This window comes from Lethenteron reissneri, chromosome 62 (genome assembly GCF_015708825.2).
Source record: "Lethenteron reissneri isolate LAM-NWPU_2019-01 chromosome 62, ASM1570882v1, whole genome shotgun sequence".
NCBI classification, from domain to species: Eukaryota; Metazoa; Chordata; class Hyperoartia; order Petromyzontiformes; family Petromyzontidae; genus Lethenteron; species Lethenteron reissneri.
The window spans coordinates 5,148,997-5,268,365 of record NC_083840.1 but is presented as its reverse complement, the minus strand read 5'-3'; the positions used below and the strand labels follow the sequence as shown (position 1 = coordinate 5,268,365).

The 119,369-nt window shown below is 45.6% G+C and overlaps 4 protein-coding genes across 8 annotated transcripts; 3 read left to right on the top strand and 1 right to left on the bottom strand.

The window, feature by feature from the left end:
* The first annotated feature begins 3,132 nt into the window (after positions 1 to 3,132).
* On the top strand, positions 3,133 to 18,443 carry LOC133358496 (nectin-3-like). Of its 3 annotated transcripts, none has more exons than XM_061576839.1 (11): positions 3,133 to 3,326; positions 5,332 to 5,412; positions 7,830 to 8,135; positions 9,375 to 9,492; positions 10,976 to 11,340; positions 13,104 to 13,200; positions 14,596 to 14,647; positions 14,901 to 15,046; positions 15,912 to 15,960; positions 17,225 to 17,257; positions 17,995 to 18,443. In XM_061576839.1, exons 1-11 carry the CDS (start codon positions 3,284 to 3,286, stop codon positions 18,058 to 18,060), a joined length of 1,356 nt encoding a protein of 451 aa, XP_061432823.1. In that variant the 5' UTR covers positions 3,133 to 3,283; the 3' UTR covers positions 18,061 to 18,443. The 3 variants fall into 3 exon arrangements, with proteins under 3 accessions (XP_061432823.1, XP_061432821.1, XP_061432820.1); XM_061576837.1 differs by having other exon boundaries at positions 5,332 to 5,694; positions 14,599 to 14,647; XM_061576836.1 differs by having other exon boundaries at positions 5,332 to 5,694.
* An 8,356-nt stretch (positions 18,444 to 26,799) lies between these two features.
* LOC133358555 (nectin-1-like) lies at positions 26,800 to 44,882 on the bottom strand. Its single transcript, XM_061576921.1, has 9 exons — positions 44,740 to 44,882; positions 40,702 to 41,046; positions 37,549 to 37,881; positions 35,869 to 35,983; positions 33,813 to 33,958; positions 31,695 to 31,803; positions 29,437 to 29,485; positions 28,144 to 28,176; positions 26,800 to 27,755 (listed from the first exon to the last, which is right to left on the bottom strand). Exons 1-9 carry the CDS (start codon positions 44,810 to 44,812, stop codon positions 27,690 to 27,692), a joined length of 1,269 nt encoding a protein of 422 aa, XP_061432905.1. The 5' UTR covers positions 44,813 to 44,882; the 3' UTR covers positions 26,800 to 27,689.
* Positions 44,883 to 50,518: 5,636 nt separating this feature from the next.
* On the top strand, positions 50,519 to 72,672 carry LOC133358488 (nectin-3-like). Of its 3 annotated transcripts, none has more exons than XM_061576823.1 (12): positions 50,519 to 50,711; positions 54,030 to 54,383; positions 58,491 to 58,790; positions 59,483 to 59,785; positions 60,534 to 60,651; positions 61,607 to 61,761; positions 62,352 to 62,481; positions 63,226 to 63,277; positions 66,999 to 67,144; positions 67,707 to 67,758; positions 68,989 to 69,021; positions 69,812 to 72,672. In XM_061576823.1, exons 1-12 carry the CDS (start codon positions 50,678 to 50,680, stop codon positions 69,875 to 69,877), a joined length of 1,743 nt encoding a protein of 580 aa, XP_061432807.1. In that variant the 5' UTR covers positions 50,519 to 50,677; the 3' UTR covers positions 69,878 to 72,672. The 3 variants fall into 3 exon arrangements, with proteins under 3 accessions (XP_061432807.1, XP_061432806.1, XP_061432805.1); XM_061576822.1 differs by having other exon boundaries at positions 61,607 to 61,854; positions 67,002 to 67,144; XM_061576821.1 differs by having other exon boundaries at positions 61,607 to 61,854.
* A 12,918-nt stretch (positions 72,673 to 85,590) lies between these two features.
* Positions 85,591 to 117,890, top strand: LOC133358592 (nectin-2-like). Its single transcript, XM_061576960.1, has 13 exons — positions 85,591 to 85,725; positions 88,388 to 88,741; positions 90,721 to 91,020; positions 91,729 to 92,028; positions 92,746 to 93,048; positions 94,281 to 94,398; positions 96,148 to 96,302; positions 99,234 to 99,357; positions 108,410 to 108,458; positions 111,438 to 111,574; positions 113,665 to 113,713; positions 115,862 to 115,897; positions 116,954 to 117,890. The coding sequence occupies exons 1-13, from the start codon at positions 85,692 to 85,694 to the stop codon at positions 117,017 to 117,019; spliced, it is 2,025 nt and encodes a 674-aa protein (XP_061432944.1). The 5' UTR covers positions 85,591 to 85,691; the 3' UTR covers positions 117,020 to 117,890.
* Positions 117,891 to 119,369: the final 1,479 nt, after the last annotated feature.

Below are 119,369 nucleotides of genomic sequence, written 5' to 3'. Positions count from 1 at the left end.
ACACACTGGCGTGACATGTGGCAAGTCGACCGTGATTTGGTCTTGTTGAGGATGGACGAATGTGATCATGATTTAATGGTCACTGGGTATGAAGACTGATTTTTTTGTTTGTTATATCCACACTGACACAGGGGTGCTTTGAGAATATACCATTAAATTGCATTTATTCTTACATTTCCCTCTTTTTTGAGCGAAGAAGCGTGGGTAAACGAGAATAGGATGAATCGGAAACCACTCGGGGTTTTAAATTTCGATTTAAAGCTCTCGTGACTGCAGGGATTCATATTATTGGTTCTTTCGGTAAAGTTACGTAGAAGGGAAATAATAAAATAATAAAAATAAAACTAAATTCTCACGACGTTTCGATTGCAACACAAGCAATAATCATCAGGTGTGAAAACCATGGCAAGAATTTTTTTGAAAAAGTGGCGATTTTTTCTTGCTGTGGTTTTCACACCTGCCGATGATTGCTTGTTTTGCAATCGAAACGTCGTGATAATTTTATTGTTTTATTTTTATTATTTCACTCGGGGGTTTAAGAATGGTCACGTAGAAAATAGGAATATCAGCAGGTCAGATTGTGGCTGGATAATAGGAAGAGTGGGTATTAGGAGGGTTGATGCAGTTTCACTCTCTGGTAATATATATGAATTTCGATTTAAAGCTTTCGTGACTGCAGGGATTCATCTTCTTGGTTCTTTCGGTAAAGTCACGTAGAAGGGAAGTAATAAAATAATAAAAATAAAATAATTCTCACGACGTTTCGGCCACAACGCAAGCAGTCGTCCTCAGGTGGAGAACAGGTCCGTCCTACTTGACGGACAGAGTCAGACTCTGTCTACTTGACGGACCTGTTCTCCACCTGAGGACGGCTGCTTGCGCTGTGGCCGAAACGTCGTGAGAATTATTTTATTATGTTTTATTTTTATTATTTTATTACTTCCCTTCTACGTGACTTTACCGAAAGAACCAAGAATATATATGAATTCCTTACCAAGCATGCGTCAGCGAGTGCCCATTCCCGAGCGCCTGTTAGTGAGCGCGCATTAGCATGTGCGCGTTACTAGTATTTGACCTCGCAACCTTCTGATTGTAAAAACATAAAATGTAGTGGCTCACCGTTCACAGAGAGGCGGACTTTTGCCGAAGAGTAGCCTCCATTATCAAGAGTGCCAAAGAGATTATCATGCACGTGCGGCCACAAACCTAGATAACTAATACGTGGCAGTACAGCAAGTAAATTGCCAACTCATTTGTAATTGTTTTACACTGTTCTTGTCTCCAGCACTCGTTGGCTCTCCAGGCAACGTGTGCTTCCTCATCAGCCACATGGTACACTCGTGTGGCGAATTACAGTTTGCACAAGGCACCAGACATTTGAAAGAAGAGATAGTACTCCTCCCTTATACAACACCTGGAATAAGTCAGGCTGGAAGGGGGTCCGGAGACAGGGACCAAGGATAAGGGGCACAACCACTGCAGATTAAACGGGAGCTGGACTCGGAGGGGTGGAAAGAAACAATACTCGTTCAGGTCGCCTCTTAATGTTTTTCTTTTCTTTATATCAGCTGTTGTTTTGGTTATATCCCTCTCTCCCCTCATCATCAAGTTCAAGTTAATTTATTAGGTATAGCCCTGTGAGCCATTCGGCTCTTGAATCGGGTGCAACCGCAACAAACAAAAAACAAACACATGAACAAAAAACATCTTAAAGTGAATATGTGACTGAGTGCAAACAAAAAATCCAAGAAAAGACAGTAAAATATTGCAGAAAAAGCACCGTACACAAAAATGTGCAAAAATCCCAGTGGGATGCAAGTCAAACAACAACAACCACAAGACAACTTAGATTAAGGCCATCAGTCTAACTCTGTACTACAACAAACAAACATGGCCAAACCAAAAAACTGATCGAAAAATCACCACAATAAAGCCATAAAAGCATTGAAACAGTGGTCATAGGAACTGTGACCGAATTTTCACAATAAACGACGTAAACATCATCGCTTCCCCCTTATTAAAAAAAGTTATCCTTAACCCCTTCGGTGAGACTCATTTGTATGGTTTGGGGCAGCTAGCCCGTTCCCCATCTTTCTACCCACCTCCACCTGCTTTTCACAACCGGTTTGGCTTGTGGTTGACGGTGTGTGTGTGTACGTGCGTCACAACGCGATGCCTGGGGCCCGCACATTGCAGCAATAATAAATAAATATTCAAAAAAGGGACAGTGCCAAGATCACGTGGCAACGAAGCTGATGGAGACTAAAAAGGTCGGAACACCGGTCCCAACGCTCGCCTCTTTAAAAGGCTGCTGGCAAGCATCGCACTGGAAGACCTTATGGTTTATACATGGGGTGCCATGGTGGATATGCCTGGTATACATGAGGTCGTGGGTTCGATCCCGACCGTGACGCCTGCTGTATATTTGGAGTTTGCGGTGTCTCTCTATCTCTTTCCCCGTGATCGTGTGGATCATTCTCTGGGTCCTCCAGTTTTCCCCTGCACATTTAGAATCAACCTCACACATTTGAGAGTATTGGGTTCTCTATACATTTCCACGTGCTGATGATGATACGCCACTTTGTTGGGCTATCATTTGTGATAGCAGGTCGCTTCTGAAAAAAAGAGCTGTATAGAAACTCAGTGGGGCCTTACACCTGGTATAAGAAAACTTTTGTTAATTTTTTTCTATAATAAAACATTTAATACAAAACTCTTCTAAAACTTCACAAGCTTGATAAAACGTACGAAGATTGAAAATGTTTTTAAATAGTTGGGACTGGCCTCGTACAACGAAGTAGGGCTTGCCATAAAAAAACTCAACATTCATCGCGTGTCTAACACTGGACCATTCCATGCCCTGTACTTTTTTTTCAGATTTTATTTTTTTACTACACCTGGGTCGTAAATATGTACGGCAGGTCATTGATCGACTACCGACTGTAAGTGCATTCCTGTGACCTTATATATTTGAGCAATTGACAATAGCTTGCCTTATGCAAGTTAAAAGAGATAAGTAATGTATTCGTGTTTTAACTACCGAAGCCCCTGCCCCAGTGGAGTAAGTCATAAGGAAGTTGCAGTTTAAAAGGACATGATTGGTTCTGGCTTGGTTTGTAAAATACAGAAATTCAAGTGAAGACTACAGAAGAGGTTTGAAGAGGCTCGGAGTTGTAATTCGGGTTTAAGATTTTTTTAGAAATTGATCCAGTACTTTTTTATACCATTCTTTAATACTAAATACTAATTTCGCGCTGTCAAGAGGAAATAGGGCTCAAATGAAATGGACTTTTGGAAACTTCAAATTCCCACAGCACTACTATTTGGTGAGTTTTATTATTACCACACATACATGCACGCACAAGCATCAACATTTTCAACATGCGCAAGCTTGCTGGGGAAATAGTTTTGCAAGAAGCACCTGTTGAAAGCGTAACAATACGTGTGAGTGCGGTAACAATCGAATTTTCAGAATCAAAACCTTAAATTTAATGACTGGAGGAAATTCGATTAAGCTATGAACCCCTTTTGCCAAAGATGTCCAGTAGGACATTGGGTCGGTGCCACGCCAGCCACGTGTTGTCTAGCCACAAATCCCAGATTCGAGCTCCTGTGGTCACCACCAGCAGCAGTAATAGTTGCAGGCAGTGTCCGCACTTCGATGTTTTATGGTCGAGTAATGCAACACATTATATGTAGATTGATTCGCAAGCGGGAGAGCTGCTGGCATGAAGAGCCAGATGTATTAAAACTATTAAACTGTTTATTTTTATCTAATAGGGGTTTCCCCCTTTTTCTGGCAACAAAACTGACACCTTTTGCAAGGAATCATGTTTACATTTACCATAATACTTGCAGTCAAATGCAAACAAAAAACAATATTCTGATAATGTATGCATTGTCCTTGAAACTGATTGGTCCACACCAGAGACAGCTTTCTTTAGAGCCTTTTGGCGTCATCTGGTCGAACACCATTGTGGTTAATGTAAACATTATTCCTTGCAAAGGTGTCAGTTTTGTTGCCAGATAAAACGGGGGAAACCCCTATTAGTATATTTTGGTACTGGCAAAGGAGGTCCCATGATGTTTATTTTTTTATTTTATTTTACCAGGTAAGGCCCACTGAGCCGTTTATCTCTTTTTCAAAAGTGACCTGGCCATCACAAATGATAACTCAACGAAGTAGATTATCATGATCACGTATAAATGTATAGCAGCCAAATACTCTGAACGAGTGATGTAGATTCTCAATGTGGAGGGAAAAACCGGAAAATCCGGAGAAGAATCAATATTACCATGGGGAGAGATTCATGCAAACTCCAAATATACAGCAGGCGTCAGGGTCCGGATCGAACCCACGACCTCCTGTAGACCAGGCGAGGTGGTTATCATCTCCTAGCCACCGTGGCACCCCCAGGGTCAGCTTTTACATGAAAGTCACAACCATATAGTTAAAACGTGAGAACTTAACCAGTAATTAGGTCAGTTGATATGGTGAAGACGTTGGTTTCCTCATATACTTTCTTTGCAGTGAACTCAAAGAGGGCTAAGCAAAGCACGTCCCTGGTGGTGGCCAAAGAACTGCGGTCCAATAGACGCACTTAAAAGAGCATGCAGCCACCTCATCCTTGCGGGTTTATTTTTTATTAAAATGTTTAAAACGTGACCCTAGTAGATACCGCCTGGAACGTCAGGATGTTAAAATTTAATTATCTGAGGGAGGATGTGGAATAAAAATATTTTAAAGAAAAAAATACACTTATATTCTTGGTTCTTTCGGTAAAGTCACGTAGAAGGGAAATAATAAAATAATATAAATATTAAACAATAAAAAATTAGATTTTATTTTATTTTATTATTTCCCTTCTACGTGACTTTACCGAAAGAACCAATAATATGAATCCCTGCAGTCACGAAAGCTTTAAATAATGAAATACACTTGCCATAGGCACTACAATACAGCAAAGCCCTCAACCCTTTTGCGGGTTTAGCCTCTGTAGTTTTTTGATGTTTCTCGCCAAATTTAAGGGAGATAAAGTTCGCCGATCATGGCCCCCCTGTGGCTCGGCCATTTACGGTTGACTGTTGGGTACCAGATCTGGCATCGTATTGGACAGCCTCTCTCAGCTGGATGCCTGGATGCATTTGACAAATACAGACTTGGCAGTTGTTTTAACGTGTAAAATGCACACGTAACATTCTAAAAGAAAGCAATGACAAAAATATAGATTGGGGGGAAAACATAATTTACGTGGCATCCTTTATCGTGAGGTAAATGTGTTTTGAGAAGCTGAAGTATTCTAACTTTTATCGGTTATCCCTCCCGTGTAGGTCTGATGACCTTGGGAGCTGCCCAAGTGGAGGTGGATCGGTTCGTGAGCAGCAATACGGGTCAAGAGGTCACCCTGAGATGTGCGTACATGGGGTCAGAACGGCTCTCCAGAATAACGTGGCAGAAAGTAAACGGAGGCTCGCCAGTGACAATCGCGGCGGCCATTCCTGCAGGTTACGCGGTTGGCTTCGATCCTGACCTCTCGCGCCGGTTGCGCTTCACGAATCTCGACTCAGAACTGAGAAACGCATCCATCCGCATCGAAGACCTGCGTCTAGAGGACGCTGCAGACTTTGTCTGCAACTTTGGCACTCTTGATAATGGAGGCTACTCTTCGGCAAAAGTCCGCCTCTCTGTGAATGGTGAGCCGCTACATTTTATGTTTATACAATCAGAAGGTTGCGAGGTCAAATACTAGTAACGCGCACACGCTAATGCGCGCTCACTAACAGGCGCTTGGGAACGGGCACTCGCTGACGCATGCTTGGCAACACGTGCTCGGTAATGCACCGTAACGCACACCCCTGTAAGCAAGTTCTCTCTTCAGCCACTTTTTCCGAATCCCCCAAGCTCCCGACATCCACCTCGTCATCTACCTTATAACTCCCTGCAATCTCTTTTTTCACGCCTTTTGTTACTACCATCTTTAATTCTCTTACATGTCGTCCCGTATTCCACCACCTAACCTCAGAGTGCCCCCTGCATGGCCTTTACACGCCCAGTATGACATTAGAGCGCCATGCGACACCATGATGTCTGTACATGTGACAATGTCTTCCAGGACATGCTAATATTGCGTGGCCAGTGATGGTGTTTACAACACCATAGCGGAATTTTGCCGTAACGTTGGGGTCACTGACCGGTAGGCCCCCACATGGCTTGTAGCAACTGCTTCAGAGCGCCATGGTGGTGAGATATTAACTACCTTGCCTGGTATAGAGGCGGCCATGGGTTTGATCCCGAACCTGACGCCTGTTAACATGTTCTCCCTGTGCTCACGTATATTTTTCTCTGGGTCCTCTGGGTTTTCCCTCGAAATTTATAATTAATATCATGCGTTAAGAGTATTTGGCTGCTGTACATGTCCACGTGAAGATAAGCCACCTCATGGACAGGTCGCTTCCAAAAAAGAGCTACACAGCTCAATCGGGCTTACCTGGTAAAATACAAAATAGTTTAGTTTTGGCTCTTGGCTTCACCTCCTTTTTGCTCCACCATCACCCCGATTGTTAATTGGATCGACCGTTATTTAACAGTCTAAACATTCCCGCGGCGAATATAGCAGTGTGGTAATCTCACGCCCCCATGATGTCACCCAAGTGAGGCCTAAGTTTTATTTAGCGAACCCTTTTACACGTGACTGCCGTACAGTTCGAGCGCCAGATTTGAAAGAACGATAAATAAATATGCTTGCCAAGGTTATATATTGTGGGAGCGTAGACGTCAGCATCACGTAGCCACAGAGCCATGTGACAACCACAACAACAACCAGTCCATGGCACGCCCTAACGGACTTCCCAGCTGGAGACGATGGTGTGCCATTGCTCTCCTGGCTGCCCGCATTCACACAGCTGGGTCGTCGCATAGTAGTACGATGCCCCATTGATGTTCGGAAGCGGGGCACACCCACACAATACCCTGGTCACACCGGAAGTAGTTCAACTGAGCCTCCTGGCGCCTTGGGAGATCGAAGCCAGGGACCTGGAAAGGCGGATCACTGATGAAGTCCTGGTTGGGCACATCCACGCATCTCAATTCCTCGTACCCAGGCAGTTGTGGGTATCCCGCGTACTCGGGAGTCTTTGGGCTGCGGTAATGCCCACCACCACTGGGTGTGGGGACTTCAGACGCACGGGTGGAGGCTTGATGATGTCGAGGTGAGACTCATGTGGGCCTTGTGTTTAAAACAAAACATCCCATAGGTTCAGTAATCTCGTGTGAACCCACTTTCAGCCTCACCCATCAAGAGGTTATTATTCTTTGTTGGCGACGCTCAACTGGCAATTCAAACTCTAGAGTTTCCACGATGTCGATGAATTGTTCTCCTGGTATTGACATCCGCAAAAGTGTCATCCGTCCCTTCCGTGCCCCCAAGTTCCCCCTGCGAACATCTACCTGGAGTTGAACCCTACCCACCACGGAGATGGAGCAGTGGGCATCAGCTCGCGTGCAGGCGCAAGATGGATCATTTTGTGATTTTAAAAATCCGTTTGGAATGGCGAGAACCTAGGGGAGACCTTCATTCAGAAGCAGACGCCGATGACTTTTCATTGAGGATGACGATATGAGGGCGTTATTATAGTGATATGAATAAGGCATAATTATAAAACGGGTAATAATTTATTACATAAATATAACAGGTCATAATGGTGAGTGTGCTCACGTTAATAACCCTGATCCACAAATTAAAACTCTACATTCCTATGATGATAAAAAGGAGGCATCCAGATATTGACATCCACAAAGTCACCGCATTTTATTGACCTCCATGCCCTAGTTCCCCCGAACGCCTCTCTGGAGTCGAACCCATCCCAGCTGGTCGAGGGCAGGGCGGAGGTGACCGTGGCCACGTGCGTCGCTCTGGGAGGACAACCCGCAGCTTCCGTCACCTGGAGCGGCCTCGATCATCATCAGGGCAGCTCCTACGAAACCACAGAGATGGAACCCGATGGCACGGTGACAGTGAGGAGCGAGTACCGGATGGAGCCCACGCGCGAGAGCCACGGGCGGACGCTCACCTGCAAGGTGGAGCACCCGGCCCTGGAGATCCCGGTTGTTAAGTCCACCATCCTCGATGTCCACTGTGAGTGGAGCACCGTGAATTTATATATATAAATCCCCAAAAAATAATTGTATGTAATATCAAATCGGTGAAAGTTCATGGCAAATTTGCAACAGTCTGTGATAGTTTTGTGGCACTTTGCGGTGCTCTGCTGTAACTAGTCGGACCGTGCTGGCGTTACGTTTCCCAAGAGTGAAAATTTGCAGCCGGACTTTGCGAGTCCAAGCACAGGCCCGTTTGTGTTGTAAGGGGTCGTCAGTAGCAGGGCCCACGTCTTTGTCTTCACACTCGGTGAACCGTCCATGACAGGGGCTGTGGGGGCATGCGAGTGGGTAGATTTAAACCAAGAAAAAAATTGGTCCATTGAAGAAATCTCAAAAAAGTTATCCTGCAATCTCAACGTTCACGAGCCCTTCACCGATAATTGATGGATGCACTCACCGCTCTCTTTAGAGTTCCAAATGGACATTTTGTTTACACAACATGATGGTGATGGAACAAACTGGAATCAAATTGTGGATTTTTTTTTAAACAATAGGTTATTAAAAGTTAATTTGAAAATACAACCGACTGGAGAATATCCACAAATAAGGGGGAGGGGGGGGGATAAACAAACTTATAATGACCTAATCGCACCATCTCATAAGATAAGGGTGCCACGGTGGTGAGATGTTAACTACTTCACCCGGTATACAGGAGGTCGTGGGTCCAATTCTGACCCTGACAATGCCAGTATATTTTTTGAGTTAGCGGGTCTCTCTCTCCATCATCACATGGATTATTCTCCGGGTCCTCCGGTTTTTCCCTACACATTTAGAATCAATGTCACACATTTAGAGTATTTGGCTGCTATAAATGTCCACGTGATGATAAGCCACTTTATCAGATATAATTTGTGATAACCAGGTCGCTTCTGAAAAAGAGCTACATAGCTCAGTGGGCCTTATCTGGTAGGATGGGGATGGTTAGTTTCATTTGTACGTGTTTCGGTTATTTGTGTACCTTTCTTGTATTTTGTACTACTATCATGTTATTGTACTGCTTGTTGTTGTAACGTTCTTACCTGCCCCTACTGAACATCTGTGAAAAAGAGCTTTATAGCTCATCAGATTTCTCCAGTAGAAATAGGAGGATGATGGCAGTACATATCAAGGCTACTCCATGTAACCCAGAAAAAAAAGAGAGACTGAGCCGCCTTTAGCGTCGTTTGAAGGAGCTCTCCCGACTGAATCAGCGCCCGTCCCCCTTTCTTATCTGTAGATAAACCGAGAGTGACTGTCGTAGAATACGACGGCGATCGGGATCTGGGGAGACGAGGAACTCGGCTCACCTGCCGAGTGGACGCCAACCCTCATGCGACGCACTACTTGTGGAGCAGGTACAGCGAATCCTCGTTTAGACGTGTACCCTAAAAGTTGCGCGTTAAGCGGAAAAACGATTTTCCCCCTAAATATAATAACGATAAAAATTTGGCGGGTTAAGGCACTGGCATCGCACGGTGCTTTCATATGCGCTTCTGCGGCCGCCTGGAACGGCTCTTTTGCTACGTTCTTTTTGTTGCTATAATTTAATGCAAGATTGGCTTCTGGCTACTGAACGAATACATGATTATAGGGTCGCACTCATTACACACAAAGAGCTTGCCACAAATTAACCACAATACCTTGCTAATATCGTCAAGGAAAATAAACTATCACACGAACTCCGGTCAACCTCGCAGCAGTGGCATTTGCCTCACCATCGAACAAAGACGGTCACCACGTCGCGTGCTTTTAGGTGCGCTTGTGTGGCTGTCTGTAACGCTATTACTTCCGATATTAGGAAGCCACTACGAGCTATGGCACTTTTAAATAATCTAAAGTGACAAAGCTATTTATTTAGAAATGCTTTTTGTGTTTAGTTTGTTGTTTTGCGTTATAACGGCGCTCGTTCTGCGTTGTGCAAAAATTGTTTCCTGATGGAGGGAACCACGTTGTAGCAAAAAAAGTGCCTTATGGCGAGAACAGCAATGCGTTAAGCGAGGATTTATCATAAGGGTTCGCATTTTACTGCCTAATTTCGCTATCCACCTACGCTTCCACTTATAAAAACCTGCACCCCAGCACTTGGGCTCGGTGTACCCTATTCCAAGGAAAATAAACAATGACAAAGATCCCCCATATAGCCTGAAGAAACTGTTGGGGCATGTTCTGTTAGCAAGCTCCTATGAAGGCTGGCACAGCACACGAGGGGGTGGGTGGCCAGCATCACGCCCGGCTGTCTTTGAATCCCCCCAGTGGCGATGTTTACACACCACATCAGGGACTCATTTGAGGCTGAGTCGATCTTGGGGAGGCCCCATGACCGGCTCAGATAATCGTCACCGGTGTTGGTGGTCGTGAGCGAGAATAGTAGTGTAGTGCGCTAACTGCTACACTACTACTCCGCACCTTATGAAGGTGGTTTATAATGCCCACGTGAAGACACACTGAGCAACAGCTGCCGAGAACCGTGTCTTGAATTCACCTTTCAGCGAACCGCAAATGAAACCGGATTGCTGCCGCAAATGTTCCCTTTTTGAATGTCAAATTAACTAATTTAATTACAGCACTTCAGCTACCTATACCATGCACTGCACACCCAACTTGTTCGCGATGGTTTCCGCTCGAGTCCAAGCCACGCATCGTACCCCAAATCGCCCAAATCTGTTACTCTTCCTTCACCTCTTGAGATAAAAAAAAATGTACTTTAAAAACAAAAAACAATCTTAAACTTCAGTGTTTCACATACGATGGTGTTTTAACACATCACGGGGTTGGGTATTTTACGAACCTCTCGCTTTGTACCGATGTGTTATTATCTGTTGCGATTATTTGTTGCAGGGACGGCGCTTCAATCTCCAGTGGCGCCCTTGAGAAGGGGAGCTCTCTTAGCTTCCGAAGCCCGCTGGTCGAGTCGGGCTCTGCGTCATTCTCCTGCCGCGTCAATAATTCGGTGGGCTGGGGCGAGGCGGCAATTAAAGTAATGATCAGGTCACGTAGAGGTGCCAGTTTTTCAATGTCTAGAAGCATCTCTACTACCAGTGCTGCGTTCACTACAGCCATCTCTTCCACCGGTTCTGCCTTAACTTCGACCAGCCCTACCGCCAGTTCTGACTCAACTACAAGCCGTTCTACTATCACTCCTGCCTCAACTACAACCAGCCGTACCACCAGACCTGCCTTAACTACAGTCAGCCCTTACATCGGTACGTAATCGGCTTACAGGCAGCTCTACACCAGCTCCAAATGTAACTATAGAACAAAGCCACTTCCATCGCGACAAAACGGCCATCTCTCTCTGCTCTCCTATGTCGGCCTGCTGATTTAACTGGGACGGACGAAAATTTGCTTCACCGTGACTATAAAACAAAAAACAACGCATTTGCAACCCGAACTTTCCTCTTGGTATAATTTGGTTTAAAGACTGGAATTTGAAACAGAGAGAGGAAAAAAAAACATGGACTCAATCTTAAACAGAGACAAAAAAGTGTGTTGTTCCAAACTCGTTTTGGACAAGTCTGTGGGACTATATTAATCCATTCAGGTGCAAGCAGGAGATGTTTTATATATAGCAAGTAAACAAATAGCCCTGAAGGCACCCAGTGTCAAAACAGGAAAGCCAAGCAGACATTTGAGCCTGAGTTAATGCTTTTAATTGGAGATCGCCGTGGGATTTAAAGTTGTAGGAATGGTGCTGCGAGGTGTGCGTCTGGGATCTGGCAGCGGCTTTCAGTGCTTGTAGAGGCGTTCACTTTGCAGAGCGAATGTTATATAGGCTTGCAAGTGTGGCACATTAGGAATGGATCACTATTTTAATTATATCCTTGTGCGAATATCTTTATATATGCTGCCTTTATAATTGCTTGGTCCGTCTCATTGGAAGAGTTGATCCCCGTCAGTGAACTCTGAGAAACTCTCCTGCCAGGCTCGCCAAAATATGTTGCACACTCGAAATGAAGGACGTGGGCAGGTGCTCCAAATCGAGGGCAGACACATTTATTGTGGTTAATAGCAATATTGTGAAGAACAGCACCGTCACTCTGTAAAATGCAACAGCACGTGTGTTACAAACAGCATTTCTCCCGAGTCGCCATTAACCACGTGACTGGTATATACGTGCGGTCATACAATAATCCTGCCAGCCACCTACAGGCACGACTCAGTCTGCACATGCTGCTGTACACACATGCATTGATGTACTGCGCAGCACATCAGGACTTTCACAGAACCACACTTTACTCCCTTGCTGCACAAAGACATAATTAAAAGAGTGATCTATTCCTAATGTGCCACACAGGGCTATACTAAAACTTAACGAAAAACACGAATTGTTCCAGGTAAGCCCCACTGAGCTATGTAGCTCTTTATCAGAAGCGACCTCGCCACAAATTTATATCAATGATGTGGTTTGTTGCGTGGAAATATATAGCAGCCGAATACTCTAAATTCATGTTGATTCTAAATGTGGAGGGGAAAAAACCAAAGGACCCGGAGTAAAATCCACGTGACCACAGGGAGAAAATACAAACTCCAAATATACAGGCGTCAGGGTTGAGATCGAACCCACGGCCTCCTGTATACTGGGCGAGATAATTAACATCTCCTAGCCACCGTGATGATGATGAGAGAGAGACCCACAAACTCCAAATGTACAGCATGTGTCAGGCTTGGGATCGAACCAACAACCTTCTACATACCAAGCGAGGTAGTTAACATATCGCCGGTGGGAAAGGAGGCAGTGTTACTAAACCCATTGTTGTACCAAACCTCTGTAGTCTGAGGTCTAGACCACCCACTTTCACCAACCGGCACTGACCAGCGTGACAAAGTGTGGGCAAGCAACCCCACAAACCCCACAGCTAGGGAATTTCCTCATCCTAGAGTCTACTGACGTGGGCCTGTGTGTGTACAAATTGCAAAGTTATCCCGTGCGTGAATGTCTCATAACAGCCGCGTTGCTGTCTTACAGGTGGCGTTGAGACCTGGGTTGTAGCCGTTGCCATCGTAGTGCCGCTGACGGCATTGGTGGCAGCGGTGGGTCCCGTTTACTACTTCTGCTTCCACAAGTAAGGGAAGACATTCACGTGCGTAGGTTACTTGCTGTCGGAACTTGTTACACGGGTGTACCTCGACGTATGCTTGGGTTACGTTCTTGATTATTTGAACGTAAAGCTAAATATATAAATAGTGTACAGTGAGTCTTGTTTAGAAAGGGCTGGTGGTGGTGATAGATGTTTTCCTGAAAAGTGCCGCGTTAATCGAAACACTATTTACACCAATAAATAACGTAGAGATACGATTGTACACTACTTCTACACACCATGCAGTGAGATGATGGGACATAAAACTGAGGGTATACTGCTACCCGTGTTGCTGTATCATTCCACTTTATCATTCCACTGTATCATACATAATGAAAATGTCGCTCTTAAAATGTAACCATCAGAGCTGTGATATTCCACAACTAAGTTTAGATATTAACAATTCGGTCGTGTTAACAGTCTTAACGCTACAAGCGTGAATACAAAAAATTATCCTATCGCCGTTTTCTTCATCATCATTCACATGGCATTTTAAAAAATGAGCAGGCTACAATTGTAGGTTTAATGTAGTACACCATTCCATGGCATCCAGGGTGGTAGCTGAGTGGAGTAGCCCACTCGTTCCACCAGAGTACGCGTGGTTGTATTGGGGTAGCTGAGTGGAGTCGTGCACTTGTTCCACCAGAGCATGGGTGTTGTATTGGCCAGTCACTAGCGATATGTCTGATGGTTTGCACCTCACGGCATTTTCTTCAGTTATGAGCCAGTGTTTTATAGTTCTGTGACATTAATCGGAGTAAAATGCGTCCATGAAAATGTACGCTGTAGAGGTAACTCTCGATTTTACGAACGTTCACTTCACGACACTTTTTCGTTCGCGCAATTGACGAATTGTGTACGCTTTTCGATTCGTGAAGTCGCATTTGCGCGCGAGCGAAATCTCACTGCTGCCACTCGCACCGCCGTGAGATCGTCAAACAAGAAGGCACCCGGGAGGCTGCGTTACCCATCAGCGACGGTGTCCCTGCGGCAGCGGCGGCGGCAGTAATAACGCTTCCACAACGCCTCTCCCTCCGGTCATTCCAATACGCTGCAGGATCTTTTGGCGACTTAGGTTAATAAGTGTAGTTTTACATGAATTATTAAACAATCGTTTTTATGTTTATGTTCTTTATGATTATTATTTTTACACGGTGAAGAGTGTTATAGGTGGTGTATATTTTTAGAGTAGAGTTGGAATGACTGTCCTGAACACATCCCTCATTTTCTTTTAATTAAATTAATGGGAGTTAGCCGTTTATAATTTACGGAATTCTGTTCTATGGCGAGTTTTTTTTTAAGAACCGCATCCCTCTTTGCAAATCGAGTGATACGCCCTGTACGTACATTGTGGTGATATTTCTCCTTTCACAATCTCTGCAGGAGAAAGAGCAAAGGTGAAAATTGCCAGCAGAATACTGCGGATGAAACCGTGAGTGTTTGATAAGCGACACACAGTGACACGGATCTACACCACAAATACCTCTCTTTATGAACCACATGATCCGTTGCTGATCTCATCAATGAGCATAGATAAGTACAACAAAGGTTAATTTTACAAAAGCAGATTGCATCCGTTGCATCGAAGTCAATCAATATCGTTGGAAAATAATGTTTTATTTTTCAAACTATGTTTTCCTTTTAATGCTCACCCCTCTAACCCCACGCCCCATTCCTACTCTCAGGAGCAGCAGCAACATCAGCAGCAGGACGACCATCATCAGTACGAATACATTGACGGGAAATTCCCATCCCACAATCTGGAGTTACAACAGCCGCCCTCTGGCCGTGCCGAATTCTACAATGTGCATGCAGAAATCACTTCCAAATGGTATGTCCAAGCATTTCAAACAGTGTTATGTCGATTGAAATATCAGACTTTTATCTATGATAGAGGTTTTTTGGGGTTATATTGCGTAAATATAAACGTGTTGTTAAACCCGCCACCACCGACACAGCCAATTACGTTTTCTGTTTTTAAGAGGCACAGTAGACCCAACAAAAGGGACTTCTGAGTGCAGTACGAATTAAAAAAAAATGTCTAAGTTTATCTTAACGTATGGCAAATTGAGTAGGTTTTTAGCATAGGCGGAGTTTGACTTCTATATTTTTGGGGGAAGGGCGGACAGGGTTTTGCTTTGTCCATCACATTAGGAATTGCGGCTGCATGTAATTATGTTTTTAAAATCTTAATTGTAAACTACTGAAAATAAATGTATTAAGGTGTCCAGTTTGGGGTGGGGGGTGGCATTGCCCCACCCCCCGTGCCACCTCCTCGCCCCCCACTAAACTATGTCCATGGTTTTATCTAAATGGGAAATAATCCCAGCTATTAGGAGCAGTTTCTTCGGGCAAGGGACCCTTCCAAATCTTGAGGGTTCACAAAAGGAGCAAAGCGTGGGCGCTTCGCATAGTCGGAATTTTTTTTAACGTACAGTATTTTCATTGTTTAAGTTGTATGTAGTGTATAATGTACCAAATATAATATTTGACATTGAAATCAAGCAAAACTAACTTTTTTGTCATGCTGATGGCCAGACTGGTTCCAGCCTTTGGAGTGGTTTTACCGGGTTCGCCGGATCGGCCTCGGGACCGCTGGATAATGTTGGAAGCTGGATAATCGATGATCAATTACTTTAAGTTATTCCATTTTTGTGCATTAATCTTTGAAAAAAATTTCATTTAAACTCTTTTAGGAACCACAGAAAAAATCTGGATGAGAAAAACCTGAATTCTACTGAATCGGTGGGTGAATTGATAAGCTAATCTTACTACCTGCCTCGGCTGAGCAATGTGATATCGTGTGTGTGTGTCATTGTATATAGAGTAGACTCTCGATTATCCACATGTGGTTTATTCGATTTGCGGATTAATCGCGCACCTTAGATTTTGACATAAATTAATAACTCATGGATTTTCCATGAATACATAAATTAATACTAAATAAAAAACAGTTTTACATAGTCATTCTTGGAAATGTTTATTACATGTTACGTGCTGAAATAGATCAAAAATATCTGCTCTGGTTAATCCGAAATCCATGTACTCGCACCAACACTACAGTAGTTGCATACCTTTACAACAGTGGGCGGAGTTTGATTGATGTTGATTGGCTGTGGTTCTGCTGTCACTTAGTGGGTCGAGTCTTCTGCTGGGCGGGAGCAGGAAAGTTTTATGACTGAGCACGCGCATCGATCGGGTCAATATTCGTTCTAAATTGAAAGAGTATTTTCTTAACTTTACCTATATTAGTGGATTTTAGCATAGAGATCCGCGGAAAATTGTATATATTTTTTGGATTAACCGCGATTTTGAATTATCGGCAGCCATCTACTGAACACACCCCGACAGTGTGGCGGTTAGCGCGCCACTCTACGAACCCGGCCATTCGATCCCCGCTCGCGGCGAACAGCGGTAACGATTATCTGTACCAGTCCTTGGCCTCCTCTAGGTTGACTCGGCATCAAATGAGTACCTGGTGCAGGGGTGTGTGAACATCACCACTAGGGAGTAAAAGGCGGCGGAGTGTGGTGCTGGCCACCCATCCATTCGCTCGTGTGCTGTGCTGGCCTTCATAGGTGCTGCTCGCGAACAGCACTTGCCACAACAATCTGTGAAGCCCACACTCGGGAATCTTTGTCCTTATACATGCCTCAAAATTCCCTGTTTAGTAATCATAGACTGCCATGGATAAAGCGGTAAAACGAGCATGTATTTGGGATGAGGTGCAGTGGTGATCAGCACATCAATCAGCTCCCCAGTGGTAAAATTTAAATATTGACTAAATTTTTTATGGCAGCGTTGACCTATGGGAGGTCCAGCACAGTTTCAAATTTCACCGCGAACAATTGAACCATGGCCAAACAGATTGCAGTGCTGCAAACCATTTGCACCACCGGCAAAGACACGCACGGAAAAAAAAAATCCACTTGTAACATTTCAGTAATTTGTACCGACATTCAACATCTAATTGCGTGAGTTTTTGCCAACTAATTCTTTCCCATTGCAGAACCCACAAAACCAATATGGCGTTCACTACCAGGTAAGCCTCACGCTCAATTGGCAACGCTAAGTAAGGATGCCTTCGCTGAATATGATTTCGTTCGTTCGTGTCTCAATCCGTTTGTCCTGGTGAGGGTCCCGGAGGCAGCGTGTTAAGTAAGGTTGGTAAAGACCTCCCTTTCCCTCGTGACAGACTCTAGCACTACATTACTATACACTACACTATACAATACTATATCCTACACTACTATACATTACTATACACTACTGCACTATACACTATACATTACTATACACTACTACACTATACACTAACATACACTATTACACTACTATACATTACAAAACACTACTATACTATACACTAATATACACTACTATACACAGCATTTAGCTCTTCCTGGAGAATTTCCAGGTGTTCCCAGGCCAGCCGAGCGACATAATCTCGCCAGAGGTTTCCTGGGCCGTCCTCGGGGTCTTCGCCCAGTGAATACACTATGTAACACGATTTTTGTCCCTGGGTAGTAAGTGTTATTTTTTACTGCTTATGCCTAAAAAGTATAGAAAATGGCTATTATTCCCCACAAACTTTGCTTTTGTGTAGAATAATAGCCATGGTTCAGGACAAACCAATGCAGAAGAGTAGTACCGTGCCACGCACATTTGAGCTGGGAGAAAATGGGACTTGATTTAAGTACGAAATTGTACATTATACCTGTAGCGATGAACTCAAATGAATCAACAAAAATGAAAGTTTCTTTGCTTTTCATTTCACAGCCTCTGAAGCCGTCTACAGGGAAAACTTACGATGAATTAAACCATCCCACATACGAGAATGTATGAGATTAAGCACTTTCAACACATTGCACTAAACGACACGGTTAAAACCAATGTACACGGGTTTAATTAGAAGTTAAATTTATTCGGGAATTGTGACGCGCACACGTAATAAGCACTTTGGAGGTGGAGTTAGTGGATACGATAGGATCGTGTTCGGTGATCGTTCTATCTTTAAGTCGTCCAAAGTGAGGTGCGGGGGAAGGACAATAAAATAAAAACACGAAAAGCAGCTCTAAAAAATTTAGTTTTAAATATCGGCTTATCCGTGTGGACTTTGGGCATGGATCTCCTTGTATACGTGGTGGGTTTATTCTGGCTCTCCAATTTATTGCCCATATCATGAAAATAACAGAAAATGTACTCAATAAACTTGCCAATCTTCTCAAGCAGAACTATGCGAGCATCATTTGTAAGCAGGTTTGATATGCAGGTAGAGCAGCACAGTGCATGTTACAACTTCAATGATTCTCAGACAACACGAACTGTAGAGGGTAGCTTTATTTCTCTTCATGTCGATAACTTGCTCAGGGATGACACGCATATAACTCGGGCCAGGGGTGGCACGCAAGTGGCGACGACGCGCAGACAGCAACGACAGCGACGACACGAAGACAGCGTAGACGCGAAGAAAGCGACGAAAGTGATGACGCGAAGACAGCGACAATGCAAAGACAGCGACGGCGTGAAGACAGTCGACCCCGATCCCACGGCAGCCCCGAACCTCGCCTTTCTCCCCGTTTAATCCAAGGCGTGGCCCTCACTCCGCCCTCGGCGCCGCCCCCATTCTCGAACTCTCTAGAACTTCCCAGATGGTTCCCTTCTTCTCATAACTCCCCTCTGTTAATATTCACCCCTGTAATTACTCCCCGTAACCACTGGACCACACACTGTCCCCGTACCCGCACTGTCTCTACACACGCACTCTCCAAACACACATTGTCTCAACACATGCACTATCTCTACACAACCAATATTTTATTCCATCACAAAAAGACCAGAGGTTCTACAGAAGTTGCTGAATTAATTTGAATGGACATGGCCATCCATCAGTCAATCCCCCCACTATATGTATCTCGAGCCAGCCGAACGAACCAAGAAAGCACGGCTGCAAAACACATGTTCCTCACATCGGATGCGATGGCAACGTCATCGCGAGTGAGAGGCAACGTCACAATGACACGGGTACGAGCCAATCGTGAGGCTCGAATATCCCGTCCAATCAGGAGGAGGGAGGTTTTTTTAAAGTGTGTGTCAGCAGGGCTACGTGCTGACAGCAGAGGTCTCACTCCGAATCAGTCGAGCAGCATTATCTTTTCATCGGTTGCGTAATGCTGTGTGGAAGCTACCTGGTCTGTCGCTCTGCACGAAGCTTTAGGTTTTCTTGGCTATGGCCAATCCCTCCATTCTCTACGCTTGCAAAATATGGACCCCCCTAATGGAACATCTTTGCCAGTTAGAAACATTTAGGCTGGCCTGCCTACGCTCCATCTTGGGTTTAACCAGGCTGGATTGTGTGAGCTCAGATATCCTTGAAAGATCTGTACAAATTCCCATCGGTGAGCTCTACTGGCAGGCAAGGCTGCGTTGGCTGGGCCATGTAGCCCGCATTCCCAGCCACCGCATGCCTAAACAACTTTTGTTCGGCCGAATCAAGGGGGCTAAACGGGCACGGCATGGGCAAGAGAAGAGATGGAGTGATGTGGTACAGGACGATTGGAGCTGAGTGGACTTGCCGTTGACCAGTACTAGCGGTGTCAAGACCGGCCTCTGTGGAAGAGGCCTGTGAAGGACGCTACTGGGCAGTTTGAGGCAGTCACCCTCCAACAACAATGGAGGGGGCAGAAGCAACGCTCACAACGAGCGGAGCGCCGGGTGGCTAAAGCACAGCAAGTTGGCACAGTAGGGGGCACAGGTGGTGCATCAGCCAGTCATCTCGGTCATCTCAGCCGGTCGACCCGTGGCACCTGGGTCTGCCCCATGACCTCTTGCCCGCGGGCGTTCGACACTTCACGTGGTCTCAAAGTTGTTGTTGTGCTGACGAGGGCACGTGGTGGGAGAAGAGTTTTTGTAGCGTCTTGATCAACAATATTTCGTGAAACATCGTCACTGCGGGGACCACTCAACGTCGTACAGACGGCGAGCTGTGTTAATATGCCGAGGCGTTTCTGTCACGAGGGTAGACTGAATTTTTTATTTAGCAATTTTGGTTGGTTGAGAACGAGGAAGGCCGATTTTTTTGTTCCCTTTCATTCTTGATTTTGCGAGGCATGGGCTGGCAGGATCTATAAAAAAGTACTTTTAAAAAAATCTACTGAAGTTACGTGTGCATATTTGCTGGTGCGTGCCGCGTGGAGATCCTCCATTATTGGGTTTAAAAGATAGATATTAACTTGGGATTAATTTAATTCGTTGCTCTAATCGGTGTTGGTGTGCCGAGGCACCAGTTGCGCGCGTGGAGAATGAATCAGTCGTGTGATTACAGCGCACAGTCAACGGGTGTGCTGCGTGGAGATTCTTAATTACTGTGTAATGACCGAAAACTGAGGGTGGGGAAAGAGACGAGACAGGGAAGCCAGGGAGACGCAGTTCCGGTGGAGGGAGGGCAGGCCGGATGTGTGGGGTGGGGGAGAGAGAGGGAGTGGAAGACAGACACGTAAGGACAGCGACGGAGACAAGTGTCAAGGAGGACAGCGAGGGAGACAAGCATAGAGTTTCCAGGACAGCGAGGGAGTGGGGAATGGAATTGTGGTTGTTAAAACAGACACGCGAGACAGAGGTGGGTGTATATTCGTAATTTTTTTATTGATAAAAGTTAGTTATTAACATAGACGCGCACGAGAGAGACAAAAGGATCTGCGTGTCTGTATTTGATTATTTATTCTCGCGGGCTTAGCTATCGCGGTTTTGCTACAAATGTTTTATTGAGATGCTCGACAATTCGCAATTGACCACGGGATTCCTTGTACAGTATGCATCGTAATGAAGCACTGTATAGGTACTCTAACTGCACTCTGCTTGCGATGATGCTCTGTCTTGTCTTCATCTCGTATCCGTCTCATCTCCATTTTGTCTCCATCTCTTGGAGAATATATTAAATGTCTTAGATTTAAATTTTAACATTGATACCTGTCCCACATTAAAGTGGGACAGTTGTTTTGCAGAGGTTACATTCCTGATTTCATGTTTATTGTCAGTAAAATACGAGTAATCTAATTCACGTAGTTTTTTTAATTTGAGATAAAAAAATAATAATGAAAAAGTACGTATTTGGTTTGTGCAAGTATTAGGAAATGTCGGAGGCACTACAGATTTATTTGGGCAGATGTGTTTGTTAAATATTAAAATATTTCTTATTAAATGTTTGTGAAATATTATGTATGTTAAATGTTGTTATAAATGATAAGCGGCTGTTATCACAATTGAGATTTGGACAGATTTGGCGCCTGAGGAATTCAGCTATGGTGTGACATGGAGGGTGTTTCTGACCCGCAATTTCTGATATGCCACTGCCCTTCTGAAGAAGACTTTTGAAATAAAGTTTTACATTTCACAAACTCCTGGTGCCGAGCTGTTGTGGAGTCGCACATTTCTCCGGAGGACAATACAATGCAGAGTCGCTACTCATTGTCTCAGAACTGTATTGCTTTTATTGTTGTTGCTGTGGGGTGGGCTGTGATGCGCCTCGCTATAGCCTCTCGCTGGCAAATGTGTATACAGACATCTTTTCGCGGTCTCCTCTGTTCATCATAAATCTGGGAACATGGGCACATTTATATGGCGTGTGACCATGTATCTCGCTAAAAAGATGACCATGCGTCACGACCAGAAGAATAAAGGTCATGGGATAGCAGCCAACAGAGAAAGATGCGCCAACGATAGTGTAACTGCCATAATTATACCACGGCAGCATCCCTGCAACTAAAGTGAACAATCTGCGTTAATTTTCTGTAGCCATATTGGCAGAAAATGACTTAGGTGAAGACAAGTCGCATGTATTTTTCTCCAGCTCCGATAAGTCACTTCATTGAGCCTTCATTTATGGCCAGGTGACTTCTGAAAAAGAGCTATACAGTATAGCTCAATAGGCCTTACCTGATAAAATAATAAAAAATAGTTTAGTCTAATGGGTACTCGCTGGCAGCACTGTTCCATGCAGTCTGTATACGGGAGAGACGGGGGAATTTTGCATAAATATAAATAAGTGCATATCTCAGTGGGCTTTGCCTGGTAGGATGGGGATGGTTTAGTTTTATTTGTATTTGGGTGATTTATTGTACTGTGCACTACTATTCTGTTTTAGTATTATAATGTTCTTACCCCGTGCCCCTACTAGAGGTCTGAGCTGTATGGCTCATCGGTTTTCTCCAGTATATTCTTATTCTAATATACATCTTATATACATATCATGTGCCTGTAACGGTACATCCTTTTGCGACATGAGATTTTGCGGGTTTCGGCCCATAGCCGACCCTAGCTCTAGTACCCACACCGCTGTGGTTTAGTTCATGGTGGGACCCGTTTCACGCGACACACCCAATGACCGTGTGCGGAGTATAACAAGGATCACTGCCAGTATACTGCATAATGGTGTTTATTTTGAATTCAAAATTTTTACAGTTATTAAATTGTTTAATGGTGACAAGTTTGCTACTTCCCCGGGGGAGTGAAAATATCTGCAAATTATAGCAACTTTAATCACAATCATAACAGCAACAAACAACATAATCCTATAACCCGACAATACCGGTTTCTCGGATTGCTTCAAAATTGAACAGATTAAATGAAACGTTCCAACGACAACTTCACAGCTCTCAGGAGGTCACCTCCCTTCTTCCCCGCGAGTGTCCCCATCTGTCGAAGCCTCGCAGTCTTCAGCATTCGGGAGGGCTACTTTGCCGGCAGTGGCGAGTGGTTTTCTGTTACGATCCACTCCTGAGTGGCGGACGGGTGAACAGAACCACTGTCCACAGTAGGACTCCAGGTGGTTGCGCTCGCAAGCCAGCAATCTTCCGTCACCAACAATCCTCGGGTATGGTACGGGTATCGGGTACCCGGTTGCGACCTCTGCCTGCACAGCAGCGTCACTCAAAATCTGCATCAGGACACCGAGGTCTCGAACTGGTACAGCCTCACGTCACTATACACTACACCAGTGGCGGCTGGTGATATTTATTTTTGGGGGGGCGCATTTTTTTTATTTTATTGAGGGGGGCAAATAAATATAAAGCAGTACCAAAAACCATTTTGACTACTTGAATATAAATTTTGATGATCTTTATTTACATTTCAGACCAAAAGAAGTACCAAAAAGCATGTTTCCTACTTGAACATAAATGTTTCTCTTTTATATACATTTCAGACCAAAGTACCAAAAAGCATGTTTCCTACTTGAACATAAAAACGTTAGTTTCATGCTATTATCAATATGGCTGCGGCTACTTTCATGACGTTTGCATTTGTCAGAGAGATGTTTGAGGTCTCTTACCCCCGTCGTTGTCCACAAAACTTCAGTGCCGACACTTTGAAATAAAAGACAGGGAAAACAAAAAAGAGAATTGCTAACATCACATCCAGCCAGCCACCTCCGTTTCTCATAACAAGCGCGGGTGAAGCTTCGTGTGTAGCTTCGTCCTCTGTCACTGGCCTGCTGCTGGATTTGTAAATCGGGTTGGTCCGGTCCGAGATCCTTTATCTTTTTTATTTCTTCCAGCGAAAGCCTTGTGAAAGGGTTTTTTTGTAAATAAATTACAGAATTTGGATGAACTGCTGCCATTGTTTACACAAAAAATTTGATCAGCCTAGCAAGTGTCAAAGTGGTGTCGCCTTCGCACTCGCAGTAGTGGCCTACAGCGTAAATTTGAATGACAGGTGACGAGAACCAATCAGATTGGATAAAATAACATGTATCCAATTCTGATTGGCCAGGGACGCAACGACTTGCGCCCCGAGGAGAATCTTTAAGAAACCAATTAGAGACCAGCTTCAGGTCACATGCTGTCCGAAAATGTAAAGTCTCACATAGACATCCATTTGTCCGGCGCCCCGCATGAAACACATTGAAAAACATAGAAAATAGTTGACCGATTAAAGCCAGTTTTTATTAAATGCTGATGCTTTTCTTACTACCAGCCGGCACATCGTATGAAAAAAATATTTTATTTATGTATTTTTATATAAATTTTGCATATGTATATTTCTTGAATATTGATGGGGGCGGCGCCCCTGCGCCCTCTATTGACGAGCCGCCACTGCACTACACTAAACTTTCACAGTCTCTTGTCGGTTCTCTGCTGTTGCCTCTTCGGTGTGGAACTATATCCCTTTGCCAAGCTCAGGGCTTTCGAACACACCTGAGCTTGGCTCAGCGCCTCTGAGTTGGCGCGTTATAAATGCCATTATTCGCCAGCTAGACTGAGATGACTACATGAAATCCAATGACTTCGGCCACGATTAATAATCCAGAGCTTGCAGTCAACGAAGATGAAATAAAAAACGTGCCAATGCAAAACCATACTTTACCCTTGATGAATCGCACGTGTAAATTGAGAACTCGGGGAAACACGTTGCAGTGCAAAGGTGCCAAGTTAACAGTTTTGTTCTGCATCTTGTTTGTACATGTCACGTGTTCAGTGTGACATTTCCTCAAGAAGTGACGCGTCTTGTAGGCCATGGTTACTCCAGCCATGGTGACGGTGGTGTACGTGATGCAATAGCGGCTCAAGGATTGGACTCGAAGTCACAGCAAGTGTATTTCACAAAACATCGCTTTGGAGGGCCCTTATTTCATAGCTGTGGGCGGTGACACATACGATAGACTCGATTACGTGCGGTTGATCAAATTTACCGATTAACCAAGCACCTGAGATTTTGACAAATTACTAACCAATGGATTTTCATTTATGGCCAAATTTATATTGTAAAAACAGTTATACATTGTTATTCTTAGAAATGTTTATTACAAGTCACGTGCTGAATATCACTACCACCCACCCCCTAGTGTGCCGTTAAGGCTATACGGGGAGATATTTTTCTTTATCCACGAGATTTATGCACATCAAAGGTTGAGGTGGGACCTTGCATCCCTAGCCCGCACCACATCACCGTATCAGCCAATGACACGGTACTTTCAGGTACAAAATATATACCCGCGATATTCAAGAAGGGTCTCCCCGTACAGTAATTGAACCGGCTTAAGGCACCTCGCACCACTGCAACCACTAGGGGGCATGATCTTACATGTAAATCATCACGTTCACTTCGACACACCTGTTACACAAGTGACACCTTTGTCTCTGGCTTCAGCAGCAGCATCAGCAGCACTCTCATCCAACAGTCGAGTCGGCTCTGGTTGAGGCGATCTGCTGATTTTGATCTACCGCATTATGATTCCAAAGACCAGACATTCTATGGGAGCCAGATATTTTTTTCGTAGAATTCCTTTCCTCATTGACCCGTGACGGAATATAAAGGCGTTAAACTTTTATAATTCTGCCTTAAAAACTCACGTGTATTTACAAAAGGCTTTCCATAATTTTACATTAAGTGCTTTAAGGCCTTTGTCCAAATTGCGCTATAAAAAGCCGAGTTTATTAAGATTATTTAGAGGCCAGGCCATTCCAGTCTCAACCTTGAAACACAGTTGCCTCACACAAAATGGCCGCTCTCTGCTAAAATGGCGGACACCTCATGACCTCATCCGGTTTCGTTGTTAACTAGGCCTCATTTATCATAACAATTTAACTGCATATAAAGACATTTGCAGCATTATAACGCAATCCTAACATAACAGCATTCCCAGTATTATAAGAACATAAACGAACTTACAGACAATGCTTCTTAAAGTCCCACAATGAGCAGATGCATCTCTCTTCACTGAGACGCTATTTGTGCCTCCATTTTGTACTCTGTGTAATGGCTGACACCCTGCCTTATGGCTTAAAGAAAATATGAAATCGTAACTTCCTGGTCACGTGACCAAACTCAACACCATATGAGGAAATTCCTGTGTACGCACACCCCCACACCTGCCGTGAGGCAGAACATCCACTAATGGAGGTTATGACTCATCACCGTTTAGTAATTTTTTCTTTGTATTTGCAGGATTTCTATCGACTTCCAGGAGAGCCCCCCCTTCCCCCACATCCGAAAGTCTGGACTTATGCGTTAGTTTGTTATCCTTCCTGCGCACCTACAATTAGCTGCGTACGGCGTGAAAAGGTCCAAATACACACACATCAGGGCCATAGGATTCAGGGGATAGGACAGGCTTGATCCCACAAACCTATTATCTTGTCACTCCCGTTACTATTTTTGGTTCCAGGAGCCATGATAATTTGATTGGATCTCTAGTGATTTTGGTCCACCTCTTTTCATCCAGTGTCACAAAATGAATAGCACGATGAGGTCTAATCAGTGTGCACATTTGTACTTTGATGTTAACAGTGGGGTACAATCTTTTTTAGTATACAGTAGACTGTTACCCACGTGCGGTTTATCCGATTTGTGATTAACCCCGCACCTGATATTTTTACATAAATTACTCATGGATTTTCCCTAAAGCCCAAATTAATTATCTAAAAAGTTATAAAGTTGTTCTTGGAAATATGTATTACAAGGAGAGTGCTTAAACCGTAATCTACGTGATCACCTAAACAGTACAGTAGTTGCATATATTTAGAACAGTGGGCGGATTTTGATTGATTTTGATTGGCGGGGCTCTGCTGTCCACTTAGTCAGCAGAGTCTTCTGCGCGGGAGCCAGAAAGTGTTATCACTGACCACGTGCATCAATCAATCGATCGTTCGTTTTTGGCATAGAGATCCGCGGAAAATGGATATTTTGGGATTATCCACAGTTTTAAATTATCTGTCATTATCGCGGATAATCGAGAGTCTACGGTATATATATATATATTTACATAGGAAAACATCACCGAGTCTCAGGAATTGAGATGTTTGTCAACATTTTTGTTGTTTCATAGAGTGCGAGGAAACCGGAGTGTCTGTATTAAACCCATCACATGTGCAAGGGCGCAATGCTAAACTTTGCACGCAGATATATATGTAACCTATTTGCTGTACTGTTATATGCCGGTAATTTTGCAGTCCTCCCAAGACTTAAAAGGCTCACAGAACATGATCGCATTGTGATCTAAAACATATATACACGTGTGTATGTATGTCTGTGCATGTGTGTGTTGGGAGCGGCAGTGCAGCGGGTTGGTGCGCTGCTTCGCTAATAACTTTGCGACCCGAGCTCGATTCCTGCTCACGGCCAACACCAGTGACAGCGATTATCTGAACCGGTCATGGGCCTCCCCTAGATCGACTCAGCCTTAAATAAGTATCTAGTGTGGTGTGTAAACATGACCACTGGTGAGACAATGACAGCCGGGCGTGGTGTTGGACATCTACCCCCTCGTGTGCCGTGCCTTGCCGGCCTTGATAGATGCGACTCCCTAACAGCACTTGTCCCAACAGTCTATGTCTATATGGGGGGGGATATTTGTCTCTGTGTGTCGCCATGGCCGAATAAATGTAACCTCCGATTGAACCACGTGCTCTTGAGTTTTGATTTCCATGCGAATGCATGTCGTTGTTAAGTGCACGCGTGCGTTCCCGAAGTGTTCAGTTTCAAGCGTTCGTGTACTTGGGGTGGTTTAATTTGTCATAGGCGTTCTCTTCAGGCGGCTTGAGAGGCTGCAAAATAAAACAACACGTGCATTATCATTTATAATCAAATGTGCGTTAAGGGGTGGCTTTTGGTCTCGATTGGTGGGGCCACTGAGCCCGATGCTACAGAGGTCATGTTCCTGATTAAATGCCCATGTGGAGAAGTTCCGGATCGTAGTGGCACACGTAGTCGATAATTCTCATTGACCAACAGGCGCAGGTTGCTGTGGTCCCGCCATAGCACTGTGGAATTGGCACCACTTGATTTAGGGCCTGCAATGGAAATGAGTACTAAGCCATGCTTTGTCTAAGCGGGGAGACGCTTTGACACTTGACTTCGACATTGTTTTTTTTCAACAGTCCATAGACTTAAAGTCATCCTTATTAAACATTTCACTTGGTGTGTGAAGCTTACCTCGTAGTGACTGGCCTCTTGGTTAGGTGGGCTCTGCAATAGGATATTTCGTGGAAAGCACACGATTAGGCATTGTTTTGGAGCAGAAATTACTTTAAAATCAAATGTTATCAATGCAGTAGCATTATTCTGTGTCCGTGCAGTGCTGCAATAGTCCACATTGCACAGCAATTATATTTTGCCTTGATTAAAACCCCATCTGAACTTATCCTGCACCTCCCCTAGGTCAACTCAGACTTAAAAATAAGATACTGATTAAATAATTCGGGAGACAAAGGAAACTGCATTGGCCACTCCATCCTATAGACATTCACAGGTGCTCACATCACTTTTTCTGTCAATCTATGCCAGCTGATTGGAGATTGGTCTATCTATGGCACAGCTTGTAAGACAGTTGGTAGACATAAAGGTTAAAAGGTCACACTACTATAAAACATCGAGAAGTTAACATTGATGCCACCACTCTCTGCCAGCAATGCTCTGGCTCTGCTAAATATATCAGCTGTTTGCGCAGTGAACACTTACCCTGCAAGGTCTGCTCTGAGTTCGTCTTGCCATCTACCCAGTTTCTGGCTCCTGGATACCACTCCAATGCCCGTCTCAAGAACCTGCCCACCCCACCATCCTGCACATGCGCCCCCACTAATCGCAACCTCCATGATTGTCTAAAAAACTTCCCCTGCTCCCCCCAATATAAACTTACAACTTGTGTATCCTTTCCTGCCATGAAATTCTTAGTATGTTATGCACGCACCCAAACTAAAAAACCCGAACACTTTTGTCACAGTGAACAGAGAATAGAACGCATTAGGATTCATGAGGTCTTTAGTAAGAGAAATGGGATGGAATTAAGCGTTGGTATATGTGTAACCAGGTAGTTTCTCAGTCATTTGAAATTTCTGATTGTATTAATATTTATAAAACTCCTCGACCCGAGCTATAAGTGTTCTGATACTTGCATTGTCTTTGTACTGTTCCCCTTTTGGCGTTCTCTGGTCTCACACTGGTGGCGAGACAAGGCCACAAAGAAAGCCGTCTCTGGTGTAGGCCAATCAGTTTGAAATACATTGCATATATTATCAGCGCATGTTTGTTTGCATGTTTTTCTAAAAGTACTTGTGGTTAATGTAGACTTCGTCTTGATGCCTTGCAAAATATATCTATTTGGTGTTGGAATATCTTAACACAACTCCTGTTTTATTGCCAGACAGGGTATAACTTATTATAATTTTCATCATTTCTGATTATATTCACTGTGTTGGTAGAGGCAGAACTCCGATTTAATCCACCCACCGTTTCAGCAGAATTCATTATTCTCTCATCCAGAGGTTGCATGCGGTTCCTAAAAAGGGTGAAGTTTTTGTTGTAAGCGATAATTAATTTTTAAAAGTGAAACTATGAGTCATTTGCATAGTCAAGTTTGTCCGTCTTCCACAGTGGCGGTATGCTTCCAACATTATCAGGCGGTCCTGGGCCCGATAAAACCGGCAAAACCGCTCCAAGGGCTGTAACCAGTCAGGCGTTAGGCACTGCGTGTGTGGCAAAAATAGTAGCTATGCTTGATTTCAGTGTCAAATATTAGAAACGGTACATTATACACTACATACAAATTAAACAATGAAAATACTGCACGTATATACACATCACCTCGTGCAGAGACTCCAAGATTGTAGTATTAAGTACGGTACAGTAAATACAGTAACCTTTGAAAGGATAATTGTTTTTGTCTATTTGTATGTTTATTTGTGCCAATTTCAGATAGTAACCAAATTGAAACACCACAAAAACATAACAACACCTAAAACATTATGTCATTTAAGAATGTGCAAAAGTAAGCTATTTTAAATAATAATGTAGTGCTTATCCCGCGTTTTTCTTCAATGTTTCATGGAAGGCAGGTACAATACATCTGGATTGGCAAACTGAGTTTGTGATTCCGGGGACCAGAGGGTGTGCTCCAACTACAAAGGGATCACACTCTTCAGCCTCACATGTAAAGCCTATGCCAGTGTGCTGGAGAGGAGGCTCCTCCTGGTGGTTGAGCCTCAGATTCAGGAGGAACAGTGCGGATTCCGTTATGTTCATGGAACAATGGACCCGCTTCTTTCCCTGTCACATATATTTCAGAGGTCATAGGAGTATGCTTCTCCAGTTTACCTCTGCTTTGTAGACTTGGAGAAGGCATAGGAACTTGTTCCCTGCAATATATTGTGGGAGGTGCTGCAGGAGTATGATGTATCGGTGCTGATTGTGTGCTATCCAATCCCTCTATTCCCTGAATGAGAGATGTCCTTATTCTTGGTGTTAAATCAAAGTCATTCACTGTGGGTATTGGACTCCGCCAAGGGTGGGTCTCGTCTCCACTCCTGTTTGTGATTTTTCACGGACAGGATATCAAAGGTGCAGCCGAGGTATGGAGAGTATCCAGTACGGTGGCATGGAGGTGGCGTCGCTGCTATTTGCAGTTGACGTACGTGGAAGCAGGAGATCGGCTGGTGGATTGGTGCAGCGTTGCAGGCACTGTACCATTCCGTGGAGGTGAAGCAGAAGCTGAGTTCTCGAACAAAGCTCTCAGTTTACAGGTCGATCTACATTATCACCACCTATGGTCATGAGCTTTGAGAAATGACCGAAAGGATAAGATTGCAGGTACAAGGGGCCCAAATGAGGTTCCTCCACAGGGTTGCTGGGCTCACTCTCCATGATTAGGTGAAGAGCTCAGTAATCCAACATAGCCTCAGAGTCGAGCCACTGCTCCTCTGGATTGAGAGGAGCCAGTTGAAGTGGATCGGGCACCTGGTAAGGATGCTCCCCGGTAGACTCCCCCTAGAACTCTACCGGGCAGCAAATCCCACTGGGAGAAGATCCTCGGACTGGCCCAGGACACGCTGGTGGGACTATGTCGCTCGGCTGGCCTTGGAACGCCTGACAATTGGAAGAGCTCGAGGCTCTCGCCAGGAATAGGGAGGTCTGGATCCCTTTGCTCAACATGCTGCCGCCGCGACCCTCACCAGGGCAAGCGGATTGAGAATTGAACAATGTCAAGCAATAATAATCATTCATGGTCGCGAAATTCTACGTGCTAAACCCAATAATAATCATATCACCAAATAAATATATTTGGAAACAGGTTAATGCTTCATTATCCTACTGCTTTGGCCAATTTTTCGAATTTAAACTTAGTCGTGGACATGGTCGGCTCTGAGAGATGAATTTAATCAATATAGTGGGTGATCGGCACTTGGCATTTGGTGCCGATGGAGGGATGGTGCCACGGTGGTGAGATGTTTGTTGTGGTAATTGAACTCTGGTGGGGGTTGCAGTCATATGCACACAATACAAAAAGCAATGATAATACATTTGTGAACGAGCAAGTACGTAAATTGTTTGCATAGCTGCTGCTGACGGGTTGGCCAATGGGCAGATTGAGAATGGTGTCACACTGACAGACTGTGCTGAACTCTGAAACTTCTTTCAATAATTCTCAGTCGGAGTGACATACCTCCAGAATTCTTTCCGAATCTACAAACATTTTGACACAGGAAACTCACGTGACAGGACTGCCTTTCTTGCGGAAGAAGTAAATAGCTCCGAACACGGCCACCAACGCCATGAGTGCAACTACGGTGGCAACAGCTATGACGCAGGGCTCAATGCCATCTGGAAGACAACAACAACAAATGCTGTTCATCACCACAACACTTGCGCCATGCTATTTGCATGGCACCCCTGCCATAGGAATGTGTAATTTCGACCACTGGCTCTGCAGGGCTGGAACTTGGAGATGCACACCTCATTTTTGCACATCTCAATGCTCATTTGAGCAGCAGGAGATCACTTGAACTTGGTAATTTGTGGTCTGCCTCAGCACACCACATGATCTAATGCGCGACTGAATTTTCTGAGTGTGTGTCTTCAAGCTGACCCGGTCATGTTGTCTCATCAGAGCCTCTAGTGGTCTCTCGTGGTCGCTCAATCGATCTCAAAGTCATCTCGAACAAAAATAAAATAGACCACTTCATTGAAGATTAATGTTCTTATTAACCTCGTTAATGAAATAAACACCGCTTACCGATTGAATTCACCACCTCATTCACTAAAGTTTTCATGAATATGCAGATGTAGGTGCCACTGTCTGAGGCACACAACACGTTAATTGAGATAGAAATATCGTTATTGTCATGGGCAGCAATCCCCAGATAAAATAAAATCAGCATACATAACATGGTTGACCAATAAGGAGCCATTCCTCCACCGTACCTGGGCATCGATCAGCCTCCCATTGTATCTGTACCAGATGGAGATTCCTCCGGTACAGCCATGGAAGGCTTCTCGAACTATTTGGTTGAAAAAGTCGTTCAATAATGTAGGCACCAGAGGACATCCCAGTCACACCCCAAGGTGAACAGGGAATGGCTCTGACTCCCGGTCATGTAGCATGTAGTTTAACTCGGGCCTCCCCACCATTATTAAAGTCCATAATGATTGTGAGCAGACAGTCAGCGACTCTGAAACCATGAAAAAAACCCAGAGCCCAGGCCTATTCATGATATCATAGGCCTTGACCAGGTAAATAAAGCAGAGATGTAAGTCCTGTTGGAATTCCCTACAACGCTGAAGTAGCAGACAGACAGAAAATATGGCATCTGTGCCTGGCAAGGCAATGTTGAATGATCCTTTCCAGGACCTTTCCTGACACACTGAGGAGAGAGATGCCTCTGTAGTTCTTACAGTCTGTGCGGTCCCCCTTCTTAAAGAAGGGGACCACCAGGACATCCTTCCAATCCTGCAGAACCCATCCAGTGGTCCAGACTGATATTATGATTTCATATTGGGCAGTCTGCACACAAACACTACCCTCCCTCAGCAGTTCACTTGGGAGACCTCTGCCCGGCGCTTTTTCTTTTGTATTTCCTCAAAAGATGGCACTTCAACCAGCCACTCACAGGGGGTGACTACTTATTCCAATATTTGAGACACAGCAGTGTCAGCAAGGTCATCCCCATATTTCCCCATGATGTTTTCTGAGCTGAGAGATTTCCCCTTCCCCAAAATTTCACAGAAATGCTCAGCAAACTTGCAAACCTGTTCGTGGGGGTCGGAGATCGGATCACTTTTCTTTCACTGAAGGATGGTGATAGGTGTGTCGCTGCAGGTTACTTTTTTTATGGAATTAAAGAGTGATTTGTGATTGCGTTGCTACAAAGGCAGATTTTATCTACTCAGCAACCCACGACCACCATTCATCCTTCAATCGCCACAAGGTTCTCCAAACCTCCGAGTAAAGGCTGCGGTAAGCCTCCTCATTCTCCGACGTAGGATACTGTAGATGGTGGCAGTGGGCCTCCATCAGCCAGGGTCTCTGGGGAGGTTTGGACCGCATATCCAATGCAGTCATTGCAGCTGCATGAGCCACAATCGAAAACCTTGTCCATTTCCCCTCGGCATCAGGAGGAGAGAGGGACGATGGCAATCCCAGCTGCAAACGATGATGAAATTCTCGCTTGTTGAAGATCACTCAGATCCAAGCAGTGGATTGACAACGTTATTTCCAAATGAAATCTAATTTAAATAGAATCAACCAATCGCTGAATGTCCGCCACTTGCCAAGTGAACGAGTGCCCGGTTACCTGGCAGAGGCATGATGGTTGGCACGGTGGTGGGCTGACCTTGCGCATAGGTGATGTTGACTTCGATCTCGCCAGCGTCCGAGCCCACGTAGTTCACAGCAATGCACCGGTACATCCCGGAGTTACTCACAGCACGATCTAGAGTCAGCGTGCTGTGGTCAGAGCCATTCATATGTGTACCATTCCTGCAAAACACAACACACCAACAACACAACAGAAGTAATAACATCAGAAACTCATTTTTGTAACATTCCGCCCAATCCCCCTCCCTGCACAGTTGTATCTCAATTGTGCATGTATATATGTTGTATGTCTGTTGTTACGTATGTTATGTATGCATGTTTAACTTCTTTCCCACAGTACATAACCAACCGTGGCTAAATCGGAGGTGCAGGGGTATTGGACGAAGTTGGACAACAAACCCCGGCGTCGTGGCGTGAGATTAAGAAGCCGTTCGAAAATCTGACGGAGCAGTGCCAGCACCACCCCCCCCCCCCCCCCCATCGCGTGAGAGAACGATCCGTGTAAGAGGACGTCGGAGAGCTTCCTCCAAGATGCCCTTCGAGCGACCTCTGGACGCTCGCGCAGTCAGCACTTCCCCCAGCCGCCGTGCCACTTGGGAGCAACGTTCGTAGCGCGGGACGGTGGAACAGACACATTATTTTGATTCTCAGGAGCTGGAATTTATCCAAATCAAATTTCACAATCAATTTTTTAATAATACAAGTTATTTTTGGGTTAGATCGCATAGGTATAAATGTGTCGTTAAACCCGCCACCACCCGACACAGCCAATTTAGTAAGGGTTTGACACGTAAACAGAACATGCCAATTAGTTTACTAGCTCGGCACTAACCATATGCATTTTAGAGAGTAAAACCCACAACGAAATTTAAAAATTCGAGTAGACCTTGACGTTTCGTGTTCAATTGTTTTTTTAAACGTACTATTTTTTGGTGCGGTCATCACTGAACGGGGCTGAGATCGTCAACTCGCTACACTTGAATGACCCACTTTAAATCCCGGGTACCATGGCTGAAACTTGGAATTCCAACGCAGGGATTTCTGCACTGCCAGCTCAGAACTCCACGACTTCTGGCCGACTTAATGTTTGCATAACCTGCAGTTGGGATGAATGTTTAAATCATCCTCATTCATTCTGAAGCACGGAAAAGTAAAAAAACACAAAATACACCCACGCCTGGAAAAAAATTCATAACGCGAATCGGACATAACGGGATTGAATAAGCAGTTGCGCGGCTGCCTGGGCATAGGATCATCATCGCCCAAGGCATTGGGATCATGCTGGATGCTTTTAGATTCTACCCATGCACCTCCAGTCTTTGTTCGGCCCTGCGTCACACATCTCACGCGTTATCGCGGACTGTGCTTTACCCCCTAAATTACATATTTATTATGACGTGATTGTTCCATATAATGTGGCGTTCTTCAGGAACACAACTACTACTACTGTCGTTATAGAACAGACGGTCATGGAAAAACCTATCGCGAAACACTCCGACTGCGTGGGGTTTTTTGCGGTTTGTGCCGTGTAGCTCTGGAGAAGCACGTGGAGCGAAAGGCAAGACATCGGAGCGAACGATGCACCATGTATGGTACGCCTTGAAAAATGGACCGGAGAGCAAATATCACCATAACCGTCATGTCGTGAAAACCCGATGTCGTATTGACAATTCTTGTTTACTATTCTTTAATTATTTTTTAAAAATATTTATCTATATTTTACCAGATAAGGCCACATCTGTGTTTATGTAGCTCTTTTTCCCAAGTGACCCGGCAATTACAAATGATAGCCTGACAAAGTGGCTCATCATAATCACGTGGAAATTTACATCAGCCGAATAACTCTAAATGCGTCATGTCGATTCTAAATGTGGAGGACTCGGAGAAAAATCTACGCAACAACGGGAAGAGAGAGAACACGCAAACTCCAAATACACAGCAGGCGTCCGGAGTTGGGATCCAACCCAGACCTCCTGTATACTAGGCGAGGTAGTTAACATCTAGCCACCGTATCAGGTCGCATCGTGAGAAACGACATGGTGGCAACGTTACCGACACATCAGAACCCTCACCTCATCCACGAGTACTTGGCGCTGGGATTGGCATCGGCAAGACAGGTGAGAGTGACCTTGGCGCTTCCCTCTTGCATGGGGCCAGTGACTCCACTGATTGTCACCTCCGGCTTGTCTGCAAATGGTAGAATACACAAACTTTCCCTCGTCACTACTACTCCTGTCGTGTTTCCGTGTTGTTTGTTATTGTTTGTTGTTGTAAACGTTCTGACCCAGTGCCCTGTACTGGACACCTGCGAAAAAGAGGTTTGTAGCTCATCGGATTCCTCGAGTAGAAATATTCTGATTTTGAATTTGCCAAATTTGGACCACAAAAATTTACCTGCAAATTTGCTCAACTGGGATTCCACAAACACAGTAATAACACCCCCCCCTCCCGCCCCCCCACTTTGAAACTACCGCAGACTATTTCTGTGAAACATCGCGCCGTCCTATGTGATGATCCTGTTCATCATAAACGGTGCTAGCACCAACGATTTGCTACATTCTTTTTGTTATTATAATTTACTGCATGTCCGTCCAGTGCTCGCGGAGCTGCATTGGCTTCCGGTTGCTGACAACGAATACATGATTAAAAGATCGCACTCATTACACACACAAAGTGCTTTCCACAAAGGAACCACAATACCTCGCTGATTTCGTCAAGGAGCATAAACCATGATCACGTTAACTCCAGTGGTCATCTTCGCAGCAGCGACTTTTGGCTAGGCATCGAACAAAGATGGTGGTCACCGCATCGCCGCGCTTTCAGATTTGCTTCTGTGGTCGTCTGGAAAGCTCTTCCTTCTGATAATAGGAATCCACTGGAGTTATGCATTTTAAAATCTAGATTGAAAACTAATTTCTTTAAAACAGCTCTTTGGTGTTTGTTGTCCTTCCCCCCCGCACCTTCGTTTAGCATGGTTGGCTTCGTACGTTGCACGAAAAAAGTTCAATATACATAGATTTAAGTGGAGCTTTAAAAACTGACCCATTGTCAGGGCTGGTAAAACACTTGGTACATCTTAAGCGTAAAACGACATCATTGCCCAGTACTGGCAGACTTATCATTTGTAGGTCATCACTGCATACACCTTGAGCCACATAGGGACAGCTGCCACTAGGGGTCCCTAGCAGTATTCAAACGCGGGGATTAAGTTTGGGTACCCCCACCTCTTCCAAGTCATCTGGTTTGTGTGGAAGAGTAGGCTAAATTTCTCTCGAGTGGGAGGGAGGACCATCTATCAATAGTGGTGTGAGGAAGAAATTACAGGGCTGTGCCTTTACCCCTTATTATCCGTATGCAGTGGTACATTGTCTTGTGCTTACGAATACTCTGTAAAAACTATAAACTAATCTTTTTTTATTTTACCAGGTAAGACCCACTGAGCTAAATCGCTCTTCTTCAGAATCAACCTAGCTATCACAAATTATAGCTCAACGAAGTTGCTTATCATCGCATGGAAATGTATAGCAGCCAAATAACTTAAATGCATGATGTTGATTCTAAATGTGGAGGGGACAAGTCGGTGGACCCGGAGAAAAATCCACGCGACCACGGGAGGAGAGAGAGAGAGACGCGCAAACTCCAAATATACAGCAGGCATCAGGGATCTGGATCGAACCCAAGAACCTCCTGTATACCAGGCGAAGTAGTTAACATCTCATAGGCACCACGGCACGGTGGGAAACACCACTCACAGTGCACATTGAGAGCGACGATCTTCTCGATCCGATTGCCGTTCCCAGGCTGCGTCACGATGCACACGAGCGACGCTTTGTTCATCTCCTTCGTCGGCTCCAACCGCAGCTCCCGCATCACGCTGATGGAGCCATTTTTGTGATCGATGATGGTGCCCGCGTCATCCTTCAGGGCTTCAAAGACAAAGTGGCTTCCCGAGACGTTTTTCAGGGTCCAGGCCACCCTCGCCGCGGGGTTCCCGTTGGCCGCTACGCACGTCGCCGCCAGCTGAGACTTGCTGCCACCGGACACCAGGGGAGCCGGGCCCAACGCCAACCTCACCTCTGGCGTCACTGAAACAATGGCGACGCAAGGCGGCGGAGGTCATGAGCACAGTGTCTGGGTTCTCGTCGTCGTCGTCATCATCATAGTCATCGTTGTCGTCGGCTACTGCCAGGTGGCTCGGTGGTGGAGCGGCTGGTGATCTGAAAGGATGCGAGTTCCAAACCTGATTGTGGGTTTCACTCAGCCCACAATTCCCTTGGGGGTCGATACAACAAATACCACTTTGTGGGCGAGTCAATGGTGGTTGTCCCGTGGACAAACGCAGCCCTGCCATCAAAATGTGGATTTTTTCGCCACTGTAGACTGGAGATTAGCACAGCCTCTCAATGCCGATTCGAGTTGGTAATTGCCACCCTGACTAGGGCTGTGGATTATAATAATATAATTAACTTAGTTTTATAAAGCACATTTAAAATGAGTAATCTCAAAGCGTTGCATGTGTTAAAAATTAACGATGTTGACACTGACACTCCTGGAAAACCCCAATCACAATAACAATAAAACCAAAAGATAAAACCGAAATGAAAAATATATAGGCAACTGATTATTGGTGGAAGCCAGGAAAGTTACTATAAAAAAGGTTACGAATGTTTATACTCATTGGTTCTTTCGTATGTAGAAATAAAATAAAATTAAAATAGATCACGACGTTTCGAACGCAACACAAGCGCTTACCCTCAGGTGAAAATGGCGTAAACCACACAGCGAGGGAACACACAGAGGGACATCACACACAGAGCACACCGAGAACGGCAAACTGCACGGAGGCAAATACAGCAAGAAGATGGGAGACGCGAACTCAGCAAACCTTAGAAATATAATGCGATGCAATCCAGTCAGCCAAATACACAGTTATTTTATTTCTACATACGCGACTTTACCGAAAGAACCAATGAGTATAGTAATTCCTGTAGTCACGAAAACTTCAATCCTAGATTACAAATGTTTGTTACGATATCAATGAAGTCCAGAATTTTTTTAAAAAGCTTTTGAATAAAAATAAGCTTTTAAGGGTTGATTGTTCAACAGATATATATAAAAAAATTTTTAATCCCCATCCCTCCTCACATCATTAAATTGCAACATCCTGACGTTCAGGATGGTATTTTCCAGGGGTCACGTTTAAAAAAAAGAAAAATGTTAAAATAAACCCCCAAAGATGAAGTGGCTGGGTGTACCCAGAGGGTTCGTAGACACTCAGCCGGCATCATTTGAGAGCCTGGGATTAAAATTCGAATCCAGGTATCTGCTGCCACAACTCTGCTTAGACCAGGTGGCCCGGGTGACTTAGATAGTTACACACACTCACTCTCTGTTCTGACACTCTCTCTTGAGATACATTGAAATGGGTACCACTGCTCTGGACGGCTAGGTTATTGCCGTTCTGGGCTCAGGTAGTTAAGCCTGATCTCAGGCTCAGGTGTTTAAGACTGGTCTAAGGTTGTAGGAATGGACCCCATGTACGTGTGTTCTATTCTTCTTCCTTGTCTGAGCTTTTCGCTGAGATGGCTCCATTGCTAAGATTGGTGCCTGAATGAGTTCACCCGTTGAGTATGGGGGAGGCGTGGGGGGGGGGGTCGCGATTCTTCCACGAAACTCGATGTCGTTTTCCTGGCCCGCTAACTTGAAAGTCCTAAATAAAAAGCTCTGTTGCCGTGTCAGTCCCACTTTTAGGGGTTGGTTTAAAAGAACCGACAGAGTCAGGGCTCCAGATGTTGTTGGGGAAAAGCTTCCCACAGCCTGGGGCATGGCAGCACTAGTGTAGCCAGCCACTCTTATTTGTTACATATTGGTGTTGGAAAATCGGACTTATATATTTTATATATTTATTATTTAGTGACTTGTTCACCCTTTTTCTCTTATTTTTGCACTCCTGTCGATGTTGTTGTTGTTGTAACGCGCTGACCCCGTGCCCCACTTTCATATTCCACATTCTTGTGGCAGAGCACAGTATTTCTAGATTTGAAGCTTTCGTGACTGCAAGGAATCATATTCTTAGGTTTTTTCGGTAAAGTCACGTAGGTAAAACATCAAAATTAATGAAAATAAAATAAAAACAAAAATCACGACGTTTCGGAGGCAACACAAGTCTCCGTCATCAGGTGGGACCGTCACAGCCAGATTAGCTGCATCAAGTGAGGCAATGATTCAAGATGTAATCCCTTAAAAGCAAGTTGAGGGGGGAGGAGAGGGGGGGGGAGCTCATCAGAATATGAGGGGGGGGCGGGGCCCCGCCCCCCCTCCCTCCCGATACGTTCCACTCATTGGCTACCATATTCTGATGAGCTCCCCCCTCCCTCTCCTCCCCCCTCAACTCGATTTTAAGGGATTACATCTTGAATCATTGCCTCACTTGATGCAGCTAATCTGGCTGTGACGGTCCCACCTGATGACGGAGACTTGTGTTGCCTCCGAAACGTCGTGATTTTTGTTTTTATTTTATTTTCATTAATTTTGATGTTTTACCTACGTGACTTTACCGAAAAAACCTAAGAATAAGAGCACAGTATGTTCTTATTTTATTCAACAGATGTAAGTGTCATTATTATTTATATGATGTTTGTTTATGCAGGAAAGCTTCGCTGAGTCTCAATACCCTATTTTCAGGAGGGTGTTGCCACGGTGGCGAGATGTTAACTACCTCACCTGCTATACAGGAGGTCGTCTGGCCCACCCCTACTGGACGTTTATAAATGAAGAGCTTTATAGCTCATCGGATTCCTCCTCCTGTGGCCTCAGTCAAAGATTCGAAACAACGACCTGAACCAATTTCTTTTCTCGTTAACCTCGTCAACAAAACGAACCACTTCGCTACCGATTGAACTCACCGACCACGATGAGGTTGATCTTCGCCTCCTTAGTCCCTTGTGTTGTTGTCGTGAATGTGCAGATGTAGGTGCCGCTGTCCGAGGCGCGCAGCGCGCGGATTGAGATGGTGGCATTCTTGTTTCCGTGGCCAAGGAAAGTCAGGCGCCAGTGTAACGTATCATCTACACTACTTATATCATTCTGGCGACGTGCTATGTACACACGCTTTTGATTTGTTTCCTTTGCCCATGTTATCTGTGCGACGGTCTCACTTCCCTTGTAGACGCAGCGCAGCTTCACGTCTCCTCCGCTCCCACCGGACGCTTCACTGTCGTGTTCGATCTCCGCTGTAATACTCTGGGCACCTGCACAGGAACAGAGACGAAGACACACTCTATGTTTATTTCGGTAAAGTCACGTATGTAAAAAAATCAAATAAAATAAATGAAAACAACTAAATTAAATCACGACGTTTCGGGCGCAACACAAGCGTCCTGCTTCAGGTGGGGACAACGTAGCGAAAGCGCAACCGCTTAAGTGCGTCTCAGAGATGGCTGTGACGAGGAGTTATATAAAATTAACCCTAACCTAAGTTACATATAAATCCTCGTCACAGCCATCTCTGAGACACACTTAAGCGGTTGCGCTTTCGCTACGTTGTCCCCACCTGAAGCAGGACGCTTGTGTTGCGCCCGAAACGTCGTGATTTAATTTAGTTGTTTTCATTTATTTCATTAAAAAAATTTACCTACGTGAATTTACCGAAAAAACCAAAGAGTATGAATCCTTGCAGTCATGAAAGCTTCAAATCTAGAATTAAGAGACGAAGACATACACTCATATACACAGACATATACACATGCACACAAAGACATACACACAAAGACATTTCCACATAAACACGAAGACATACACACATAGACATATACACATACACACAACGACATAAACACACACGCGAGGACATACACGAAGACGAAAACATGTACACAAAGAAACACGCACATATACACAGAGACATATACATAAAGACAAAGATATCCCCCGTGTAGCCTACACAGGGTATTGGGACAAGTGCTTTCAACCAGCACACAAAGACATATACACACAAAGAGATACAAACATAGACACACACACATATACAAAGACATACATACACATACATACAAAGGCAAAGATCCCGCGTATAGCCTACACGGCGTATTGGGACAAGTGCTTTCAGCCAGCACACAACAACTGCCATTCACCACGAAGTGGCAGTGACGTCACCACGGCGCCTGTGTACCAGGCCAGGTGCACCTTGAGACCATCACGTGAAGTGTCAAAAGCTCGCAGCTCGTAGGAGGTCACGGAACAGACCCAGCAGGTGCCACACGTTGTCTGACTGAGATGGCCACTGGAAAAGTCTCCAGACTCTTTATCAATTGGGATAAACAACAACAACCGCTATTCACCACAAAGTGGCGGTGACGTCACCACGGCGTTTGTGCCAGGCCAGGTGCAACTTTTAGGTCATCACGTGAAGTGTTGAGAGCTCGCAGCTAGCAGGAGGTCATGGGACAGACCCAGACGTTTCAGGCAATGGGCGTCCTCCATAGCGCGTACATTTGTTGTTGAGTGTGACTAAAGACGTTGGTGTTTTTAGCTGCCTTTGTGCAACGCAGCAGCAGCATCACCACCACCAAATAATGTATGAAACATTTAGCACGCTGCTCTGGTCACATTGAGCAAGCCGTCATCTCTCAACATTTTCCATCCAAAAGAAGAAAGATAAAAAAAAACTACAGACGGACTTCAAACCTGTCACTTATTGTCTTCAATTTATTTTAAAAAATGTAACGTTAAGGTAAGACGTGGACTCAATAGAGATATATCTGTGTACGCCGAACAGCCCTATCCCTTGTCAGCTGTGCACTCATTCTTTTTTATTTAGATTGAAAACTAATTTCTTTGTTATTAGTTTGTTGTCCTTCCCCCGCACCTCCTATTAGGGCGGTTGGCTACGTATTGTGCGAAAGAAGTTCAACATACTTACATTAGCGTGTATACACATGGGGAGTGGTGGTGTAACGGTTAGCGTGCTGCACTACGAACCCCGTGACCCGGGTTCGATTCCCGCTCATGGCCAACACCAGTGACGATCATCTGAACTGTTCCTGACCACCCCTAGTTCGAATCAGCCGCAACAGGGTGCCTGGTGTGATGCGTAACACCACTGCAACTCGGGAGACAAAGGTGGCTGAGCGTCGAGTTGGCCACCCACCCTCTCGTGTGCTGTGACGGCCGTCATAGGTGCTCGCTAACAGCACTTACCAAAACAGTTTTAAAGCTATACAGGGGAATCTTTATCTTTTCGTTGTATACACACCGTGTGTGTGTAGAGACAAAGGCGGTCAGGCCACCCAAAATCTCATGTGCTGCAGGCCCCTAATAGGTGCTCGCTCTCAGCAATTGCCTCAACAGTCTATTCGGGAATATACGGGGGATCTTTGTACATACAGGAGGAAGTCGTGGCGCAGCGGTTAGCACACTCGCTACGAACCCAGCGGCCCGAATTCGATTCCTGCTCACTGCCAACATCGGTGATGGCGGTCACGGCGGCGAGACGTTAACTACCTCACCTGGTATACAGGAGGTCGTGGGTTTCATCCCGACCCTGACGTCTGCTGTATATTTGGAGTTTGCGCGTCTCTCTCCCCGTGGTCCTGTGGTTTTCCCTCCACATTTATAATCGACGTCACACATTTAGAGTATTTGGCTGCTGCTACAAATTTCCACGTAATGATGATAAGCAACTTATTTCAGATATAATTTGTGATAGTCTGGTTGCTTCTTAAAATAGCTACATAGCGTGGTGCGCCTTACCTGGTAAAATAATATATAACTGTTCCTGGGCCTCCCCTTGGCCGAACCGACCTTAAATGAGTACCTGGTGGGGCGTGGGTACATGAAAACTGGAGCGACAAAGGCGACCGGGCGCGGTCCTGGTTAAACCGAGAGTAAAGTAGTCAACGTGTGGCATTTTACACGAACAAAAACGCAACTTCCATTTCCGTCTTCTGCCTCCCTACCCCCGCATGTGGCGCGTTCATATCCTGTAACGAAGCACGAGATTCTAAAAAAACAGGTAAAACGCTAGTTCCTCAATGCACACTTTTATTTACACTCAAAAGTATAAAATGTATTATTTTGACCCCAGAATTAATCAAATTTGATGTGCTGAATATAAGTGGGTGGCTTCCTTTCCATTTTTACTTTTATTTATGCAAGCCACCCACTTTTATTCCGCACATCAAATTTGATAAACTTTAGAGTCACAATAATGTATTCTCTACCTTTGAGTGCAAATGAAAATGTGTGCATTGTAAAACTAGTTTTTTACCTCATTTTATTTTTTCAGTGAAAACTATTGTAATTATTTAACTGCTATTTTATTTCAACAGTGAAGACCCACTCGAGCTTTATAGCTCGTTTTCAGAAGCGACGTGGCCACAAATGATAGCTCAATGAAGTGGCTTATAACGTAGAAATTTATAGCATCCAAATTCCTCGGAGCACAACGTTTCTAAATGTGGAGGGAAAACCCGGAGGAACTGGAGAAAAATCCACGCGACCACGGGGAGAAAGACAGACACCGCAAACTTCACATATAAAACAGGCGTGAGGGTCGGGATCGAACCCACGACCTCCTGCATACCAGGCGAGGTAGTTAACATCTTCGAACCACCGTGATGATGAGAGAAAGAGACGCAAACTCCAAATATACAGCAGCAGGCTTCAGGGTCGGGATCGAACCCACGACCTCCTGCATACCAGGCTAGGTAGTCAACACGTTAGTTCCATCTGGTAGGCAGGCACACAAGCGATTGGGTAGGTAGCTAGACAACTCCGTAGGTAAGTAGTTAAGGTACGCAGTTCTGCGAATAAGCCGTCTGGTGTGGTCGACAAATCTCTGTGCAGCTGCGACCCCACCCAACGCAACACACCTGAAGCGAGGGTTACGGTGAATAGGGCATTTGTCTTTAAATCGGCATCTGAAAAACTGACAGCGAACTCACCCAGAGTTGCAGACAGGAGGAGCAGCAGATGGACGGCTATCATCACGCGCTGCGCAAAGCAGAGTGTTTCCATGCTCGCACGTCCGCCTTTGTCTCTCTCTCCTCTCTCCAACACCAGCACACACAGACACGAGAAGTCACTCGCTCGCTCGCCTGTTGGCTCTCACTTTGTATGCAAGGAGGAGGGGGGACGAACAATCGAAGCGGGGAAGAGACCACGTGACGTGGAGGAAATGATTATCCGGTTGAGTAATCGAAGGATTTAGATTCGCTACAAAAGTGATTACAATGATCATGATCAATGTCGATGTCAATGTTGATGGTGCTGATGATAATGGTAGTGATGGTGATTAATGTCGATGCGAGTCGTGATGATGGTGACGGGTAGTGGTGATGATGGTGGTGATGTTAATGGTGACGATTATTATTTTGATGTTAAAAGAGATGATAGCAAAGGAGTTTATCTTTGTTATCAAATTACCGTTCATTATTTCTGACATAATCTTACAGCTGTTATACAGTTGACTCCACACCTCCAAGCTCTGCGTTAATTCTTTCCCCCACCTCCACCATCTGGGTGCTATGGTGGTGAGATGTTAACTATCTCGCCTGATATTCAGGAGGTTGTGGGTTCAAACCCGACCTTTACGCCTGCTATATATTTGGGGTTTGCGTGTCTCTCGCGTGGAGTTTTATCCTGGTCCTCCGGGTTTCCCGCCACGTTCATAATCAACACCACGCATTTTACAGTTATTTGGCTGCTATAAATGTCCACGTGATGACGATAAGCCACTTAATTGAGCTATCATTTGGGACGGCGAGGTTGCTTCTGGAAAAGAGCTATATGTGGCAGCTCATTCGGACCTTAACTTGTAAAATAAAAATAGCTAAATAGTAAATAATTAAATAGCAATCTTGATTTGAAGCTTTCGTGACTGCAGGAATCCATACTCTTTGGTTCTTTCGGTAAAGTCACGTAGGTATAAAATAAAATATATCATGACGTTTCGGGCGCAACACAAGCGTACGTCATTAGGTGGGAATTAAATGGCAGTGAGATACCACACTAAACTATTTTTATTTTACCAGGTAAGGCCCATTGAGCTATATAGCTCTTTTTCAGAAATGACTTTGCCACACATGATATCCTAGTGAAGTGGCTTATCATCACGTGCAAATTCAAAGTAGCCAAATAACTCTAGAGGCGTCTTTTAGAGTTATTTGGCTGCGGTTTTGCGATGGAGGGAACGAGAACTCAGACAGGGGGTTCGGTGCGGTTGGGTTGCTGAAATGCGATTGTTGGTTGGTCGGTCGTTTGTGCGTTCCTCCATTCCGTTATCGCATCGAATCATCACGGTGTGCGTGTTGAGTCACTGCTCAAGAATTGGCGATTTTCACGCGAGTGATAGTGGAAATCGTTAGGGATTTTGTCCTTCAGGGTTTGACTTGTTATTATGGTTCTCCTTTGCAGCCAAAAGATTCCAATACAACTACGAAATGAAGTTGTCCACTCGGGTTTAAAGAAATATCTAAGAACGTCTGTGGCACTGTTGTTCTTGCATTGATTATTTATCATAGTTTTAGTGACCCAGGGTTTTAGTGACCAAGGTTTTAGTGACCGAGGTGACTCTCTTGAAAATGAGACTCTCATCCTGTCTTTTCAGTCTCGACTTGGTTAAACAAAATAAATGCGGGCTTGTACGTACATAAGTTGAAATTATTTCACACCGTGACCTCTTGCGACAGCATTCGCATGGACCGCTCTCACTGCCATCTCGTACCGGCATCCACGGGGGTGACCACGGGTTGAGGTACCATCTCTTTGAGGGTCGCACAGTCGGCCGCCAACCTGAAGTGAGCACAATTTCATGTTGCTGCAGTTTGCGCATCAAGACAGAGCTAGACGTGTCAACAAAGTATGTAGCCAAGCGCGCTAATCGGAGGTGCGGGGGAAAGGACAATAAAATAAACACACAAGAGCAGTCTTTCAGCAGTGGTGAGTCAATGGGCATTGTTGCATTGCGAATGTTGCATTTTTTTCGCACCGTATGTAGCCAACTATGCTAATCGGAGGTGCATGGGGAGGACAACAAACTAAAAAACCAAAAACAAAAAAACTGAATTTTAGGAGCGCCCAGTGCCACCAAAGCGGCAACACCACCACCACCGCCATCACAGCGGCACCAGCATTGATGGCAAACACCTCGGCTTCCCATGCTATCAAACATCGTAACGTCACCGCGGCATTCATTGAGCATGAGCAGAAATATCGAGGTTTCTAAACGCGTAGTAATATTGAGGTTTCTACATGAGTAAACATAGTGGGGTTTCAATACGAGTAGAAATATTGAGGTTTCTACACGAGTAGGAATATTGAGGATTACACATGAGAAGAAATATAGAGGTTTCTACATGAGTAAAAATATTGAGGTTTCTACACGAGTAAAACTATTGAGGTTTACACATGAGTAGAAATATTTCAAAATAAGACTTTGAATCAGGAACAAGTGTTCTGACTAACCACAGCTGACCAAAGTGAACTGTCGACAAATAATGTATGAAATGTTTAGCACGCTACTTCAGTCAGATTAAGCAAGCCGTCATGTTTCCGCATTTTCCATTCCAGAGGAAAAAAAACCTGCTAACTTCAAACATGTAACTTTTTAAAAATAGTTTTCAGTTTAAATTTTCTTTAACCTTAACATGCAGCAGTTAAGACATAGAGTAAATCGAGAGAAATCCCTGTCTGTGTACCCCCCTACCAGCCCTATCCTCGTCAATTGTTCAACCCCTAGCGGTCCTTTCCTAAAGCCATTTAAAACTAAGAGTATAACGCCATATATACTCAAGCCATATATGGCGCAAGATGAGAAACATTGTCTCCATGGAAGATCTATAACTGGTAAGCGGCCGTCAACCCGAACGTTGGCGTGAACCACTTTAAACTCGCTGCTGAACTGTCGCTCTTTGGTAGCGCTCAGTGTTTTTCGACGGCCTGCCACAAGCTACTATCGTCATCATCGAGTGAGGTGGACCTCCACACTTGATGTGGCCAAGGTCAATAAAGCCATGCGTCAAAACACAACCTGGAAAAGCATGTGGACTCAGAGAGAATCCCACCTGTTGAAATCTACAACATATCTAAAACGAAACAAACAAAAATAAAAAAAAAATGTGTAACCAGGTAAGACCCGCTAAGCGATGTAGCTCTTTTTTCAGAAGCGACCTTGCTATCACAATTGATAGCTCAACGAAGTGGCTTATCATCATTTGGATATTTATAGCAGTAGCCGAACACTCTAAATGCATGTTTGTAAATTTTGGGGGAAAATCCACGCGACCACAGGGAGATATGCAAACTAGAAATATACAGCAGGCGTCAGGGTCGGGATCGAAACCACGATTTCCTTGTATACCAGGCGAGGGAGTTAACATTGCCACAGTGGCCGCATACCCTGATACATAAGCTTTGTTTACCTTTCAATCACATATGGGACAGAAACACTCTCCCATGGGACTTTAAAGATGCCCAGATTAATTGTATATACAAGAAGAAGGGTGACCATTCCAATTGTCACAATTGCCGTGGTATCTCACTTCTTAATGGTACTGCTGGGAAAATTATGGCAAGTGGGTGTTGTGTTTTAACATACATCTCATAAATATCGCGTGTTCTATGTACATTATTTACATTCTAAAACTTTATTGAACACTGCATCACGCTCCAAAGTTAATCTTTCTTACTTAGTAAATGTTAATAAAACGCTGAAAAATGAATTAAGGAACGCAATTGAGACAGAGAAAGGGGAACCACCAGAATCAGGAAATATGGGCACATGTAAGAAAACTTTTTCTTGTGATAACATTTAGATGGCGTGTGACCATGTGTCTCACTAGAAGAAGAATATGATGACGGGGAAAAAACGGTCTTATCTCGCCACCGTGGGCTGCCACCGTGGCTATGAGATGTTTACCTCGCCTGGTATATAGGAGGTCGTCAACTGAGCATTGTCAGTTGTCAACGTGATACATTTTTTACTTAATGGTCGTGTCGGGTGGTGGAGGGTTGCGACACATTTATAAATAACGCGATTTGGGGGGTAATGTATGCATGGATATCTATTATTGGCTGGGGTATTCACAGTTAATCAACACACATTGTATGTACAAATTATCTACATTATGTATCTACATTCTGCTGTTTTTGGGCCCAAAGCTCGCAATACTTCTTCTTGGCTGCTCACAGTTAATCAACATCGACGTATGGTTATCTGTATAGGCATGCAACTAGACCGTGTAATGCTTGATAATTTACTTTCAATCAGCACTGGGCCTGTAGCTATCAAAACGGTTAAAACACATTTTATTTCTCTCAATTTCAATATAGCCTGTAATTATTCTTGGACAGTAGTTACTAGTTTTGCATAAAATTCAACATCAAAATCAATTGAGTGTCCTTATTGACAGGCATGTTCTGCAACTGCTGACAGTTGTGTTTGGGAGTATTTCATATTTCTTTGGTGTTCTTTTAGTATCATGCTCACCAATGATTCCGTCTGACCAACATAGCATTTTCCACAGGAGCCATTAATCCGGAACACACCTTCTGTTGACAACTTCGGGTATACATCTTTAGTACCAGATTTTAGCTTTTCAATTTTTTATGTACCATGACACATCTCACTCGGATGTTTTGTTTTTCCAAGAATCTGGCTATTTTATCAGTTACTCACGCAATGTACGGTATTTTAATAATTGTAATTGCTTGATAAATTTTACACCTTGTGCTATTTGATTTGGTTTTGGCATGCAGTGCCCTGATGATGTGTGCATCATTGCAACCGTTCAATTGCAGCGTTTATTTCCCATGTTTAATCTTTACTCTTTGGTTCTTTCAGTAAAGTCACGTAGGTATAAAATAAAATAGATCATCTTCATGAGAGAAGATTTCTGCGCGGGGTAATGGTGTGACTCTGCATTCAGATCGACGTCATTGTGCTTTTTCTTTTGGTAAATGCTGTGTTATTTTACAGTTTCGGTCATGCACGAGCAGAATATCCAGAAAATGGAAAGTTTTTTCCAATTCCACTTCCATGGTGAACTAGATGGATGGGTTTTGCGAGTTGAGATGATTGATGAAATTCATTAAGTGTATATGTAAGTGTATCTTTACATCGCTAAGTGGAACGACAGATGGCGCAATAGTCACATGCATGATATGCATCGCACCTTCGGTTTTCAATGGCATCTTTACCATGGTGACACGTAAAGGCCGCCTATCTTGTGATGTCACTTTCTGAGACAGATGCTAAAGACAATATGATGTTACGCTGCTCAGTGTGCGACGTCCCTTACAGGAATTCTCTTGTCTGATGATGCTGATTAGTACAATTGGATTCTGTCTTCCAATCGTGTCGGCTGGCTTTATTGTTTCTCCAAGCTTTATGCAAACCATTGGATAAACCCCTAAACGTAAGATGGAAAGACAATACTTAAGGATGGATCATCTTTACGAGCATAATCATTCCTTTCGCCCATTACAAACAGACGGACAGAGATATAGAATTTACCACGTTCAACCTTATTTTGAGATCGTTAAAAAACGAGAAAAATTACAGCTTAATCTCGAATAAAAGTCACAACCCTGGTGGAGACAATTCATCAAATCGCTTCGTATGCTGAAATTTTCCGCCCGTATTCTTCTGACCAACCCCACCAGGCAAGCGCATCTCTTGAGCAATGTTTTCCGTGTCTCCCTGGTTAATGAGTGACCAGTGTTTATCGATTAAGGAGGTGCGTGCTTAATCACACAGTCTCAAGTCCACGGCGCTGCCATGAGTCCGAGTGAGCTCGGGTGGTGCGCGTCGTGAAAACCAGTCGACCTCCAGGCAGGCCGGATGAGTGGAAATTCAAGAACTTGGTGCTGCCCGTGTGAAATATGAAAGGGCCGTTTCGACTATTGGTGCTTTACGGTAAGCCTGCTTTTATAAACTCACGACTCCATAGGATTTTCATTTCGCGTGGCTCTACAGTTTTGGCCCTCCAGCAGATATCGTTCATTGTTTTAGCGAACTTATTGTACTGGAGTGATGGGGCTTTCTTCAGTGCAGCTCCCGAACTTTGGAACGGTTTGTTTTTGCTAGTAAGACAATCATAGTCGTGAAATATATTTGTTTATATTTAAGTCTGTCTTGAAATCTCACCTCTTTCAACTCGCCTCTTCTCTACCGCCTAGTCCTGGCAGTTTACCCTGACCGTTCTGTTTATTTCCTGCTTTCCATACACGGTGGTGGCGCATTGGGATTTATGGATGAAATGCGCCACTTTACAAATGTATATAATTATTACTTAGCTTTTCTAAAATAGATCCCGACCCCAACTTTGCAACCTTCTTTACTGAGTTTTATTTTTAATTTATTCTGTAGTTCACATCCCATCGGCCATTGTAGTGTTATAACGTGTGTACCTGGTTAATCTATTGAAGGTGGGTAGTTACATCTCTGGACCGTGACAGATGGTGGTGGCTTGGGGAGGCGTTCATCCAGAAGTGGATTAAATATAGCTGATTATGTTAAGATTTTATTGAGTAGCAATTACTGAGTGTGATGGAGCATGACTAATCCAGCGCACAATACAGTCTGTTCTATTTAACGCTGCATGTTTTCAAAAGACAAATAGTATATAACGAGATAAATGTATTTGGGAACAACATTTTTATAACACGTGTAGTGACTAACTCGGAGACAGTAAAACTTGGAGGCACTTCTCTTATTTAGCAAGCACCATCGGGATAACACACTATTATTAAGACCGTCTATTGTCGGCGGCACTACTTAGTTAGAACAGTTTGTAGGCTGTCTGACTAGCGGCGCCCCGGGATGGTGAAGACGGAGACGACTACGAGAAGAATGGTGACGATGGACGTGAGCAGCACGACGGCAATCCCACTTCCAACAACAGCTACGATGTCCCCAACAGAGGCCCCCCTTATACTCTCATCGTGGCCTTGCGCTGCCCAGTCCACGCCCCCTTTATGGAACCTACTAGCGGGTTTCCGAGACTTCTGTTGGGCCCCTTCTGTGACCTTTCCCATAAATCCCCCTCTCGTGGCCTGTTGACGTCAGTGCTGCCGTACAACACAGATCCCCTTTTTCTCCAGCAGCCAGCGCTATACCACTGCACACGGATGGGAATTAGATATATAACGCCACAGGAAGCAATGGGATGCTGCTGGATGCTTATAGATGCTAACCACGCGCCTCAGTGTTACGTCAGCCTGCATACGCATCTCACGTGTTATCGTGGACTGTGCTTTACCCCCTATATTATATATTAAAACACATTTTTTTCCATGACGCAGTTTTCTTCAGGAACGCAACTACCGCGTTATAGGAGAACACAGCTATATTTAAATCACACAAAGATTACAGATCATCCTGAGCGTGCGAGTAACTCCACCCCCCCCGCCCCCTCCCCTAGATTATGAGGTGGATAGTAGCCGTTAGTAAAGGATGATGTTGGTTTATGACCCAGCTGTACATATTCTTAGTGTCGTCCCCTGATAATGTGCAATGGGGCTCATTTCTTGGTTCTCTCGTTGCTGCCGCATGAAGCCACTACACTGGCTCGCTAGAAACTAAACTACTAAACTACTTAACAGTAGCAGGTAAGGCATACTGCGCTATATAACTCATTTTCATAAGTGATCTGTGTTGGACTTCTTGTATGTTGAACTTCTTTCACACAGTACATAGCCAGCAATGCTAATCGGAGGTGCGGGGGAAGGACAATTAAATCTGAAAGCGCGGGATGCGGTGTGCTTTCCGGGAAAAGGGACAACAGTCCCATGTTTGTAGGAGTTCACTTAAAACCTGTTTCTCAATCCACTACTGAATGAGGATCTTCCTACGCCATGCGGGTCGTGATGGTTATTTGACCATACTTCACCATGCTGGTCAATACACGTTGATGGTGGGGTGGAGTACAAAAACAATGCACTTACTGCATTGCCCTCTGATAACTACTGCCTTCAACACGATTGTCATGCATGGTACAACTAAACTGTTTATATTTTACAAGGCCCTACTGAGCATTGCACCAGAGGTAAAATCCACGCGACGGCAGGGAGAGAGACATGCAAATTCCAAATATAAAGCAGGCGTAAGGGTCAGGATCGAACTCACGACCTCCTATATACCACGCAATGTAGTTAAGATCTCGCCATCATGATGCCCACGACGGCGAGATAGTGATCACCCATCCGAGCACTTATCCAGGCTCTAATTTGCTTGCCTTTCGTGATCTGATAGGGTCAGGCGCATGCCGTGTTATATGCTCATATGCCTATATTAGCTCATTCTAGTGTCCTACTGTATTAAAACAGGTCGACGACAAGCGACTGTTTATTTCTTCGTTATCTGGACAGCTCGCATTCCGCTCCCTCGGTCATTCCGTGGCGCGGCGCGGGAGCTGGCGTCCCGCTCTCGCGCTGCTCTCTCGCTCTCGGTGCGTCGCGTGAGCTGGCGTCCCACTTTCGCGCTGCCCTCTCGCTCCCGCTTCTCCGCTCCCGCGCACCACTGGCAGACGGCGCGCTGGGAGCCGTCTCCGCGTCGCCACGTGGCCGATGGCTCGCGGAGACCCGCGACGTGGCCCAGCTTCCAGCTCTCACCAACTGACCCCAATCCCCTTCCGGCTCTCCCTTATATCCCCTTCCCTCGTCACCCAGACTCCGCCCTTCACCACACCCCTTAAGAACTTTCCAGATAAGACCACCCCCTAGCGCACGAGGGCTCCGCCCCTGAACCCTGCCCCCGATGGTTCGTGTCGCCTGGTGGGCTTAGGGGCTGGGGCGGCGAAGCCCCAGCATACGCTCGCATTACACTACTGTCATGCTAACTATGATATATGATATGAACTTTTAAAATTGCATTACGAAGGAAAGTTTCCTTTAGGTACAAGTTTGCTCATGGCTGTGTAGAAGGGATGAGCAGATGCTACAAATTGCCACTTTTGCACAGGACAATGGTGCAATATTGATTTTACCACCAATTACTCTTAAGCTTCAAATTAATGCGATGTTTTTACCAAAAAAAATTGCACGGTATACAATTTTAAATATTTAACTGTACAAAACTGAGATATGCATACAGTACAGTTACTTATTGGGGGTCTCTAGACAACAGTCTGATGGACCGGTCTCTCATTGGGTTTCTAGACAACAAAATTATAGACTGCTGTGTACTTCATAACTGTTTAAAATCGACTCTGCTGTCTCTGTTCTATCCCTGCAGGTCTGGTGACCTTGGGAACCTCCCAAGTGGAGGTGGATCGGTTTGTGAATGGGAGCAGGGGGAAAGAGGTCATCCTGAGATGCCTCTACACGGGGCCACAAACATCCTGGACTATAACCTGGCAGAAAGGAAACGGAGAGTCCTCAGTGAGAATAGCCTTTGCCAGTCCTGATGGTTACACAATTGACAATGACACCAACTTCTATGGGCGACTGAACTTCACGAATTTCGCCTCTGAACTGAAGGACGGATCCATCCGCATTGAAGATCTGCGTCTGGAGGATGAGGGAGACTTCAACTGTGGCTTTGGCACTCAAAATAACGCTGGAGCAACAATCAGCCTCACTGTGCATGGTGAGGGTTTTTTTGTTTTTTTAACAATACTACACTACGTATCAGTTCCACATTTTAAAACAATGACTCTGTTTACTGCAAGCGTATTTGTGTTTCCCAGTAAGAAAGTTCAGTCAAAAGTTAATTTGATATGCCGGTGCCGTTCTAAATGGATCTTTATCAATTCTGAGTCTGTCGCTGTTCCCACGAGCATGACAGTGAAACCAGTGTTCCGACCCAAGGGACGTGGGCTATCGCTCCTCCCCCGTCCCTCACTCTTGATTCTGAAAACTGGTAGGGACAGTCATCACTTAATGCATGGTGGTGTTCACACTATAATGCGTTTTCGCTACGACGCAGTTCTTTTAATAGGGAACACTTTTGCACAATGCAGTTGTAACGCGATTTCTGAGTGGTCTACAACAAACTTCTTTCTTGATCTGCGCAGATGAGCCATACAGTGATACGGCATGTGCAATGATACAGTAACGTGGCCACGTACCCTCAGTTCTGTTCTGCCATCTCACTGCATATGTGTAGTACATCGTAGATCGCAAAAGTTTATCCTTACATTTGTAGTGTAATAGCGCCGGCTGTTGGACAGCAGCGGCAGCTGTGGTGAACAGACAGTACACACGCCGGTGAGCGTGAGCACAGGTGTGTTGACAGAGCAGGGGATCTTGGGTAAGGGTCACGGAGGACCCCATCTGGAGGCCCCTGGAACCTGCTAGTAGGTTCAAGAAGGGAAACGTGGTCAGGGCGGAGCCAGGCTGAGCTGGTAGCATAAAAGGAGCCGAAAGCGGGGGCCCGAGGCTGCCGGTTCTGGGAATGGACTCATCTCGTCATTGCTGTCGTCTCGTCACCATCGTCGCTAAACGTCTCTGCTATGAAGGATAGTAGTTGGCTATCTCAGTCAGCGCCATCAGTGTTAGACGGCTAGTGTAATGTACAGGCTAGGCTAAGCTACTGTGAAGAGTGTGCAAACGAGACCGTGAAAGTTGTTAATAAAGAAAGTGCTCCCTAGAAACTCTGTCTCTGAATCGTTGACACTACACATTTATGGGGAAATATTTTCTGCCAATCTTTATCTACTACCGTGTTATACAAGTGTTGAGAGGCCAAAGACGACTCGGAGGCAGATCTTCTCAGGGGCTTTCGCCAAGGGTTTATTATTGGCTTACGCCTAAGTTGAACGGGCTATTATATATCTCCCCAGGGGAAGGGTACTGGGAGTCCCTAACACACACACAGAGTACCCGGGCTCTTCCCACTGCACCGACGGAGGGATCAGCCAACTCGGCCGGCCGGGTGAAGCAGCCACTCTAGCCTGGCGCTAATTTCCCCTTACCCTGGGTCCCGACTTCCACCCTTCACGTTCCCGGGCTCCCACGACGACCTCATTCACGTCACGGGCCCCAGCCTAAATACCCCAGGGGGACATGACGTCACCGTTCCGCCCGCCGTGCATGACGTCACTCTCTGACGTCACTGCACCGGAGGGTGAGCGTGACGTAACGTCATTAACTACTACTCTACACAAGGACTCGTATTTTTCTCCAATGCCACCGTCCACAGGAGCTCTTATTATTTTTTACATTCAGCATCCTCTGACATGGTCACGGAACATGCAGCGGAATTGGCTTTTACAGGTAGGAACAACAGGTTCCACACAGCCCACCAGGGATTATTTGTCTGTCTGTCGTGCATATTTGTCAGTCGTGCACGAATCAGAGGTCGCAATCGGGTACCCGATACCCGTACCCTACCCGATACTCGGCTACCCGTACCCAGCCGGGTACGGGTACGGGTACCCGTTTGCGACCCTGGTGCGGCCAGGTATGGGTACGGGTAGCCGCACGTGACTCACCCCAACCAATGAGTGAGAAGGCCGTGAGTCACTGGTGAGTAACCGTTTGTCACTCATTTCCCAACGTCTTGTCTCTTCTCACAATTCAAGTTTCTAGAATCAACCCATCCGCGCCTGCAACATGGCTTCATCCCAGAGGTCGCAATCGGGTACCCGATACCCGTACCCTACCCAATACCCGGCTACCCGTACCCGGCCGGCTACCCGTACCCGGCCGGCTACCCGTACCCGGCCGGGTACGGGTACCCGTTTGCGACCCTGGTGTGGCCGGGTACGGGTAAGGAATCAAAACCTGTTTGCGACCTCTGGCACGAATGCGCTGTCCAACCAAGTTCCTACCTGCCCACTCCGAAGGAACGTGTTTAGGGTTGGCACCAAGTGCCTGCCACTGCCTCCCACCTGACTTGCCTCGCCTTCTACCCACAATGCCTAACTTGTTACTCTGCAAAAAGTGAGGAATTGTCATCAATGAGGCCCTATTTTCAAAATCTTCAAATTTTGAGACCTCCACCCTCTTGAAGTTTGCAGATCTGCTTCTACCTGGTACCCAAAAAACAAGTGAACATTTTACATATCTCTGGTGTGGAACTAATTGTGACTTCAGAAAAAGTGATACCTATACACCAAGCCCACCCGCACACTATCTGAGGTTAACTGCTCCATCTCCATGGCGGAGGAACTCTCGGACACTTTCTCTCCCTTGGTTACCACTCCACCATTAGTCTATGATTGTTGCGTCACGAGATTGTGAGGGTGGATTCACTTGCGGAGCCAGTGGGAGGGGGGGGCGGGGAGTTGGCACGTGCCCTCCAAATGATCTGATCGAAATCCCGAATTTAGATCAGATCAGTGGGCTTTATTAGTAATAAATCGGCATTTTTTCGACCCTCACTGCCACTGTGTAGCATATTATTAGGTGCCAGGGACTCTATGAGATGATAGGACAATAGTCTGAGTCGATAATTGGCAATACCTAATGGCAAAGCAGTTATAAGTGACTCACAGAATTGTGCACAGTTGCGTATACAGTACAGCAAGCGCGATGCCGATCACACACGATTCGAATTCGACCCTCGATCGATTGCTGGGCCATCGCCGCACATGCGTCGAATAAAAAGAAAGGGACAAGCCCTTACTTACTAACAACTCCGATAATTTTTCATTGCTGGAGGGGTTGCCCCCCTACCTGAAAATCCTGGCTCCGCCATTTCATGGATTGACCACGGCTAATAAGGTTGAGGATGACCTCAAGTCCAAGGTTATGAATTCTAGATTTGAAGCTTTCGTGACTGCAATGATTTATACTCTTAGTTCTTTCGGTGAAGTCACGTAGGTTAAAAATGAAATAAAAATTAATATAAATAAAAAACTAAAAGAATAAAATCACGACGTTTTGGAAGCAAAACAAGCTTCCGTCTTCAGGTGAAACTGTCACAGCAAAATATCTGTATCAAGATATTTTGCTGTGACAGTTTAACCTGAAGACGGAAGCTTGTGTTGCCTCCGAAACGTCGTGATTTTATTGTTTTTTATTTTTTATTAATTTTGATTCCAGAGTTATGAGTTTGAGTCCATCTCCAACCACTATTTAAACTCACAACCTTCCAACTGTGAGTCAGGATAACTGCATACAACTCCACCCAGTTAAATCAAATGTTACATGGATGAAATGTTGCACAGAATCAGCCACCCCAAACATGATCTTCATCTATATATTCGTTTCCCCCCTCGAAATGTTATCTCAATTGTGTGATCAGTGTCATGAGATGGATCAGTTTGAATTTCCCACAGTTAAGCCTTTTCCGTTCCGAGACGTCTGCAAGTTGCAGGGTGGGGTCCCGTTCACTACTGAATCTCGGAACGCGCAAGCAGTTCAGTGCTCATATTACTTACATAGGCATAGTGCAGTTGTTTTTAAATATTGTACTCACTGCAGAGAACCGTTTGCTAGTTCGTACCAAACTGTGCCACACACCCTCCCGTATGACCTTGTCGGAGCCTCGGTACTGATTAAGTTATTTTATTTTTCTTCAGATTTGGACCGTATACGTCATCATAATATAACCATTCCATGATGACGTACACGTACAACATCAGAATGGGAAAGGGTCGTGTGTTCCTTCTTGTTGGATAACAGCCAACAGAAGCAGATAACAGAGCTACCTCTGAGATCCTTTTTAGTAACTTCTGCTCCACAAAGTAGAGGCCAACACTTAACTGCTATTTAACCTTCTCTGTGTTTCTGTTTTTCTGTGCCCCAGCTCCCCCGAACGTCTTCCTGGAGTTGAACCCATCCCAGTTGGTAGACGGCATGGGGCTGGTGACCGTGGCCACGTGCATCGCTCAGGAAGGAAAACCCGCAGCCTCCATCACCTGGAGTGGCCTCAATCAGGGCAGCTCCAATGAGACCACAGAGGTGAAGCCCGACGGCATGGTCACCGTGAAGAGCCGCTACTGGATGGAGCCCAAATACGAGAGCCACGGGCGGACGCTCACCTGCTGGGTGGAGCACCCAGCATTTGAGTTTCCAATGAATCTCTCCACCACCCTCGACATCTACTGTGAGTAGTGTTCATGAATGAGCTTCGATTAGTGGTCATCTCTATTGGCAACCATGAGTCCATTCTAAACATTCCACGTTGTTACTATAGATTGAAAACTCAATTCTTTAGAACAAATTTTTGTGTTTAGTTTGTTGTCCTTCCCCCGCACCTCCAATTGGCATGGTTGGCTACATATGGTGCGAAAGAAGTTAAACTTACAGACATCGTGCAAGAGTAACAGTGCCCATTATTTACCCGGAAAAGTGTCTGATTCTAAGGTGTCAGTTTAGGGAGGTGCCTGTGTAGGGATATTTGGCTATTTTCCGTAGTGAGTGTTTGGATTTGTGTGGGAGGACGCCAGAGTACCCGAGGAATACCCACACATATGAAGAGGATAATGCTCGAGGTTCCACACAGATAGATTCAGTAATCCATCTGTCCATGGGTCTTTCTGTACTGTTGGGGCGTGACATCTCTCGCTAAGGTGATCCATTCTATAGTTTTTAAGAATCAGTTTGTATCTCCCACACTTATTGTGTCCTTTCTTGGAGAACAGGCCACAGAAGCGGATAACACAGAGCTACCTCCAATATCATTTTAAGTGACCACTGCTCCACACAATAGAGGGCAGCACTTATCGGTCATTTAACCATCTGTGTGTCTGTCTCTCTGTCTACATCTCTATGTGTCTCTGTGTCTCTGTGGCCTAGTTCCCCCGAACGTCTCCCTGGAGTTGAACCCATCCCAGTTGGTCGAGGGCATGGGGCTGGTGACCGTGGCCACGTGCGTTGCTCGGGAAGGACATCCCGCAGCCTCCATCACCTGGAGTGGCCTCGATCAGGGCAGCTCCAATGAGACCACAGAGTCGGAGCCGGACAGCACGGTGACTGTGAGGAGCGAGTACCGGATGGAGCCCACGCACGAGAGCCAGGGGCGGACCCTCACCTGCAGGGTGGAGCACACGGCCCTGGAGCCACCTCTAGTGGAGCTCTCTACCACCCTCGACATACACTGTGAGTGGTGGGCATTATAAATAAATGAGTCAGAAAGTCCAGTTGTCGTGACTGTTTAAATGAACTTAAATTGGTGGTCACCTCCATTGGCAGCCCTGAGTCAATTCGAGACATTCCACGTTATTACAGATTGAACACGAATTTCTTTCGAATAATGCCCACCACTCATAATGGATGTCGAGGGTGGTCGAGAGCTCCACTAGAGGTGGCTCCAGGGCCGGGTGCTCCACCCTGCAGGTGAGGGTCCGCCCCTGACTCTCGTGCGTGGGCTCCATCTGGTACTCGCTCCTCACAGTCACCGTGCCGTCCGGCTCCATCTCTGTGGTCTCATTTGAGCTGCCCTGATCGAGGCCACTCCAGGTGATGGAGGCTGCGGGATGTCCTTCCCGAGCAACGCACGTGGCCACGGTCACCAGTTTGCGTTTAGTCTGTTGGCTTTTCCTCCACATCTCAGATTAGCACGGTTGCTATGTACGGTGAGAAAGAAATTCAACACACATAGCAGTGACGTGCGGTGAGGTCAATAGCTGGGGAGGCACTGCCTCGTGTCAGAGCCAGATTCACACACTGAAGAAGCGTGGCCTCACTGAGGAGGTCGTGGCCTCACTGAGGGGGCGTATCCTCACTGAGGGGGGCGTGTTAGACACGTCTCCCTCAATTGATTTTTCGCCACTCTTATAACTGAAGTTTGCTCGTGAATGCGACCAGGGCAATGTGTACGGTCTTATGCATGTGCCCCCATTCACAGACAAACCAAGTGTGAGTATCTCTGGCTACGATGGCGATTGGTACGTGGATAAGGAAGGCGCCTCGTTAACTTGTAAAGCAGACGCGAACCCTAACATCACGCACTACCTGTGGGACAGGTAAGGGACCACAAGAAACTGCCAATACAGCTACCGCTTGTTTTATGTCGCGTAACTCAAAATCGGTTGGAGTTAAGGATAGAGCAGACTATCGAACCACATTCTCACATCCACACATTTCACTGGTTACCATACATTATATTTGCAATACTACCATACATGTATTAAAGATAGTGACATCCTATTTAATTGCAAATTTTCAAGCAAAACTAAAATATTTGTAAACATAGTGAGATGTTTGAATGTGGAGGCGTAACTGGGGCTTGTGGAGGGGAGGAGTGGAGAGAATTGGTTGGATTACTGTAGAGGGGGGGGGGGGTAATGGAGATGATGGCGCATTCGAATGTGTGCACAAGGAAAAGTTCACTTCGACAAGATCATGAAAATAGCACGCGAGAATGAGATGCTGACGCCGCTTCCCATGCTTGTGGTTGTTGTCATACTGCTGCACCTCAGGCAGCATTGCTACTGAACTTTGCTGCCTGACTAACGATGAGCTCGCAGCGTATTCTGTACACCATAGCCAACGCGGTAAAGCATGTTATTTCAATGATAGTGCGCGAAAATAAAAATAAGTGTAAATTAATCAAACGCGCTCTTTCACAATCACGTTACATAAACGCACATACAACGCGAGGCGACTGTCGTTGCCATTGTTACAGCCCTTTCTCAAACAATGACTAGATGTAGGTCTTCCCCCCCATTCCATGGCTGTTATGCAACATGTGTTGCCATACTACTAGATTGAAAACTAATTTCTTTAGACCTGCCTGTGTTTAGTTTGTTCTCCTTTCCCTGCACCTCACATTACCACGGTTGGCTGCATATACGGTCCAAAAAAAGTTCAACATACATACATCTAATTACATTTCTCTTCGCAGTTTTTGCAGTAAGTGCAATCACGCGATAATGACCACGTGTCGTGCTCCCTGTGTTGTGGTGTGATTGCTCGTAGGCGAGACAGCTCCCTGCCCCACGGGACGGTTGTGAACGGCAACTCCCTGTCCTTTGAGCGGCCGCTAGTGGAGTCGGACTCTGGGTCGTTCTCCTGCTGGGCCAATAACTCGGTGGGCTGGGGCGAGGCGGTGGTTCTCATTACCATCCGGCCAGGTACAACCACCGCTGCTACAACCACCGCTACTACAACTACATCCACTGCTACTACAACTACATCCACTACGCCCATCGCAGCCACAACACCAGGTATCAGCGCAGATACATCAGCAGCTGCTTTCCTTTGTTGACTTCCCACCGGGCCCCCACTGTGACAAAAGATGCGTTGATAACCAAAGAAACGAATTGCTGCCCAAAAACGGATGTCACCGTTCGATGACGTAAACAACATGCACTACCAAACTCTGCAGCCATAGTTGAAACAACAGGGGAGCAAATTCCTTAAATCCCTGCCTCCCCGCCCACCTCTGTCCACCCAGCAGCAGCAGTACAAATGGCTATCTGATTGGCAACGTCACGTGCGGTGAGGTAAAGTGTGGGTACTCCCCACCTCTCCACCAAGACGTCTCACCGGCACCGAAGACTAGGCCAACGTACTTACCGGAAGGGGCTCTTAAGTGGCAGGGGGGGGGGAGGCGCTTCTGCCAGCAGTGGCGTGGGCGAGCAAATTGCATGGCTGCACCATTACCCAATTTAACCTTCAGGCAATATTAACACTTGCCCGCAAATGTGTGTGTCTTTTGTAGGTGTTGCTGATAATGGTGGTGGTGTTGACACCGGGATCATAGCTGTCGCCGTCATTGTGCCACTGTTGGTTTTGGCTGCAGTGGCTGGATCAGTCTTCTTCTTCTGCAAGAAGAAGGGGACTCAGGCAACGTGAGTTCCCAATGATCGATTTAGATCTAGGCGATGCGTATGCTACTGCTCATAGACAAGAGGGGTTGGTTGGGCCAGTGTTGCCAACTCCTTGAAGCAGAATGTAGCAAAAACGAACCCGACAAAGGTCCCGGATGGTCGCCTGAGCAGTGTTGCCACCTATTTATTGTATTTTACAAGGTAAGCCCCACTGAGCTATATAGCTCTTTTTCTGAAGCAACCTGGATATCACAAATGAAGTGGCTTGTCACGTTGAAATTTACAGCAGCCAAATACTCTAAACGCGTGATATTGATTTTAAAATGTGGAAGGAAAAACCGGAGGACACGGAAAAAAATTGCACGCAACCACGGGGTGATGGAGAGAATGCAAACTCCAAATATACAGCAGGCATCAGGGTCGGGATTGAACCTACAACCTCCTGGTATACAGGAGGTCAAAAAGGCTTTCTAAAGTAAGAAGAAGAGTTCACAATATCAAAGACGTCATCAATGTTGACATCTGCACCCATTGGTGCACATCCGTCAATTATGCTATGGGCAGCGATGTGTTGTCCCAGCAGGTAGCGAATTCGCCGCTTCCTATTGCGGAGGTTCACAGTTCGAATCCAGCGGCCGCCCATATTTTTTATACCTTGGCAGGTGTGAGTGTATTAACCATGACGATACCGCACGCCGCTAAGCTTCACTGTGGACGGATCAGCTCGAGCTATTGTTGTCATCGATGTCTAATGTTTATCCGCAGGAAGAAGCGAAAACATGGCCAGGACGCTCCAGTAGGTTCCGCACACCAACCGGTAAGCGGCCGTCCACGCTCGGCACAAACTACGATGAGCCGGAGTGAATCCCAGCCACGATGATTCCCAGCCAGAGAGATTCCCAGCCTCAGCGATTCCCAGTCGCTGAAAACGAGCGTCGAAATGTCGCGATGCTTGTCGCCCGTTTTTACAGCCCTGCTGGAAATTCGAGACTATAAAATTTAATAAATAACCTAACGGATATTCTCCTTCCAATATTTCTCTCACCATAATATAAATAAAAAATGAAAGTGTCTTTGTTACAAGCCCCATTGACCGCAAGGCCTTCGATGCATGTTTGTATATTGAACTACTTTCTCACATACGCAGCCAACCGTGCTAATCGGTTGGTTAAGCCAGGGGTCTGCAACAAAAATAACAATCAGAGACGATTTTTTTCAAATTTGGTAAAGAAAAACTCCATATTTCAAGAGCTGCAATGCATTTGGTGAAATCGAAACGGTGATCCTTAATAAATAATGTCACGAAGCAGCAGTTCTTAAATATCCACATGTTGTTGACCCCTGGGTTCGAAAAATCCAGAGACAGACCCAGTTTGGCGCTGGCTATGTATAGACTGCCAGTGCACTCGGATACAGAATCATAATCATTATTCATCTTGGAAAAATCCGATGATCTATGAAGCTCTTTTTCACAGATGTCCAGTGGGGTGGGTGATGTCAACCTTCTCGTGGCCCACCCTGTTGTGTGAATGAAGTTTACAGGAAGTTCATCATGAATGATATCGCTAAGGAAACCATATGTCACCAGTCCACCTCTGGGTTACCGCATAAATAACAAGCCTGGCAACAAAGGCCCTCCTCAGGGCCAGATGAGCCGATCCATCGGCCCCTCGGTTCGTCTATGCCAACTAAATGTTGAGGGCTTATCCCGAGCGAAGACAGATTTCCTGGCAAAGAGCCTTCAGCAAGAAAACATCGAAATCCATAATATCCAAGAGACGTATGTAGAGGAAAGCAGCTGTCTACGATTGAAGATTCCAGGGCACATCATCGCTGCTTCCAAGGCCCACGCTAAACACGGTCTGGATACTTACATCGCGCATCACATCAAAGACAAAATTGAAGTCATTCAGACAGACGACTTCACAATTGGTACAAGAATCGCTGATATCGTCGTATACGATCTCTACAATCTGCCAACAATAACCTAGCACCTACCACCATTGCCAGCAGTATAACATCATGCAATCTACATAGGCGACTTTATTAGCCATCACACGATGTGTGGCTATCCTGTTAATAAACTGGCAGGTGAACAAATCCTTGATTTGGCATCTGCGCAAAGAGATTTTCCTCGTTTTTTACGCCAAGCAACAAGGCAAATTCCACTTTGCATGGTGGAATAGGGAATACATCTCAGACCTGTGCTTTGTAACCACAGATGAAGAATGGCTCAGCCTTTGCCCACTACGTGCAAAGTCCTGCCTCACTTCCCACACAGCCAGCACAAGCCCGTGGTCATCCATGTTGGCCATGTAGTTTTTTTTAAGGCTGCTGTGGATAAAAATATCCACCACATATTACTAACCCTGAAAGTTTTGAGCAGTTCATCATGCTCGTGAAGAAAGCCATCTGTGGGGCTATTGGGGGTCCTACACCCCTGGCTGGACTGCGGAAAGTGAAAATCTTCTCCGAGAACATCAAAATACTAGTGACCCAGAGATTGTAACAGCCCTTCTGGAGTGGCTAGATTCTGCCAGACGAGCAAAGTGGGCAGTGTTGATGGAGCATTTTGACTTCACGCACTCCAGCCGCAGAGAATGGGGGTTACTGCAGAAGCTCGGAGCGGCACCCTCAGAATACCGGACTCCTCAGGAAACAGCTAATGTGATAGATGTGCGCTTCTCGACAATGCAAAAACAATCGAAAGTCAAATACAAGAATGCGCCATAAAACAAGCCACAAAAGATACACTCTCTGCCTGTGACCAAAACTCTCCGGTGTCTGCAGCTGTACTTCCAGAATAAATAGATGCCGCACTAGTGGCAGGTAAAGCCAATATGGTATTTACCCGGAATTCCTAAAACACCTCAGCAGCAAAGGAAGAACCTGGCCGGCGAAACTTTTTTCAAAAATCATCGCCACCAGCAGGCTACCAATACTTAGGAGAAAAGCAAAAGTAATTGTTCTCCTTAAGCAAGGAAAACCTGATGATGACCCGCACAACTACAGGCCAATCTCTCTTCTTTATACACCAGCGACATGCCGGTCACATTAAGCAGCAAGTTCACTTACACTGATGATCTAGCACTGGCCAGCCAAGCTAAGACACTCAAGACATCTTGAACATTGACCTAAAGAAATTGGAAAATTATTTCTACTCCTGGCGACTTAAGCGAAACCCAAACAGGACAGCATCCTCAGCATTCCATCTCAACAACGCGGAGGCAAATGGTACACTGAAGATCGAGTTTTGTGCTAAAATCATCCCCCGTGATGCACTCTCAATATACCTTGGTGTGGTGCTCGATCAAAGTCTCACTTTCAGGGGACACATTAAGCAGTGGAGCAACAAGATAAAACCGGCACGAACATCATCCATAAACTGGTGGGAAATAGGTTGGGGCTGTGACGCACGAACACCATAAGGAAGCCACTGGGAGCTATGAAACTTGTAAATAATCTAGATTGACAAACTCATTTCTTTGGGACTTCTTATTGTGTGTAGTTTGTTGTCCTTCCCTCGCACCTCCGATTAGCATGGTTGGCTATGTATGGTGCGAAAGAAGTTCAACATACATACATGAATAAGTACCTGCAAAATGTTCTGGTGACATTCAATCAGTATACTTGACGAGCATTACTCAAACGTACACCACCACCTTCATCATCATAAACTTTTCCTTTCCTATATTAGTTTAACATTTGTAAGGTTTGAGGGTTGCCGAGAAGAAAATCCTATTCAGGAATAAATAAATAAACATCTACTTATCTAGTTTAACAGCTCCGTATGAGTTCAAATAGCACGCTCGACTATGAACTAACTAAACTTTTTATATTACCAGGTAAGGTCCACTGAGCTTTTCGCTTTTTTCATCTCAAAGAAGTGACTTAACATCATTGTGTAAATTTATAGCAGCCAAATACTCTAAACGCACGTTTATAACTGTGGAGGGAAAAACCAGAGAACCCGGAGAAAAGTCCATGCAAACTCCAAATACACAGCAGGTGTCAGGGTCCAGATCGAACCCATGACCTCCTGTATACCAGGCGAGGTAGTTAACATCTCGCCACTGCAAATGCTAAACTCTCATTGGAGAGGAAATGTCAGAGGGGGGAGGAGCTGACTTAGAGCATGCCCAATGGAATTTGAAGGTGGAGAACGTTCAAATCGGATTGGTTGTCAGTGAAGACTGAATGGAATTTTTTGGGGGTTCGGTTGGTGACCGTCTTCGAGTAGATTAATGGGATGAAACGATTGGCTTACACCAGAGACGAACTCCTTCATGGTGTCGTCTCACCAGTGTTAGGCCAGAGAACACAAAAAGGCGAAATGGCACGAAGGAATGCCAATATCAAAGTATCAATATGCTTGGGTTGAACAGTTATAGATAGGTACAACAAATGTTTATTGTACAGATTTCATCCGTCGCAAACGAAGTGAATCAACATCGTTGGGAAAGAATGTTAAAATGTTTAAACTATGTTTTCCTTTTAATGCTGACCCTTCTAACCCCACCCCCCATGACTACTCTGAGCAGCAGCAGCAACATCAGCAGCAGGACGAGCATCATCAGTACGAATACATCGATGGGAAATTCCCATCCCACAATCTGGAGTCACAACAGCCGCCCCCTGGCAGTGCCGAATTCGACAATGCGCATGCAGAAATCACTTCCAACTGGTATGTCCAAGCATTCCAAATAGTGTTATGTCGAATGAAATATCAGACTTTTATCTAAGATAGAGGTTTTTTGGGGGTTATATTGCGTAAAGATAAATGTGTCGTTAAACCCGCCACCACCGACACAGCCAATTAGGTAAGTTTTGTCACGTAAACAAAACATGCCAATTCGTTACTAGTTCGGCCCTAACCGTTTGTGTGTTAGAGAATAAACCCACTACAACATTTACAATTCGAGTACCATCATCAGTATAATTCGAGTACCGTTTTGCTGGTAATTACAACAACAACAACCAGCATCATCAGGGGACAGTCAGAGGTGCGGAGAAATCCTGTTATGGGTTTACTCTGATCTATTATTGTTATTATTCTTTTTTATTTTACGTTCTAATTTTTTAAGAGGCGCAGTAGATCCAACAAAAAAGGGGCTCCTGATTGCAGTACAAATAATAAACAAAAATGTCTAAGTTTATCTTAACGTATAGCGAAGTGAGTAGGTTTACTTAAAGGTTTTCCATTTTTGTGCATTAATCTTCGAAAAAATTATATCAACTCTTTTTAGGAACAACGACAGAGAACGTCTGAATGAGAATAACCTGAATTCTACTCAATCGGTGAGTACATTTATAAGCTAAACCTACTACCTGCCTCGGCCATGAACAGTGTCTGAGCAATGTGATATCCGTGTGTGTGTGTGTTCGTACATACAGTAGACTCGATTATCCGCGTGCTGTTTATCTGATTTGCGGATTAACCACGCCCCTGAGATTTTGACATAAATTAATAACTCATGGATTTCCCATTAATGCCTACATTCATAATCTAAAAACCAGTTATACATTGTGATTCTTGGAAATGTTTATTACATGTCACTGCTTAAACGGAATAAAAATATCTGCTCTGGTTAATCCGAAATCCATGTACTCGCACCAACACTACAGTAGTTGCATATCTTGACAAAAGTGGGCGGAGTTTGATTGATGTTGATTGGCGTGGTTCTGCTGTCACTTAGTGGGTGTTATTACTGAGCACGCGCTCAGTCATTCGTTCTAAATTGAAAGAGTATTTTCTTAACTTTACCTATATTAATGTATTTTAGCATACAGATCCGCAGAAAATTGTATATATTTTTTGGATTAATCTCGATTTTGAATTATCGGCGGCCATCTACTGAACACACACCTATCGTGTGGCGGTTAGCGTGCTACGCTACGAACCCGGCCAATCGATCCCTGCTCACAGAGAACACCAGTAACGATTATCTGTACCAGTCCTCGGCCTCCTCTAGGTTGACTAAGTGTCAAATGAGTACCTGGTGCAGTGGTGTGTGAACATCACCGCTAGGGAGTAAAAGGCGGCCGAGTGTGGTGCTGGCCACCCATCCGCTCGTGTGCTGTGCTGACCTTCATAGGTGCTGCTCGCTAACAGAACTTGCCACAACAATCTGTGAAGCCCACACGGGGGAATCTTTGTCCTTTTACATGCATCAAAATTCCCCGCTTAGTAATAATAGGCTGCTATGGATAAAGCTGTAAAGTGAGAATCTATTTGGAATGAGGTGCAGTGGTGGTCAGCACCACAATCAGCTCCCCAGTGGTAAAATTTAAATATGCCATAATTTTTTTACGGCAGCGTTGACCTCGGGGAGGTCCAGCACAGTTTCAGATTTCACCGCGAACAATTGAACCATGGCCAAACAGATTGCAGTGCTGCAAACTATTTGCACCACCGGCACAGACACACACGGAGAAAATAATAATCCACTCGTAACATTTCAGTAATTTGTACCGACATTCAACATCTAATTGCGTGAGTTTTGCCACCTAATTCCTACCCCATTGCAGAACCCACAAAACCAAGAGGGCGTTCACTACCAGGTAAGCCTCACGCTCAATTGGCAACACTAAGGGTGCCTTCGCTGAATATTATTTCGTTCATGTCTCAATCCGTTTGTCCTGGTGAGGGTCCCGTAGGCAGCGTGTTAAGTAAGGTTGGACCAGACCTCCTTTTCCCTGGGGACTGACTCGACCAATACATTACTATACACTACTACACTATACACTACACTATACAATACTACACACTACACTACTATACATTAACATACACTACTCCACTATACACTACTATACATTACTATTCACTACTACACTATACACTAACATACACGACTACACTACTATACATTACAAAACACTACTACACTACACTATGGGGACCTCATTTGCCAGTAAAAATACTACTACTACACTATACACTAATATACACTACTATACACAGCATCTAGCTCTTCCTGGAGAATTTCCAGGTGTTCCCAGGCCAGCCGAGCTACAATCTCGCCAGAGTGTCCTGGGCCGGCCTCGGGGTCTTCACCCAGTGAATACACTATGTAACACGATTTTTGTCCCTGGGTAGTAAGTGTAATTTTTTATTGCTTATGCCTATAAAGTATAGAAAATGGCTATTATTCCCCACAAACTTTGCTTTTGTGTGGAATAATAGCCATGGTTCAGGACAAACCAATGCAGAAGAGTAGTACCGTGCCATGCACATTTGAGCTGGGAGAAAATGGGTCTTGATTTAAGTACGAAATTGTACATTATACCTGTAGCGATGAACTCAAATGAATCAACACAAATACAATTTTCTTTGCTTTTCATTTCACAGCCTCTGAAGCCGACCACAGAGAAAACTTATGATAAATTAAACCATCCCACGTACGAGAATGTATGAGATTGAGCACTTTCAGCACATTGCACTAAAACGACACGGTTAAAACCAATGTACACGAGTTTAATTAGAAGTTTAATTTATTCGGGAATTGTGATGCGCACACGTAATAAGCACTTTGGAGGTGGAGTTAGTGGATACGATAGGATCGTGTTCGGTGATGGTTTTATCTTTAAGTCGTCCAAAGTGAGGTGCGGGGGAAGGACAATAAAATAAAAACACGAAAGCAGTTCTAAAGAAATTAGTTTAAAATCTAGGCTTATCCGTGTGGACTTTGGGCATGGATCTCCTTGTATATGTGGTGGGTTAATTCTGGCTCTCCAATTTATTGCCCATATCATGAAAATAACAGAAAATGTACTCAATAAATTTGCCAAACATCTCAAGCAGAACTATGCGAGCATCATTTCTAAGCAGTTTGAGATGCAGGTAGACCAGCACAGCGCGTGTTACAACTTTAATGACTTTCGGACAACACTAAATAGAGGGTTGCTATATTTTGCTTCACGCAGATAACTTGCTCAGGGATGACACGCATATAACTTGGGCCAGGGGTGGCACGCAAGTGGCGACGACGCGAAGACATCAAGGACAGCGACAACACGAAGACAACGTAGACGCGAAGAAAGCGACGAAAGTGATGACGTGAAGACAGAGACGATGCGAAGACAGCGACGGCGTAAAGACAGTCGACTCCGATCCCACGGCAGCCCCGAACTTCGCCGATCTCCCCGTTTTATCCAAGGCGTGGCCCTCACTCCGCGCCCGGCCACGCCCCCATTCTCGAACTCTCTAGAACTTTCCAGATGGTTCCCTTCTTCTCATAACTCCCCTCTGTTAATATTCAGCCCTGTAAATACTCCCCGTAACCACTGGGCGATGCACTGTCCCTGTACCCGCACTATCTCTACACAAGCACTGTCTCCAAACACACATTGTCTCTACACATGCACTATTTCTACACAACCAATAATACATTCTATCACAAAAAGACAAGAGGTTCTACAGAACTTGCTGAATCAATTTGAATGGACATGGCCGTCCATCCATCAGTCCCCCCACTATCTGTTTTATCGAGCCAGCCAAACGAACCCAGAAAGAACAGCTGCAAAACACATGTTCCTCACATCGGGTGCAATGGCAACGTCATCGTCAGTCAGAGGCAACGTCACAATGACACAGGTACGAGCCAATCCGGAGGCTCGAATATCCCGCCCAATCAGGAGGTGGGAGGTTTTTTAAGTGTGTCAACAGGGTTACATGCTGACAGCAGAGGTCTCACTCCGAATCGGTCGAGCGGCATTATCTTTTCATCGGTTGCGTAACGCTGTGTGGAAGCTACCTGGTCTGTCGCTCTGCACGAAGCTTCAGGTTTTTTAAGCTACGGTCATTCCCTCCCTTCTCTATGCTTGCAAAACGTGGACCCCCCTAATGGAACATCTTCGCCGGTTAGAAACATTTAGGCTGGCCTGCCTACAATCCATATTGGGTTTAACCAGGCTAGGATTGCGTGAAAAGCTCACATATCCTTGAAAGATCTGGACAAATTCCCATCGGTGAGCTCCTTTGGCAGGCAAAGCTGCGTTGGCTGGACCATGTAGCCCGCATGCCCAGCCACCGCATGCCTAAACAACTTTTGTTCGGCCGGATTGAGGGGGCTAAACGGGCACGGCATGGGCTAGAGAAGAGATGGAGTGATGTGTTAAAGGATGATGTGGAGCTGAGTGGACTTGTCGATGACTGGTACCAGCGGTGTCAAGAGGCTCGTGAACGATGCTGTCTACTGGACAGTTGGAGGTAGTCGCCATCCAGCAATAACGGAGGGCAGAGGAGCGACACTCACAACGAGACAGAACAGCAAGTTGGCACAGTAAGGAGTACAGCTGCCATCTGCTGGGTCTGTCCCGTGACCTGAGTCGAGCCTTCGACACTTCACGTGGCCTCAACGTGCACATAGACTGGCACAGGCACTGTTGTAACGTCACAGCCACTTAGCGGCTAATGGCAGCTGTTGTGAACACGTGTGGATGTGAGTGAACGCGATTGTGTGGTGTCTGTGCTGGGAGAGGGGGTACGACCTAAGCGTTCCCTTGATCGCGTCGAGCCCTTCTCTCTCGCAGGTTTAGCTATCGCGGTTTTGCATAAAATGTTTTATTGACATGCTCGACGATTCGCAGTTGACCACGGGATTACTTGTACAGTATGCATCGTAAGGAAGCACTGTACATGTACTCTAACTGCACTCTGCTTGCGATGATGCTCTGTCTCATCTCCATCTTGTCTCCATCTCTTGGGAAGATATTAAATGTCTTGGAGTTTAATTTTAACATTGACACCTGTCCCACATTAAAGTGGGACAGTTGTTTTGCAGATGTTACACTCCTGATTTCATGTTTGTCAGTAAAATACGATTAATCTAATTAACAGTTTTGTTTTTTATTTGAGATAATTTTTGTAAATGAAAAAGTGCGTATTTGGTTTGTGCAGTATTAGGACATGTTGGAGGCACTACAGATTTTTTTGGGCAGGTGTGTTTTGTTAAATATTAAAATATTTCTTATTAAATGTTAGTGAAATATTCTGTATGTTAAATGTTGTTAGAAATTATAAGTGGCTGTTATCACAATTGAGATTTGGGCAGACTTGGCACCTGAGGAATTCAGCTGCGGTGTTGTGACATGGAGGGTGTTTCTGATTCGCAATTTCTGATATGCCACTGCCCTTCTGAAGAAGACTTTTGAAAAAAGTTTTACGTTTCACAAACTCTTGATGCTGAGCTGTTGTGGAGTCGCACATTTCTCCGGAGGACAGAATACAATGCAGAGTCCTCTACTCATTGTCTCAGAACTGTATTACTTTTATTGTTGTTGCTGTGGGGGTGGGCTGTGATGTGCCTCGCTATAGCCTCTCGCTGCAAAATATGTATACAGACTTCCTTTCGTGGTCTCCTCTGTTCATCACAAATCTGGTAACATGGGCACATTTAGATGGCGTGTGACCATGTATCTCGCTAAAAAGATGACCATGCGTCACGGCCAGAATAATAAAGGTCACGGGATAGCAGCCAATAGAGAAAGAAGCGCCCTCGATAGTATAACTGCCATAATAATACCACGGCAGCATCCTCGCAACGAAAATGAACAATCTGCGTACATTTTCTGTAACCATTTGGCAGAAAACGACTTCGGTGAAGACAGGACTGCTTTGTCGAAAATATAGGTAAGGGACAACTGGAACAAATCTTCTCTAGATAAAAGATGCAGATCATCAGTAAGTAGCTCCTGTTAACACTTCTCGTGCGATGAGAACTAATCAGTGGACGGACAAAGACAGCCAGGAATGGTGCTGACCTCAGCAAATTGTCCACTGTGCCGAACCACCTCTCCTGGTATAAAGGAGTTCCTGGGTTCAATCGCAAGGTGGCGAGATGTGAACTATCTCGACTGGTATATAGGTCGTAAGTTTGATCCCGACGCTGATGCCTGCTGCATATTTGGAGTTTGCATATCTCTCTTCCTGTGGTCGCATGTATTTTTCTCCAGCTCTTCTGGTAAGTCACTTCATTGAGCCTTCATTTGTGGCCAGTTGACTTTGAAAAAAAGCTATATAGCTCAACGGGCCTTACTTGATAAAATTAAAAAAGAGTTTAGTATAATGGGTGCTCTCTGGCAGCACTGTTCCAGTCAGTCTGTATACGGTAGAGACGGGGGAATTTTGCATATATATGTAAATAAGTGTATATCTCAAGTGGGCTTTGCCTGGTAGGATGGGGATGGTTTAGTTTTATTTGTATGTATTGGGGTGATTTGTTTGCCTTTATTGTACTGTGCAATACTATTCAGTTTTAGTATTGTAATGTTCTTACCCCATGCCCCTACTAGAGATCTGAGCTGTATGGCTCATCGGTTTTCTCCAGTACATTCTTATTCTAATATACATCTCATAAACATATCATGTGCCTGTAACGGTACGTCCTTTTGCGACTTGAAATTTTGCGGGTTTCGGTCCACAGCCGACCCTAGCTCTCGTACCCACACCGCTGTGGTTTAGTTCATGGTGGGACCCCTGGTTTCATGTGACACATCCAATGACCGTGTGCGGAGTATAACGAGGATCACTGCCAGTATACTGCATAATAACGGTGTTTATTTTGAATTCCAAAATTTAATAGTTATTAAATTGGTTAATGGTGACAAGATTGCTACTTCCCCAGGGGAGTGAAAATATCTGCAAATTATAGCACCGAAATCACCATCATAACAACAGCAACAACAAACAACACAATCCTATGATCCGACAATACCGGTTTCTCGGATTGCTTCAACTATGAACGCCGTCTGGTGACATCTGCGGAGCAACCATCCAGGGTACGTATTAAGTGTTCCCCCAGTTCTTGAACAGATTAAATAAAACGTTCCAACGACAACTTCACAGCTCTCAGGAGATCACCTCCCTTCTTCCCCGTGAGTGTCCCTAGCTGTCGAAGCCTCGCAGTTTTCAGCATTCGGGAGGGCTACTTTGCTGGCAGCGGCGAGTGGTTTTCTGTGGCGATCCACTCCTGAGTGGCGGATAGGTGAACAGAACCACTGTCCACAGCAGGACTCCAGGTGGTTGCGCTCGCAAGCCAGCAATCTGCCATCACCAACAATCCTGGCCCCAAGACAACGCTTGCGTACACGGCACATAGGTGAGCAGAGCAGTAGCCCATTGTAGAACTCACAGTTGATAGTGCTTACGAGCCAGTGACCTGCCATCACCAACACGCCTGGCTCCAAGACGATGCTTGCTGGGATGACACACTGGTGAGCAGACCAGATGTCAACAGAACCCCAGTCGATCGCGCTCACAGGCCAGCAAGTTGTCGTCACCACCACTCCCGGCTCCAACTTCAGACTGTACTCTTTAAGATGGTCGCAACATCCAAAAATGACACAGCGAAAATTTACCTCCATAACAAAATGGCCGCCTCACCAATACACCTTGGCGCACCACGGCCATGACGCGATTTGAATATCTGACACCCTACGCTATGTTTCTTTTCCACCTGACACTTTGCTCCGCCCCCAAAATTTTCCTCTGCCACTACTTAGCTTATACCAGGCCCCTATAGTCCTAACTACAGCAAACCCAAATGTTTTAACTCGTAATCTCTATGCCACACGGTCGCCACACAGTTGCCCCACGCGTCCCTCGCTTCTCCTCTCACTCGTCTCTCCCATGTCACTTGATTCCCCTTACTCAAGCTCCACCGACTCCTGTCAATCTGAACCCCTCACTGATCAAGAGACACCCTGCTCCCAAAGCCATCCCTCTCTGACTGTTACAGTGCCAATGTTAATTTTGTGAATCGAAATCACGAATTTAAATATTCGTCAGTGAAAAGGGTATTTATTTTAAATACGAGTCGACAATGATGATGATGAGCGGATAAAAACATAATCAGGAATGATGGACCCATCAGGCCATCACTAACGGCTGTTGCCCTCCAGGGACCCAACCAAGTGTGAGCACCCAACGAATTTGCAGCATTTTAAATGGAGACGCAGATTGATGTGGTTTGTCTCGTTTGTAGAGATTGCAGCGTGCTGAGGAACATGCATTTCCATATATATGTAGGAGTATATCAAACGATATGTTTAAAAATGAGTTCACCAATTGGGCTTACCTGCTAATATTGTGATGTGGTTCGGAGAATTGCACGTCTCTCACACTAGCATTTGCTGTAGTGGCGAGATGTTAACTACCTCATCTGGTATACAGGAGATAGTGGATTCAATCCCGACCCTGACGCCTATTGTATATTTGGAGTATGCGTGTCTCTCTTTCCCTCTCCTTGGTCAAGTGGAATTTTCTCTGGGCCCTCCTGTTTTTCCCTCCACATTGGGTATTAACATGCGTTTATAGTATTTGGTTGCTATAAATTTCAACATCAGCCACTCTGTTGAGCTATGTGGCCAGATCGCTTCTGAAAAAAATGCTCTATAGCTCAGTGGGCCTTACCTGATGAAATAAAAGTTTAGTTTAATGGGTGGTCGCTGACAGCACTGTTTATTTAATAACTAAGAGTATGACTAAACATTTGATTGCTTTAGGACAAATTATGAAATCCCCTGCCTTTGTCATCGCACCTCCACCACCGGTTCCCCATCTTACCTCGCTTCACCACTCTCGCCTTGCAGTGAAGCTCACGGTAGAGCCCTGCACAGCAGCGTCACTCAAAATCTGCTTCAGGACACCGAGGTCTCGAACTGGTACAGCCTCACGTCACTATACACTACACTAAACTTTCACAGCCTCTCGTCGGTTCTCTGCTGTCGCCCCCTCGGTGTGGAACTCTATCCCTTTGTCAAGCTCAGGGCTTTAGAACACCCCTGAGCTTGGCTCCACGCCTCTGAGTTGTTGACTTGTCTGCAAAATCTGGCGCGTTATAAATGCCATTATTAGCCAGCTAGACTGAGATAATTAATACATGAAATCCAATGACTTCGGCCACGATTAATAATCCAGAGCTTGCAGTCAACGAAGATGAAATAAAAAAACGTGCCAATGCAAAACCATACTTTACCTGTGATGAATCGCACGTGTAAATTGAGCACTCGGGGAAACACGTTGCAGTGCAAAGGTGGCAAGTTAACAGTTTTGTTCTGCATCTTGTTGAAGCATGCCACATGTTCAGCATGACGTTTCCTCGAGTAGTGACGCGTCTTGTAGGTCACGGTTTACTCCAGGCATGGTAACGGTGGTGCACGTGATGCAATAGCGGCTCAAGGATTGGACTCGAAGTCACAGCAAGTGTATTTTACAAAACATCGCGTTGGAGGGCCCCTATTCCATAGCTGTGGGCGGTTACACATATACGATAGACTCGATTATCCGCGTGCGGTTGATCCAATTTGCCGATTTACCGCGCACCTGAGATTTTGACGTAAATCAATAAGGAATGAATTTTCCCTTATAGCGAAATTAATATGTAAAAACAGGTAACCACTAGGGGGCATGATCTTACATGTACATTATCACGTCCACTTCTACACACCTGTTATGCAAGTGACACCTTTGTCTCTGGCTTCAGCAGCAGCATTGGCAGCACTCTCATCCAACACTTTATCCCTGTTGAGTGTCGAGTTGGCTCTGGTTGAGGCGATCTGCTGATTTTGGTCTACCGCATTATGATTCCAAAGACCAGACGTTCTATGAGAGCCAGATATTTTTTTCGTGGAATTCCTTTCCCCCTTGACCCATGACGGAATATAAAGGCGTTAAACTTTTATAATTGTGCTTTAAAACTCACGTGTTTTTACAAAAAGGCTTTCCATAATTTTACGTGAAGTGCTTTAAAAAGCCGAGTTTATTAAGATTATTTAGAGGCCAGGCCATTCCAGTCTCAACCTTGAAACACAGCCGCCTCACACACAAAATGGCCGCTCTCTAACAAGATGGCAGGACACCTCATGGCCTCATCCATCCGATGGCTTGTCACCAGAATCCACTGTCTCGGCCTCGCTGTGCGCTACGTTGCACCACTTTCCGAGTAGATAACCTCGAATTCAATAAACCTTCAGAGCCAGGGTGAACATCCGACTCCAAACGTATTTAATTAATTGAACGAGGTAAAACTGATGGAAAAACACAGCATCTGTTAATACTTGGAATATCAATACAATGAACACTGCAGCATCATAACATTGTCTTAGATAACATGAAACTCCACATTAGGTACTGGATGGACCTGACATCTACATTAGCACTGAATAGCTATACAAGAGAATAAGCTACTCTGTTGAATAAGGGCACATTGTGTAATCACCATACTGCAGCCTAAATGTACAGCGCTTCACAAAACACTGAACTGTGGATGAGATGCTTCTTCATCCTTGCTCTCAAGATCGCATTAAAGTTATATGGGTACAAGTCTGACTCGACTTATTCAATTACAAGTAGCAGGCTTCGTTGTTAACTAGGCCTCATATTTATATAACAATTTAGCAGCATATACACTGTAAAAACCGAGACTGGCGTTAATTAATGTTTAGTAAATATATGAGTAGCCTATACATAAAAATAAAGACTATGTGCAGTTTGGAATTACATTGAGCTGAATTCAACACGTTCCTATTATTTATTAATTGTATTTTACAGTTTTTTTTCGAATGAAATCAGCCATCAATTACTGAGTAGAATTTAATTGTATTTTATCAGGAAAGTCAAAGATGCAAAAAAATTATAAATTTTACTAATCGGGAGGTTTTTGAATTTAATTACGTTACACTTCTGCCCCAACTCAAGGCATCTTTTTGCGCCACGTGCATATCAACCATCTTCTTCCACAGACACGTTTCAGGGACTGACGTTCTCCCAAAGGTAAGACATGTTTAATTACTTTTAGCGAACAATTTTTTACAAAGTTGTGGTAGCAGTTTAACATTGTCTTACGTTACTGCAAGTTACCAGCATGCCAATTTAACTGGCTGTAACGTATATCAGAATTAACTAGCACAACGTTAGGCCTTTCGAAGTCAGTCTGATTCGACTAAAAGCACGAGACTATAATTTTTGTTCCGCACACGAAAAAGTAACGTGCGTGATTAAAACTAGACTATATTCATTCGGATCACAGCGCGTACCGAACCAAAAGTCCTGTACCTGCCTTTACACCTCTAGTATATTATATCTTGGTGTTGATGTACGTACAGTATGCTAATGTTAGCTCGCCACCAGTCAGTTAACGTCACATTTACGTTGTGCTTTACTCCTACATCAGCAATGACTGCCCCGCCCATGCTGTTTACGCTTCACAGCTTTCCTTGCTGCTGCCTCGCAACTCTCGTCCCCTACCCACTCATTTTGAAACCCTTATAAGCAGTTGCATTTAAAGGCTTGCCCTCTTTTCTCTCCACCTGATCAAGACCGCTTGTGTTGCGATCGAAACGTCGTGAGTTTTTGCTTTTATTTTTTTTCATTTATTTTTAATTTAAATTTTATTTCATTTTAATTTTCTATCTACGTGACTTTAACGAAAGAACCAAGAATATGGAGTCTGTTCAATCAATACGGGCAGCTTTCGTATTGCTATTTTCTAAAGGAACCGGTAGAGGGAGCTCTGATACTATGAGCGTGAGGTTGAGAGCAGCTGAGGTGTGAGCACTTCAGTCGCCAGCACGTTCGGAGTCGTACAACGCTAGCAGTGCCGTGTCCCATCAATACCTCACAAACTCTTCTCCACACCATCAGATTCTCCACGTAGCCTATTCAATGCTTTTTACAACAAAGGTATTAATGTGGATTTCGACATGCATCAAGCGTTTAGCTTGTGAATGTAGAGAAGCTGTGATTTATCTATGGGACCTTTTTGTCCAGTATCAAAAATGTTGAAAAATAAGAATAGGTTTTACCTATTCTGGAAACAAAATAGAAGGTGATAATTGGTTCTTTACCCTTCTATCTGGCAACAAAACTGACACCTTTTTGCAAGGAGTCATGTTTGCATAGACCGCAATACCTGCAGTCATAATACAAACAAAAGAACATAACTCTGATAATGTGCACTGTCCTTGAAGTTGATTGGTCCACACCCGAGACAGCTTTCCTTCGAGCCTAGTCTCATATGGGTTGGACCAGATGACGCCAAAAGGCGCACAACTCAAGGACAATGCACCATCAGAGTATGAGAGCTCGGGGCAAGCATCTACACTATGGGGACCTCATTTGCCAGTAAAAATATGATAATTGGTTCTTTACCCTTCTATCTGGCAACAAAACTGACACCTTTTTGCAAGGAGTCATGTTTGCATAGACCGCAATACCTGCAGTCATAATACAAACAAAAGAACATAACTCTGATAATGTGCACTGTCCTTGAAGTTGATTGGTCCACACCCGAGACAGCTTTCCTTCGAGCCTAGTCTCATATGGGTTGGACCAGATGACGCCAAAAGGCGCACAACTCAAGGACAATGCACCATCAGAGTATGAGAGCTCGGGGCAAGCATCTACACTATGGGGACCTCATTTGCCAGTAAAAATATGATAATTGGTTCTTTACCCTTCTATCTGGCAACAAAACTGACACCTTTTTGCAAGGAGTCATGTTTGCATAGACCGCAATACCTGCAGTCATAATACAAACAAAAGAACATAACTCTGATAATGTGCACTGTCCTTGAAGTTGATTGGTCCACACCCGAGACAGCTTTCCTTCGAGCCTAGTCTCATATGGGTTGGACCAGATGACGCCAAAAGGCGCACAACTCAAGGACAATGCACCATCAGAGTATGAGAGCTCGGGGCAAGCATCTACACTATGGGGACCTCATTTGCCAGTAAAAATATGATAATTGGTTCTTTACCCTTCTATCTGGCAACAAAACTGACACCTTTTTGCAAGGAGTCATGTTTGCATAGACCGCAATACCTGCAGTCATAATACAAACAAAAGAACATAACTCTGATAATGTGCACTGTCCTTGAAGTTGATTGGTCCACACCCGAGACAGCTTTCCTTCGAGCCTAGTCTCATATGGGTTGGACCAGATGACGCCAAAAGGCGCACAACTCAAGGACAATGCACCATCAGAGTATGAGAGCTCGGGGCAAGCATCTACACTATGGGGACCTCATTTGCCAGTAAAAATATGATAATTGGTTCTTTACCCTTCTATCTGGCAACAAAACTGACACCTTTTTGCAAGGAGTCATGTTTGCATAGACCGCAATACCTGCAGTCATAATACAAACAAAAGAACATAACTCTGATAATGTGCACTGTCCTTGAAGTTGATTGGTCCACACCCGAGACAGTGCACATTATCAGAGTTATGTTCTTATGTTTGTATTATGACTGCAGGTATTGCGGTCTATGCAAACATGACTCCTTGCAAAAAGGTGTCAGTTTTGTTGCCAGATAGAAGGGTAAAGAACCAATTATCATATTTTTACTGGCAAATGAGGTCCCCATAGTGTAGATGCTTGCCCCGAGCTCTCATACTCTGATGGTGCATTGTCCTTGAGTTGTGCGCCTTTTGGCGTCATCTGGTCCAACCCATATGAGACTAGGCTCGAAGGAAAGCTGTCTCGGGTGTGGACCAATCAACTTCAAGGACAGTGCACATTATCAGAGTTATGTTCTTTTGTTTGTATTATGACTGCAGGTATTGCGGTCTATGCAAACATGACTCCTTGCAAAAAGGTGTCAGTTTTGTTGCCAGATAGAAGGGTAAAGAACCAATTATCATATTTTTACTGGCAAATGAGGTCCCCATAGTGTAGATGCTTGCCCCGAGCTCTCATACTCTGATGGTGCATTGTCCTTGAGTTGTGCGCCTTTTGGCGTCATCTGGTCCAACCCATATGAGACTAGGCTCGAAGGAAAGCTGTCTCGGGTGTGGACCAATCAACTTCAAGGACAGTGCACATTATCAGAGTTATGTTCTTTTGTTTGTATTATGACTGCAGGTATTGCGGTCTATGCAAACATGACTCCTTGCAAAAAGGTGTCAGTTTTGTTGCCAGATAGAAGGGTAACGAACCAATTATCATATTTTTACTGGCAAATGAGGTCCCCATAGTGTAGATGCTTGCCCCGAGCTCTCATACTCTGATGGTGCATTGTCCTTGAGTTGTGCGCCTTTTGGCGTCATCTGGTCCAACCCATATGAGACTAGGCTCGAAGGAAAGCTGTCTCGGGTGTGGACCAATCAACTTCAAGGACAGTGCACATTATCAGAGTTATGTTCTTTTGTTTGTATTATGACTGCAGGTATTGCGGTCTATGCAAACATGACTCCTTGCAAAAAGGTGTCAGTTTTGTTGCCAGATAGAAGGGTAAAGAACCAATTATCATATTTTTACTGGCAAATGAGGTCCCCATAGTGTAGATGCTTGCCCCGAGCTCTCATACTCTGATGGTGCATTGTCCTTGAGTTGTGCGCCTTTTGGCGTCATCTGGTCCAACCCATATGAGACTAGGCTCGAAGGAAAGCTGTCTCGGGTGTGGACCAATCAACTTCAAGGACAGTGCACATTATCAGAGTTATGTTCTTTTGTTTGTATTATGACTGCAGGTATTGCGGTCTATGCAAACATGACTCCTTGCAAAAAGGTGTCAGTTTTGTTGCCAGATAGAAGGGTAAAGAACCAATTATCATATTTTTACTGGCAAATGAGGTCCCCATAGTGTAGATGCTTGCCCCGAGCTCTCATACTCTGATGGTGCATTGTCCTTGAGTTGTGCGCCTTTTGGCGTCATCTGGTCCAACCCATATGAGACTAGGCTCGAAGGAAAGCTGTCTCGGGTGTGGACCAATCAACTTCAAGGACAGTGCACATTATCAGAGTTATGTTCTTTTGTTTGTATTATGACTGCAGGTATTGCGGTCTATGCAAACATGACTCCTTGCAAAAAGGTGTCAGTTTTGTTGCCAGATAGAAGGGTAAAGAACCAATTATCATATTTTTACTGGCAAATGAGGTCCCCATAGTGTAGATGCTTGCCCCGAGCTCTCATACTCTGATGGTGCATTGTCCTTGAGTTGTGCGCCTTTTGGCGTCATCTGGTCCAACCCATATGAGACTAGGCTCGAAGGAAAGCTGTCTCGGGTGTGGACCAATCAACTTCAAGGACAGTGCACATTATCAGAGTTATGTTCTTTTGTTTGTATTATGACTGCAGGTATTGCGGTCTATGCAAACATGACTCCTTGCAAAAAGGTGTCAGTTTTGTTGCCAGATAGAAGGGTAAAGAACCAATTATCATATTTTTACTGGCAAATGAGGTCCCCATAGTGTAGATGCTTGCCCCGAGCTCTCATACTCTGATGGTGCATTGTCCTTGAGTTGTGCGCCTTTTGGCGTCATCTGGTCCAACCCATATGAGACTAGGCTCGAAGGAAAGCTGTCTCGGGTGTGGACCAATCAACTTCAAGGACAGTGCACATTATCAGAGTTATGTTCTTTTGTTTGTATTATGACTGCAGGTATTGCGGTCTATGCAAACATGACTCCTTGCAAAAAGGTGTCAGTTTTGTTGCCAGATAGAAGGGTAAAGAACCAATTATCATATTTTTACTGGCAAATGAGGTCCCCATAGTGTAGATGCTTGCCCCGAGCTCTCATACTCTGATGGTGCATTGTCCTTGAGTTGTGCGCCTTTTGGCGTCATCTGGTCCAACCCATATGAGACTAGGCTCGAAGGAAAGCTGTCTCGGGTGTGGACCAATCAACTTCAAGGACAGTGCACATTATCAGAGTTATGTTCTTTTGTTTGTATTATGACTGCAGGTATTGTGGTCTATGCAAACATGACTCCTTGCAAAAAGGTGTCAGTTTTGTTGCCAGATAGAAGGGTAAAGAACCAATTATCATATTTTTACTGGCAAATGAGGTCCCCATAGTGTAGATGCTTGCCCCGAGCTCTCATACTCTGATGGTGCATTGTCCTTGAGTTGTGCGCCTTTTGGCGTCATCTGGTCCAACCCATATGAGACTAGGCTCGAAGGAAAGCTGTCTCGGGTGTGGACCAATCAACTTCAAGGACAGTACACATTATCAGAGTTATGTTCTTTTGTTTGTATTATGACTGCAGGTATTGCGGTCTATGCAAACATGACTCCTTGCAAAAAGGTGTCAGTTTTGTTGCCAGATAGAAGGGTAAAGAACCAATTATCATATTTTTACTGGCAAATGAGGTCCCCATAGTGTAGATGCTTGCCCCGAGCTCTCATACTCTGATGGTGCATTGTCCTTGAGTTGTGCGCCTTTTGGCGTCATCTGGTCCAACCCATATGAGACTAGGCTCGAAGGAAAGCTGTCTCGGGTGTGGACCAATCAACTTCAAGGACAGTGCACATTATCAGAGTTATGTTCTTTTGTTTGTATTATGACTGCAGGTATTGCGGTCTATGCAAACATGACTCCTTGCAAAAAGGTGTCAGTTTTGTTGCCAGATAGAAGAGTAAAGAACCAATTATCATATTTTTACTGGCAAATGAGGTCCCCATAAAATAGAAGGTGTTAAGATACTCTTTGGTTCTTTTGGTAAAGTCACGTAGGTAGAAAATAAAATAAAAAATAATATATCACGATGTTTCAATCACAACACAAGCTGTCGTCCTCAGGCGAAAGAACCAAAGAGTATGGATTCCTGCAGTCACGAAAGCTTCAAATCAAGGTGTTAAGATGTTACAACACTAAATATATCTTTTGCAAGAAATCAAATCTGCATTAATCACCCGAGCTATAAGTGTTCTGATACTTACATTGCCTTAGTACTGTTTGTATTTTGGCGTTCTCAAGTCGATTTACACTGGTGGTGAGACAATGCCATGAAGAAGGCTGTCTGGTGTAGGCCAATCAGTTTCAAGGACAATGCGTATGTTATTACAGCGTGTTTGTTTGCATGTTTTGCCACAAGTACGTGTGGTTAATGCAAACCTGATGCTTTGCAAAAGGTATCTATTTAGTGTTTGAACATGTTAATACTTATTTTATTGCAAGAAAGAGTAAAACCTATTCTTAAGCTGTTCTCTTAGCTACAATCTGCCACTGCCTGAGTGGCAGTACTAGAGAACCGAACTCCACCTAATCTATAGTGTAATTTTAAGTGATATTAATGAAGGCATTGCAGGTGATAGAGGCTGCGGGTTGTCCTTCTTGAGGGACCCACGGGGCCACATTTACCTGCCCTATGATCCATAATGTTTTTTGTTGGGTTAGATAGGATAAATATTAATGTCGTTAAACCCACCACCACCTACAGCATGATAAGTAAAATTTGGCATGTAAACAAAACGTGCCAATTAGTTAGTTCAGCACACCGGTGTGTTGGAGAGTAAACCCACAACATTTACAGTTCGAGTACGACGTTTCGGTGGCAATTACAACCAGCCTCATCAGGTGACAGCTAGAATTGTGGGGAAATCCTTCTGTTTCACTCTTAAATGGAGGGGTAAATGTGATGTCATAACTTGTGAGCCAACCAGGTGCTAAGACCAGAGGGGTGGGGGGGGGGTTAATGTATTCATATAATTTATAAAGAATATCTATTATTGGTTGGGTTATTCACAGTTATAAACATACATAATGTATGAGAATAGGTTTTCCCATTTTTTCTGACAACAAAACAGGTGTTAAGATGTTAAAACACCAAACTGAAACCTTTTACAAGGAATCATGTCTGCATTAACCACACTACTTGTGGTCAGAATGCAAACAAAAAACATACTCTGATAATATATGCATTGTCTTTGAAACTGATTGGTCCACACCAGAGACAATGCATATATTATCAGAGTATGTTTTTTGTTTGCATTCTGACCAAGTATTGTGGTTAATACAGACATGATTCCTTATAAAAGGTTTCAGTTTGGTGTATAAACAACCTAACACCTGTTTTATTGCCAGATAACAGGAGAAAAAGTATTCTCATATTTTGCTACTGGCAAAGGAGGTCCCATGACGTTCAACCTTATTTGGAGATTGTAAAAAAAACAGGCATACGACAGATGAATCTCGAAGAAAAGTCACAACCCTAGTGGTGACAATACATCGAATCGCTTAGTGTGCTGAACCTTTCCGCCCGTATTTTTATGACCAACCCCACTAGGCCAGCGCATCTCTTGAGCGATGTTTTCCGTGTCTCCCTGGTTAATGAGTGACCAGTGTTGATCGATTAAGGAGACGCCTGGTTAATCACACAGTCCCAAGTCCACGGCGCTGCCATGAGTCCGAGTGAGCTCGGGTGGTGCGCGTAGTGAAAACCAGTCGACCTCTAGGCAGGCCGGATGAGTGGAAATTCAAGAACTTGGTGCTGCCCGTGTGAAATATGAAAGGACCGTTTCGGCTATTAGTGCTTTATGGTAAGCCTGCTTTGATACACTCACTACTCCATGGGATTTTCATTTCGCGTGGCTCTACAGTTTTGGCCCTCCAACAGATATCGTTCATTGTTTAAGTGAACTTATTGTACTGGAGTAATCGGGCTTTCTTCAGTGCAGCTCCCGAACTTTGTAACGGTTTGCTTTTGCTAGTAAGACAATCATAGTCGTGAAATATATTTGTATATATTTAAGTCTATCTTGAAATCTCACCTCTTTCAACTCGCATCTTCTCTCCTGCCTCGTCCTGGCCGTTTACCCTGCACATTCTGTTTATTTCCTGCTTTCCATACACGGTGGCGGCGCATTGGGATTTATAGATTAAATGCGCCACTTTACACATGTATATGATTATGACTTAGCTTTTCTAAAATAGATCCCGACCCCAACTTCGTAACCTTCTTTACCTAGTTTTTATTTAAAAACTAAATTCTGTTGTTCACATCCCATCGGAATTGTAGTGTCTATGTTATAACGTGTGTACCTGGTTAATCTATTGAAGGTGGATTGTTACATCTCTGTACCGTGACAGATGTTGGTGGCTTGGGGAGGCGTTCATCCAGAAGTGGATTTATCATATCTGATTACGTTAAGATTTCATTGAGTGACAATTACTGACTGTGATGGAGCTGTATAATCACAGTACAGTCCGTTCTCCTATAACGTGTGTTGTTTTCATAACGAGAATTGGATATAACGCGATTAATGTATTTGGGAACATATTTTAATAACGCAGATGCGAATTGAATATCACCCGATAGATTGAATGGATCTACGTCGCATGAGTAAGAATAAGCGGTCGTGCGGCTCCCCCGGCATAGCATCACACAAGCTGGGATGCTGCTGGATGCTTCTAGATGCTACCCACGCGCCTCAGTCTTTGTTTAGCCTGTGTACGCATCTCACGTGTCATCGCGGACTGTGCTTTACCCCCTATATTATATATTATAGCGCGATTTTCCATAACACCGTGTTCTTCAGGAACGCAACTACTACCGCGTTATAGGAGAACACAGCTGTATTTAGATCACACAGAGATCACCCTGGGTGCTAACTGCAACCCCCCTTCCCCACCGTAGATTACGAGGTGGATAGTCGCTGTTCGTAAAGGATGTTGGTTTATGACCCAGCTTTACATATTCTTAAGTGTCGTCCACTCATAATGTGCGATGGGGCTCATCTCCTAGTTCTCTCTTTGCTACCGCATGAAGCCAAAACTCCCATTAGCATTTACCAACCATCCCAAGCGGTGGTGGTGGCTGTGGTGGCTATGCACGTGCAATCCAGCACTGTGGAGGGGGCGGGGGTTGGTGGATCACAGAAATGTTGTGATGTGAAACTCACTACCCGTGGGTGTCGAGCCGACATACCCTGGCTCACTAGAAACTAAATTAGACGACGAAACGAATTTAATTGGACTGTACCAGGGCACACCGAGTTCTTTTCCAGAAGCGACCTGTATGTTGAACTTCTTGTATTTATTTAGAACTTCTTTCGCACTGTACGTAGCCAGCCGTGCTAATTGGAGGTGCGGGGGAAGGACAACTAAACACAAACAGAGTTATAAAGATATTTATTTTCTATTTAGATTTAAAAGTGCATAGCTCTCGTGGCTTCCTAATATTGGAAGAGCGTTCCAGATGGCCACAGAATTGCATTTAAATCACGTGACGAAGAAGGGACAACATTACCATGTGTGTAGGAGTTCACATACAACTTGTCGATCGATCCACTGCTGGATGAGGCTCTACCTACGCCATGTGGGTCCTGATGGTTATTTGACCATACTTCACCACGCTGGTCAGTATGGGTTGGTGAAGGTGGGGGGAGTCCAAGACAACAATGGATTTGCTGCACTCCCCTCTGCTAACCACTGCCTACAACAACAGATTGTTACGCATGGTAAAACTATAAACTTTTTATTTTACCAGGTAAGGCCCACTGAGCTATGGAGCTCTTTTTGAGAAGTGACCTGGCTTATCAAGTAGAAATGTATTGCAGGCAAATACTCTAAACGCATGTTGATTCCAAATGTGAAGGGAAATACTGGAGGACCCAGAGGTAAAATCCACGCGACCACGGAGAGAGAGTACCGCGACGTCCACGATGGCGAGATGGTGATAACCCATCCAGGCTCTAATCCACTTTTCATGCTCTAACCAGCTTGGCTTTCATGATCTTATGGAGTCAGGCGCACGCTGTGTTATCTGCTAATAGGGGTATAGGAGCTCATTATAGTATTCTATTCATACTAACAATGAAATGTAGTGAAACTTTTAAAATTACAATGCAGTACGAAGGAAAGTTGAATTAAGGTATAAGTGTGGTCATGTCTGTGAAACAAAGATGAGCAGATATTACAAATTTTTAGTATTGCAAAGTACAATAATAATTTGTTTTACCCACATATTACTCCTAAACCTAAAAAGTATACGATGGTTTTATCATATGGCATTGCATGATATGCATTTTTTTACTTTTCAACCATACAAAGCAAAGATGTATACAGTTACTTATTGTGGGTCTGAAGACAACAGTATGATGGACCGGTCTCTAATGGGGTTTCTAGATAACAATTACAGACTGATGTGTACTTCACAACCCTTTAAAAATAGACTGCGCTTTCTATGTTCTATCCCTGCAGGTCTGGTGACCTTGGGATCCTCCCAAGTGGATGTGGATCAGTTTGTGACGGTGAACCGTGGGCAAGAGGTCACCCTGAGATGCGTCTACACGGGGACACTCATACCTGCGAGTATAATCTGGCAGAAAGTAAACGGAGACTCCTCAGTGAGAATCGCCATTGCACTTTCCAGCGGTTACAGGATTGACAATAGCACCTTCTACGGGCGACTCAACTTCACAAACTACACCTCTGAACTGAGGAACGGATCCATCCGCATTGAAGACATCCGTCTCGGGGACGAGGGAGACTTCACCTGCATGTTTGCCACTCTTGATGTCGACGTTCAAGCAACAATCAACCTCACTGTGAACGGTGAGGCAGTTTTTTTTAATGCGACATAACGTGAAACCTGTACAATGCGCTAACGAATATTGAAGGGGGGATATAAAATCCGCAAGAATTTCACTTCAGCACAACGGGACTGTACGTAGGGGGGAGGGGGTATTGGGCCGGCAGCCCCAGCCAAGTGGGGACCCCACGTAGGGGGGCCAGGGGGCGGGAGATAACTAACATACTAAGGGGAGACCAGGGACAGAGGGAAGGGGAGGGGGTTTCGTTTTTTAGCCATACTCCACTACGTATCAGTTCCATATTTTTAAACAATGACTCCGTTTACTACAAGCGTATTTGTATCTCCAAGGAGGAAACGCTCAGTGAAAAGTTCCCTTGTTACAATGCTGTTCTCAACAAACCCTTTATAAAGTCCGAGTCTCACCCTGCTGACACGAGCATGACGGTGGTACTAGTGGTAGGACCTAAGGGATGCGGGCTATTACCCCTCCCCGTCCCCCTCTCGACCCCGAGAAACCAGTACAGGGCAGTGCCCATAACGCGTGGTGGTGTTCACACGACGCGTTGCCGCCATAACGTGGCTTACCATTCGGGAACACTTTTCGCACAGCGTGGAATGCTACCTTAGGAAGTTTGCAGATCTGCCTCTACGTGATACCCGAAAACACCAGTAAACATATTTCTCTTCTCTGCTGTGGAACCAGTCTCTTCAGAGGGTGGCCAATGTTCACCTCAGAAAAAGTGGTACTTATAAACCAAGCCCACCTTGACACACCCGCGGATCTCTTGGATACGTTCTCTCCCTTGGCTACCAATTCACCGTTAAGTCTCGGATTTTGGTGTCACGAGATCGTGAGAGTGGATTGACCACGTCTTATAAGGATGCGGATGACCTCAAGCCCAGAGTTATACTGGTAGGAACCTCCTGGTTACACTAGCCCACAGGGGATTATTGTGTCCGTCCGTCATGCAGGGAGGGGCTGGGTGGGTAGGGAGGGGCTGGGTGGGGATCGGAGGGTGGGGAGGGGCTGGGTGGGGAGGGTGGGGCTGGGTGGGGAGGGTGGGGAGGGGCTGGGTGGGGAGGGTGGGGGGGGGGCTGGGTGGGGGGGGTGGAGAGGAGCGGGGTGGGGGGGGTGGGGCTGGGTGGGGGTGGGAGGGGTGTGGCTGGGTGGGGAGGGGCTGGTCACCCCGTGGTGCCCTTATAAAACTCAACGTTTAATCTACTCACGCCGGCTTGTGCCTGCCCTCACAGTCGGCCATATTTGTGGAATACACCACGCCGCCGGCCATTGACCGAGCAACCCAACGTTACTACCAGCTCCCTCCGCAGGAATGTTTATGAGTTTGAGTCCACCTTCAACCACTATTTAAACTCGCAACCTTCCAACTGTGAGTCATAATAACTGACAATTCCACCCAGGAAAATCAAATGTTGGATGGACAAAATGTCACACGGAGTCAGCCACACCAAACATGACCTTCATTCATTATCGCCCCCCCCAATGTTACGTCAATTGTGCAATCAGTGTCATCAGATGAATCAGTTTGTATCTCCCACAGTTAACCCTTCCCCGTTCTAAGACATCTGCAGGTTGCAGGGTGGTGTCCCGTTCACCTCTGAATCTCTGAAAGTGCAAGCGGTTCAGTGTTCATTTTACTTACAGATGTGTAGCGTTGTTGTTTTTAAACACACTGTATTTATTGCAGAGAACCGTTGTGACACATCCATACTCTATGATAGCTGGCGCCAAACTGTGCCACACGTCCTCCTGCATATTTTAGTTTTTCAGTTCTAATAACTACACGTATGTACATTATTGGAATAGAATCATTCAGTGGGGGAAGGGTTAAGAGTGTCCCTTCTTGTTACAGAACGGCCCACGGAAGCGAATAATTTCGAGCTACCTCTGAGATTTATTTTAGTAACCTCTGCTCCAAACAGTGGATGCCAGCACTTAACCATCTGTGTCTCTCTTTGTCTCTGTTTCTCTGTTCCCCAGTGCCCCCAAAGGTTTTTCCAGAGTTTAACCCATACGAGTTGGTAGACGGCATGGGGCTGGTGACCGTGGCCACGTGCGTTGCTCAGGAAGGAAAACCCGCAGCCTCCATCACCTGGAGTGGCCTCCATGAGGGCAGCTTCAATGAGACCACAGAGACGGAGCCGGACGGAACGGTGACGGTGAGGAGCCGCTACTGGCTGGAGCCCACGTACGAGAGCCACGGGAGGACACTCACCTGCAGAGTGGAGCACCCGGCCCTCGAGTCTCCAGTGGAGTACTCTACCACCCTGAACATCCACTGTGAGTAGTGGGCATGATAAATAAACAATAAGTCAGAAAGTTCAGTTGTCGAGATGTTTAAATGAGCCTGGATTGGTGGTCATCTCTATTGGCAGCCCTGAGTCCATTGTAGACATTTCACATTGTTATTATAGATTGAAAACTCATTAGAACAGATTTTTGTGTTCAGTTTGTCGTCCTTCCCCTGCAACTTAAACTACCATGATTGGCTACGCACGGTGCGCAAGAAGTTCTACATACATACATCGTGCAAGAGTAACAATGTCCATTATTTACCTAGAAATGTATCTTTGAGGTATATGTGTCTTTGTAGGGAAGGTCCTGTACAGGGATATTTAGCCATTTCCCGTAGAGAGTGTTTGGCTTTGTATGGGAGCAAGCCAGAGTACTCAAGGAATACCCACACATACGGCAGGATAATGCTCAAAGTTCCACACAGATAGATTCAGTAATCCATCTGTCCATTGGTCTTTCCGTACCATTGGGGTGTAAAATCTATCGAAGGTGATCCATTATATCGTTGTAAGTATCAGTTTATCTCCTACAGTTATTGCGTCCCTTCTTCTTAGAGAACAATCCACGGAAGCCGATAACACAGAACTACCAGAGATCCCTTTAAGTGACCTCTGCTCCACACAGTAGAGAGCAGCACTTAACTGCTATTTAACCGTCTCTGTGTATCTGTCTGTCTGCGTCTCTGTGCCCTAGTTCCCCCAAATGTCTCTCTAGAGTTAAACCATTCCCAGTTGGTCGAGGGCATGGGGCTGGTGACCGTGGCGACGTGCGTCGCTCAGGAAGGACAACCCGCAGCCTTCATCACCTGGAGTGGCCTCCAACAGGGCAGTTACAATGAGACCACAGAGTCAGAGCCCGACGGCAAGGTGACTGTGAGGAGCAGCTACTGGCTGGAGCCCACGCACGAGAGCCATGGGAGGACACTCACCTGCAGGGTGGAGCACCCGGCCCTCGAGTCTCCAGTGGAGTACTCTACCACCCTGAACATCCACTGTGAGTAGTGGGCATGATAAATAAACAATAAGTCAGAAAGTTCAGTTGTCGAGATGTTTAAATGAGCCTGGATTGGTGGTCATCTCAATTGGCAGCCCTGACCCCATTCTAATCATTGCACCTTAGTACATATTGAAAACTCATTTCATAAGAGCTGATTTGTGTTCAGTTTGCTGTCCTTCCCCTGCACATCCAATTAGCACGGTTGACGACATACGGTGCCAAAGAAGTTTTACATACATGCATCGTGGATGAGTAACAATGCCCATTATTTACCCGGAAATGTCTCATTGAGTCATAGGTGTCTGTATAGGGAAGGCCCTAAGCAGGAATCGTTGGCTATATCCCATCGTCTGTGTTTGGCTTTGTGTGGGAGGAAATTGGAGTACCCAAGGAATATCCACACATACCAGGGGCTAATTCTCGAAGTTCCACACAGATAGATTCAATAATCCATCTGTCAATTGGTCTTTCTGTACCGTTGGGGTGTAAAATCTCTCATGAAGTTTACCCATTATAGCTATAAGTATCAGTTTATAGCTCCCACAGTTATTATGTCCCTTCTTAGAGGACAGTCCACAGTAGTGGATAGCACAGAGCTACCTCTGAGATCACTTTAAGTGACCTCTGTACCACACAATAGAGGGAAGCACTTAACTGATATTTAACTGTCTCTGTGTCTATGTCTCTCAGTGTCTCTGTGTCTCTGTGCCCCAGTTCCCCCGAAGCTCTTCCTGGAGTTGAACCCATCCCAGTTGGTCGAGGGCATGGGGCTGGTGACCGTGGCCACTTGCATCGCTCGGCAAGGACAACCCGCAGCCTCCATCACCTGGAGTGGCCTCCATCAGGGCAGCTCCAACGAGACCTCGGAAGCAGAGCCAGAAGGCACGGTGACGGTGAGGAGCCGCTATTGGATGGAGCCCACGCACGAGAGCCACGGGCGGACGCTCATCTGCAGGGTGGAGCACCCTGCTTGGGTACCGGCTCGAGTGGAGCTCTCCACCACCCTCGACATCCACTGTGAGTGGAGCACCGTGAAGGTTTAGCTTTATTGTTGATCTCTATTCCGAATAAAGTAGCCGTGTGAGCTCCACAGCCTCATGGTGCCAACCGCTGAATTTCACAAGCATGTTGTCTGTTCACCTTTCTCTGGTCTGACACTGGTGGTGAGACAAGGCCATGAAGAAGGCTGTCTCCGATGTAGGTCAATCAGTTTCACAGACAATGCATACATTATTTTGAGTGCATGTTTGTTTGCATACTTTACCACAAGTACGTGTGGTAAATGCAGACTTAATGCCTTGTGATAGGTATCTATTTGGCGTTTGAACATCTTGAACACCTAGTTTGTTGCCAGAAAAGACAGAACCTATTCTCTTTTGTTCTTTCGGTAAAGTCACGTAGTTAGAAATCAAATAAAATAAATCACGACGTTTCGATCGCAACACAAGCCTTATGACGACCGCTTGTGTTTTGATAAAAACGTCGTGATTTGTTTTATTTTATTTCTAACTACGTGACTTTACCGATAGAACCAATCAGTATGGATTCCTGCAGTCACGAAAGCTTCAAATCAAGAAAACCTATTCTTATTTTTCATAGGTTTTCATGAGGCTACACAGCTATTTGGCAGGCAGCGTCTTAACATTAATTGCTCTGTACTTCAATGTTGTGAATGTCTACGCTGCTCCCTACCATCACCAACCTCCACTGAACAATGTGGTATAGCAAAGGTTTCCTCGATTTACTCTGGTAGTAGATGCCTTCCGAAGAAAATGGCGCACAAAGCGAAACCGCATAAGCATAGAGCTGTCTGCAGAGTAGCGTACACAATACACACAAAGTAAACACACACAGTATACATCCAGAGTACACAGTACACATACAGGACGCAGAAAGTAGACACAGTACAAACAACACCGTACACACACACAATGTTGTCCCACGTCTGACCGTGTAGTAACATGTAAAAGATTTTGGTTAGATATTGCTTGGAATGTTACCGATTGCATATTTTTATTTCATGCCCACACACACTGTGTTATTGATTAATGTGTAGTTTTTGGTTCATTGTGGTTGTGCACAACTGGCAACGTAGTTGCACTCGTTAATTTATATTAGAGGGTGGTGGATAGTAATCATGCGACTCTCCTATATGGTGTACACAAATTAAGTTATTTGACACAGAGAAAGACCTTGAATATTTAGCAGCAGTTGAAGGAGCCCATGACTGTTGCCTCTTCTATTCGCAGACGAACCGAGAGTGAGCATCGCTGGCTATGATGGTGATTGGCACGTGGGGAAGGAAGTAGCTTCCTTGACTTGTGAAGTGGACGCAAACCCCAGCATCACGCGATATCTGTGGGGCAGGTAAGGGACCGCAATATATCATGAGGCCTCCTCTGGTGTGGACCAATCAGTTTCAAGGAGAATGCATAAATAATCAGAGTATTTTTTTTGTCTTCTTGAATCCCTGCAGTCACGAAAGCTTTAAATCGAAATTTATTGTTTTTGGTTTGCATTTTGACTGCAAGTATTGTGGTTAATGTAAACATGATTCCTTGCAAAAGGTTTCAGTTTTGTTGCCAGAAAAAAGTGGAAAACCCCTATTAGTATATTTTGGTACTGGCAAAGGAGGCCTCATGATCTAGATGGTTAGCCGGAGCCCTCATTACTCTGATAGTGCATTGTCTTTCAACTGTGCGCCTTTTAGCGTCATCTGATCGAACATTGTATGAGACTAGGCTTTAACGAAAGCTGTCTCTGGTGTGGACCAATCAGTTTCAAGGACAATGCATAAATTATCAGAGTATTGTTTTTTGTTTGCATTTTGACTGCAAGTATTGTGATCAAGAACAGTTCCGTCAAAATTGCTTCATAAATGCTGTGCACCAGTAACGGATTCTGCATTGGGTGCTGCATTTGTATTTGTGTGTCTATCAAACAAATCCCCTGATTCATAAAGGCTACATCAGACACAGAGTCAGTACACCTCTGAGATCCTCAGTCTAGATTTCAGATGCCCACGTTTTATTCTACTTTTTGTTGCTCCTGAGTGCACACACAAAAACATACATTTTGTTCACGCAAAATACGCTATCACATTATAACGGTGCACATTCCGCGTTATAACGGTGTGCATTCCTCATTATAACGCTGTACGTTATGCGTTATAACGGGGTGCGTTCCATATTATAATGGCACACGTTCTGTGTTGTTCGAAAAGCGTTCCAAAATGGCAGTCGCGTTACAGGCCAAAACAGGTTATAGTGTCACCAATGCCACGCATTAAACTAGGACTTGCCCATATTAGTACGTGTTTAGCACTTAAGCATAGTAGAAATGTAGATTTTTTTATGCTAACCGTGCGCTCCGAGTAAAACTAATGTAGAACTTTAGGGTCACCCTGCCCTCATTGGTGCTGCACTGGGATCGATGGTGAAGGTTCCTGCCCCTCCGAGACCGCCCTGAGACTCTCGTTGCTGCTCTGGCTGCCTCGGTGGTCCTTTGCCTTGTGGTTGGTTCTGGTCTCGGGTTGTTTCCATCTCAGGCTCTGCCAGCCATGGTGTTGGCTCTCTCAATCTCTTTCTCTCAGATCTCCAATGCTTCCTTACCTTGGCCACCAATCCCTTTTACCATAATCTACGTATGAGAGTGTGTAAGTGGTCTTGAAATGCAGGTGATATCGTCAAGTGAAAGCAATCAACCTCCAGGCAAAAAAGTGTTGCATCGAAGTTTAACAATTTAGCTACTGGTTTTTGGATTTTGTCCAGTCGTAAGCATCTATTCCATTATTTTGGCAAATTTCAGCTTCCCAGCCATTATAGAATATCATTATAATGTACCAAATGTAGTCATGACGAGATTCACTCTACTTCTGAACAAACAATTTAGTGGATAACAGATTGTAAATGACAGTGCTACTACGCCTCTCTAAATAAAATTAACGCTGAACCCGCTCACATATCCCGAGTTTCAACAGTGATTGGGACACCCCACCCTGCAACTTGCATAAGTTCATTCGAATTCCTCTTCTCAGTTTATGCAGCAAGTGTAATCACACGATGCTGACTGTGTGTCGCGCTCGCGCTCCCTGTGTTGTGGTGTGGTTTCTCGTAGGCAAGACGGCTCCCTGCCCAACGGGACAGTTATTAGTGGCAACTCCCTGTCCTTTGAGCGGCCGCTAGCGGAGTCAGACTCTGGGTCGTTCTCCTGCTGGGCCAATAACTCAGTGGGCTGGGGCGAGGCGGTGGTTATCATTACCATCCGGCCAGGTACAACCACCGCTGCTACAACCACTGCTGCTATCACAACAACAACAACAACATCAACAACTACATCCACTATGCCCGTGGCAACCACAACCACACCAGATATTCGCACGAAACTGACTTTCCTTATGCAGCAATCTCTCACTGGCACCAACAGATACAAGAGATGGCTCCTGTTTCAGCACCAAAACAGTTAATTACGGTGATGTGCAAAGTGCGGGAATGTCCTCACCCTGTATGTGTGGGGTTTATCCAGACATCCCATTTACTCGCTGTAATTAATAATACTAAAGCTATATAGTATTTACAGGGTCAACTTTAACGTGAAAAAAATACTCACCTACTCAAGTTAACGACCTCCTAGTTTCAAACACTTCCTCACGATATGCTCAAGCATGAGGATTGCAAATGACTGGGTCACTAGGTTCACGATGCGCATGTGTGGTTTCTGTGTTGGCCCCAATAATTTGGAACAATTATTTGCGCACAATTTGGTGTTAACAAGACACTGGTGTAACTATGACACCACAGCACTAGCATATACGATCAGTATTTGGACAGAAAATAGGATGGAACGATTTTCTCCAGGCATGATTGTTGCTTTATCAGTTTGCAAGAATTGTGGCAGTCTGTTACACAGTCCTTAATAAAGTTGCACTCAACAGTCCCCATGTGATCTATATCACCAAGACACCCAGCAGCATCGATTGGGTCACATCCTTCTGATGGGAGTCAAAAAGTAGAAACTGGTCAAAGAGTCACCCTACTTTCAAAGGCTTGCTGGAAAATTTTGGTGACGAAATAAATGCACTATTTAAAAAGGATGTTATTTTACCAGGTAGGGCCCATTTAGTTATTTATCCATTTTTCAGAAACGACCTGGCCACAAATGATAGCTCAACGAAGTGGCTTATCACGTGTAAATTAATAGCAACCAAATACTCTAAACGCATGATTCTAAATGTTGAAGAAAAAAACGGAGGATTGCAGAAAAATCCACACGACCACGAGATGAACATACAAACTCCAAATATACAGCAGTTGTCAGGTAGTTAACGTCTCACTACATTTAACTGATGGACCTAAATGTTTGCTTATACGCAACTCCTTTTAAACATCACCAAGTGTGGGGAAAACTTAAGGATGTTGAACTTTGAGTCTGGCCTCATACAAGGAAGCCAGAGGGGCCACCCTGTATCATTCATTCCACTGTCCCAACTCACCCCAGTTTCTTACTTTGGGCCAATCCACGCCACGTGCTTTCCCAGGCTATTAACTACACCTGGCCATTATCTACCTTAAAAGAGTGTTTACAGCAGGTCGTGAATCTTTCACTTCGAGTGAAATCGTGCAGCTTCATACTTCAGTGATTCACAACAGCGCTGGCCTCGACTTGAGATGTTTGAGGTTTATAAAGAGAGCTCAACGACTGATAGCTGTTTTAATTTATATAATAGGGGCGGTAAATTTAGTGGATGCCAACATTGGAGGCAGGAGCTACATTGCCTGAACTTTAATAATATTTCCTTTCCTCATAGTGCATGAAGTTAACTTCTTAAATGTATTATATGGCCATTCAAAGTTATTCTATGTTATTGCAAGGCCTGTGGGTAAACCACATTTGTGGTCTTTCCATTGGGCGCAAGTATGAAAAGGTTCCTCCTTGCCCCAACCCTAGAACATGCTATGTAAAGCTGCCTATGGGAGAAACAGGGAGTTAGAAGGTCAACCCCTGCAATCTGCAGCGACTGTCCTTGTGAACTATTGATGGAAATTTCCAAGGGCACACCCTGTCATTATAGTTGCCTCGATTACATTAGAAAGGAGCTTTCTCACACAGAGCCGACCTCCATTGCAGGATTTTGGATGATCCAGATTCCTTAGCAGCATGATAAGGGAACCTTTCTTCAGGACTAATATGTGAGATGGCATTCCTGGTGGCTGCAATTAATTGAGGAACTCTGTAGGATAATGTACTGCCTGGTCTGTTTCAAGAACGGTGTCAATTGACATGTATGTCCATTCTTCACCAGGTATCTGCTTAAGGATATAGTCATTGATACTGTTTACTGTATAATTTTTACGTGCAAGGAAGGCTCTTCCACACAGTCAGTTGAGCCAATTATCATAGGTGGGATCATGGAAGTGATTGAGTATTTTGGGGAAAACTTTGAAAGCTCTGGACCTGTGTTAACAACAGCGCCATGGTTGGCTAGAATTGTCACATGTCCACTTTGATCAACTGGGAGATTGCCATTGCTTATTCGCTGTAAGAAGTCTATGGTCACTATGCTGAGTGGTGGGGAGGTAACCTAGAAGGCAAAAATCCTGGATCACCCTGCAAAGGTTTCAGGTCTCTATCTTCAAAACTGTGTGAATGCATCCTGGCAAGCTAATATGCAGACACACATACATCCTCCTTTATTGATAAAGATATATATATACACGAATAAATAGAGGCCAAATATGTGGGTCAACTACTTTTTTGTGGGAGTCTATACCCACTGCATTGATGCATCATTAAGGTGCAAGGAGGAGGCAGTGTGGCAGGTACAAAAACGGTCATAATAGAACAATCTCATCAGATCAGGTAAGCTAAGCAAATTTGAGCGTGGTTAATAACAATGAAGGAATTTTGATTAGAATATCTGGTTAGATCACCCCAGACCATTCACAGCTTCCCAACTGGAAGTACACAGGTTGTAATCCTGCTTATAGTTTGATTAATACCTTGGATGATCTTCTGGGGGGGATTATCCTGCCATATGAATGTGTAATTTGAAACTATCGTCTCACCACGGCCGACATATTAAATAAGGACTGCTTATGAAAAAAATAAAGAGAATCAATGTGAGAGTTTACGTTGTATAATTTCTCATTATTTTTGTAAAGGGTTCTCGGGTATCTCACAATAGCCATGTTGCTGTCTTACAGGTGGTGATGGTGGCGTTGAGCCCTGGGTCATAGCCGTTGCTACCGTAGTGCCGCTGATGGCATTGGTGGCAGTGGTGGGAGCCGTTTACTACTTCTGCTTCCACAAGAACGGGAAACCTCTGAAGTGAGTTCCAGGCAACAAAACACTTATATAGAAGTCACTCATGTTGACTAACGGTATGTGTTAACGTTATGCCCGCAGGGTGCCAATATAGGCCAATCTGAGTGCTCATAAGTGCGGCTGAGCAGAGTCTTCAGCCAATCATCGACGCGAATCTATCAACGTTTAGACTTCAACTTGCTTTGTTTAACATTACGTTTTCTGTTTCAGCATGAATGTAATTCCTATATTCGATTAACAGTTATGTCAGTTAACAGTAAATTTCATTGAACGGATTAAAAAACGTTACCGTAGTAGGTAAATGCATATTTAATGAGAAACGTCATGACAACTGAATTCAGTCCCGTCTGTCAGGTCTCCTCTATTAATCTATGTTCCTCAAGTCAATTATTATTCATGTTCCTGACCGCAACTCCCAACCGTCAAACCCCCCATTGGCTGACCAATCATCAGCTGAGACAACCATTACTATCGCAGGCATAAAACAGAATTACAAATGTTGGTAAAAAATAATTAATGTTGTTATTTTCCAATCCACGGCTGGGAGGTGACTTACCCATACTTCACAAAATCTGTCAGTGCGGGTTGAAGGTGGGCAGCATAGATAGGGGAGTATAGAAGTACTGTACAACACGGGATTTTACAGCACCCGCCCTCTGATATTCATAACGTGGCCCAGGGGCAGCAGCCCCCATTGTTGAGTGATTGAGGTGCATCCCAGTATACCGAAGCTGCCGGGTAATCGATGATCAACTGTATGCCCACATCATAGAAGTGTAGTATTCTTGAATGAGACCGACACTTCGTAGAGGCCACACGCTTTTATTCCGATAACACTAGTCCTCAGGACTCACTGGGGAAACAGTCCCACACACACAACCTAGGGAGGTACAGCCTCCGGCTCTATTCTCATTTCTCTCCTTCCCTAGCCTCCAGCTACTCTGTTACTCTCTTCCCTAGCCTACAGCTACTCAGCTACTCTCTTCCCTAGCCTACAGCTACTCAGCCCACTCAGTTCCAGCGGGGCGGCATCCTTGAGGCTTGGGGGTCCAGGATCTCCGGCTCTCCTCCTTCAGCTTCTCCTCCGATCGACCCCCTCCGCTCTCCGGGAGCCGTCTTATATATCCCCTCTCTCTGAGGGGCGGGGGTGTCTCGGGCCCTGGCTCTCGCCAGCCCCCTCCCCTCAGAGCCGTTCCAACCACCTCTCGTCCCTGTCGATCCGGGCCGGTCCAGACCGGTACGTACCTCTCCCCTAGCTTGTGTGACCTGTGTGACCTGTGTCAACCTTGGTGTCAACCTTGACCACCACATCACCCCCCCCCTATACAGCACGCAGCCGTCCCGGCTGCATCACTATCCACATCCCAACCCTAACTCGCGAACCAGGAATTCTGAACACGACAAGAACAATGCGTGAGCCTCAACACAACAATAACAACAACAGAACAACAACAACACAACTATCCCCGATAATTTACCCCAACCCCCCTGTACACAAGAACACCGCGGACACACCACACCAACGAACAAGGTGACTCGAACACCCAGGCCCCGTGAGGAGGCAGTGTATCTGCGACAGGTCTCAGGAGAACCTGAGACCCTTCGAACGAGTCCGTGTGGCGGGTCCATCGCCAGAAGCCAGCGTTCCTTGCGGAGGGTCAGGAGGGGCCAGATGACGGGCGTCCGGCACATTTCGAGGCCCCGGGGACACAGCCCGCGAGCCGTCTTCCTGCTGGACAGGCGGCCGGCTCGCTTCCCGCTCCTCTGGCGAGACCACCCTAGGTGGACTCACACCTGCAGCATCCGAAAGAGTGGCAGGGGGTTTTGGAACAACAAGGGGGTCACGAGGCCCCTCCCCCAACCTGCCGGACACGTCACGCGGCCGGCCCCTGCGAGATGAAGGTGTGTGAGTGCGTGGTGCGACATAGGGCTTCAGGCGCGAGGGGTGCACGTACCAAGAACGCCGTCCGCACGCGACCCTAACACACTGGTCCCGAACGACCCGAACAATGTCGACCGGCCCCCGCCAGGGCCGCAGCAATTTCGATGACGTCGACAGCGGCACCTGCGGGCAGTGCAGCCACGCCTTATCCCCTACCGCCCATTTATACACCGTAACCCGGCGATCATACAGACGCTCATTGGCCCGTTGCCTTGCCCTGGAATTTTCCTGCGCGGCCACCCTCGCCTCGACTAACTTCCGAATATTGAACTGAGCGTGTTCGGACAGTTTCGAGCGAGAAGCCGCAGACTGGACCCGCAATTGCACCTCCACGGGGGGGTCGACTTCCCTGCCATACATTAAGTAGAAGGGCGAATAGCCCGTGGCCGCGTGAGGCGCTAACCTATATGCGGCCAGAACTCCGGGAATCTTCAGGTCCCAATCCAACTGTGTGTCGTCTACCTGATGACACAACATAGAGGTAATGGTCCGGTGTAGACGTTCGACCATACCATCGGTCTGCGGGTGGTAGGGGGAAGTCCGGACCTTCTGTGTGCACAAAAGGTCACAAACCTCCCGCAGAAGATTGGACGAAAAGTTCTTTCCCTGGTCGGTTAGCAGCCGTTCCGGGGCACCCTTATCCAGGACGTAGCCCTGGAGAAACGCCTCCTTAATGGCTGCTGCCGACTGGTTGGGGAGGGGCCAGGCCATAGGCCAACGGGTGAAATATTCAACCCCAACCAGCAGGTACTTATTTCCCCGAGCGGTGACAGGGAAGGGACCCAGAATGTCAAGAGCCACCAACTCATTAACCCGGGACACCTAAATGGACTGAAGGGGTGGGCAAGCCGCCCTAGCCGGGTGTTTCCGCTGCGCACACTGTGTGCAACTATTCAAAAGGTCGGCGACATCGCGCGCCATTCCCGGCCAAAAAAAATCCAATTGCAGTGTAGCGAGCGTTTTGTGAATACCTAAATGCAGGACGCGTTCGTGCGCCGCCCACACGGCCCTGCCCCGCAGAGCGGTGGGGACGACGATTCTGTAACGCCCCGAGCTGGCGTCCCATGACATGAGGAGACCCTCCCGCAACCTGACAGTACCTACCCTTTCCTGACAATCTCCCCCTCTCTCCGCACGACGGCGTAACCTGAGGAGGGAATTGTCTTCCATCTGGAACCGTCCCCATTCGTCCAGAGGCAGATCGAGGAGTGAGTCGCGAGCGACCAACACCTGCGAGTCCCCCTCGGCGACAGGTTCCCTATCGACCACCCCTGCTGCCGCTGCCAAGGGAGAAGCCGGAGCGGTACTCGTGGCCGATTTGCATCTCCCCGAGCCCATAAAACACGCGCACCCATCACCCGGAGGAAGGCGTGACAAGCCATCCGCGTTCAAATGTTGTGTCCCCTTCCGGTACACCACCGTGAACGTGTAGTCCTGTAGGACCTCAAGCCAACGTGAAAGCTGGCCGGACGGCTGGTCTATTTTCAACGCATACTGTAGCGCGGCGTGATCGGAACGAACCGTAAAATGCCTACCGTACAGGTACGGTCGATATTGTTGAACAAACACGACAATAGCGAGCAGTTCACGGCGGGTGACGCAATAACGTTGCTCTGCCGGAGACAGGACTCTACTGCCGTAGGCAACGACCCGTTCGACCCCGTTGACAACCTGCGAAAGCACCGCGCCGATGCCGGTATTGCTGGCATCGGTGTCCAGGATGAAGGGCAACGTGAAATCGGGATAGCACAAGGGAGGAGCTCGGACAAGGGCATCGCGAAGCGCCCTGAACGCCCTGTCTTCCTCTTCCCCCCAATGGAATTTAGCCCCCTTAGCCGTCAGAGCATGAAGGGGTTTGGCGATCGTCGCAAACCCCTCAACAAACCGGCGGTAATAGGACGCAAAGCCTATAAAGCTGCGGACTTCCCCCACAGACGTGGGCGTGGGCCACGACCTTACACAGTCAGTTTTAGCAGGATCGGTGGCTATACCCGTAGAACTGACAACGTGGCCGAGGTACCGCACCGATTCACGCAACAGGAAACATTTCTGAGGCTTAAATTTAAGGTTAGCCGATCGCACTCTGAGAAATACAGCCCGCAGTCTGTCCAGATGTTCCTCAAACGTACGGCTGAAAATAATCACGTCGTCCAGATATATAAGACAAGAGTCCCACTGCAGGCCAGCGAGGACCAGTTCCATCAATCTCTGGAACGTCGCTGGAGCTGAGTGCAATCCCATGGGCAACCGGTTGAACTGATAAAGGCCCTGTGGCGTACGGAACGCGGTCTTAGGTTTGGAAGCGTCATCCAAGGGCAGTTGCCAAAACCCCGACAAAAGGTCCAAGGTTGAAAAATACCGTGCCCCCGCCAAGGCATCGAGCGACTCGTCCATGCGAGGGAGTGGATACGCGTCCGCCAGCGAAACCTTGTTAAGCTTCCGAAAATCCACACAAAACCTCAAACTGCCATCATGTTTTTTAACAAGCACAATGGGCGCACCCCATGGGCTGTTGGAGGGAGCCACAATGTCTGCGGCAAGCATGTCATTCACTGCCAACCGGACATGTTCCTTCTCTGCCGGACTTAATCGGAACGGATTTTGCCGAATGGGAGCGGAATCCCCCGTATCAATGTGGTGTTTCAATAGATTAGTGCACCCAACATCGAATTTGTGTTTGCTAAAAACATCGGGAAAATCACGAAGCAACATGCGCAGCTTGAATCTTTGTGACTCTGAAAGATTTTCAGCCCCTGAACAGAGAGAATCCATCCATGCCTCATCGACACCCACCTGCGTCCCGGACGCCGGCGCCTCACCGACATGAGCTGCAACAGAGTCAGTGTGCAGCGGCAGCGACGCATGTGCAATGACAGCCCCTCGGTGCACGACCTTCGTCCGCAACCCCGCATTCAGCACCTGAATGAAGGGCTGTCCATCTCTAGGCACAAGCGTTTGTGCACCCACCAGGTCCAACCCTCGCTCGGTCGTATTTGAAGGAGACAACAAAACCCCCGACGTAGCGTCTGCCTCCAGTGGTCTGCGTAACTGAAGCGGTATCAGCATCTGCGCACCCGGCGGAATCCGCACGGTTTCAGATGCCATAGCCGGAACAGTCGTGCAAGCTGTGCGCAGCCGGTTTGGTGAGGGCAGAAACGCCATCCGGCGGCCCGAAGGAAGCTCGATGCAGCCTTTGTCAATCAAAATTTTGATGGGCATCCTCCCCAAGAAATCCGTACCCAACAGACAGGGAACGGCCAAGGCATCGGAAACCAAAATGGGACCAGATAATTTAATGTCGCCAATACAAATTTGTGCAGTTATTTGGCCAATGATCCCCAGGGAACCCCCATTTGCCGCAAAGCAAGGGACGGAGAACGGGGTGAGTGCCTGACATCTCTTTGGTAACACGTTGTATATGAGGTCGGAGATTATAGTAGCCGAAGCCCCCGTATCGACCAACAATCGAAATTGAATTCCCTCAATATCCCCGAGAATAACCGACGAGCCCGTCGCCGCGGCCACGACCCTGTGGGCCAACTCGGACCACTGAACCGCGCGAAGTGGCCCCCGAACATCAGCCCCATTCCGCTCCCCACCCCTCAACGCAACGCGATTTACTGGTGTGCCGATTCGCGGTGTATGAGATGCGGGCAGGGACCGTGTGCGTGAGGTGTCGCGACATGCCTGGGGGTCTTGTGGAGCGGCCGGCGGACGGGCGGACGATGGTGGATGACCCGAAGCCCGGCGCCAGGGTGCTGGGCAACCCGATGCCAGGTGACCCAGCTGGCCACAGTTATAGCACGTGACGCCAGCCCACGCCCGCGGGGATCCGTGTCTCCCCCGGTTTTCCCCTTGGCGAGGCCGGTCGGCCCCCCTCCAACTGGCGGCCCGCTGTGACGCGAAGGCCTGGGCATCCGGGACCTCGTCCACTCTTGCAGCGGCGCACGCAGCCACCTGCCCATCCCGCTGGAGGAGCAACTCTGTGTGCAGGTAATGTGCCGCCCCCAGCGAGGAAAGGTTAGCTTCATCTTTGACGTGGATGGCAATCCTCAGTTCCCGAGCCAGCAGCAGCAACTTCTCCAGCACGATGGAGTCCAGGCCCACATCGTCCATTCGAGGGTAGGCTGCTTGAGCCAACGCCATCAGTGCACTCTGATAGGCAAGAGGTGTCTCGTCCGCCTCCCTCCTCCGACTGGCGAAACGATGTCTAGTTTCGGATGGAGGTCCATACACTAAGGCCATCCGATCGAGGGCCTCCTGCAAAGTGGAGCGTTGCCTCCGTAGAATAAGGAGGAACGTGGCCAAGGCCACGTCGTCCAAGGCGGAAGGCAGGGCTCGGAGAGCGATGTCAGCAGACCACCCAGCCGTCTCGGCATTTGCCACGAAACGGCGTGAAAAAGCAGCCCAGTCCCCCCCCTTTGCCGTGAAAACCTGAAGCGAAGGCAAGCGCTGTTGTAGCGCCGGGATGTAGTCCCCCCTCGAAGACAGCAGCGTCCCAAGTGCAATATATGAAGCATTTTCCGGCGGCAGAATATCAGACGGAATCGGCGGGCACCTACCCGAAAACTCTGCTTCTCCCGATGTAAGGCCGCAGATGGCGGATGTGACGCGGGCCACCTCTGCCCCCTGACCTCCTGGGCGGTTGACGTCATGTCCCCCGGAAGCGGTGACCCCCCCGGCGGAAGTGACGTCATCCCCGGCGGCCGCATCCCCGGCGGAAGTGACGTCTCCCCCTCCGGAGGTGACGTCAAAGTTTTGCGCGGGAATGGCGCGTTTCTCGGCGGGAACCCGTCCCATCCTCCGGCCTGGTACTCCACCCGGCGCTCCCGCTCCCCCCAGCGTGAGCTCGTCGAGGATGGAGGCAGCGGCATGGAGGAGATCGGCCAGCCGGGCATGGGCTGACTGGATCGCCCATCCCGACGTCGGCGGACTCCTGGAGGGCCCCGGAGAACCCGAGCCCGCCCCCGCAGACCCGTCCCCCGGAAATGGCGCTCCCGCCTCCGGCTCAGCGTCTCCCTCGACGTCCTTCTCCTGGCCCCTGGTGAGCGTTTTCTGTCTTGTCTCCATGTCGGCGAGGTTCTTTGGCCGCTTCTAACACCAATTGTAGTATTCTTGAATGAGACCGACACTTCGTAGAGGCCACACGCTTTTATTCCGATAACACTAGTCCTCAGGACTCACTGGGGAAACAGTCCCACACACACAACCTAGGGAGGTACAGCCTCCGGCTCTATTCTCATTTCTCTCCTTCCCTAGCCTCCAGCTACTCTGTTACTCTCTTCCCTAGCCTACAGCTACTCAGCTACTCTCTTCCCTAGCCTACAGCTACTCAGCCCACTCAGTTCCAGCAGGGCGGCATCCTTGAGGCTTGGGGGTCCAGGATCTCCGGCTCTCCTCCTTCAGCTTCTCCTCCGATCGACCCCCTCCGCTCTCCGGGAGCCGTCTTATATATCCCCTCTCTCTGAGGGGCGGGGGTGTCTCGGGCCCTGGCTCTCGCCAGCCCCCTCCCCTCAGAGCCGTTCCAACCACCTCTCGTCCCTATCGATCCGGGCCGGTCCAGACCGGTACGTACCTCTCCCCTAGCTTGTGTGACCTGTGTGACCTGTGTCAACCTTGGTGTCAACCTTGACCACCACAGAAGCAAGGAGATGGTGAAGATTAATATGCCTGCCTATCGCCTGAGTTTGTAAACCCTACGAATTGGGGTAAAGCACACGGTGGTGACCCATGGCACTCCTTGACGGTGCAGTGATGCATGGCAAAAGCGTTCCTTATCTATATACAGCAGACTCTTGATTATGATGGGGAGGATGGCTGCCGATAATTAAAAATCGTTGATAATCCAAAGTTTCATCAATTAAAACTCACAAAATCAATGATCAGATAAATCACTCAAAATTAAGCACAACTGACAATTTCGATTTAGATAGAATACTAATAGTTGACCAAACGATGTGCGTGCCCAGTGATAACACTTTCCTGCTCCCGCACCTACTAAATGGATAGCAGAACCACGCAAATCAACATCAATCAGACTCTGCCCACTGTTGTAACGATATGCAACTACTGTACTGTAGAGGTGATCACGTGGATTTTGGATAAACCGAAGCAACATTTATCCGGTTTAAATAAGTAACTTGTAATACACATTTCCAAGAATAACAATGTATAAAGGTTTTTAGATGATTAGTTTGTGCTTGAGGGAACATTCATGAGTTATTAATTTATGTTAAAATCCCAGGTGCGTGGTTAGTTCCTAAATCACATAAAGCGCACGTGGATAATCGAGTCTACTGTATAGATTTAACATGCGCAAGTGTCATGTCTGTCCATCACGCTTTGCATCTCGTACACGGTAAGTCATACAAAAACATAAAACGTGTTTCTCTTGGTGAGGACATTGCCACAAAATTTACCTTGGAAATTCCAAACAAATTAAAGTCCAACACAAAGAAATCATAGCCGATATATTCTGAGAGCGACTCTTGTTACATTAGTGGAGTCATCCTGAAGTTGGGTTCCCCATCGATTTATATTTAAACGTCATCATCCCTTATGCCATGCCGAATGGCCTCAGCTCATATAGGGTGACATCACCCGTTAGGGGCTGAATGACGATGTGATGAAATCACTGCATGTAACTCTGACTCCTCACTCAACGTGTTTGCGGGGGGACAAGGGCTTGTAGAAGTTATATCCCTCGCAAATACACGGGCAATGCTCGTGTAAATGTCTAATACACGGCAGACGGCATATATCAATAAGGAGTCTCTTCTTCAATCCACTCTCTCACCCATACTAGATGGCACTTCATACTCTGTGACAAGTGGTTAGCCGAGTGTCAATCGCCCTACACATACGAATTCATCTCTCAAGAGATGAGATATGCCATAACTTAAATTCTGGATGTTGACAAATGGATCAATGCAATTGGTTATTTAAATATTAGATAATGAACAGCCGACTGCAGCTGTATACATTGTTTGTTTGTGGGACAATGATTATATTGAAATGACACTGCTCATTGTAGAATGTATACTGGAATATAAACTAATACGGCATATATATATACACACAACATTGCGATATTACGTTTCACAATCCCTGCAGGCGAAAGGGTGAAGATGAAAATGACCAGCAAAGAGCCCCAGTTGAAACGGTAAGTGTTCAATTAAGTGACATGCATTGACACAAATTACAACAGCACAAAGGCACTTCCACATCTTTGGATAATAATCTACCTGCAAAGTGTTCACGCAAGTGTGGTCCAGTCCATCCATTCAAGGACGACTGTTGTCCATCGATTTAACGAATTTAATTGGTTCCCGCGAAAACCATTGTTAATTGAAATGATCGTTAATCGAATATAGGATATTTGTTACAAGACAATCGGAAGTTGACCTTTTTCACCATATAAACAGTTACAATATGTAAACACACTCAACGAGAAACAAATTATCATGCTCCGCTGCAACCACTCTGACCACATCACCGGAATCTGCCAGAACTTCCCTCTGGAACAAATGTGGAAAAATTAAGCGATAAAGCTGCTGAATGGAGTCAGTGAGGAATCACCCCCAGTGACAGTTCACGTCTGGGCTCCAATTCCATAGTGCTCACATGGCGGAGACTAAACAGACTTAGTGAGTTTCGATTTAAAGCTTTCGTGACTGCAGGGATTCATCTTCTTGGTTCTTTCGGTAAAGTCACGCTCTTTTGTTAAGGCGCTCTTTCTTCCACCTCCAACGCAGCTTATATATAAGCTCCTAGCTTGGCATTGTCTCATTCTTCACCTGAGGACGGCTGCTTGCGTTGTGGCCGAAACGTCGTGAGAATTGTTTTATTTTTATTATTTTATTACTTCCCTTCTACGTGACTTTACCGAAAGAACCAAGAAGAAGACTTAGTGAGCTTTGGCAGACGCAACTCTCTCATGGAATCATGGGGGCGGCTTGTGCATGAACAACCAATATGTTTATCAGGAGAACCAAACTACACAGACCGTCTCTTGAGATACTCTGCAGCACCCATAATGCACTCATCAATATTTGATAATACCAATTCCAGAAGTGGTGGCCTGTGCAGAATATTGGGAAAAGACCGTATAGGTTGGACAGGAGACACGACGAAGGCGAAGACCAGTTAAAATGAATGGCTTCTACTCTTAAGTAGGTCAACTTTGCTGCTTGTCCTCTGCTTTGAAGAGCCTATTTTTTTCCACGGCCCTTCAACCTGAGTGAAACATCGGGCATCATGCCGAACACCACACACAGCATAGCCGCCATTCGCCACTATGTGTTGGTGACATCACCACGGTGTTTATGCTAGGCTATGTGCACTTTAAAGCCACGTGAAGTGTCGAACGGCCGCTGGCAGGACGTCATGGGACAGACCCAGCAGGAGCCATGGGTTGATTGACTGAGATGACTGGCTGATGCACCACCTGTGCCCCCTACTGTGCCAACCCACAAGTACAATGAAGAACAAAAACATTGGATGACAACGGAGTGGCGCTACAACACTTCCTGTCACATTATTTATGTGACCCGATATTCTTGGAATGTCGCTTTTTGGTGAAGTGAGTGGAACGCCTTGGGGTGCTAGATTTCACATGGAACTAGCATAAGTACCCGGCGTTGCCCGGGTGAAAAATATATTTCTTAATAACCTTACATATATACACAGATGGGCTGCTACCCCTGCCCCCCCCCCCCAGCCACGATCTCCTCGGCCGCTGTGCAGTAATATGTACGGCCTATAGTGTGGTGGGGTGTCGAGGCCTAGTAGCGTGCAGAGCCTCCGGCCTCGCCTAAATTGCCCACCCGGCTGAGGCTGGGTACGGGTGCCGTTCCCCCCCCCCCCCCCGCGCTACAATAATACTGTCTAATCGCTATATTTTTATAATCTACCGACCCTATAATAGTAATTGCACACATTGTGGTGGGGGGGGAGTGAAGAGGACGTGAAACTTTGATGAATTTACCTCAGAGTCGCGTGTTAATGCGTGCGCCTATTTTTAACGGGAATTAAAAATGGCGTCCACCCCGCGGCGAATGCGTCGCTACCCGTTGCCAGGGGCAACCGCCGGACCAATCGTGTCTCGCAAATCCCTGACATTTCGTCCAATGAAACTGCGTATGGTCCGATACACAGACACACACACAGACAGATAGACAGACAGATTCGCGATTTTATATATATAGATTACCGTCATTACCGGTTGACTATCAGCAAGACCAACGCCTCCATCCCACTGTAGTTGACTGAATTATCACACACGATTTATACGTAGGCTTTCACGACCAAATGTTATGATTCGTACGTAAGTTTCTGTTTGGGTTACATCAGGAGCCTTTGGTAACAGCTGATAATGATGGATGTATTGCCCAGAGGGAAATATTGCATACAATTGTCACAATGTAGCTTGGGGTTTTTCAACGTTGCGGTTTGCTGCTAAACCAAATGGAATGGAATATTTGCTAAAGTGACAACTCGATTTGATTGGCGACCAGAGTTGTATTCCCACTCACAACACCAGGGTCAATTATGTGAATGGATCCTGGGCCTCCTCTACGTCGACTCTGCCTCAAATGAGTACCTGGTGTGGTGTGCAAACATCACCACTGGGGAGTCAAAGACCAGGTGTGGTGCTAGCCACCCACCCCCTCATTTGCCGTGCTGGCCTTTAAAGGTGCTCAAATACAGCACTTGGCCCAACAGTCTGTTAAAGCTATACGGGGGGTCTTTGTCTTTGTGTGCAATCTTCGGGACTCATTGCACCATGTCTGACGAGAAAGCCAGCATCAGGAATCAAGGTAAGTGAAAATAAAAAAAGATTTATTTATCTATTTGTTACTTTATTTAACGTTTTTTTTTTACAATACAATATTTCTAAGAGTATTACATGCAAATGTACAATGTTTCTTATTTGTGAGTTTAACAATGCTTCCCCTTTTGTGTTAAACCAAACACACATCTTATAACACTAACAGTATGTGCATTTAAATGCGGCACATTTTTGTATTCTGACTTACGATGCGTTCCACTTAGGAACCAGCCTCAGGAGGAACAGAACCCTGTTCGTAAGTCGATGACTGCCTCGTACCTCTCAATAATATCTCTTCCCCCTCTCATTCAGCCGCAACACAAAGAGCTTCCGTACGAATACATCGACAGCAAGCTGCCATCCCGCAGTGTGGCGTTAGAACGGCCACCCTTGGGGGGTGTCACGGCAATGCCTGAATATGACACTGTGCCTGAAGAACTCTCTTCTTGGTATGTCCGAGCATTCAAGCCATTTTTCAATATCGACTTTAATAGCAGCTTTTCATCTGTTTGTTTGGATGGAAAGAGCTCACCAAATACTGTGTGTGAATTGAACGACTAACGGATGTATTATTAACAGTTGAATTGATCAATAATTTGGCAAAAGTTTACAAGGTTATTTAATTGGCATTTCGCAATACAAAAAAATGAGATCGAGGAAGGGAGTTACCGTGTACCCCCGAGTGATCTCCATTGGCATTTAAGCTGTTTATTCTTCACAGGAACTGTAGATTATACATTTATACACTGTAGTCTTTAGCAATATGCCATGTGTGTTGCAACGGTTAGGAAGCTCAACGCATAACTGGAAGGTTGTAAGTTCAAATACTTCCAAAAAAGAGCTTTGGAGTTCATCGTAAATACTCCAGGATAAATATTCTGATTGTGAGTGTATAAAATGAACATCACATTGTGAGCTTCAGAATTATGGTGATTTATATCCGTGAAATATGTTTCGTGTTATAAATTGTGTTCTCTAGTTACAAGTCCAGACAACCATAATAGAGTTTTCTGGGTTAGATCGTGTAAATATATAAATGTGTCGTTAAACCCGCCACCACCCGACAGCCAGTTAGAAAGGTTTGTCACGTAAACAGAACATGGTGTGTTGAAGAGCAAAGCCACAATGTCTCGGCCTCGCTGTGCGCTGCATTGCACAACTATCCGAGTAGATAACCTCGCATACAATAAACCTTCAGAGCCAGGGTCAACATCTGACTCCAAACGTATTTAATGAATTGAACGAGGTAAAACCGATGGAAAAACACAGCACAAATACAGCATATGTTAATACTTGGAAATATCAATACAATGAATGAACACTACAGCATCATAACGTTGTCCTAAATAACATGAAACTCAACAATAGATCCTGGATAGACCAGGCACCTACATTAGTACTGAATAGCTATACAAGAGAATAAGCTACTGTGTTAAGTGAGGGCACATCGTGTAATCACCATACTGCAGCCTAAATGTACAGCACTACACATAACACTGAACTGTGGATGAGATATTTCGTCATCCTTGCTCTCAAGATCGCAATAAGGTTACATGGGTACAAGTCTGACTCGACTTATTCAATTACAAGTAACATTCACAATAAGGCAAGTGGCAGGCTTCGTTGTTAACTAGGCCTCATATTTGTCATAACAATTCAATAGCATTATAACGGCATTTACAGCATTATAACGATCATTATAACATTATAACAGCATTCCCAGTATTATAAGAAGATAAACGAACTTACAGATAATGCTTCTTAAAGTCCCAAAATGAACAGTTGCACCTGTCTTCACTGGGACGCTATTTGTGCCACCATGTTGTACTCTGTGTAATGGCTGATACCCTGCTGCATGGCTTAGAGGATGTCCAATCGTAACTTCCTGGTCACGTGACCAAACTCAACATCCAAACAGGAAATTCCTGTGTACACACACCCCCACACCTGCCGTGAGGCAGACCACACAACATTTATAATCTGAGTACGACGTTTCACCAGTAATTACAACCAGCATCATCAGGCGGCAGCCAGATTTGTGGAGAAATCCTGTTTCGTTCTTAAAAGAGGGGTAGAGATGTGATAACGTGACTTGTGAGCCCTCTTTGAGCGAAATGAGGGGGGGGGGGGGGGATTAATGAATGCATATAAATGACAATGGGTAACCCTTTCCGATTGGTTTATTCATATGGTAATCAACATACATTATGCATGCCTGAAACTAGCCTACATCGTTTTTGCTTCGTAAATGTAATGCTCTTAAGTTCATTGCAAAAAAAATACATTAGATCGTAATGGTTTGAAGTCGTGTACTTGATTACATTTTTACCAATGTTGCATATACGTTGGCAATTGGAAGTGCTACAATTTGATAAAACAAAGTCAGTGTAGAAGTTGACGTGGTTATTTGTCTTCAGAAAATGATAGGAGAAGACAACAATGAGCTACTCATACTGTTTGTGTTATGTAACTATTTAAATGATGCGCAGATTTTACAATTTTAATTAATTCACCTTTTTTTTAAACTTCACTCTTTCAGGAACCGCATGCAACATCTGGATGAGAGAATAGTGAGTTCTACCGAAACGGTGGGTGAATTTATTCTGCTGCCTACCTCTTCCAACACAATTAATATAATTAGAAACGTCAAATGTCGTTGAGATCCGACCAATTTACACATTGAACGCAGCTTCATTGCATCCCATGTCTCATACTAAATACTTCGTGAATCTTATAATGCGTTTGCACTCTTCTCTATTCACGGTGCAAAAGTGTTCAGGATCCTGAGTTTGGGTGCGTGCATAAGATGCTAACAATTTCATGTCAGTAAGTTAGCCGGATGAAGGGTCGGGAGACAGGGACCTAGGATAAGGGGCATAACCCCTACAGACTAGATGGGAACCGGACTCAGAGGGGTGGAAGGAAAACATTCTCGTTAGGGTCGTCTCTTATGTTTTTCTTAATGTCAGGCGTGTTTCGGTTATATCCCTCCCTGCCCTTGTCATCCCCCCCCCCCCCTTTAAAAAGAAAACTACCTTTACCCCTTTCTTTGTGACCCCATCTAATTTGGGGCAGCGAGAGGTCCCACTCCCCATCTCTCTATCCCCTGCTTTATTTTATGTTGACGGTGTGTGTACGTGCGTCACGACGCGATGTAATTGCCTGAATAAAAATATAATTAAAAATTGTAAACGATAGTTTAAAAAATATATGATAATTTAATGTCAGTATCGCATATGCAACTTGTAAGTTCATTCTAGATTTGAAGCTTTCCTGACTACAGGAATCCATCCTCTTTTGTTCTTTCAGTAAAGTTTACCGAAAGAACCAAAGAGTTTGTAAGTTCATATTGTAAGAAAAAAAGAGTGATTTAGACAATCAAGGAGGTTGTGATTGGTGGGGGCGCATGTGCAGGATGGTCGTGGGTGGGGGTGGTCATGTTATAATTGATACGGGCATTAGAGTGACACCCAGAGGCCAGAAACCAGCTGCGGAAACAGCTGATATATTTGGCAGCGAGAGATAATAATCTATGGCAGATAATGGTGGAATGAATATTAAATCCTCCTTGATACTATTGTGACCTCTTAACCTTGATATGCCTACCAACTCTCTTACATACTATGGTATATGTAGACCAATTTACCGTTGAACCTGGGTGTAACCAGCGGCCACTTTTGAGTCGTCGCTTCCTTGCTCTCTTGCCGGACAGGGTAGAGTCTGTTCTCCTATAACACTGGTCAACACACTTTTTCTGGCATAAGGTATTCCAACGATTTTAAGGTAATTTTGGGGTGCTGATTCCAAATTTGTCTATCACATCATGTTTTTGAGATATCAAATATTGCATTTTGAATAAAAACTGCAGAAGAAAAATATTAAATAAATGTGGATATCTACATAAAATGATATTAAAAACACACTATCCTAAAAATACAGCACCATATTTTAACACTAAAGCAGTCACTGACTCGCACAAATTTGCAATCATAAGTGACAGAGTTAATTTTGGGTAAAATCAATGAAAATGGGGTATGCCGATAGCATAAAAATGATGTGATAGAGCAAATCTGAGATCACATTTGGAATCAGCACCCTGAAATTAGTCTAAAACAGCTGCAAAAGTCCAGGCCAGAAAAAAATATATTTGTTTTGCCGACCAGTGTAATCAGTCGTCGTTGCATTCCTGAAGAACACCGCATTTTGGAAAAAATGCGTTTTAATAAATTATATGAGATAAAGCACAGTCTGTGATAACGTGTGAGATGTGTACGTAGGTCGAACAAAGACTGAGGCACGTGGGTAGCATCTAGAAGCATCCAGCAACATCCCGCCTTATGTGATGCTACGCCGAGGCAGCCGTACAAACCGCTTATTCCTACCCGCGCGACGTAGTTCTGTTCACTCAATTGCGTTATATTAAATTTGCATCCGTGTTATGAAAAATATGTTCCCTAATACACGAATTACATGATATGTAATTCGCGTTACGAAAGCACGCATTACACAGCACATAGAACATTGCAATCCTGCCTCCTTCTGTAACCACGTGGGGCAACGCTAGCACCAATTGAACACCCTGTGCATTAAGAGCTTCTTTGCATTCCTGCATAAATACGCAAGAATAATGCTCGCTGCGTTGATAACATTTGATTTTTAAACAACTTTTGTTCCAAAGAACATTGCGTCTGAATTTAACCCTAATTGTGTACTTTCCGCGAAATATCCCATTGCAGAACCCACCAAACCAAACGGCCAGTAGTCACTACGAGGTAAGAGCTTCATACACAGAAAGACATCTGTTAACTAAGGATGACTTGGAACAATGTAATATAATTACATTTAGATGGACTGTTAAAAATAGGCAATGCCAAAGCCAAATGTTAAAGTGTCTCTGCTCAGACAAAGCGTCGCTTAGTGATGATCTCCATTGGTGGCTCCGAGTCACATGGTGCCAATTCCAATCGGAAGTGCGGGGGGAAAGACAACATCCTTAACAGAACAAGCAGTTTTAAAGAAATGAGTTTGCAATCTAGATTATAATTAAAAAGTGCCATAGCTCCCAGTAGCTTCCTAATATTGGAAGGGAAACGACGTTCCAGACGGCTGCAGAAGCGCATCCAAAAGCGCACCCAGATGGTCGATGAGAAAAGTCGACGACGTCTGCCGCTACGATGTGGAAGTTCTCCATGTGGATTTTTTAAAAAATACCGGAAAATCAATCAATCATTATTTAAGATTGCTTATTTTTGTACATTCTTGAAATACATTGTTTTTAGGTGTTGTGTGTATGTATTTTTAAATTATGTTTTAAGTTTGTCTACTCTATGAATTTGGCATAAATAATTACTGTACGGTACTTACCACTCCAATCTTGAAGACTCTGCACCCGGTGATGTACTTACTATGCTCTTGTTTCAACAACTTGTGTTTGACGATCGCCAGACTGATGTAGCCTTTAGACCAGTGCTCCTGCGAATGCCGAATTACACACACTTGGTGCCTGATGGCACCGTGCATATTTTCTGTTTTTATTAACTGTAGTTATTGGTCATGAAAATGTATATGCGTCCATTATTTTCATGGTTTAAGTTATTATATGTAGTGTATAATGTATTGTATAGAATATTTGACGCTGAAATCAAGCGTAGCTACTTTTTGTCATCCACGTGGTTCTGATCGCCGGATTGGTTACAGCCTTTTGAGCGGTTTTGCCGGTTCGGCATAGGACCGCCGGATAATGTTGAAAGCCAGATAATCGATTATTGTATTTTATCGACGCATCGCTTAATGAGAATGCAAGTGTCGTTTTCTATTTTATTTTGCAGCTTCTGAAGCCGCGTGCGGAAAGCGTCTACGACAAATTAAACCACCCCACGTACATGAACGCTTGAAAGTGACCACCTCGGGAACCACGCGCGCACTTAACACCGCCAGCAATCAGCACTCACGTGGAATTCAAAATGCAAGAGCCCACGGGGATGAATCCCAGGTTACATTTATCCGTCATAACGACGCACAAAGATCCACGTATAGCGAGTAGCAGCTATGAAGGTCGGCTAGGCACATGAGGGGGTGGGTGGTAAACACCACGCCTGACCACCTTTGTCTCTAAAGTTGTCATGTTTATACATCACACCAGGTCCACATTTGAGGCCCATGACCGGTTCAGATAATCGCTATCACTGGTGTTGGTCGTGATGGGGAATCGAACTCGGGTCGTAGCCGGGTTCGTAGCACAGCATGTTAATCGCTACGCTACCACTCCCCACACACACAACAACCGCCATTCGCCACTAAGTGGTGGTGACGTCTCCATGACGCTTGTGCCAGGCCATGTGCACCTTGAGGCCACGTGAAGTGTCGAACGCCCGCTGGCAGGAGATTGGAGGGCGACTGACTCCAACTGCCCAGTAGCGTCCTTCACGAGCCTCCTCCACAGAGGCCGATCTTGACACTGCTGGTACCAGTCATTGGCAAGTCCACTCAGCTCCACATCCTCCTGTACCACGTCACTTCATCTCTTCTCTAGCCCGTGCCGCACCCATTTAGCCCCCTCGATCCGGCCGAACAAAAGCTGTTTAGGCATGTGATAGCTGGGCATGCGGGCTACATGACCCAGCTAACGCAGCCTTGCCTGCCGGAGGAACTCACCGATGGGACTTTGTCCAGATCTTTCAAGGATATGTGAGCTCCTCGCACAATCCACCTTGGTTAAACCCAAGATGGATCGTAGGCAGGCCAGCCTAAATGTTTCTAACCGACGAAGATGTTCCATGAGGGAGGTCCACGTTTCGCAAGCGTAGAGAAGGGAGGGAATGACTGTGGCCGAGAAGACCTGAAGCTTCATGCGGAGCGACAGACCAGGTAGCTTCCACACAGCGTTACACAACCGATGAAAAAATCATGCCACTCGACTGATTTGGAGTGAGACCTCTGCAGTCAAACCGGAGCCGGTCATGATCACACTGCCCAGGTATGGGAAACTCTCCATTCTCGCCACAACTGCCCTATCACCAATTGGGAGTTGTGGGGGTGGAGTGTCCGATGGTACAAAATACCCATGCAGGTGCTTAGTTTTGGTGGGGCTGATGGTATGTCCCCACCTCTTAGTGGCAAGCTCCAGGTTTAGCAACAGCGCCTCCAACTCCTCCTCTGAGTGAGCAGCAATTACCAGATCATCGGCATACATAACATGGTTGATCAATAGGGAGCCATCCCTTGACTGCACCTGGGCATCGATCAGCCTCCCATTGTATCTGTACCAGATGGACATTTCTCTGGTACAGCTATTGAAGGCTTCATGAACTACGTGGTCGAAATCGATGTTAAATAATGTGGGAGCAAGAGGACATCCCTGTCGCGCCCCAAAGTGAACAGGGAATGGCTCCGACTCCTGGCCACACAAACACAGATACACACACATTTGACAAACACACAGACATGTAAGTATCGGTTATCAGCTGTATCTGAGTCTGTATTGAAAACTCACCTGTTCAAACTGGCCTTCACCCCCTGGTTCTGTTTTTATTTCCTCCTTTCTACACACGGCTAAATTGGGATATGTATACAGATTAAATGCATCTTGTAAATGTAAATAATTATGATTAACTGAACAGTACATTACATGGGTCCTGGGCTTGGACAGTTCCGAGTCGAGCGGCGAGTGATGGAGGACGGTGCAGGGCTGGATTGTAGATCCCCGATGTGGTTTTTACAATAAAAAAAATCTGTATCGGCATCTATGCTACTGATGTGCTCCAGTTGTTTTATACATCTGTATTGGGCTCAAACGGAGACTCAGACGTACTTTTGGAGGCAACACATTTATTAACATTACCACGTTAACACGACGGGGTAAATGCCCCTTCACCAGACAGTACGCTATGGTGGTGGACCACCAGGCTATCAACACTAATCACACATAGCTAGCTACAACGGACCGGACCACAGCTCGGGTCCGGGTCCTCGTGTTGGAGACTGTAGAACGTGAACGTGGAGCAGGGACGTGAAGTCTTCGGGACGACCACCTCGAATTCTGGAGGAGGATCTCCAACTAGCCACGTGATCACCCCAGCCCCCCTTTGGGGTCCCGGGGTAGACACCTCCGGTCACGTGTCATGGCCCCTTGAAACCCCGTTCCGAGGCCGGCACCCTCGTACGCTATCCTGTAGGGGCTGGCACTGCACGCAGCGCATGGTGCCATCCATTGCTGCCAGTCAGTGCTCCCTGAGCCCCGCTCAG

Bases quoted from the DNA above. Each gene is read 5' to 3' on its own strand.
- LOC133358555 (XM_061576921.1), bottom strand. From the start codon at position 44,812: ATGGAAACACTCTGCTTTGCGCAGCGCGTGATGATAGCCGTCCATCTG. The intron at 37,882-40,701 runs GTGAGTTCAATC...CCATTGTTTCAG, and splicing joins GATCAACCTCATCGTGGTCG to TGACGCCAGAGGTGAGGTTG. The intron at 27,756-28,143 runs GTAAGCTTCACA...TTTATTTTGCAG, and splicing joins AAGAGGCCAGTCACTACGAG to CCTCTCAAGCCGCCTGAAGA.
- LOC133358496 (XM_061576836.1), top strand. From the start codon at position 3,284: ATGGACTTTTGGAAACTTCAAATTCCCACAGCACTACTATTTG. The intron at 5,695-7,829 runs GTGAGCCGCTAC...TCCATGCCCTAG, and splicing joins AGTCCGCCTCTCTGTGAATG to TTCCCCCGAACGCCTCTCTG. The intron at 15,961-17,224 runs GTGGGTGAATTG...TTCCCATTGCAG, and splicing joins ACCTGAATTCTACTGAATCG to AACCCACAAAACCAATATGG.
- LOC133358592 (XM_061576960.1), top strand. From the start codon at position 85,692: ATGAAAGGACCGTTTCGGCTATTAGTGCTTTATG. The intron at 92,029-92,745 runs GTGAGTAGTGGG...TCTGTGCCCCAG, and splicing joins TACCACCCTGAACATCCACT to TTCCCCCGAAGCTCTTCCTG. The intron at 111,575-113,664 runs GTATGTCCGAGC...TCACTCTTTCAG, and splicing joins CCTGAAGAACTCTCTTCTTG to GAACCGCATGCAACATCTGG.
- LOC133358488 (XM_061576821.1), top strand. From the start codon at position 50,678: ATGAAAGGGCCGTTTCGACTATTGGTGCTTTACG. The intron at 58,791-59,482 runs GTGAGTAGTGTT...TCTGTGGCCTAG, and splicing joins CACCACCCTCGACATCTACT to TTCCCCCGAACGTCTCCCTG. The intron at 63,278-66,998 runs GTAAGCGGCCGT...GACTACTCTGAG, and splicing joins TAGGTTCCGCACACCAACCG to CAGCAGCAGCAACATCAGCA.